Raw genomic sequence first — 144,179 nt, 5'->3', positions numbered from 1 at the left:
AGGATCTGTCCAACCTGTGTGTCCAGTGTGTCGTATGCACAGCTGATCAGAAGAAGACCTACCAGTTCTGCTGGCAGTGTCTGAAACCATGGAAGGGTTCAGGTCCTCGATCTGACCGCTGTGATAACGACGGCTGTGAGAACAAGGACCTGCAACTCATACAGACATGTAAAACCATCAGTCTGCCTGAGGTGGAGGGCGTCACCAGCTGCCCCGCCATCAGACTCTGTCCTACATGTGGCATGAGGGTGGAGCATACCACAGAATACTGCAAAAATATCAAATGTCCTCGCTGCATGATGGAGTTCTGTTTTGTCTGCCTGAAACTAAAGCGTGAATGTTCACAGACCAGTTCACCATATGAAATCTGCCCCAGTGGGGTCGCTCCAAGGCAGACCTCCATCCCTGTGTGGAGGAAAACATAAAACCAAGACACATGAACAATTTAAGAGAATGTTTATATTTTCCTTCAAGGTTTAACAATTGTTGATATAAAAAAATTATGTTGTGTAACTCAGCTCCAAAAGACACAGCTTTATTTTGTCAGCCTTTGTTTCTCTGCCTCCTACTGACTGAACTTTAAATTGCACAACAAGAGACTGTTATTGTTCTGTTAAAATCACTAACTGTGCAGAGAAATCATTATACATACATCTTTTACTGAAACATGTCTGTGAATATGAAATATGAATAAACTTCATCAGCACTCAAGTCTGTTACAAATGAAATCTTAGCATCACGCATCAGGTCTACTTGCGTGACAAAATGTTAGCCTGTAGCGGATTGTGAAAAATAAAGAACTTATAAAAAGTGCTGCATTTTTTCTGTTTTGTTTCAACATGTGCAGAGTGGATCAGTAGCTCCTAAATTATAAGCTTTAAAAAGAAAATGTCAGATTGATTAGGAAGAAATCAAAGGAGACCTTTGTATTATATTAGTGATTTGATGAGTAAAAATCAGGATATTATTTATACAAGTTAGCACTTGTATTTCATAGAGGCAACAAAATCATCCATTATAGAGATTCTGAATTTTTAAATTCTGTTGTTAAATCTTGTGCACAGAAACATTCATAACATCACTTTTTCTCAGAAGAGACTAGCCAATCTTAAACAGGCCAGCCAAGAACAAAGAACACCAGACTGCTTGACTTTGCTGCTGTGTTTTTTTCACCATCATATAATCTTCTTATGTTTTTACACTTTACAACTTCATCCCATAATGGTTTTTCTCCTTTGGACAAATTTATCACCTTCCTTTCCTCACCTCTCTTTTTTCACTTCCTTGGTCCGTCTCTTGCAGCCATGATTTTGCCAGAAAAACTGGCAAAATTTTTGGGATCTTGTTTCTTTCCTTTTTTTTTTTTTTTGTTTTTACTTTGTTTTGCATCCATAGCATAGTGAGGAAAATAAACAAAAATGTCACTGAGGGGGTCAGGTCGTTCTTCATTTCCTTGTTTTTTTAGGCAGTGCCCAAAAAAATTCTCCGTCAGTGCGGAATACACAAAAAAAGATTTATTTAATGAAATTCAACTCGTAATAACGCGCACGCAATGTATTCTAAATAATCACAGTGATCAAAAGAAAACAGGGGTAAACCCCCCCCCCCAATAAAAAGAAACACGGCAACTCCCTCAGTCTGTCTCTACACAGGTGAGCAGCTGCTTATATGAACCACCTGGCATCACCTATAACCATGTGACCCAACTTTCTCTAATTAATGCAATCATCCCCCCCAAAAACAAAATACTGATAACTAATAGGAAAATAACTGATGAGCAAAAAATATAAATCACATTTCAAATCACAAATCCTTCTCTGTAAAACACATTCATGGCTTCCACAGACCGAGTCTAAGTGATATTTGTGGACGCAGTTAAAAACTGCAAAGTCCCAAACTGGGTGCAGTTTTATGTTAAGAAATGCTACTCTAACATTCTGAATACAGCAGTTTTTCTCAAAGTAGTGGACCATTACAAACTTGTTTTTTAAAAAGTCAGTCTCTCTTGGATTCTCTTTCTCAAACTATACAGTGGCCCCAAGGTACAAAATGCAAGTAAAACAAAAACAACAAAAAGCACAAACAAATAAGACACAAACATTTTACTTCCTAAAACAGAAAGTGCATGAGTTCTGTTGGCAGTGTTTGAAGTTGTGGAAAGATGTGCTCTTGCCACTGCGTCAATCACAACCTTGAACTTTCCAAGTCCTAAACTACAAGTATACTGCCGTCACTTACAGTGGCTTGCAAAAGTATTCGGCCCCCTTGAACTTTCCCACATTTTGTCACATTACAGCCACAAACATGAATCAATTTTATTGGAATTCCACGTGAAAGACCAAAACAAAGTGGTGTACACGTGAGAAGTGGAACGAAAATCATACATGATTCCAAACATTTTTTACAAATAAATAACTGAAAAGTGGGGTGTGCGTAATTATTCAGCCCCCTTTGGTCTGAGTGCAGTCAGTTGCCCATAGACATTGCCTGATGAGTGCTAATGACTAAATAGAGTGCACCTGTGTGTAATCTAATGTAAGTACAAATACAGATGCTCTGTGACGGCCTCAGAGGTTGGCTAAGAGAATATTGGGAGCAACAACACCATGAAGTCCAAAGAACACACCAGACAGGTCAGGGATAAAGTTATTGAGAAATTTAAAGCAGGCTTAGGCTACAAAAAGATTTCCCAAGCCTTGAACATCCCACGGAGCACTGTTCAAGCGATCATTCAGAAATGGAAGGAGTATGGCACAACTGTAAACCTACCAAGACAAGGCCATCCACCTAAACTCACAGGCCGAACAAGGAGAGCGCTGATCAGAAATGCAGCCAACAGGCCCATAGTGACTCTGGATGAGCTGCAGAGATCTACAGCTCAGGTGGGGGAATCTGTCCATAGGACAACTATTAGTCGTGCACTGCACAAAGTTGGCCTTTATGGAAGAGTGGCAAGAAGAAAGCCATTGTTAACAGAAAACCATAAGAAGTCCCATTTGCAGTTTGCCACAAGCCATGTGGGGGACACAGCAAACATGTGGAAGAAGGTGCTCTGGTCAGATGAGACCAAAATGGAACTTTTTGGCCAAAATGCAAAACGCTACGTGTGGCAGAAAACTAACACTGCACATCACTCTGAACACACCATCCCCACTGTCAAATATGGTGGTGGCAGCATCATGCTCTGGGGGTGCTTCTCTTCAGCAGGGACAGGGAAGCTGGTCAGAGTTGATGGGAAGATGGATGGAGCCAAATACAGGGCAATCTTGGAAGAAAACCTCTTGGAGTCTGCAAAAGACTTGAGACTGGGGCAGAGGTTCACCTTCCAGCAGGACAACGACCCTAAACATAAAGCCAGGGCAACAATGGAATGGTTTAAAACAAAACATATCCATGTGTTAGAATGGCCCAGTCAAAGTCCAGATCTAAATCCAATTGAGAATCTGTGGCAAGATCTGAAAACTGCTGTTCACAAACGCTGTCCATCTAATCTGACTGAGCTGGAGCTGTTTTGCAAAGAAGAATGGGCAAGGATTTCAGTCTCTAGATGTGCAAAGCTGGTAGAGACATACCCTAAAATACTGGCAGCTGTAATTGCAGCAAAAAGTGGTTCTACAAGTATTGACTCAGGGGGCTGAATAATTATGCACACCCCACTTTTCAGTTATTTGTAAAAAATGTTTGGAATCATGTATGATTTTCGTTCCACTTCTCACGTGTACACCACTTTGTATTGGTCTTTCATGTGGAATTCCAATAAAATTGATGATGACATGAGGGAGGGCAGTATACTGTCGCACAAGCGATAATGCGCTCCAAGAAAACCAGCCAACCCTGTGTGGCACAGAAATAAAAGGCAACATTCATTACATATTATGGTTCTCATGCTCGACTTTTTCTTTTAGATTTCTTTGAGAGATTCACAGCAGAGTAGAAGCAAAACAGAAAAACGTCTGCTACATATAAATAAAACTAATCAAATGTGTTTCGATTAGCATTGCTGAAAACAATCCACTTTCAACATATAGGTATATAGAAATGTACAAAACCCTTGTTTAAAAAAAGAAAAAAATCCATGAGATTTCAAGAGATGTTGTAGCATCAATAAACAGTGATGACAGAATACAACATTGATTTTGTAAGGATGCATATTTAACTATTGATTTTCAAAAAAAGGAACAAAATATGATAATAGTATCAACAAATACAAATTATTCCAGCAAATGTCAAACAAATAGTGTTTTCATCTATACATACATATATGTTACGTTCCCCTAAAAAGGTCGAGGGGATGAGGGAAGGTAACAAAAAGTATCCAGGTCGAAAAAAAGGAGACAGGGAGGTGAAATGGTTAAATTAAAGAGTTTTAAAGCTTCTATTAATAACTCAACTTAAAGAGACTGATAAGCCGCTATCACCATTTGAAGAAACAAACCAAAACTCAGACGTTGGTCAGTAAACTGGAAAGCAAGTCAAAAAAGGGTTAGTCACCAAATACACTCCTCTCCTCCAAACAATCACAAAACACATCTCACTAGCTGCAACCACTAACATGGCTCTCTAGCACTAGAGCTCACTTTTCTCTGGCCTTAAATACTAAAATACAAAATCTACTGATTATTATCTCCTTGAGAACAGGCTGTTTATACAAAAATAAAGCTTATAGTAGTAATTTTTATCTCTGAAAAGTTCACATAACACAAAGTAATAACAAATTCAAAATTCAAGTCAGTAACCCAGGGACATTTCCATTTTGCTGAATCATTTACTGATGATATCATTAATTGAAGTAGTGTCCATCTGGCTCTTCATATGTGTGTCATCTGCCTGGCTGAACCAGTTGTGGCAGAGCAACAGCTGATTTATAAAAACTACTGATCATAATAAATCACAAAGACCAAATCTGTTGAAATGGGGCATTAATGCATCATCATCTTCGTTCCGTGGGGTGAGTAGAAAACATTCTCTCAGCTCTCTGGCTTTGAAATCTTTCCTCTCATCACCGCTGAGCAAGCTTCAGTGGATGTTGCAGAGAATCTCTCTGATATGACTGGGGGGGACTTCCCAGTTTGCTCAGAAGTCACTGGGCGCTTGGGCCACTGACATGTTGATCTTTGGTGTTTTTGAAAGGATTTACATGAAAACTAGATTTTCCATACTTTGCTTTTTGGGATTCTTGCTTCCTGTGCCATCGTCTTCCTCGCTGAAGTCTTCCTCACTGAAGTCTTCCTCGCTGAAGTCTTCCTCAGAATAGTAAGGAACTTCAATTTCAATACTTTCCTCAATATTTTGTTCAAGTTGCCCTCCCCCTCTAAGCCTTATAACCATGTATATGAGGGCCCCATTTTGAATTCCATAATCTGTGAGATTGCATCTGTCCTCCAGCTGCTTTCCAAAAAGAAGCCGCTGTTGCTCTGAAACACACACACAGACAATAAAAGTAAAGAATATGCACTGACTGTCAAGCAAAACTGTGAATTTCTGCAGAACTACTGAAAAGACTCAAGCATCATTTATCAATTAGAATTATTTAAATTAAAAAAAAACTCCAAGGAGGTCATTTGATGCACTTGAACTGATGTGAAAATACAAGCTCTTGCTGTACACTTGTGTCTTTCAGCCAATTGTCTGCCAGCAAAAAACTGCCTTGGGTAAAATTAGATTGCTTAAATCAGGACTGCAGTCTAAGCAGAGATGCCCTGACCTCCCTCTCCCAGCCAACACATCCTGGTCTTTCAGCCAAGAGAGACTCTCTCCAGCATCTCTTTGGTATCGCCTCTCAGCTAGGCATGACCGAATTACCTCGAATATGAAGCGCTCAGGAGGCATCGTGGTCAGAAGTATGAACCACCCCAACTGGCTCCTTTCAGTGAGGAGGAGTAGCATGTTACGGCTACGTTTCTATTATTCTTTGAAATAAATAAATGTCCCTACTGAGAAATGCAGCTTGTAGAGAAGAAGAAGTAAACAACATGTATTTATTTTAACAAGGGGAAATCAGAAAATGTCCTTTAACAACCTTCCTGACTACTCGGATAAATATTTCTTAGTTCACAAAGTGCAAGCAAACGCACCATGAAACCTTTTGGAGCGTACAAAGGGACTCTTATGAGCAGACAGTGGGATATTTTCGAAACAGACAAATTATATAACACGTTTGGGCATTTGACAATCTGTCTAGCGTTAACTGTGATGTAGTAATATGTGCTCGTTTTAGTCATGACGGTAGTGATTCTAGACCTACCTGCAGGAATGCCCTCTTTGTCTTCGATTTTATATTTTAAATTCTCAATTGTATCAGATGGCTCAACTTGGATATTCAAGTCCTTTCCAGTTAACATTTTCACTATGACAAACATTTTTGGATCGATACTTTCCGACCCTGAGATGATACGGAAACGGATCTTCTTCTTCCTCTTCTGTTTTTATGGCGGTTGGCAAACAACTGAATGGTGCATTACCGCCAACTACTAGATTAGTGTATGGATCAGAAACTACAGTACCACCATTATATCTATATATATATATATATATATATATATATATATATATATATATATATATATATATATATATATCTTCTGAATACTGGAAGAGCATATGGGAGAAGGACGCAACCCATAACGGCAATGCTCAGTGGCTAGTGGATCTGAGGGCAGACCATAGCGACCTCCCTGAACAGGGTCCAGTAACCATCACAGTGGCAGACATCCAAGAAAGGGTCTCCAGTATGAAGAATTGGACAGCACCAGGGCCCGGCATGGTTCACGCCTACTGGCTGAAGAAGCTGACTGCACTCCACGAGCGTCTGGCAGCACAAATGAACCAACTGCTAGTTAACGAGAGACACCCGGAATGGCTAACCGAAGGTCGGACGGTCCTGATCCCCAAGGACCCCAAGAAGGGACCGGTCCCATCCAACTACCGACCAATAACCTGCCTCAGTACTACATGGAAGCTCCTGTCAGGCATCATATCGGCTAAGATGAACAGGCACATGGGTCAATACATGAGCGGGGCACAGAAAGGGATTGGCAAGAATACCAGAGGCGCAAAACACCAGCTACTGGTAGACAGAACAGTCAGCCGAGACTGCAAGACCAGACTGACCAACCTGTGCACTCCCTGGATTGATTACAAGAAGGCCTATGACTCAATGCCCCACAGCTGGATACTGGAATGCCTAGAATTGTACAAGATCAACAGGACCCTAAGAGCCTTCATCAGGAACTCAATGGGGATGTGGCATACAACACTAGAGGCCAACTCCAAGCCCATAGCACAAGTCACCATCAAGTGCGGGATCTACCAAGGAGATGCTCTGTCCCCACTGCTGTTCTGCATAGGCCTGAACCCCCTCAGTGAGATCATTAACAAGACTGGCTACGGATACCGACTACGGAATGGAGCGGTTGTCAGCCACCTCCTGTACATGGATGACATCAAGCTGTATGCCAAGAGTGAACGAGACATCGATTCACTGATACACACTACCAGGCTATACAGCAATGACATTGGGATGTCATTCGGGCTGGAGAAGTGTAGTCGGATGGTAACAAAGAGAGGGAAGGTAGTCAGAACTGAGGGGATTGAACTACCAGAAGGCAACATTGTAGATATAGAGGACAGTTACAAGTACCTGGGGATCCCACAGGCAAATGGGAACCATGAAGAGGCCACTAGGAAAGTTGCAACCACCAAGTACCTGCAGAGGGTCAGGCAAGTCCTGAGGAGTCAGCTGAACGGTAAGAACAAGATCCGGGCTATCAACACCTACGCCCTGCGGGTGATCAGGTACCCTGCTGGGGTAATAGGCTGGCCAAAGGAGGAGATAGAAGCCACTGACATAAAGACAAGAAAGCTCCTTACCATGCATGGAGGGTTTCACCCCAAGTCCAGCACCCTGAGGCTGTACGCTAAGCGGAAGGAAGGGGGCCGGGGACTGGTGAGTGTCAGCACCAGAGTCCAGGATGAGACAAGAAACATCCACGAATACATCACGAAGATGGCCCCAACTGACAGTGTGCTCAGTGAATACCTCAGGCAGCAGAAACCCAAGAAAGAGGAGGAAGGCGAGGAACCATCATGGAAGGACAGGGCCCTGCACGGTATGTACCACCGGCAGATAGAGGAGGTGGCTGATATCCAGAAATCCTACCAGTGGCTGGACAAAGCTGGACTGAAAGACAGCACAGAGGCACTAATCATGGCAGCACAAGAACAAGCTCTGAGTACAAGATCCATAGAGGCTGGGGTCTATCACACCAGGCAAGACCCCAGGTGCAGGCTGTGTAAAGATGCCCCAGAAACAATCCAGCACATAACAGCAGGGTGCAAGATGCTAGCAGGCAAGGCATACATGGAACGCCATAACCAAGTGGCCGGCTTAGTGTACAGGAACATCTGTGCCGAGTATAACCTGGAAATCCCGAGGTCAAAATGGGAGATACCCCCAAGGGTGATGGAGAATGACCGAGCTAAGATCCTGTGGGACTTCCAGATACAGACGGACAAAATGGTGGTGGCTAACCAACCGGACATAGTGGTGGTAGACAAACAGGAGAAGACGGCCGTAGTGATCGATGTAGCGGTTCCGAATGACAGCAATATCAGGAAGAAGGAACACGAGAAGCTCGAGAAATACCAAGGGCTCAGAGAAGAGCTCGAGAGGATGTGGAGGGTGAAGGTAACAGTGGTCCCCGTGGTAATCGGAGCACTAGGTGCGTTGACTCCCAAGCTAGGCGAGTGGCTCCAGCAGATCCCGGGAACAACATCGGAGATCTCTGTCCAGAAGAGCGCAGTCCTGGGAACACCTAAGATACTGCGCAGGACCCTCAAGCTCCCAGGTCTCTGGTAGAGGACCCGAGCTTGAAGGATAAACCGCCCGCAGGGGCGAGATGGGTGTGTGTGTATATCTTCTGAATATATAGAACGAAACTTGAATATATAGAATGATCTTCTGATTGTGCATGCCAGATGCTTTGGTTATTAGTAAATTTGGTTGTGTTCATTAGAAAATGTTGTTTTGTTTTTTTTTGTTTTTTTGGTGCCAGACACTAAAAACTGTGAAATATCACAATATTGAAAAAGTTCCAAGGCTATTATTTAGGTAAAGGTTGATAAGACTGGTTTTATCTTCATATTCCTTTGTGCCATTTAAATCATAAAAGTAGTCAAATAAAGTGTTTAAAATATACTTTTCTTTCATGACAAACCATACTTGTCACAGTAAAAAAATGTCACACTATATGTTACATATCATGGTATGATGTACTAATTTATCTGTTAACAAACACGAATTGTGATTCTTTTATTAAATAAAATATTGTAAGGACAAGAAAGACATTGTGGACAAAACAGGACACCCCCCATAATCTTTAGTTACAATATTATAGTTAGTTAAATAGTCTGATTGTTCAAATATGTATTTTCTTTGATGGTTGTAAAATAATGTGTGCCCCAGTCTCCAAAAATGACATAGTGCAGGAAGGGTAGTTATTCCTCCGTTACACCACAAGAGGGAGTATCCCCTAAAATAAGCAGCTCTAGCGGGAGTAAATAAGCGCAGCCACTAACCATAAGGCAGTGCGCCTATAAGAGTTGTGTGAGACTGCAAAAGTGTGTAACGTTGTGCTATGTCAACATATATATTTGCAGGTAAGCAGATACAAGATGGTAAATAACTTAAAATGTATCTACAGATGAGTCCACGGGGTTGCAGAGAATGTGGGAAAGTTGGCCGTTGATCCCCACTATGTGTCATTAGTATATAAGTTATTGGTAGCGATGTGAATTAGCCGTGACGCTAACGATTAGCAGCTAGAGCTAATTCATTAGTTTGTGCGGAAACCTTGTGGCGCTTTTGTGGATTTACACCTGTAGCGGGCTGTAATCACAGCAGATATAGACTGGTGAATCACACAGTTGTCGACGTTTATTCCATTGTTGTTATTGTAATAAGTATTAGTGTTTTGAGTTTAAAAACTAACCATAAGGCAGTGCGCCTCTAAGAGTTGTGTGAGACTGCAAAAGTGTGTAACTTTGTGCTATGTCAACATATATATTTGCAGATACAGTAAAAGCGAACTCACAAAGCCACGCTGGTTTCAATTCATTGTAATCCAAGTGTGCAACAAAATTTGGTGGCAGTGGTGGGATCAGCAATCTACTGAGAAGCAGTGTGAGATTACAGAGTCATCACACACAGTATGGAGTTGGAGCAACTGCAAGACCAGCTAAGTGAGAGCTTGCTGCAGTTAAGGTCAGACCAACTACAAGAAGTGTGTTTACAAGCTAAAATCTCAATCGGGAAACAGACGAAGAAGCACACGCTGATTAGAACAATAAGTGAAGCAGTTGAAACAATTATTGAAGTGGAGGAAGAGGAAGTAGCACACACATTCCTGGACAGATTAATTAAAACTGTTAAAGAACTAAAGGAAAGAGATGACCCTGCACAGGAACGTGAAGATAGTATCAGTAGGGATGCGGTTGCATTGGCCAGTCTACAATAACAATATGCAGCATTGCAACTAAGTTTTCAAACCTCGACAAAAAGGTTAGAGGAAGAAATGGCAAGACTGACAGACAGAATGGCCTCCCAAGAAACTAGTCAGGGTCTGGCTACACAGTTACCTGCTCTTCCATCACTGTTACCTGCTTCACCAGCAACACAGCCCCCTGAAGTGACTATACGCAGGGAATTTAGAATCAGTGGCCAAATTGGGGAAAGGGGTCAGAAAGACAAATTGTCATACTCCAACCTGATTCATCAAATCGAAATGGGACTTAAAAAGAATCACAGCGAAGCTGAAATTATTGAAGCTGTTGTTAGAGCCATAAGCCCAGGCCTAAGTCTCCGTGATATGTTGGAGATTAAAACAGACCTCACCCTCATGCAGCTTCGTACCATACGGAGGGGACACTACAAGGAGGATAGCTCTACTGACCTCTATCATCGGCTGATAAATATCACCCAAGGAAGTAATGAGTCCCCACAGAACTTTCTATTTAGGGCAATAGAGCTGAAAGAAAGACTCCTAGCACCATCAAGGGAGCCAGGGACAAATGAACAATACAGTGTCGAACTGATTCAGAAAAAGTTTCTGCGAGCCGTTGGCACAGGTCTGATCAGTGACAATGTGAAATACCAGATCAAACCCTACCTGGATCATCCAGCAGTCACTGACGATGTGCTGATTGCAAAGACAAATGAAGCAGCCAGCCTTGAGTGGGAGAGGCAACAAAAATTCAGAAAGCCCACCCGAGAAATGAAAGTAAGAGAGATAAAAGCAGAGGCACAGTCAGTGCAGGAGGCAGCAGTTGGTGGGCAAGACCAGCCATTCTCCACCTCGACAAAAGGTAAAACTGCTAAAGCACCAGCAACAGTGACTCGCAAGGAAACTGAGCTGTTTGAAATCATCAATCAACTAAAAGGGGAAATAGCTGAAATAAAAGGAGTTATTCGTGAGTTGCACCGACCCTCTCCCTCACACCGCCCAAGTCTCAAACGTGGCTGCAGGGATTGTCAGGACAGCAATAGAGGAGAAAACTGCGACCACTGCTTCAAATGTGGACAAAGTGGGCATTTGTCAAGGGGATGCCGCCCCGGAGAAAACTTCCAGACAGGGCAGAACAGATTGGTATGTCAGCTAGCACGGTGAACCCATGCCCGTCACCCTCTTTTCAGCCACTAAACCAAGGTGAGCAACAACAAGATGTTCACAAACTCTTGGCAGACAGTATAAAACATTTGGAGACAAAAGTAGCAGCCACCACGCAAAATAAGAGGAATGAAGCGGTCTCCGTCAGCCTCCTCTCCCCAAGGCGAAGAGCCCAGCTCCTCAATCTTATTGGGAGGAAGCACATGATCACCTGCCTGCTTGAGGGAGTAAAAACCACAGCGTTGTGGGACACAGGATCACAGGTTTATCTCATAAATGAAAAATGGAGACAACAGAACATCCCACACATCAAAGTTAGGAGTTTAACTGAAATCATTGGACCTGGTATATTAGATGGGAGGGCAGTAAATCAGACACCAATCCCATTTTTCGGGTGGGTTGAAATCAAATTCAGGTTGCCCACAGAAGAGGCTGCGCAGTTAGAGCTTCTCGTGCCAGTATTAGTAGCTCAGGAAGATGGGGTGGCTGAGGAGCCAATAATTGGCTTCAGCGTGATTGAACACATGCTAGAGAGGGGAATAGAGTCACCTCATGCTGTAACAGAAGCTGTTAGCACAGCATTCTCCATTGACTGTAAGAAAGCTGAGGTCTTTATAAAGGTGATGAAGAGTGGAGATGATGGGCTAGGTGAGGGCAGAGTGAAGACTGGGAGAGAATTAATGAGCATCCCATCTGGTCAGACAAGACTTGTCAAGTGTAGTGTGAGAGCAGGCCCACTCCCAGCAGGTCAGGATGTCCTGTTTGAGCCCAGTCCCTACCCACAGATGCCAGAGGGATTGGAGGTGCAAGAGAGCGTTGTCCATTTACAGCAAGGCAGCTGGTCCCGTATTAGCCTCCCAGTCACTAATACCAAAGCTTATGAGATCATACTGCCTCCGAGAATTGTTTTAGGACAAACTCAGAGGGTCCGAACTATTTACCCAGCTAACACAGTGGCAGTGGAAATAGAACAGTTGGAAACAACAAGACCTACTGTAGAAGCAACAGCTGCACCTCCAGCTAGCCAAATGGGGGAACAGGAAAACAGAACAAGAAGCAACAGTGAAGGTGTATGGGACCCCCCAGTTCCCCTTGACCACCTCTCTCTGGCACAGCAGCTGAAGATCAGACAGCTATTAAGGGAGGAGAGTAATGCCTTTGCTCGTGATGAACAGGATGTTGGCAATATCCCCTCACTGCAGCTTAAGATCCGCCTCAGTGACCCCACACCTGTTCGCCGAACATATACATCAGTGCCTAAGCCACTTCATAAAGAAGTAAAAGAATATCTGGAAGATTTGCTGAATAGAGGGTGGATAAAGAAATCAAAATCCTCCTACTCCAGCCCCATCGTATGTGTGCGGAAAAAAGATGGCAGCCTCCGCTTGTGCTGTGACTATAGGGAGCTAAATATGAAGTCAATCCCTGACCGCCATCCCATACCACGCATACAAGATATGCTCAACACATTGAAAGGAAGCTCCTGGTTCTCGGTCTTAGACCAAGGGAAGGCTTATCACCAGGGCTTCCTGGAGGAGTCAAGTCGCCCTCTCACTGCATTCATCACACCCTGGGGATTGTATGAATGGGTAAGAATCCCTTTTGGGCTGTCGTCTGCTCCAGCAGAGTTTCAGAGGTCGATGGAAGAATGCCTTGCAGGGCTGCGGGACGACATATGTCTGCCTTACTTGGATGACAACCTTGTTCATTCAAAAACATTTGAGGACCACTTAAATGATCTAAAGCAGATCCTGCAGCGTTATCAGAGCCATGGAGTGAAATTAACACCCAGGAAATGTGAACTGTTCAAAAATCAGGTGAGGTTCCTGGGGAGGTTGGTAACTCAAGATGGTCACACCATGGACCCCGCTGACATTGCGCCTGTCCAAGCCTTGAAACAAAGGAACCCCACCACCATTGGGGAAGTGAAGAAGCTGTTGGGATTCATCTCATACTATCGCAACTATATTCCTAACTTTTCACGCATTGCAAAGCCACTCTATGACCTGCTCTCCTCAGAAAAGCCAGGGGAAGGGAGAGACAGGAAGTCAAAACACAACAAAAAGACAAAGAATCAAGGGGGTCAGCTACCATCCTCTCACCCAGTGGCATGGTCAGCTGAGCATCATCAGGTGGTCTGTCAGCTAGTCAATTTCCTCATTCAGCCCCCAGTTTTAGGTTATCCCAACTTCGAGCAACCATTCATCTTACATTGTGATGCATCGCAGGAGTGACTTGGAGCTGTGCTTTACCAAAGACAAAATGGGAAGCTAGTGGTTATTGCATATGGGTCTAGGACCCTTACTGCCCCAGAGAAGAACTACCACCTCCATTCAGGGAAGTTGGAATTTCTTGCCCTGAAGTGGGCCATATGTGAGAGGTTTAGAGATTATCTCTACTATTCACCACCCATCATTGTCTATACTGACAAAAACACCCTCACATATGTGCTGACAACGGCAAAACTGAATGCAACCACACACAGATGGGTAGCTGAACTCGCTGACTTCCAGTTCTCCATCAAGTATCGACCTGGCAGAGCTAACAAAGATGCAGATGGTCTCTCACGAATGCCCTTGGATATGGAACACTACATACAAACTTGTACAGAAGCAGTGACACCTGAGGTCCTAAACAGCGTGACTGAGGCTCTGGCTGTTCAGCTGCAGGGAAGTGAACCCTGGCTCTGCCCATTAAACATCTCAACTGTGGTAGCAGAGCAAAGTGAGGAGGTAGGGATGTCAGGTCTGGAAATCCCTAAGGCAAACTTAAGAGATGCACAAAGAGAGGATCCTGTAATCGGGGAAGTCCTGAAGTCCTGAAGTATGTCATGCCTGTTTTCTGCCAAGGCAGAATGCAACAAGGAGATCGCTGCCCTGGCAAGGGAAAAACAGAAACTGCACCTTGATGAGGATGGTTTACTGTACAGGAAAACACCCAGCCGAACACAGCTACTCCTGCCTAAGAAGTTCCATTCGCTCGTTTATAAAGAACTACATGAAGACATGGGCCACTTGGGGGTGGAGAGAGTTTTGGCCCTCATTCGGGATCGCTTTTACTGGCCTCACATGCAGACGGACGTGGAGCATTACATAACACAGGTGTGTAGCTGTCTAAAAAACAAGCGTCCCAACCACTTTACACGATTTGCTCAGGCTTATCCCTGCAGAGATAAAAGTGCCAAAACAGCGGCAGAGAAAATATTTGGAGACTTCGTCTTGAAGTTTGGTTTTCCCACACGGCTCCATCATGACCAGGGAAGAGAATTCGAAAACAAACTCTTTGCCAAGCTGGAAGAATACAGTGGAGTCAAGGGATCCAGAACCACACCATACCACCCCCAGGGAAATGGCCAAGTAGAAAGGTTCAATAGGACACTGCTGGCCATGCTTCGGAACCTTCCAGAGGGAGCAAAAGCAGATTGGAAGGCATCCCTGGCAAAGGTGGTCCATGCCTATAACTGTACGCGCAGCGAGGCTACTGGATATGTACCTTATTTCCTCTTATTTGGGAGAAACCCCAGACTCCCCATTGATATGATTTTTGGTCTCACAGCTAATGACCAAAGCCCTTCTCATCAAGACTATGCTGAGAAGTGGAAGATTCGCATGAAGGACGCTTACAAACTGGCCTCAGCGACAGCCTGCAAGGAGAGTCGACTGGGGAAAGTGCTCTATGACAGAAAAACACACGGTGCAGAGCTGTACCCAGGGTGCAGAGTACTGGTCTGGAATCTTGGTGAAAAGGGAGGACCAGGGAAACTGAGATCCTTCTGGGAGGACCAGGTGTTTCAGGTGACACAAAGGAAACATAAGGATAGCCCAGTATATGAGATTAAGCCAGAAAATGGCAAGGGACGTGTCAGAGTTGTCCACGGGAACCTCCTGCTGCCGTGTGACTTCTTGCCAGTTGAAAAAGTCAACTCACATGCAGAACAGAGAAAGCAAAAACAGAAAAACAACAAGGACAGACATGAGCGGCATGAGCAAGAGCACAGTTCGGAGGATGAAGATGAATGGAGAGCAATCAGAGGACTGTCGACAGAACAAGGGGAACGTGGTAGACAGCCCTGGTGGACAGAAGCATCAGAGTACAATGCACAGAGTGGAGCAGTCAGAAGGGAGGATCTCTGTGATGACAATGACATGGAACACCAGGAGGACTGCGAAGAAGAGAATCTGGGCGTGGACTGTTATCGTGCACAATAACACCTGCTGCGACATATGACATGAAGGGGAGACACATGTCATGTGTTTCACTGTGGCTAGCAGTGATGCTGAACTCTGACTCCTAAAGAGATGTAGCCTCCTACAAGCAATGTATAGTTGCCACATAAGGACTGATATTTGGAGCCTTTGGAGCAGAGGATCGCAAGTTCGATTCCCGCCTGGGGCGTCTGTATCCAGTAAGGGTCCTAAGGCTAGACCCCCTATGCTAAGCGAGCCTACCGCAGACATGAGCGAGACAGATAAATATGAAGGCATGCCGGCTCGGACGTCGCCCGGATCAACAAGGTCCGCGTCAGGTGTTGAGGAACCAGGGCACCCTGACGACAAGTGGGCTACTGGAACAAGAAGGCATCGGTGGGCAAGAGACGAAAACAGGGTGTTGTTGGAATGCTACTATGCAAGTAACCCTGGCGGAAGGGGTTACATGAATAGGATGAGGGACCTATGGATTCTTCGATACCCAACATCCACAATGACGGCGAAACAACTAGTAGCTCAGTGTTCCAACATTCGAAAGAATGGACTGCTCTCACAGCTAGAGATTGACGAGGTACAACATAAATGCTACGGCAAGGAGGAGTCAGGACGCCAGGTCAGGGGGGAGATATCATCACCCCCACCCGAGATTGGGTACATAGCCCCAAGTGCGATAGAAGAAGGATCGTTGAGTGCGAGAGGAACTGACCTGAAAAATAGGATCATGGCCAAGCTTGAAACCTGGATCCCCCGTAGCCGGTTACCAAGATTACATGAAGTACCCTCAGAAGGTCTGCTAGATGATGTTAATGCAGCACTACGGATGATACCTACAACCACGATTACCGACACTAACAAGCTGATCTACACTATGGCAGCAGTGATCAGTGAGATGCTTGGCTACAAGTTGAACAGCCACAAGGGGCAGTACCCTCCATGGAGAAGGAGGCTAGAGGGCAAGATCAAAGTAGCACGAAGGGAGGTTAGCCAACTAACAGAGTTGCAGAAAGGCGCGACAAAGAAGGTGCATAAGAAATACAGCAAGCTGTCCATACCTGAGGCCTTGGAAACTGCCAAGCAAAGACTCACAGCCTTGGCCAGCCGCTTGAGGAGGTACACCAGAGAGATAGAAGGCAGGAGAATAAACCAGCTGTTCTCCACAGAACCAGCAAAGGTGTACTCTCAGTGGCAAGGGAACAATAAGAGAACAGCACCACCAAGGCTGGAGACGGAGCAATACTGGAAGAGCATATGGGAGAAGGACGCAACCCATAACGGCAATGCTCAGTGGCTAGTGGATCTGAGGGCAGACCATAGCGACCTCCCTGAACAGGGTCCAGTAACCATCACAGTGGCAGACATCCAAGAAAGGGTCTCCAGTATGAAGAGTTGGACAGCACCAGGGCCCGACATGGTTCATGCCTACTGGCTGAAGAAGCTGACTGCACTCCACGAGCGTCTGGCAGCACAAATGAACCAGCTGCTAGTTAACGAGAGACACCCGGAATGGCTAACCGAAGGTCGGACGGTCCTGATTCCCAAGGACCCCAAGAAGGGACCGGTCCCATCCAACTACCGACCAATAACCTGCCTCAGTACTACATGGAAGCTCCTGTCAGGCATCATATCGGCTAAGATGAACAGGCACATGGGTCAATACATGAGCGGGGCACAGAAAGGGATTGGCAAGAATACCAGAGGCGCAAAACACCAGCTACTGGTAGACAGAACAGTCAGCCGAGACTGCAAGACCAGACTGACCAACCTGTGCACAGCCTGGATTGATTACAAGAAGGCCTATGACTCAATGCCCCCACAGCTGGATACTGGAATGCCTAGAATTGTACAATTCTTGGCAACAGGACCCTAAGAGCCTTCATCAGGAACTCAATGGGAATGTGGCGTACAACACTAGAGGCCAACTCCAAGCCCATAGCACAAGTCACCATCAAGTGCGGGATCTACCAAGGAGATGCTCCGTCCCCACTTCTGTTCTGCATAGGCCTGAACCCCCTCAGTGAGATCATTAACAAGACTGGCTACGGATACCGACTACGAAACGGAGCGGTTGTCAGCCACCTCCTGTACATGGATGACATCAAGCTGTATGCCAAGAGTGAACGAGACATCGATTCACTGATACACACTACCAGGCTATACAGCAGTGACATCGGAATGTCGTTCGGACTGGAGAAGTGTAGTCGGATGGTAACAAAGAGAGGGAAGGTAGTCAGAACTGAGGGGATTGAACTACCAGAAGGCAACATTGCAGACATAGAGGACAGTTACAAGTACCTGGGGATCCCACAGGCAAATGGGAACCATGAAGAGGCCTCTAGGAAAGCTGCAACCACCAAGTACCTGCAGAGGGTCAGGCAAGTCCTGAGGAGTCAGCTGAACGGTAAGAACAAGATCCGGGCCATCAACACCTACGCCCTGCCCGTGATCAGGTACCCTGCTGGGGTAATAGGCTGGCCAAAGGAGGAAATAGAAGCCACTGACATAAAGACAAGAAAGCTCCTGACCATGCATGGAGGGTTTCACACCAAGTCCAGCATCCTGAGGCTGTACGCTAAGCGGAAGGAAGGGGGCCGGGGACTGGTGAGTGTCAGCACCACAGTCCAGGATGAGACAAGAAACATCCACGAATACATCACGAAGATGGCCCCAAATGACAGCGTGCTCAGTGAATACCTCAGGCAGCAGAAACCCAAGAAAGAGGAGGAAGGCGAGGAACCATCATGGAAGGACAGGCCCCTGCACGGTATGTACCACCGGCAGATAGAGGAGGTGGCTGATATCCAGAAATCCTACTAGTGGCTGGACAAAGCTGGACTGAAAGACAGCACAGAGGCACTAATCATGGCAGCACAAGAACAAGCTCTGAGTACAAGATCCATAGAGGCTGGGGTCTATCACACCAGGCAAGACCCCAGGTGCAGGCTGTGTAAAGATGCCCCAGAGACAATCCAGCACATAACAGCAGGGTGCAAGATGCTAGCAGGCAAGGCATACATGGAACGCCATAACCAAGTGGCCGGCATAGTGTACAGGAACATCTGTGCCGAGTATAACCTGGAAGTCCCGAGGTCAAAATGGGAGATGCCCCCAAGGGTGATGGAGAATGACCGAGCTAAGATCCTGTGGGACTTCCAGATACAGACGGACAAAATGGTGGTGGCTAACCAACCAGACATAGTGGTGGTAGACAAACAGAAGAAGACGGCTGTAGTGATCGATGTAGCGGTTCCGAATGAGAGCAATATCAGGAAGAAGGAACACAAGAAGCTGGAGAAATACCAAGGGCTCAGAGAAGAGCTGGAGAGGATGTGGAGGGTGAAGGTAACAGTGGTCCCCGTGGTAATCGGAGCGCTAGGTGCGGTGACTCCCAAGCTAGGTGAGTGGCTCCAGCAGATCCCGGGAACAACATCGGAGATCTCTGTCCAGAAGAGCGCAGTCCTGGGAACAGCTAAGATACTGCGCAGGACCCTCAAGCTCCCAGGTCTCTGGTAGAGGACCCGAGCTTGAAGAATAAACCGCCCGCAGGGGCGAGATGGGTGTTTATATATATATATATATTTAATTCCAGTTTCTTTCTCAAATTTAAAAATGTCAACATCCCACGAGTTTCTTTGAAATAATTCCCTTATCTTTAAATTATTCTTGTTGTTATGAAGATTCCCGACCAATCTTTCTTTCTCATGTGAGTATTTACACTCATGTGAGTATTTACACAATTACACTCTAAGAATGTGAGCTCTACTGTTCCCATTTGCCTCCAATAATCACAATAACCTGTATCATGTTTGTTAATTATTTTAAGCATGCTATTTAGTCCTGTATGACCAAATCTCATCCTTGGTATAACATCCTCTAACATCCTCATAACACTCTTTTTATAAACATGAGCCTGTCTGCTTTCATGTTCTAAACATAAAGCTGGGTCTAAAGCACTACTACGTTTTTTAAATCCAAACTGATAATTTAAATCTCTCCCTAGACTATAAAAAGCAAATTAGTCTGTCATTGACAACTTTTTTTCCCATTATTTTACCCAAGCAAGATTTGAGAGCAATTACTCCATAGCTTCTTGTTAAACTTGGATCTTTCCCAGGTTTACATATTGGAGCAATAATTTCTTCTTTCTATTTATTCAGTAGTTTTCCTTCCTCCCATACCTTGTTATATAACTCTATCACTATTTCCTTACTTGCATCACTCAGATTGTTCAGCATACAATAATTGATTTGATCCTTACCAGGAGTTGTTTTTCTAGATTTCTTTAATGCCTTATTTAATTCTGATGAAGAAAACTTGACGTCCTCACTGTCTTCTTCATCCTGAATAATATTGATATTTCTCTGTAATGTTGTTGCCCATCCTCTTTTTTCTTATTGCTAAGGTTCTCTACTTTTATGAATGTTTTTGCTAATAATTCAGATTTACTTATCCATTATAATGTTTTTATTATCTATCATTGCTGGGAAATAATCTTTGAATTCCCAGACATTTTTTAATTGTACACCAAACCCTGTCCAATGGTGTATGTTACGCAGAGAGGTGTGGTGAGGAAAACATCAGACATCACTCTGTCTTAACTAAAGTATTTACTTTATTGTCTCTTGGCAATCTCTTGCACATACAGACAGCAGCTTCCCAAAAATGGCCCTCTATCCATTTCCTGCCAGCTTTAAATACTCTAAGACCACGCCTTCTCAATTCAGACTGGCCTATAAAAGAGCTGCAACTGAGGCGGGCCTCCTCTTTACAGGGAAAACAAGATGGCCAACCTGCGAACACTTTGCTGCATTAGTGCTTCCCAACATTACTCCCCCCCTCCTTCTGGTTGACACATATCCGGCAAACAGGAAAGATAGTCAGTAATAAGATTCTTCTTACACGGACAACGCTGGATGGTGAACTGGTATGGCTGGAGGGCTAGGCACCAGAGCAGTATCCTCGCATTTTGATGTTGCTTGGAGTGCATCCATACCAGGGGTCTGTGATCTGTCTGAAGAATAAATTCTGTTCCAAGGAGATAATATTTGAAAGAGTCAATAGCCCACTTAATTGCCAGTCCTTTTTCAACTATAGAGTATTTTTTCTCCCTGTCAAACAGCGTTTTACTTAAGACAAAGCACAGGATTTTCTTGACCAGCTCCTTCCTGAGCCAGTACTGCTCCAAGTCCAACAATTGAGGCATCTACTTGTACAACAAATAGCTTGGAAAAAATTCAGGGCTTTGCAAAACAGGTGCTTCAGAAATCTGTCTCTTTAAAGATTGGAAGGCATGTTCACAGTCATCATTCCACATCACTTTAGAAGTGTTTTTTCTTGTTAGATCCATAAGAGGAGCTGCCACGGTTTAAATGGGGAATAAACCTCTGAAACCAACCAGCCAAGCCCAGAAACGACCTCACTTGCTTCTTGGTTTTGGGTCTGGGGATTGTTTGTATAGCTTTTATTTTTTTCAACTTGTGGCTTTATTTGTTCATGGCTAACAATGTATCCTAGATACTTGACTTCTTCTTGTGCCCAGGCACACTTGCTCACGTTCAGAGTCAAACCAGCCTTCTGGATCTTTGCCATCACAACCTAGATGCTGCAGGTGTTCCTCCCAAGATTCACTGCAAATCACCATATCATCCAGGTAGGCAGCTGCAAACTTGGAAAAACCATTAAGGATAATGTCATCAACCTTTGAAAAGTTGCAGGTGCCCCATGAAGACCAAAGGGCAACACGGTGTACTGAAATAAGCCCATTCCTGGAATTTGGAAGGCTGTGTATTCTTTACAGGATGGCTCTAAAGGCACTTGCCAGTAACCCTTACACAATCTACGGTTGTGATGAATCTAGCCTTTTCTAGTCTTTCCAGTAGCTCATCAATGCGTGGCATTGAATGAGAATCAAAACAGGAAATACTGTTTAGCTTTCTCATGTCTGAACAAAATCGAAGTTGAGGGGAGTTTTTCTTAGGAACAAGTATATTGGGTTTTGACCACTCACTCCTTGATGGCTCAATCACTCCCAGTTCCAGCATCATCTGAACCTCCTTCCTCAACGGTCCCACAATCCGTTCTGGTATCCTGCGAGGCTTAAGACGAACAGGTTTTGTATCTTTCAAGATGATGTTGTGTGTTATGACATCCGTTCGCCCCGGTGTGTCTGAGAAAAGATTGTGATGGAAAAGATTGCCTCACCTCATTCATCTGAGGTGTCTGAGGGTCTTCAGATTTGGGCATGTCTCTGAATGGACTCATCTCAGCTTCTCCAACCTCCAAAATGCCACTGTCTTCAGGCTGAACATCTTGTACCATCAGGATTTGCTTTGCACCTGTTTCTGGGGCATTTCTTTCATGATACTCTTTTAACAAGTTTACATGTAGCAATTGCTTCGATTTATGTTTCTCTGGACAGATGACCTCATATGTCACTGGGCCGGTTTTTCTGGCCACAGTATAAGGTCCTTGCCACTTAGCCAGCAAATTACTTGGTCCAGTAGGCAAAAGTACTAAAACTTTTTGACCAGTCTTTAGTTCTCTCTCACAGGCATGCTTGTCATACCATACCTTTTGCTTTTGCTGTGCCTTCTGCGTATGGTCTTTAACCTTTTTTCTGTATGTTTCCAATTTGTCTCTCATCTGCAGTATGTAGGAGACAATGTTTGTTGACAAAGCCACTTCAGTGGACCCAGGTGCCACTTCAGCCACCCAGTTCTCCTTCAGCATGTCCAGAGGGCCTCTAACCTGTCTTCCACAGAGCCGCTCAAAAGGAGAGAAACCAGTTGAAGCCTGATAGTACTTCTCTGTATGCAAACAACAGAAAAGGCAACCATTTATCCCAGTCTTTGCCAGTATCATCAATAAACTTTCTCAACATTTGCTTAATGTACCATTAAATCGTTCCACCAAATCGTCCGTTTCTGGATGGTAAGGAGTAGTTCGAATACCTTTTACACCAAGTTGGTCATAAAGAGACTTTATCAAAGGTGACATAAAACTGGTACCTTGATCTGTCAGGATCTCCTTTGGAAAAAAGGTCTACTAAGCATTGAACAATGTGTTATACCTGCAGTGAACGCAGTCGATAGACATCTGGATATCTTGTGGCATAATCACAAATGACTAATATATATTTATGACCACTACTGCTCTTAGGTAAAGGACCTATGATATCCATGCTATTCTCTTATAAGGTACATCCATTATTGGTAATGTTTGCAACTGGGCTCGGTCTGAAATTTTGGTGGGAGCCACTATCTGACATTCATGACGTTTTGCAGTAGTCAACCACATCTTTGTACAGTCCTGCCCAGTAAAAAGGTTGAGCAACACGATTATAAGTCTTTGCCTGTCCTAAATGTCCCGACCATGGTACAGTGTGGCCCGAATGCAGCATTACTGAACAGTACTCTTTTGGTACAACAAGCCTGGGTTCCTCCATGTCTGCTAGATACAGAAGTTTACCCTTTATTATGAAAGGTTCTCCAGTTACACTTTTAAGCCCTACATCATCTTCTTTTCCGTCATCCATGTTGCATGCTTTCTTAAAGAGAGGTTTTAAGGATTGATCATTTTCCTGGCTTTCTCTAAAATTATTGGGAATTTCCCACTGGAGATCAATCGGTGGAAACATTAGTAAGGTTGGTTCAGGAAGTTTCGCCCTACCGCTGTTTTATTTTTCTCCTGCCTTCGTTGTTGTTTGTTTTCCTGATTTTACTCCCTCCTTCAAATAAGTCATCTTCTACATCTGGCAGTGGTCCCCCTTTTCATTGAACGAGTGACAGCAACACAGGAATAGGTTTCAGAGTTATTGTGAACCAAACTGTCTAAGATTGGCAATACTTCTCCCAGAATGACATCATATGCTAACTGATCCAGCACTCCTACAGTTAACATAAATGCCTGGCCCTCAACTTCAATAATAACATCTGCTGTTGGATAATCTTTTTGACACCCATGAACACAAGTAATATTTACAGGTTTGTTAGGTAGTTAGGTAATACATTGCTCAACATAGAAGATTCAACCAAGGTTTGTGAGCTGCCAGTGTCAGCAAGAGCTTTACTGTTTGGCCATTTATTGAAACATCGACCATATGCTTATGTGGAACTAAACCATCACCATTCAGTTCACCCTCGAGACCTGTGGAGGGCACCACACATAACTCTACTGATTTAGGTTTTCTTAGGGGAGATAAAGAAGCTTTATAACCAGGCTGCTGACAGTAACGGCAAATGAGGTTGTACCTTCGACTGCAATGTATAGGCTTCTTACCATCCCTAGTGTCCAAGCTTTCAATCACTAGTCACCCCTGGAGGTTTTACCTACACAAACCTTGGTCTCCCCACAGTTATCTTTGACTTAGAAGGTTCACGATGAGCAGCTAGGTAACGTTCAGCCAGATTTGCAGCTTCCTCTCCTGTCTTTGTAGTGTTCTCCTTCACCCATGTGCGGACATCTGGCTGCAGCACGCGAAGAAACTACTCCAAGATAATGGTTTCGCCAATCTCTTCTTTGCTCCGACTGTTAGGACGCATCCATCGCTTATAGTCCCTTTATCCGATTGTAATAATAATGGATTGCATTTATATAGCGCTTTATCTGATTGTAGGTTTCTCAAACACTCTCTCCCACTGGTACACTGGTGCTCGGGAACCGGTATCTGTAGGTCTCCTCTGTTACATTAAACTTGGATAACACCGCAGCTTTAATGGCATCATAAGAGTCAGACCGTTCTTCATCCATGCCAGCATAAGCTTCAAGGGCTTTTCCAGTCAATATCATGACCACTCTAGCTGCCCATTCAACTTGTGGCCATCCCCACATTTTTGCTATGCGTTCAAATCGTACAAAGAAACTTTCAGGATCCTCACCTTCCTTGAAGTCAGGTCTTCTTGGCTCACCTCCATGGTGTATTTCTGCTCTCTGTACTGAAGCACGTTGAACAACAGGCAGTTGAGGCTGTGCATGCAGTGGTTGAGATGGAGGAGGCAGCTCAGTTTGGTGCTCAGTGGCTCCAGGAGATGGCTGCACAGCTGATAGCGGAGGCAGTTGCCCAGCCTCTTGCTTTGGGAAAACAGCTGCTGTAGAAATGTCACTCTGGACAGAAGGCTGATGAAGTTCAGAATATACATCATGTTGCAGCCTTGGTATATTGTCGCTCAGCTGTTTAATCTGTTCAAACAGTATGGCTTCTGTTCTTTTGGATTGCCACATAAATTCTTTAATTTCATCAAAGATATCAGGTTCAGAAAGTTCTTTACTCACAACGCTGCAGTTTGCTTAAGTCGTACCACTGGCTCAAAATCATCCTCATCAGTCATTGCTCCTTCAGGTGGGGGATCTGGCTCAATTGTTTGTCCACCTTCTCTTTCTTCCATGTCAGCAAGGGGGCTTTTCCTTGTCCCGCGATTTCTTCCATGTCCTACACCTCTCATTTGGTGTGTTTTCCTCCTTCATTCACAGGCGTAATTAAATCCCACTCCTGACACCACTGTTATGGAGAGAGGTGTGGTGAGGAAAACATCAGACATCACTCTGTCTTAACTGAAGTATTTACTTTATTGTCTCTTACCAATCTCTTGGACATACAGACAGCAGCTACCCAAAAATGCCCCCTATCCATTTCCTGCCAGCTTTAAATACTTTAGAGATCACACCTTCTCAATTCAGACTGGCCTATAAAAGAGCTGCAACTGAGGCAGGCCTCCTCTTTACAGGGAAAACAAGATGGCCACCACAGAGGCAATCTGCGAACACATTGCTGCATTAGTGCTTCCCAACAGTGTATTTTAAATCTGTATTTTAAGAATGGTGTGTTTAAGACTGCTGTCCTGAGAGAGGACAGTTCTGTTGATTTAGAGGAATATGCATTAGTGGTCACCAGCTACATCAGCACACGCAAAGACAATATTCTCCCCACCAAGTGCTATAAAACATAGCCAAACCAAGAACCATGGTTGAACTGTGAGGTGACGCAGAGGGCTACAGAAAGGCCAGATATGACATAGGTAGATCCATTAGGGAAGCCAAGAGGCAGTACAGACTGAAGCTGGGAGGATGCTTCAAACACTCAGATTCCCGACACATGTGGCAGGGCCTGCATCACATCACTGATTTACAGAAGAGGAGCAGAAACATCACCAAACAACACAGAGGGATTCTACCAGCAGAGCCAGCACAGAGCTCTTCACTCACTGTGACTTCGACTGAGGTATGCAAGGTTCTGAGGAGGACTAACCACGAAAAACAGCCGGCCCTAACAACATCCCCGGCCGTGCTTTGAGGGTCTGCTCTTCAGAGCTGCCTGAGGTGTTTACAGACATTTTCAATTTGTCCCTCACCCAGTCAGCTGTGCCCACATGCTTCAAGTCCACCGCCATAATGCCCCTCCCCAAGAAAAACAACATAACCTGTTTGAATGACTATTGCCCCATTGCACTCACTTCAATTGTAATGAAGTGATTTGACAGGATCGTCATGTCCCATATCAAAGAAGCCATCCCGGACGCATTAGACCCTCTGCAATTTGCATATCGAAAGAATCGTTCTACTGAAGATGCCATTAATGCAGCCATCCACACAGCCTTCTCACACCTCGAAAATAAGGGCACCTATGTTCGAATGCTGTTCATAGACTACAGCTCAGCATTCAACACCATCATCCCAAACAGACTGGTAGGAAAGCTCTCTACTCTTGGAATGACACCCACCCTCTGTCGCTGGGTCCTGCACTTCCTCACAGGCAGACACCAGGCAGTCAGAGTTGGTACCAGGAAATCAGGTACAAAGATAGTGAGCACATACATTGTACATATCTTTACACATACACCTTAATGTTGCATACTCTGTATATATTATCACTGTGATAGTGTTGCAACAACTTACACTTTAAATTCTAATTACACCCACACATAAGCTACAAGATCTACAAAGCACTGTTTTACTTACTTTAATTGTACTTACTTTTTAGTCTTTTTAGTTGTGTGAAGGGAACCTGCAAAGTAAGAATTTCATTACTCTGCGTAACCATTTATGTTTTGTGGTGTACATGACAATAAACGTCTTGAATCTTGAATCTTTTACCCAGTGATTCATAGTATTTTCTCCAATAATCACTCTTACCTTTCTTTATGATCCTTCTAACCTCTTCTTGTTTCATTTTAAAACCCTTTTTCCATTGTTCAATTGCTAATGTACATTTTTGTGTGCTCCATGATGCTCCAACTTTTTCTTTTTGTTCCCGCTACTCTAAAGGATAGATTCTTTGGCTGCATCCACTACGCTTTTACTCATGTTGTGTTCAGTTCATTTATTGGTTTGTTGAAATCCAGATTTTTCAAGCTACCCTCACTGAGCACCCTAAACTTATCCTAGTTTGCCTTTTCAAATTTCCACTTACCCTTTGTTTTTATCTGTGTTCTCTCTGTGTCTACTCCTATGCTGATAAAAATTGGATTGTGGTCACTACCTACTGTGCTATGTTGGAATACTCTCAAACTGCAAACATCAACCAGAGATTGTGAAACCAATGTAAGATCAATTGCTGATATATTACCCGTGTACCTGATCCAATATTTAAAACTACCAACTCCTTATCCTCAGTTATTTCTCTAATATCCCCGATTACTGTCATTCTGACTCCCCCAGAAAGTGCTATGTGAATTAAAGTTCCCAAAGCAAACTATCTTTCTTCCCCAATGATCCAGCATTGATTCAAGTTTTTCTTTTTCTAATTGCCTACATGGGTTACCTACCTAACAAAAACAGGAGAAAACTAATCAAACAAAACGGCGGTCCACCCCTACATGCTCTTACATCAAACCAACATAGTGACACAGTGAACAGTCTGCCGGCTGGGTTGGGCGGAGGATGAATGACCTGGCAGTCCCTGGCGGTGTCTTCTTATGCGCTGCCTCCCGGTCGTTAGCCAATCGGTACGATCCATCCACCCTGGACGCACCAATCACGGAGGAGCACCTGCACACTCAAATTTACATATTATAAAATGGTAAATGGCCTGTATTTATATAGCGCTTTAATAGTCCTAAGGACACCAAAGCGCTTTACATATCCAGTCATCCACCCATTCACACACACATTCACACACTGGTGATGGCAAGCTACATTGTAGCCACAGCCACCCTGGGGCGCACTGACAGAGGCTGCCGGACACTGGCGCCACCGGGCCCTCTGACCACCACCAGTAGGCAACGGGTGAAGTGTCTTGCCCAAGGACACAACGACCGAAACTGTCCAAGCCAGGGCTCGAACCGGCAACCTTCCGATTACAAGGCGAACTCCCAACTCTTGAGCCACGATCGCTATCCCCACTGTTACAACAGTCGTAACAGTGGTGATAGGTTAATTGATTAATCCAAAGTGCCCATAGGTGTAAATGTGAGTGCGAATGGTTGTCTGTCCCTGTGTGTTAGCCCTGTGACAGACTGGCGACTTGTCTGTGGTGTACCCTGCCTCTCGCCCTATGAAAGCTGGGATAGGCTCCAGCGCCGCAACCCTGAAAAAGGATAAGTGGAAGCGAATGGATGGATGGATGTTAACTGTTTAATTTAATCATTGTCTCTACTGGTTTTTATTAATGTTTCTAGTAAGTTATGACAAAAAGTCAAAGAATGTAAGTTTTATGCCAGTTAGCCCTATTATATTTATTACCTCATTTGTTGGACCTTAATTTTTTTAGACGACATTCTGGCTGCAACAGCTGCCAATAATTTCGTGTAAATATGAACCTTTGAATAAAAAGGCATGTTTTGTATTATACAGCTCTTCTGTGCTTTGTCAATAGGAGACGGTAAACAATCTTATTAAAATGTATTTTAACTGGTTTACTTTATATTAGTTTTTTATTTCAATGTAATAATTGTACAAAAACCAAAGTTCACTGTGAATTTTACATTTATCAACAAGTATACCGTTATGTATTCTGTATTATCACTATATTTTCCACGGTGAAATTCTGGCAACCACAGCTGCCAGTATTTTACTGTAATATTCAACTTTTTAATATTTATTTTATACAGTTTCACTGTATTTAACAATGCAAAACTGTAATCAGGTTAATGGAGTGTTTGTTGCTCTTACATGAGTTACCATGAACAGGTTTATGATTCTTTATTGTGAATTTTACATTTATCAACAAAGTATACCGTTATATATTCTACATTATCACTATATTTTCCATGGTGAAATTCTGGCAACCACAGCTGCCAGTAATTTACCGTAATATTCAACTTTTTAGGTATGATACCGTATTATTTTATACAGTTTCACTATATTTAACAAAGTAAGACTGTAATCAGGTTAACGGAATGTCTGTTGTTTCCACATGAATTTATGTTTAAATTCAGTCATTTACTGTAAACAAAATAATAATTATTATTTACTGTGAAATTTAAGGTTACCAAAATAGGATACCGTTTTTTGTTCTACATTTACAATTTATTTTTCACGGTGAAATTCTGGCAACCACAGCTGCCAGTAATTCACCGTAAATTCTACAATTTTTTTTTTACAGTGTATGTCTTTAAAAACAAGACAGGTGCACATTTAAATATATGCATGTCATGAATTTCAAGGTACAAAAACCTAAGCGTTATAAAACATCTGTAATAGCACATTTTATAGTCGTACCTCAGTGTTTTCTGGTGCAGCCACAGGATTTTGCAGAAGTCCTATAGTCCAAAGTTGATTAGGCGTAAAACTTTGTTCTGTTCGCAGGGCATGATTATCCCACCCGTTCTTGAAAGTGTCAAGGTCCTTCTGCAGACGTTCCACAAGGATGTACTGAGCACAGAACAGGTGGAGGCTGTTGGAGGGGTCAAGCAGGCAGTCTTCCTCAAGGTTGTGAAGTAGCTCATAATAAACACTGGTTACAGCCATCCAGACATCACGCCACAAGCGCTCAACTCTACAACATAAAAAATATCAAAAGAACACATTAGTTTCCAAATCCAGGCTTGTACCTGTTTTTGATTTACTAATGATAAAAGACCCATGTATTTAAAAATAAGTAAATAAATAATCAACAAGGTCTGCGTCAGGTGTTGAGGAACCAGGGCACCCTGACGACAAGTGGGCTACTGGAACAAGAAGGCATCGGTGGGCAAGAGACGAAAACAGGGCGTTGTTGGAATGCTACTACGCAAGTAACCCTGGCGGAAGGGGCTACATGAATAGGATGAGGGACCTATGGATTCTTCGATACCCAACATCCACAATGACGGCGAAACAACTAGTAGCTCAGTGTTCCAACATTCGAAAGAAGGGACTGCTCTCACAGCTAGAGATTGACGAGGTACAACATAAATGCTACGGCAAGGAGGAGTCAGGACGCCAGGTCAGGGGGGAGATATCATCACCCCCACCCGAGATTGGGTACATAGCCCCAAGTGCGATACGAGAAGGATCGTTGAGTGTGAGAGGAACTGACCTGAAAGATGGGATCATGGCCAAGCTTGAAACCTGGATCCCCCGTAGCCGGTTACCAAGATTACGTGAAGTACCCTCAGAAGGTCTGCTAGATGATTTTAATGCAGCACTACGGACGATACCTACAACTACGATTACCGACACTAACAAGCTGATCTACAATACGGCACCAGTGATCAGTGAGATGCTTGGCTACAAGTTGAACAGCCACAAGGGGCAGTACCCTCCATGGAGAAGGAGGCTAGAGGGCAAGATCAAAGTAGCACGGAGGGAGGTTAGCCAACTAACGGAGTTGCAGAAAGGTGTGACAAAGAAGGTGCATAAGAAATACAGCAAGCTGTCCATACCTGAGGCCTTGGAAACTGCCAAGCAAAGACTCACAGCCTTGGCCAGCCGCTTGAGGAGGTACACCAGAGAGATAGAAGGCAGGAGAATAAACCAGCTGTTCTCCACAGAACCAGCAAAGGTGTACTCTCAGTGGCAAGGGAACAATAAGAGAACAGCACCACCAAGGCTGGAGACGGAGCAATACTGGAAGAGCATATGGGAGAAGGACGCAACCCATAACGGCAATGCTCAGTGGCTAGTGGATCTGAGGGCAGACCATAGCGACCTCCCTGAACAGGGTCCAGTAACCATCACAGTGGCAGACATCCAAGAAAGGGTCTCCAGTATGAAGAGTTGGACAGCACCAGGGCCCGACATGGTTCACGCCTACTGGCTGAAGAAGCTGACTGCACTCCACGAGCGTCTGGCAGCACAAATGAACCAGCTGCTAGTTAACGAGAGACACCCGGAATGGCTAACCGAAGGTCGGACGGTCCTGATCCCCAAGGACCCCAAGAAGGGACCGGTCCCATCCAACTACCGACCAATAACCTGCCTCAGTACTACATGGAAGCTCCTGTCAGGTATCATATCGGCTAAGAAGAACAGGCACATGGGTCAATACATGAGCGGGGCACAGAAAGGGATTGGCAAGAATACCAGAGGAGCAAAACACCAGCTACTGGTAGACAGAACAGTCAGCCGAGACTGCAAGACCAGACTGACCAACCTATGCACTCCCTGGATTGATTACAAGAAGGCCTATGACTCAATGCCCCACAGCTGGATACTGGAATGCCTAGAATTGTACAAGATCAACAGGACCCTAAGAGCCTTCATCAGGAACTCAATGGGGATGTGGCATACAACACTAGAGGCCAACTCCAAGCCCATAGCACAAGTCACCATCAAGTGCGGGATCTACCAAGGAGATGCTCTGTCCCCACTGCTGTTCTGCATAGGCCTGAACCCCCTCAGTGAGATCATTAACAAGACTGGCTACGGATACCGACTACGGAACGGAGCGGTTGTCAGCCACCTCCTGTACATGGATGACATCAAGCTGTATGCCAAGAGTGAACGAGACATCGATTCACTGATCCACACTACCAGGCTATACAGCAATGACATCGGAATGTCGTTCGGACTGGAGAAGTGTAGTCGGATGGTAACAAAGAGAGGGAAGGTAGTCAGAACTGAGGGGATTGAACTACCAGAAGGCAACATTGCAGACATAGAGGACAGTTACAAGTACCTGGGGATCCCGCAGGCGAATGGGAACCATGAAGAGGCAGCTAGAAAAGCTGCAACCACCAAGTACCTGCAGAGGGTCAAGCAAGTCCTGAGGAGTCAGCTGAACGGTAAGAACAAGATCCGGACCATCAACACCTACGCCCTGCCCGTGATCAGGTACCCTGCTGGGGTAATAGGCTGGCCAAAGGAGGAGATAGAAGCCACTGACATAAAGACAAGAAAGCTCCTTACCATGCATGGAGGGTTTCACCCCAAGTCCAGCACCCTGAGGCTGTACGCTAAGCGGAAGGAAGGGGGCCGGGGACTGGTGAGTGTCAGCACCACAGTCCAGGATGAGACAACGAACATCCAAGAATACATCACGAAGATGGCCCCAACTGACCGAGTGCTCAGTGAATACCTCAGGCAGCAGAAACCCAAGAAAGAGGAGGGAGACGAGGAACCATCATGGAAGGACAGGCCCCTGCACGGTATGTACCACCGGCAGATAGAGGAGGTGGCTGATATCCAGAAATCCTACCAGTGGCTGGACAAAGCTGGACTGAAAGACAGCACAGAGGCACTAATCATGGCAGCACAAGAACAAGCTCTGAGTACAAGATCCATAGAGGCTGGGGTCTATCACACCAGGCAAGACCCCAGGCCCAGGTGCAGGCTGTGTAAAGATGCCCCAGAGCCAATCCAGCACATAACAGCAGGGTGCAAGATGCTAGCAGGCAAGGCATACGTGGAACGCCATAACCAAGTGGCCGGCATAGTGTACAGGAACATCTGTGCCGAGTATAACCTGGAAGTCCCGAGGTCAAAATGGGAGATCCCCCCCAAGGGTGATGGAGAATGACCGAGCTAAGATCCTGTGGGACTTCCAGATACAGACGGACAAAATGGTGGTGGCTAACCAACCGGACATAGTGGTGGTAGACAAACAGGAGAAGACGGCCGTAGTGATCGATGTAGCGGTTCCGAATGAGAGCAATATCAGGAAGAAGGAACACGAGAAGCTGGAGAAATACCAAGGGCTCAGGGAAGAGCTCGAGAGGATGTGGAGGGTGAAGGTAACGGTGGTCCCCGTGGTAATCGGAGCACTAGGTGCGGTGACTCCCAAGCTAGGTGAGTGGCTCCAGCAGATCCCGGGAACAACATCGGAGATCTCTGTCCAGAAGAGCGCAGTCCTGGGAACAGCTAAGATACCGCGCAGGACCCTCAAGCTCCCAGGCCTCTGGTAGAGGACCCGAGTTTGGGTGTTTTTTGTTCTATATCTATAGATATATAGATACACATATAGATACAGATCTATAGATACACAGTTGGCACGCGAAGGGTTAACTGATGGCACGACCATAGCTGGACTGGCCATCGGGCATACCGGGCATGATTTTTTTTTTTTTTTTTTTTTTGTAACGGTGTAAACAATAAAAGGTGGTGGATTGGCCAGATGCTGGCCGGTGTGTAAAAATAACTCAGTTGTTTGGTGGTGGCTGTGGCGGAACTTCCACAGATTCAGTAACATTAGCAAGTGGTGGAGGCCAGCAGGTGGATGAGAGAAAGGGGAGGCAGGAGGAGGAGAGACCCGAGGCGGCCGCCTGTCCGAGTGTCAGGTGAACTGAACTTCAGGTAAGAAGTTATGACCTGCAGTCTATCTGGGTCAGATATAAACCAAGTTTAGGTGGAGTTTATTTTGTTGTGCTGACTTTTTACAGTCAGTTACGTCAGTTACAATAACTAGTACTGCGTACTAGTTAGCATGATGGAGTTTCTATACAGCTGGGTGGGTCCTATGATGTAAGATAACCTTTATTATTAGTCCCACACGTGGGAAATTTGTTTTGTCACAGCAGGAAGTGGACAGTGCAAAAGTTATGAAGCAAAAATTAGAATAAAATAAAATAAGAATAAATACAGTATACAACTGTACAGAATAGAATAAAATAAAATACTATATACAGTAGAATAAAATTGAATAAAATATGCAATAAGAGAAAAATAGAATACAAGTGCTATATACAACTCAGTAAAAATACAACGATGCCAGAAAAGATTATTGCACATTAGTGTTATTGCACATGTGTGAATGTGTGTGTTGATCAGTTGGAGTCTTTGTTGTGCAGTCTGACAGCAGAGGGGAGGAAAGACCTGCGAAATCTCTCCGTCCCACACCGTGGGTGCCGCAGTCTCCCACTGAAGGAGTTGCTCAGTGCTGTCAGAGTCTCATGCATGGGGTGGGAGATGTTGTCCAACAGGGATGACAGCTTAGCCACCATTCTCCTGTCACTCACCACCTCCACTGGGTCCAGAGGGCATCCTAGAACAGAGCTGGCCCTGCGGATCAGCCTGTTCAGTCTCTTCCTGTCCCCAGAAGAGATGCTGCCGCCCCAGCAGACCACACCATAAAAGATGGCTGAGGCCACCACAGAGTCATAGAAGGTCTTCAGGAGTGGGCCCTCCACTCCAAACGACCTGAGTCTCCGCAGCAGGTACAGTCTGCTCTGCCCTTTCCTGTAGAGGGCGTCTGAGTTATGAGTCCAGTCCAGTTTGCTGTTCAGATGAACACCAAGGTACCTGTAGCTGTCCACAGCCTCAATGTCCATACCTTGGATGTTCAGTGGTTGCAGTGGAGGATGTTTGTGCCTGCGGAAGTCTACCACCAGCTCCTTTGTTTTACTGGCATTGATCTGGAGGTAGTTCAGCTGGCACCAGTCCACAAAGTCCTGAGTCAGTCCTCTGTACTCCTTGTCGTCCCGCAGTGATGAGGCCGACTATAGCAGAGTCATCAGAGAACTTCTGCAGGAAGCACTGGGTGGAGTTGTGGGAGAAGTCTGCAGTGTAGATGGTGAAGAGGAACGGAGCCAGAACCGTTCCCTGTGGGGCCCCCGTACTGCAGACGACCCTGTCCGACACACAGCCCTGAGTCCTCACATACTGTGGTCGGTCGGTGAGGTAGTCCAAAATCCAGGTAGTGAGGTGATGGTCCACTCCAGAGTTCTCCAGCTTGTCCTTCAGAACCGAGGGAAGAATAGTGTTGAAGGCACTGGAGAAATCAAAGAACATGATTCTCACAGTGCTTCCAGCAGTCTCCAGGTGAGCGAGGGAGCAATGTAGGAGGTGAATGACGGCATCATCCGCTCCAATGCCAGGCTGGTAGGCAAACTGAAGTGGATCCAGTGATGAGCTCACAAGGTCCTGAGCCAGGACCAGCCGCTCCAGGGTCTTCATCAGGTGGGATGTCAGAGCCACCGGCCTGTAGCTGTTGAGGTCCTTGGGGCGTGAAGTCTTTGGCACTGGTACAACACAGGAGGTTTTCCAGAGCTGTGGGACTCTTCCCAGCCTCAGGCTCAGGTTGAAGAGGTGCTCCATCACACCACACAGTTGGTCCGCGCAGGACCTGACGACCCTCGAGCTGATGCCATCTGGACCCGCTGCCTTCTTGGCTTTAATCCTCCTCAGTTCCCTCCTAACCTGGGTGGTTGAGAGAGACAGGCTGGAGCCTTGTGTTGATTGTGTATTGGATGCTGTTGTTGGGGGTGGGGAGGAGTGAGCAGGGTGAATAGAGGAGGTGTGAAGTGTCTGAGGTGTCAGAGGTGGAACAGCAGCAGTGGGGGTGGGTGAGTCTGCAGCCGATGTTGAAGACTGCCTCATGGCTGAATCAAATCTGTTGAAGAAATGATTCAGTTCATGTTACTGATAGTGAACTTTATTTTATTCATAAGGTTAGTTAGTAGAGTTGCCAAACGTCCCGTAAAAAGACGGAATCGTCCCGCATTCAGAGAAATTATTACGCGTTTCGTGTTGAGCTGAGAAGGGACGCAGTTTGTCCCGGACTTCAGCTAGAATGAAAAAAGACACAAAGGTGGATTTATTCTGTCGTTACGCTGCAGCTGCTTCTGCTTCTCTCATTCTCTCCCCTCTCTCTCCTGTTGCTACTTTAATTATGAAACTGATCAATGATCAGCTGATCGGCTTTTCTCTCTCATTTGTTTATCGCCCACTTTGCGCCAGAAAGAGGAAACCGCTGGATGTCGCACTAAACAACAGCAGCATGTTTAAGCTTGATCAGCTGTTGTTAGAATTTATTTAATATTACTTTCTAGTATCAGCTGATGTTTGCTGGAGCCACAGCTGTAAAGCTGCTGGTCATGATATCGGTTTGTATATCTGGTGAGAGGGAAACATGCAGATGAAACCAGGAGATGTCCTTACTGAATCATCAGAGCTGAACAGGTGATGGAGAAACAGGTTTACCTTTTAGGTGACATGAATGAGTTGAAGGGAAGTTATGAACTGTTTCTGAGAGACAAATAACACCAGGATCCTTTTCTACGTAGCTGACAGCTGGTAACTGTGCAGGGGCGGGTCTAGCAAAGTTTTGCCAGGGGGCCAGGTAGGGCATTAATAGGGAAAGGGGGGCACAAAGAAATACTTTTCTTTCTTATTCTCATTTAAAATGTATAGCTTTATTAAATAATTATCTGAAGCTTACAACCAAAGTTTTTATCTGATGTAAAATGTATAGAAATCATACATATACCAACAAGACAGTGTACATCACTGTCACAGCAGCGTTTGTTTTCATTCAAAGGCTTTATGGCTTTAATACCTGGTGGGCCGGTCTTTAGTCAAAATGCCCGGGCTGTTTTGTCCCAGTCCAGCCCTGGGCACGACACGCAGTGAATTAATCTGAGAAGGTGCATCAAAAAATAAATGGCCGCGCCAGCGGTGCACATCGCAAATCAGCTTGCATAGACACATTAGTTGTGCCTCTTCTTAATGACGGTATCTTAGCTATCAACTCCAACTACCAGATTCAACTTGTAATTGGCTAAAAATAACTTAGCCTATCGGTGAGAGGGACGTTGTTAGCTTTCCACATTCCGACACTTCAAAAGCTTCAGGAGCTGTCCGCTCAGCACAGCATGAGCACCACGGAAATACATGGATACATCCATAGACTCGAGACAGAATGCATTTTTGGGACTTTCAGGTGTATGGACCAATGTTTTATTTTCTGATCAAACCAGAAATCTTTAATGAGCAGCTAGATTTGTCTCGCATTAACTGGCTGAGTTAATGCCAGTTAATGCAACATCGAAGCAGCTGGACTCCACAGCTGTGTGTGTTCATGGAGCTTGCATTTTCACCTGCTGGACATCACTACCTGACAAGTTTAACTGTCTTCAGAACATTGCAGATGCCTTATTGACAGTATTTGGCTCTACATATCTGTGTGAGCAGATTTTCTCTCACATGAGTGTCCTCAGGTAGCCGTCTGAATGCTGGACACTCGGAGACCTGTGTCTCTGAGTGGGAGACCAGAGATCACATTAACATGTGTGTCTCTGTATTAACAGACATGCCATATTGGCTTAGTTTATTTTTCTTATCATTGTTGTGAGGAGACCATAAATAGCATTTGTATTTTCTGTTTTACAGTTCATTTGCTGTTATGGAGTTCTTGTTATGGATAAAAAGTGTCTTTTTTGTTTAAAATAGCTGATAACTATTCGCTGATAGCTGCCAACATCTGCAAACAAATATAATTCTATAAAGTGGTTCTATATATTGTGTAACTGTTCATATAGAGCGTTATTAAATTTATTGCTAATGCAATCATATGGCACACTGACTTCTGAGGAAATTTTAAATGGCACTCGCCATCAGAAAGGTTGCCTACCCCTGATCTAAATGAAAGTGAAAGTTTCCTGAGCCCTCTGATGAACCCAAAGAAGAAACTAAATTGTCATTATTAGTTTCAGCAACAGGCACTGCGAGAGCAAAACCAGGGGCACAGAAACCAGCACATAATGGGAAAGATCTACCAGGTTTTGGTTCATGGACTACGAGGAGCAGTTTCAGAGCATGACAGTGAAACAGCTGAAGGAAAAAATAAGTCAGAAGCTTCCGGAGACTGCAGGTAAATGCACTGAGACATTGAGACTTCAATAACTTACATCATGTGACACCACATAGCCCGTGGCTGACGAAGGAGCTCACAGTAGGATTTAATATGTTGTTTTCTTCCAGTAAACAGAAGAATCAAAAGTGAAAGTAGACTGCATTATGCACAACAACAAGCTTTTTTTCTTTAATATTACTGTATTAGTATATTGCTTTGTCTGAAATAGGTCTATACAAGCAGCATTTTTAGATACTTTTTAGATACTTTTCCTTAAAATATTGCTAAAGGGAGTAAATGTGAAAAAGTAGAAGGATAAAGTGCATAATGTGGAAACTCAGTCTAGGAACGAGGAAGTCCAACTTTAAGTACATTACTTAAGTAATGCAACTCTGTGGATGTGCCTATTAAAAATGGTATAGATTTACTTAAAAAATATTTGTGTGTGTGTGTGTGTGTGTGTGTGTGTGTGTGTGTTCAGGAGAGGAAGCTCTGCAGCTCATATTCACAGATTCAAAGATGCTGGATGGATCTGAGACAAAGTTGTCTGAATATGGAATCCAGCACATGTCTGTCATCCACATGGTGATGAAGGTTCCTGGAGGACTGAAAGCTTGACTGAGATCAGCTGCCACTGCTGCTTGCTCTGCCAACATTGTTTACAAGTTGCTTTGTATATAAACTGTTTATAAACAGTAGCAATAATCCATTAATATGCTCATTTTTGAAAAAAAAAGTTTTTATTGTACTGTAAAATAAAACTGCTCTCTTCAATGCATGCTCTTTTGTAAGTATATATCAAGGTCTTCAGGAAAATAATAAGACAAATTAACATTAAGTGTACATCGGCCAGCAAAATCCAATCACCACCTCCTCGCGGTGTCGGCTGGAAACAAGATCCTCTGGAACTTGGCTAACGGTGATGGTCTTTGACGACAGGCGGTGCGACACGTCGGTTAAAGTATAAAGTTTTGTCGCATCTTACAGACATGCCAGCCAGAAACTTCTACCAAAAGAAGCCAGCTCATCTACGATTCGGAACAATCAACATTGGAACTCTGACTGGACGCAGCCGAGAGCTGGCCCAGGTACTCAAGAAGTGGAACATCGACGTAGCCTGTGTTCAAGAATGCAAATGGACCGGAAGCAAAGCAGCGGAGATTGGAGAGGGATATAAGCTCTTCTACTGTAGAGAGAGAACCACTAGGAATGGAGTGGCCATCGCACTCAGCAAACACCTGCTCCAATCCCCGTATAAGATTGAGCGAACATCTGATCGATTAATGTCTATCAGAATCGAACTAGGAACAGCTGACGTTAATGTTGTGACCTGCTATGCACCACAGACTGGATGCAGCGATGAAACGAAAAATGAATTTTGGGACAAGTTGGACAGGATCATACGGACCATTGCCCCGGATGAACACATTCTAATCGGAGGCGATCTGAACGGTCACGTGGGATCGAACAGGGGCGGCTATCCACAGTGCCATGGGGGACAAGGCTTCGGCGTGAGGAACGACGACGGAATACGTATCCTAGATTTTGCGGCGGTGCACAATTTGGCCGTTACCAACACATTCTTTAAAAGGCGGCCATCGCACCTAGCCACCTACACCAGCGGCGGACATGCAACTCAGATCGACTATTGGATGGTTCGGCGGCGAGACCTCAAACAGGTCACGGACACCAAAGTAATTCCATATGAATCCGTGGCCCCCCAGCACCCTCTACTCGTCATGGATACGAAGATTGTCAAGCCAAAGCTGCCCAGATGCCGGACAGGACCAAAACGATTCAAATGGTGGAAGGCGAAAGAGCACAAGGAGAAACTGACAACTATGCTCCTCTCACTTGCAGTAAACACTGACCAACCTGCTGAGAAGATGTGGACTGAAGCGGCGGAGCGCATTCACAACATTGCAGAGGACACCGTTGGTTCAACAAAACCTGGCAGAAAATACATTGAGAAACAGGTCTGGTGGTGGAATGAGGAGGTACAAAAAGCAATAAAAGCAAAGAAGCTGGCCTATAAGACTTGGTGGCGATCGCGAGCGCATGAAGATCTCACCCGATACCGCTTGCTGAAATCGGCAGCAAAGAGGGCAGTGGCCTCCGCGAAAAGACGACACTACCAAGATCTTTATGACCAGCTCCAAACCCCAGAGGGGGGCCAATAACTTGCCAAAGCCCGCCACCACGCGAAGCAGGACTTTGATACGAACCATGTTGTCCAAATCAAGGGAGCCGACGGGCAGGTTCTGCGAGACCCCCGAGACATCCTTCAGCGCTGGTCAGATTATTTCGCTGGAATCAGCAATGAAGAATTTACACATTCGCCTATCCTGCCCGCGGACCCAGTCGCAGGGCCTGTCACACCAATCACCACTGCCGAAGTCCAAAACGCGTTGAAGAAAATGAAAAACGGAAAAGCCACAGGACTGGGCGACATCCCAGCTGAAATCTGGAAGATGATGGGTGACCGCGGTACAACATACCTTGCGGCACTCTTCAACCATATCACGGTCGAAGACAAAGCCCCCCCGAGCTTGGACATCAAGCATCACAGTGCTCATCTGGAAAGGCAAGGGAGACGTCACAGAGTGCACCAACTATCGACCAATTCGTCTACTCTGCCATGCAATGAAGATCTTTGAACGTGTCCTGGAAAATCGGATCCGTCAACTGGTCACAATCACCCCAAATCAATGCGGCTTTGTTAAGGGCTGTGGAACTATCGATGCCATACACGTGGCCCGTTTGCTGATGGAAAAGCACCAGGAAAAGAACAAGACGGTGCACATGGTCTTCCTGGCTCTGGAAAAGGCATTCGACAGGGTCCCCCACAAGCTGATTTGGCGATCATTACGAACTCATGGTGCCCCGGAAGCTTATGTGAAATGGACTCAGCTGCTCTACCGTAATGTCACAAGCGAGCCTCCTGTATGCAGATGATGTGTGCCTATCAGAAACAGAAAACTGCCTAGCCCTGCAAACCCAAACACAAGCATGGAAAGACCGGCTCTCCGAAAACGGCATGCGCCTGAACATCAAGAAGACTGAGTACCTTGAATGTGGCCCCCAAACCAACAGTACCATCACTATCGACGGCGAGCCGCTGACTAAAGTTGCCCAATTCAAGTACCTCGGGTCCCTTGTCACCTCAGACTGCGAAACCCTACTAGACGCCAGACTCCGTGTCAACATAGCGTGGATGAAGTGGCATCAGGTGAGTGGAGTCTTATGCGACAAGAGAATGCCAATCTATCTTAAGGCGAAAGTCTATAAGTTGATTGTGCACCCAGTGGCACTCTACGGGTCAGAGTGCTGGCCAGCGACGACCAAACATGAACAAGCTCTTCACACCATGGAGATGAAGATGCTGAGGTGGCCTCTGGGTCTCACACGACTTGACCGAGTGAGGAACGAAGATGTCAGGAAACAATGGGGAGTGACACCGATCACAGACAAGATACAAGAGGCAAGGCTCCGATGGTACGGCCATGTTGTCCGTAGCGATAAAAATTCCATCGCAAAGACAGCCCACCAATTAGATCTGGAGGGAAACAGGCCGCAAGGAAGACCAAAAAAGCGCTGGATGGACCGAATCAAGGATGATATGAAGGCTGTGAATGTTACACCAGAAGACGCCCTTGATAGGAAGAAGTGGAGGAAGGCATGCAAGATAGTGGACCCTGCGTCGCGGGATATAAACCGCTAGGAAGAAGAAGAACATTAAGTGTACATCTTCTGCTTTCTGACAGATATTGTGGTGGAACGATAATGCAGTTGATGAAACTTTCTTAAAAAAAGATTTTTATTAAACAGAGGCATGTGCTGCCTGCAAAGCAGAAATGATGAATGATTTCATCGGGAATCTTATCAAGTAAACACCCTCACAGCAGGAATCAATGTGGCTGTGAATCTTGAAACTAGAAAATTTTCACTTGTTTCATTGGCAGATTTTTTTGCTTGAAATAAGTGCAAAAAAAATCTGCCAAGTGAAAATTTTCTATTTTCAAGATTCATTGTCTTAAAACAAGTTCAGATATCTTACTAAACTGTTACTCTGTAGCTGATTGTGTCTTATGTGTAATGAGGTATTTTGACTAGAAATAAGACAAATATACTTGGCAAGATTCTGAGTTTTTGCAGTAAAAGCAAAACTCACAGTGGGTTCCTGCCTCTGGCCGACACACCTGCTAATCATTACTCACCTGCAGCTCATTACCTTGGCGTTCTAGGGTGTGTTTGTATCACGTTTGAATAAACTGTTAAATGTTTTTCTGAGTCCCGCGCTTGAGTCCTCATCTGTAGCCATTTCTTTGCCATTTATATATTAATTTGCTCAACTTTGGCTCTGAATTATTATTATTTTTTAAAAATACTTGTTTAACAGCACTGTTTTAATTCCAATCATGGCTACAATTTTGTCCATATGTTGTATTATGGCTTTACCTCTGGACACAATAAGAAATTAACCTGGTTGAGATCAGATTTTAATTTCAATTTGACAAATTTACAAAAATAATGTGAAAAAAAAAATGGGCTGAGCTGGAGAAAAATTATTCAGGATAAACTTAACATGGTTACATAAAAGTAAGGTCAATACAAATTACATTAAACAAACTTTGCTTGCTTATTAAAACATAAATGGGACAAAAGAGAAAATAGTGCATATCATTACTTTAATCTGACTCCCATAATTTTTCTAAGCATAAACAAGAGTGTCAGTCAGCTAGTGAAGATAGAACAACAGAAAGAATGGGTACATCTGTGATGAAATCATACTGGCAGAAATATTTTGAAAATTTTACTCTAAATATTCTGGTATTTAATGACAAAACCCAGACTCCACAATGCCAGGCAGTGAGCACAGGACCCACTAAAGGGCGTCAGGTCCTCGGGCAACCCGCAAGAAATCCGTTTCTGATTGTTTGGTCTGACAGTCGCACCACTGCTGCAAGTCATTTTGTAGCTCTGGTAGTACACATCCTGTTCCTCTTTGCAGATACCAGTCGTGCTGATGGGTTAAAGGCCTTCTACAACTCTCTTCAGCTCTCCTAGAGTAACTACCTGGCTCCTGAAGTTTCCTCCATTCTCTTGAGAATGTGCTGTCTCCCAGCACACCTTCTGGCAGTGGCATGTAGTTATTTGTCATGTTGGAGGAGTTGGGCTGTCTAAGCAATCTCTGTCGGGTCCAGGTATCACCTCATGCTACCAGCACTAACACTGACCCTAGCCAAATGAAAACTAATGGGATTTTTTTTTTTTTTTTTTTTAAAGCAGTCAGAAAAGATGAGGAGGGACAAATATTAGCAGCCTTCACCTGTAGAACCATTCTTACTTTAGTGGGTGCCTCTTTCTTGGTCCTCTAGTGCACCTGATATTAATTTCATTTACACTAAAGCAGCTGAAACTAAATTACACATAATATATACATGTAATTATTTGTGTCAGACACTAAATGTGTATTCTGTTTATTTACAAGTAATCTTTGAGTGATTTTATTATTAATGACTATTATTAAAAAGAGATTAATTCAAAGAAAACCACTTTAACCCTCTTGGGTCCAGGCTATAATTGGCCGTTTTTGACTACTCATGATTTTATCTCTATTTTTCACCTTTAAAAACTGTTCATCTTGCCTTGTTTGGTATCATTATTTTCAGCACAACCTCAAATATCTGAATTTAGAGTTATTTTTTCACGTTGACATACTGTATTAACACAATTGATCTAAATTCAGACATAAAACATAAAATCCGAATTTTAAAAAAAACAACGTGTTTTTTACTGTAAAAACCACAAACATGTTTAACGAATCATTTTCATAACTTGAAATGCAAATAGAAATTGTACATTTTTTATAATTATGCACAAGTTTTGCAAACAACAAGGTTATACGGTACTATTTACCTAAAAATGCAGCCAAGGCGTTTTCTATATATAACCATTTAAAACCATTTACAGAATAACCAGGTGTTCTGTATCAAATAAGAAGGCACACAAATTATTAATGCGACTCCAAAAAATTATTTCTGTCCACTATAAGACAGAGGAGAACGCCTCCTACTCCTCCCATTTTCTAGCTTCTAGGGTTTACATTGCAGTCCGTCTTTGGTGGCTTTTTTTACACCAACTGTGACATTCAGCAGTATAACTGACACACAAAACAAAACAATGACTACACTACACACTAGCTATAGCCTCCAAACACACTAAACGTCACTAAATCTTCCCCCCTCTTCCTAAACATCCAAATGCCACATGTTGCCATATAATGTTTTGATTGGTTGACATGGTACACTTGAACACCAATAGGGAAGGGGTGTTTTTTCTTTTTTACTCTCAATGAAAATCTCTGGATGAAATCTAAAAGAAAAAGTCTAACATGAGAGAAGGATAATGTGTAATGACTCAGAGAGCATGCTGTGTCTTAGTTTCTGCGCCACACAGGTATTGATGTTTGTCTGGGAGCCACACCATCACTGCAGGGGATGAAGTAAGAACTTGTCTTCAAGCACTCGGGAGTCAGTTTCAGACACACAAAGCAGAACTCTTTCTGACAGCGAGGACAGATGACGTTCTTGTCGCCTGTTCTGTCGTGCTCCACCCTCTGACCACAGGTGGGACAGGCTCGGATGGAGGGACAGGCATCGACCCCCTCAACCTGAGGGAGGGCGGTAGTCTTGCAGTTCTTGAGAAGTTCAAGGTCATGATTGATGCATCCATCGTTGTCGCAGCGGTCAGAGCGTGGAGCGCTACCTTTCCATGGCTTCAAACACTGCCAGCAGAAATGGTACTCTTTCTTCTTTACTGTTGTGCAGATTGTGCACTGAACATTAAGGTTGGTCAGGTCCTCTCTCTCCACACAGGTTTTGCAACCAGGACACTGTTATGACAAACATTCAAGAAGTTCAATGTTTTTGGATATAAACTTTGTTCTTGCTTTTTTAAATTTAGAGTCACATAAATGAAACTGATCAGATTATTACTATTCTCACATCAGTGCAGTAAATTTACCAAGTTAGTCATAATGATAATATAAACTAAGAGCAGTGAGGAATTGCTGGCATGGTTTTGACCATGAGTTGAGTCAACCAAAACACTTTTATAGTTAGGTTTTATGGATAATCAATGGACAATTCACTTTTCTTTTTGAGAGCACAGGTGGTTTTGATAGAGATAATTTATTGAATTTACAGCTCAGTGTGCCAGTCTTGCTATTGATATGAATCTGGAACATAAAAATATATCTCCAAATTAGCATTTTGTTTTGTAGGAGCAATCATTCTCCACTAAACTCTTTAACTAAATGAGATTAACTTGGACACTTACGGTTTTCAATTCGCAGTACTCTGTGGCAGCAAGGCGAGCGATATTCTCTTCAAAGTACGCCCTCTCTTCTTTTGTCAGTACTGCCAGCCTGCGCACCTCTTGGTAGGACCACGCTTCATCACACTTTTGTAGCGTACCATCCTTTAGAGCTGGGCACCTAAATTTGTACTGGCCCTGAAATATTAAAGACACATTGTTGCTGTTTTTGGTAGAAAAAAAGTTCTAAAAATTGCATAAGCATCAAGATTTACTGAGTTTCCATTCATGTGTTGACTATTTACAATTACTTAACAATTATGATTTTGGTCAGAGTACAATGTACTACACACACACACACACACACACACACACACATGCAGTACCTGATCCAACAGGCTGCGACACCACCCAGTGAGCGTCTCCGGGGTGACGGCATGGCCGCAGGACATCAGTGCTCTGAGACTCTGGTCTCCTTCCTCTGGAGCTAAGAGGAACAACAATTATCACAGGCTGTGAACTCAGCATTGTGCTACAGCCGTATTGAAGAGAACCTACTTTGTGCAAAGGCTCCGACCCCGGAAGTTTAGCACAAAGTTAAGATTTGTGTATGAAATGCCACTTAATTTGTTAACTAGAAAAACCAGTGCATTTATTATAATAATTCCAAAAAAACACGCACAATTATTAAAAAGCACAGGCATTAATTAAGTTATCAGTGACGATAACTAAACAGTTGTATTTCTTACGTAGTGGATCCAGATCATCGGGTCTGTTGACGAATTTCAGCGTCGTGTCTCTGGGGTCGTATCTTTTCTCTTCGGTCATTTTAGCTCAGAAGCTCTCCGTCCTCTCCGTGGATAAACAAGCTGTATGTCTCCACTCGAGTGAAGACCGAAGTTACCGTGTTTGCACCACTGACAGCAACAACATTCGTTTTTAACTTTCAGTTTCCCTCAGCAGTTACCAGAAGTCATGTGACGTAACGCTGCTGCTGCTGCTTCTTCTTCTACATTTATATTGGCGGTTGGCAAACAACTGAAAGGTGCATTACCGCCACCAACTGGTAGGAGTGTGGACTGGAAAAAAATTAATTTCTAGTATCAGCTGATGTTTGCTGGAGCCACAGCTGTAAAGCTGCTGATTTTTGGTGAGAGGGAAACATGAAGATGAAACCAGGAGATGTCCTTACTGAATCATCAGAGCTGAACAGGTGATGGAGAAACAGGTTTACCTTTTAGGTGACATGAATGAGTTGAAGGGAAGTTATGAACTGTTTCTGAGAGACAAATAACACCAGGATCCTTTTCTACGTAGCTGACAGCTGGTAACTGTGCAGGGGTGGGTCTAGCAAAGTTTTGCCAGGGGGCCAGGTAGGGCATTAATAGGGAAAGGGGGGCACAAAGAAATACTTTTCTTTCTTATTCTCATTTAAAATGTATAGCTTTATTAAATAATTATCTGAAGCTTACAACCAAAGTTGTTATCTGATGTAAAATGTATAGAAATCATACATATACCAACAAGACAGTGTACATCACTGTCACAACAGCGTTTGTTTTCATTCAAAGGCTTTAATACCTGGTGGGCCGGTCTTTAGTCAAAATGCCCGGGCTGTTTTGTCCCAGTCCAGCCCTGGGCACGACACGCAGTGAATTAATGTGAGAAGGTGCATCAAAAAATAAATGGCCGCGCCAGCGGTGCACATCGCAAATCAGCTTGCATAGACACTAGTTGTGCCTCTTCTTAATGACGGTATCTTAGCTATCAACTCCAACTACCAGATTCAACTTGTAATTGGCTAAAAATAACTTAGCCTATCGGTGAGAGGGACGTTGTTAGCTTTCCACATTCCGACACTTCAAAAGCTTCAGGAGCTGTCCGCTCAGCACAGCATGAGCACCACGGAAATACATGGATACATCCATAGACTCGAGACAGAATGCATTTTTGGGACTTTCAGGTGTATGGACCAATGTTTTATTTTCTGATCAAACCAGAAATCTTTAATGAGCAGCTAGATTTGTCTCGCATTAACTGGCTGAGTTAATGCCAGTTAATGCAACATCGAAGCAGCTGGACTCCACAGCTGTGTGTGTTCATGGAGCTTGCATTTTCACCTGCTGGACATCACTACCTGACAAGTTTAACTGTCTTCAGAACATTGCAGATGCCTTATTGACAGTATTTGGCTCTACATATCTGTGTGAGCAGATTTTCTCTCACATGAGTGTCCTCAGGTAGCCGTCTGAATGCTGGACACTCGGAGACCTGTGTCTCTGAGTGGGAGACCAGAGATCACATTAACATGTGTGTCTCTGTATTAACAGACATGCCATATTGGCTTAGTTTATTTTTCTTATCATTGTTGTGAGGAGACCATAAATAGCATTTGTATTTTCTGTTGTACAGTTCATTTGCTGTTATGGCAACACGTTCTCACTCCCAACTCGTCAAATGTGTGACGCATGGTCAGGCTCCCTCTGCTTCACTTATCGACGCGCAGGGTACCCCCCTCGCGTCGAGAATTGACGTGCAGGGTCCTCCTATTGAACACTATGCTGCTCCCTAATCGTTGTTTATTGACGACAAGAGATTGCCGCGGAAGAGCCTGTTGTCCGTATATTTATACATTTCCGAAATCACATTGTAGTGACGTGTACTAAACACAATATATTATATAATGTAAACAACTACCTGAGAAACAGCAGATACAGCAGCTAAATTAATTATAGGCCATTACTTTTGTATCGTTTATTGCATTTATGGAGGGAGTGGTGCATGCTGGGTAATGGCACAGCTAGCGACCGGGTGACTTTATTCACCCGCTTCGGCTGCTATCGGTCCATACAATGGGCGTTATTAGCAGAAATCAGTCCCATAGATATGGGCCATCCACCTGCTAGATTGTTCAGAAGGTTGTTATCATCCATCCAGATGGAGGATCACTGACAGGAGCGTGGAAGACTCCAGAATCCACTCTGGCTGGAATCCGGTGCAGTGTTACAGGTAAGACCATTTAAACGGACAGCATTTATAGAATGACTATTAAAAGTCAGCGAGTGTCAATAATGTTAATGTGGTTATGTTAGTAATACACCGAGTGCTAATATAACAGCTTTAAGATGCATTTGTAGATATTATTACGTGTTTTACCGTCTTTATGGTGCTAGCTTAAAGTTACGGTGTAAACGTTAGCTTATATTGTAGTAAAGCTGTTACTGTTTAAACGATGTTAGCACAGAAATATTAGCTTCTGTCATGACTGATGAAGTTACTAGTTAATAAAGTTTGCAGTAAAGTGATTAATCGCAGCCACAGATTGACAGTAAATATCCCGATTTGCTTCAATGCATCTCTAATGAATATGTGCAAGTTTCAGTGCTTCGTTTAAAGTGTATGATACTTATACTGACCCAGGGTCAGTGTAAAATACAACCCTAGCTGTGTGAACAAAGCCTGGCTCGTTTAATCCTGCATGACAAACCTCAGGATGCAGGTTCTTATTACTCTTTCCTGCTGGCACACCTGTCACACCTGAGAGTCAGCTAGAAACTTACAGTGACGTGGACATCATGCAAAGACTGCCAGACTCTGTAATACTGTAAATGATCAGTGACTCAGGTTAACACTAAACTTTAAACAGTACCTCTGTGTCTCTGTGTGTGCTGAACATCTGGAATCAGATTGAGTCAGGCTGCATCAGCTGAATCTGTTATTTGTAAATATCAATATTTTTTTATTCAGGTGTGGGGATAATATGTAAGACTGCAGTGAAGCGATGTACCAGATTAATCCCTGGCCAAAGGTATCGTACTTAAATCAGACTACTGAACCAGCCACATCAGCCTTTTGTGAGGTCTGTTTAAAGTAGACTTAAAATGAACTGCAGGTTCCTGAGAGGTGAACTGTGAGCACAGAAACACATGTTCATACATACAGCTGTAGCAAGCTTACATTAATTTTAAATAGACTTGTTACTCTGATGTCTGTCTCTCTGTTAGTCCTCTGACAGACTGGTACCTGTCCAGGTGTGCTCTACCTATGACTACTGGGACAGGCTCTGGCTCCTGTAATAGAAAATTTCTATTATTCTCACTTAAAGTATTTAAGTGCTTATGCATATGCTTAGTTGTGACACTGTTATAGACTGTTCAGTGAAAGTTTCTAAAACTAGATGAACCTACTTCAGCGTCAGCAGTTTGAGAAAACAACTCCCTTTACAGGTGCTGATAAGACCAAGGGCACAAAACAGCATGACCATTGATCCGTTAGGTTTCATAGCGAGGCGCGTGAAGTGTGGTAGGATCAGTTTGTAACTTCCTCCCTCTTCCTTGGAATGCATAAAGATGTAGGAGCACGACTTCTGTGGCAGAGCTGACATGATTGTGAACTGTGATGTTTGATGTGTGTTGGCTCTCCTGCGCGCAGTAATAAATAGCTTGATCACAGCTCTTTCTGTGTTGCAGACTTTATTTACAAAATTCCACGATACCCCCCACCCTCCCACTGTGAACATGAATTGAATATTCAGAAGAAAATGAATGGATAGACTGACATTTGTTTAAATACTTCTAGAAATCTGAGCTGTTGGTGTGGTAATAATATTAGAGCTAGCAATCTTTCTTACTGAATCTCTACTGTGAGTCATGTTACCTGAGATTAATTCTATGTTTACCTGACAGCCTGGACACATGTGCTGTGTGAGGGATGTAAATCAAATCAGATCTTAACTGCTTACATTTAAGGAGCCTGTTCATATTTAATTGTAATATGAACCAATGATTTTCTGATTGCTGATTCTAAGAGAGTCTTTGTGGAAATCCTGTTTGGCTTTTTGTCATTTTAATTCTCTTTTCCATTTTCCAGAACAGTTCTCCACAGTCGCTGTCCACATGGGTCAGTGGGACCAAGCAGCACTCTGCTAATGTGTGGACTCTGACCAGCAACATCCAGCAAGACCCAGGCAGTGTTTTCTATCTCCCAGCTGGAGTTTTTTGTTTGTCTGTGACTGGAGAGTCAGATTTTTGTTGAAGCTGGAGGAACAGCCTCACACTTGCAGAGGTAAGTCAGTTTGTAGAGATCCCTCCCATCTTGACTTTTATGTAGGGCTGCCACAAACGATTATTTTGATAGTCGACTAGTCACCGATTATTTTTGCGATTAGTCGACTAATCAGATCATGCATCCATTGAACGTAAAACGTACAGCTTATTGCACCAGCAGCATCTGCTCTTATATAACTATCATTAGCTTACAGCTTTAAGTGTTTAAGGTATGTGCTAACTAAAAATAAAAACAAGATGATAGTTTATTAAATTTAAATGAAATTTGCAGATTGTTTTGGTTAAGTTTAATAAACTCCTTGTTCTCTAAAATATAACGGGACATCGGAGTATATTCTCGAGCATCTCACACTTCTGATAATCAGTTGTCTGCTTGATGTTTATTCAGCTGTGTAAAAACTATAACTTTAATCTCAGCCAAACCGATTTACTCAGGAACAAATAAAATACTGAAAAAAGCCAAACAATAACATTTTTAAGTTATCTAAGTGACTCATATATCATGTTTAACCTGAGTAGTGAAAGACTGCGGTGGGTTTGAAAACAATTTGCCGGGAGTCCGCTGTTCTCACGGGCTCTAGTGAGGCTTGCCCCCGGCTCGCTATCGAGCTAGTGGGTAACAGACGTCTCCGAAAACGTCGGAGCGCTTTTGAAAATATGTGGTGTCTTGATAAACTGAGCAGATATTTGAAGTTTACACAGCTACATTCTCGCCTGAAAATATGTTAAACGTTTATTTTGTGACCCAGAAAGAATAATAAGATATTAAAACTAACTAGCTGCCGCCATTGTTGGAAACTGAGCAGGGCCGCGCTATGAATTCTGGGACACAGTTTCTTCTTCTTCTGGGTTTAACGCCAGCTGGCATCCTTGTACATGCAGTGCTGCCATCTTCGGTTTCATTCCGTTATTACACTCTTAAATCCTACTACTTATTCCTGCGTCTTTTGGGATCTTACATAGCTTCAAACGATGCATCGACTATTAAATTAGTCGTCGACGATTTTGATAGTCGACGTAATCGTGACTAGTCGACCAATCGTGGCAGCCCTACTTTTATGTGCTAGATTTCTTATCTGAAACACTAATATTTCAGTGACTGCTGCTTAGACCACAGGTTAATACACGCTACTGATCCCTGATGGGAGAATCATCACCTCTGCCAACAAAGAAGCCTGGTGGATATTTGTTTACAGACTGATGATGGGACATCATGCTCTGCATATTCAAAGTTTGTCTCTTGATTATTATTCGTACACAGTAATGTGAATTATGCTTATATCTAGTATAACTGGACCAACCTGGTGCTCTTCATTTCTGGAGGCTGTTGAGTCTGAATGTTGGATGTTGTGTATCTCGTGTTCTCTGGGCTTTGTTGTCCTCAGTCTTTTTGCAGGATCAGAAAACAAAACCAGGATGACCGTAAATGTTTCTTCTCCAATTGGATGATGATAAGACCGTGACACGGTATGCCACCTTTAGTCTTGTGATGAAGCAAAGCTCAGGAAGAAGTGTGATTAAATGGTACCCACATGTGTGCTGCTGAGAAGGATGTACAGGGGTATCTGCAGCCAAATCCAAGCCTCCTCAGGTTAGTTGTAGTTGCAGAATGCTATAGGACTGAGACAGCTGAGGCATCAAATGTTTGATTAAATGGATGAAAAAGAGAAGTTTCTTCCCTGTAATTATCACTTTTTAAAATCTTTAGCAACTTCAAGTCTGTCAGCGTGCTGAGGTCAAAGAAACAAGAAAAGAAGCTTGACTTCAGAGTGTTGTTTACAGTTTTCTGTCATCATGATCTCCCCTGAAGTTTATCGCTATTAGCCAAGCATTAAGTCCACAGTACTGTAATGATGATTCTGACTTTGGTCACGGTTGCATAATATTTTAATAATATGCAATTATTTTTTGTAATTCATATTTTTTCTGTTAATCAAAAATTTACTTTGTGAAATTTGTATTTGAGAATGAAGAATGTGACAATATATTTTTGTTCAATATTTAATTTCTTTCAGTTGCAATTGTTAAATGAAAAAAAAATAATTTAGCAAACTAATTTATCAAAAATATATATACATATATCTGTATTAGTTTTAATACATTAATTTACACCTGTATTGAAAATACCATATTGTATTCATACAGAATCAGTATGGTATCATTGTTTGTCTGATTGCTGAGACTAAGAGCTACTTTGATCTGTTTAGATCTAAAGTATCCAAACTCGAGCTCTAATGTTTCTTCACCCTTGTGTGTGTGTGATATGTGATTTCCTACATGCTGGCAGAGCAGAGCAGCAGTTTGTGCTCACAGATGGAGACGGTGTGGAGAGACGGTGGTGTTTCCTCAGAAGAACTAGCAGAGTCACCAAGGGCACGAGTCCATCTCACCACCTTGACTTGCTGACTGATGCTCGTCTGCACTGCACAGAGGAAATCAACTGACCGAGGTTTGTCCAGTGACGTGTTATGAAATGTATATTTGTTTTATGCTTACAGATATGTTTTTCTTGACAGAGGCTCTGCAGAGGTTAGACAAAGCAGAGAAAACGTGTGCTTTACATTTTACTATGATTTACTGGGATATTTGTTGCCTGATGTTTAGCAGGAATGGAGGAATGGAATCAAAGGGAGATGTTTTTGATGTTTTTGTAATGATGTAAGTAAATCTTCAGTATTATTTATTTGCTTGGTTATTTTAGGAGTGTTTCTGAGTGAGGGAGAGAGGAGTCATCATCCAGGTGAAGTGACGTGGATCAGTGGATACACTTGTCTCCCCTTTAAAGGAGACACTCTTAGAGAGAGACGATCCGAGACATCCCTAAATGTTAGTGCTTTCAAATACACAAACATTTTTAAAGGACAAAAACGAACATCCAACTTTGACTGTAATACAATTAAATCTTTGCATGTGTGTTTTCAAACTCTCAGATGAGCAGGATATCAGTCTTGGACTGTGTAACCTGCAGGAGCAGCACTGAATGATCACCACACATGAGCATGTTCCTGCAACATTCAGCAGCTTTGCTTTTGGTAAGTAGAGTTACCTAACTACAGTAACTCTAAACACATGCCATCCATTTCTAACGGCCTGGTTACTTCCTGTCAGTTTTTTTAGAAACCATGTGGTCACCTGACCTAACACTGTTTCTTCTTCTTCCCCTTAATGTTGAAGTGTCAAATGTCAAACAGCTGGAGAGGAAACTAAACCAGTACTGGGATGTTTCACCAACACGTGCCAGATGCTGTTCCTTCATGGTTTCATCACCAGAGACAGCCCCGCCCACCTCAGGACCTCGCCATTGATCATGATGATTATAATAATGACAGCGAGCAGAACTAAGACTGTAAAAATCCACGACCAGAATGTTTAGATGCTTTCTAATTATTAATGAATACTGAGAGCCTCTTTCTGTGTTTTGGGGTTTTTTTTTTACCTCATTTGTTACTAACAAAGTTCATCAAACTCACACAGTTTACATTTTGTATGTTTCCATCTTTACCAGCCACACTCTACCTGCAATTAGAAAACAAACCTTAGAAATCGTCGTTTTTCTCTTTTGTAATTGATGATAATTCAGTGAATATACTGCGCTGCTTCCTTTTATTGCGTCACACATTGCTTTAAGTTTTTCAGTGTCCAGTTATTTTTTACTGCTGTTTGAATTCACTGTATGTTTGACCTTGTAGACTGTTTGATGGACTGCTTGTCTTCCTGTTTGTAACCGCCGCCTGTTTTTGACTAAAGATTTGGATTCTGACTTTAACACAGCCTCTGCGTGTCCTCCCTTTGTGTCCTCTTCCTCTGTGAATGTGTTGCATGTGTCACAGATTCATTTTATTAACAGCTTTCCCACAGTCAGTTGCATCAGCATTCATTCACAGCACATTGCAGAAGGATTCAGATTAATACAGTGATCTTATAGTCAGAATTATCCTGACAGACTGCCACTGTAAATTATCTTTCATGAGGTCAATTTTAAAGCTCAGTATTTCAAAGCAGGAGTTATGAAGAATCATATTGGCATTAGGACTGTAACAATATGTACTAACAAAGTCAAAGTTTTTTAATTATGCTAGAATATTGGAAGACAATCAACTTTTAGTGTTTTCTGCATATTCATTATACTGAAATAGAGATGGTGACCCTAACTGTACAGAAGTATACTAAACAACTGACAATCTAACAAACATTATTTGCCTGAGCCGTCATGCACAGTGAGTCTGGTCCTGTGCTGTGAGAGTATGATAAGCATGTTTCTGGTCAGTTTGGAAGAAATAATATCACAATGTAGATCTTTTTTTCAATATTCCTTCTCTTTTACAACATAAACTGTGATCAAAGTTACTTATTTTCACAGCATGTAATAATAGTGACAGTCCAGGGCATTGTGGTCTGTTGAGCTAGGGTTAGGGTTAGCAATTCAGACATATGTACTCAATTTCTTGCTGGATATAACAAACACCTAGGAATTCATATTATAATTTGATTTTCATGAAATATTCATATTCAGTATCAGTCATTGTATATTATAACTACGTATCCACCCAGGCTCATGGTGGGGCAGGGCTCTGTCCTGGGATGCTTGAGTGAAAGGTAATGTACACCCTGACCAGGTATCCAGTCTGTCGGAGTTGTTTTCAATATTTGGTTCTAAAATATGAGTGAAAACAAAAATCCAACTAGGATTCTTGCATATGATGGGTGAAGTCTGTCTTTGACTGTATTGTCCAGCTGATCCATCAAACCCCCAGCAGGTTAACCTTATCATGACAAACTCGGTAACAATGTAAAAAATTAAACAGCAACAGTCTAAATTTAAAGTGCATTCTAAACTCCTCTTCAATAAATTATTTGGATGTGCAGTGAGTCATTCAGGACTGTAAAACGTGAACTACAGAACCCAGAGTCTTCATCATTAAATCTCTGGTTGCTTCATTTTTCTATCCTATCTCAGATACTTTAAAGGTTTTAGTAAAGTTGCATTCTCATAGTGAGGCAAAGTGCTTTATGTGTGTGTGTGCGTGTCATGAACGGCTGTAAAAGCCCTTTAATTACAGAACAAAGCGGGGTTTGAGTTCGAGTTACGGCAGACTGGAGCTACTTCTAAACGGAACGCAGCCTTCCTACGGCGGACAGCTAATAACAGGAATCGGACGCGCGGTCCACCCGAGGCCACAGCAACCACCATAGCAACAGCCTAGCATGTCTTTAAAAACATATTCTGTCTTCATAACTTTCAAAAACGTGAAATGATTTGCAAAGCGTGAAAGTGTTACAGCTGCAGAGAGCTATGGCGGTATCTTTGGAAGCTGTTTACATAGCTAATAATATACGATGTAACCATGGAGACAGTCAGTCACGTGAGCTAGCGGTGCACGTTTACTACAGTGAATAAGGTGATTGTGTGCACAGCGTCCACACGCTGCACAGGGTAAAGACATTACTTCAGTATTGTTTTATATTTATATATATTTGCCTTCTGCTGACCATCACCTCAGGTTCACCATTACAGTTTCAGCATACAGATGTCTAAATATGAACACATTCAAAAAAATCATGTCTCAGAAATAAGCACAGCTGTTCATGTTTGTCATTATAGTTTTATTTGTAAGAAAATTGTGAACTTCATATTGTGTATCAAGTCAAAGAACATTTGACAAGTCTGAGTCATTCCTTTGCCCTATGAGAGCTGGAATAAATATATATCCTGACAGTTACAGTTGAGCAAACTTCAGTGAAATGTTGAAACAGCAGAGACAGGTAGAAATGGGATCAGATTAATCTTTGCTTAGTCAGATACCTCCTGTGTTCAGTCCATCATATTAAAAAACAAACAATAGCACGATCCGTGTGATTTTGCATCCATTTCCAAATTGTAGTCAAGCAGCCCAGTCTCATAAATAGGTAACAGAAATGTCTCTAATGTAGACGTGTACAGTCTAGTGTAAGCATTAAAAGATCATAAAGGAAACACTACTATTTATGTGAAACTAATTGTAATAAAAAAATGAGCAGGTGCTTTACAGATTTATAAGAAAGAATCCGAAAACAACACTTTTTTTGGTCTAAGTGGTCAAAGTAGAAAACAGAACTGATGTTCAAGAACAAACCGTAGCTGCACTAATATTACACATCTCCATTGTTGTGGTGAACAGACATGTTGCTTTTAAAACCACACGCAGTGTGTGACCATGACTGTCCACTGAGACCATGAACGCCACTTCGCTGAAGTCTTCTTCTTCTTGCCATCAAAATGGAAGCAGAAAGAGCACGAGCTGCTTTGATCTACTGAAAGGAAAAAGCAGAACATATGAGCTGAAACCATTAAGATAGAAACAATCGTTCAATGCAGTGTCTCAGGTAGCTTAGCCTGCTGCAACTGTTGATACAAGCTCAGTACAGTTAACACAGTGTCGGGGAACTCCAGTGCGGGAACTAGTGGCTTTAGGTTTGTAGTCATTTAACTTTCATCCATTCATTCATTTAATTCAGGAGGAAGAAATGTTAGGTTGGTGCAGGCTGGTTACATGCATTTGGTCCCATGCTGTCTTTAACCAAATGACTTGGTTCACTTTATGGCTGGGCTGTATGTGGGGTTATATCATGTTATTTGGGCAGGAGTACCTGTTCTCTGTTAGGCTTAGAAAGTTTCTCCATAAGCAGAGCTTCTAACTCTTATAGCTTCTAGCACATCTGTAGCTGTGCAGGCTGACAGGTTTTTGGTGGCTCTTTTTACCCCACACTGGTTGTGAGTGTGTAAATAGCCCCACTAGTTCTTTGGGGTTGCAGTTAACTTGGGAGGAAGGGGTGGGTCTGCCAGGACTAGATGAATAACAATTATCTGGGATACATACATTTCATAATGCATGCATATATCTCTATCAATTAAACCTGGTCTGAGTGCTGCCATTTTTTACATTCAGTTATTTCTCTTAGAAATGTTGGATGTAAATAATGAATGTGTTACAGTTAAAGTGAAACACTGGTCAGTGTAAATGGCTCATTGGGACATAGAAACCTTTAAATTAAATCCCATCACCTGATATCGAGTGTCAAACAATATCAAAGCTGTAAAAGCTGTTTACAGTCAGAATTTATAAAAACTATGATTGTAAATTAATTCAAACAAGTGAGCTTTTCTCTTTGTGTTGAATATCAACACTGTGACTTCTTAGACTGTAAGCTTCACATCAGCACAGTTGTAGAAGCCGTCACTCCAAATGTCTTTTGATAACAAGAAAAAAATACCTTGTCAGTACAGGGCCTGAAGTTCTTCTCCAAACATCTTCTGCCATCAGCTTTGTCTGCTGGTTTGAAGACAATAAACCACAAAAAAGATGATTTAGTCACTTTGTCTGCATCATGCAGCTCGAATGTGTTGTGCAACGATGTTAAATAGCCGTCGTTATCCCTCTCATGTGTCAGTAGGATTGTACTGTACAGCATCTCATTCATATGTGAGGAATGCTTATGTAACACGATAACAGACGTCTGGTCTTACATCATTAAAATATAACGGGCAGGAGATATAAATATAAAAATATCAAAATATTACATTTTATAGCTGACAGATATTACTAAATAGATAGAATTTACTAAATGGTTGAAAACATGAAAAATATGTCCATAATCACAAATGACCATGAGAGCCAGTAGAATTAATTCAACTGGACACTCAAAAGATGTCCTTAAATGCTCTTTAAGTGGCAGAACAAATGAACAAACAGTTAATCGCTTACTTGAGATGAAATCTGCTCAGCTACTTTGAAAACAGCTTCTAACTGGTTCCTCCTTTAACAGGATGACTGCTCAGGGGTAAGGCCATCATGCAGTCCAGCAACCTTTATGGTTCTGCTTTGATTCACCAGGAACTATTAGGGAAACCTTTCAGTGCCTCCTGTGAGAGACACAGGCATAAACACACAAACATTTATTAACATGTTCCACAGTCTTCCAGTTTGATTTTCTCATCCTGTGGACAACAACGTACAGAGATGCAGGTTTATTGTTAACTTTTGTAAGGTTTCTTTACTGAACATATCCAGCTGCAGCTCCACTGTGATCCTGAACTGGATAAGCACTTAAGAAAATGTGTCAATAAATGGACATACATCAGTTTACTATATTTATCCAAACAGACTGGACCAATAATGCTTCACTGAGTTAGAGACTTTAACAGTCTCTTCTATGTATGAATGTCTCGTGCTGATGGACCTGCAAACGTGACAACAAAGGTTTTTCAGACTACATGTAGCTGTCCTCTATGTCAGCTAACACATTTACATTCATGTCACACTTATTTCTGCTTTCCCATTTTTATCATTATTACTTACATTTTGATTAGATACCTTGAGTTTGTAAATGATCAGATTACATAATTGGAATACAATTCAATACAATTCATGTATCCAATTCAAGGTCGCGGGATGATGAAGCCTATCCCAGCTGATACAGGACAAAGACAGGACAGGCTGCCAGTTTATCGCAGGGCTAACACAATACGTGTGACAGAAAATCCACTTAAATGTTTGATATTTCTAATAATAATCATAATTATTATTTAAAATATTATTTAAAGGTTTCTTTATAAATACATTTAGAATTTTTTATAACCCCTAGAATATAAACCTGAGCTGTTTCAGATTCTGACCTCTGACCTCAGTGACCAGGCTGTGTCCTCACTGCAGCTCCCTCTTGGAAGTATGTCTGCTTCTTTTCTTCCCCCAGTGATGACCGCCTGCCCTGAATATCACATACTGTACCTGAGGAACAAAAAAGGACAAACACTTGCCTTCATTTAAGAAGTACATTCATACAGAGGTAATCTATGGAAACACACTAGTTCACCCTTTGGGAGGAATCAGTTCCTGTGAAACATTTCTGTAAATCAACATCGTGGAGAATGAAATGAGTTCTTCAGGTGACTCAGCAGATCCACACTGACAAATAAAACTTCTGTGGAAGAAGAATCTGGATTTTTTTTATTTCCAATCCAGTTAAACTACTAAGGATTGAGCAACAGTGCTCATATTTGCTCTTCTGAAATCTGTGTTAAGCAACAACAAACATAAATTAGTAACAAAAATACAGCTGAGTAGAGGCTTTACAAACCACCAGCAGCCATAACGCTAAATTTTAATCTTCAAATGTTTCTGAGCCGTCTTCAACCTGTTTTTAACAGAGAAAAGTCCCACAGTCAATGCAGCCTGAATGAAATCCTGATTCCAGATGTTCAGCACACACAGAGACACAGAGGTACTGTTTAAAGTTTAGTGTTAACCTGAGTCACTGATCATTTACAGTATTACAGTCTGGCAGTCTTTGCATGATGTCCACGTCACTGTAAGTTTCTAGCTCTCTCAGGTGTGACAGGTGTGCCAGCAGGAAAGAGTAATAATAACCTGCATCCTGAGGTTTGTCATGCAGGATTAAAAGAGCCAGGCTTTGTTCACACAGCTAGGGTTGTAGTTTACACTGACCCTGGGTCAGTATAAATATCATACAGTTTAAACGAAGCACTGAAACTTGCACATATTCATTAGAGATGCATTGAAGCAAATCGGGATATTTGCTGTCAATCTGTGGCTGCGATTAATCACTTTACTGGAAACTTTATTAACTAGTAACTTCATCAGTCATGACAGAAGCTAATATTTCTGTGCTAACATCGTTTAAACAGTAACAGCTTTACTACAATATAAGCTAACGTTTACACCGTAACTTTAAGCTAGCACCATAAAGACGGTAAAACACGTAATAATATCTACAAATGCATCTTAAAGCTGTTATATTAGCACTCGGTGTATTACTAACATAACCACATTAACATTATTGACACTCGCTGACTTTTAATAGTCATTCTATAAATGCTGTCCGTTTAAATGGTCTTACCTGGAACACTGCTGTATCCACCGGATTCCAGCCAGAGTGGATTCTGGAGTCTTCCACGCTCCTGTCAGTGATCCTCCATCTGGATGGATGATAACAACCTTCTGAACAATCTAGCAGGTGGATGGCCCACATCTATGGGACTGATTTCTGCTAATAACGCCCATTGTATGGACCGATAGCAGCCGAAGCGGGTGAATAAAGTCACCCAGTCGCTAGCTGTGCCATTACCCAGCATGCACCACTCCCTCCATAAATGCAATAAACGATACAAAAGTAATGGCCTATAATTAATTTAGCTGCTGTATCTGCTGTTTCTCAGGTAGTTGTTTACAATATATAATATATTGTGTTTAGTACACGTCACTACAATGTGATTTCGGAAATGTATAAATATACGGACAACAGGCTCTTCCGCGGCAATCTCTTGTCGTCAATAAACAACGATTAGGGAGCTCTATAGTATTCAATAGGAGGACCCTGCACGTCAATTCTCGACGCGAGGGGGGTACCCTGCGCGTCGATAAGTGAAGCAGAGGGAGCCTGACCATGCGTCACACATTTGACGAGTTGGGAGTGAGAACGTGTTGGTAAAATAGTATTGGGAACAAATTACGACTCAAACGTGCGCGTGCATGTTGGCGCGCGCATAGCCGATACAATCGGTTACGTAAACAAAAGCGCTAAAACTCTGCTCTGGTTGTTACCATTGTTACGGCAGAAAGGGAAACGAAGGGGCATTAAAGCCTCACAGAAAACGGGGGAGATTAAGGTCAAAGTTTTTCGAGTGACTAGTGAGATGAAGTCAATTCCCTGTGCAACACCGAGGAGTAATTTAAGGGCATGACCGTGAAGAACAAAATAATTCAGTTTTCCGGATATCCGAGCAGCCTCAGGTAAAAGCACCTACAAAAGAAAAGTGCCACAACTTTTAGTCATTTGATATTCTCAAACTAAGAAACAGCATCTGATTTCTTCACATTTCTTCATGGGCAAAAGTATTTAATAAATACTAATATATATATATTATCATTAGAAGCAGCAAATTACACAGCAAAATTACGAATCAAAGTGAAAGTAAATTGCGCGCCCTGTTCAGATCATTTTTTAACATGCGTGCTAACAAATAAACATATCAAAATAAAAATGTCAGTGTTAAAACGGGAACAGATTTTTTTTTTTTTTTTTTTTTTACAAAAAATATGTTTAAGAGGCAAAGTTTCCTGAAAACCTCGCTCTAACAGCGTCGTTATTTTCTCAGTCAAAACACTCGGAGACGTTATTTACAGATTCACCTCCGGGATGTGCCATGTTGTGAGAAGACCAGCCTGTAATAACGAGCAGCGATCTTATTGACATTAAAACGTGTTGTCTTCCGGGGTGGACAAATAACACTGTTTTTTGGGTGCTGTGAGAAGAGTACACAGGAAGCGCTTACAAAGAGGAAAATAAGCGTTCAGTAACTTCACTCTTAGAGAGTGTATCGCCACTAAAATGATTTCATGCATCTGTAGTCCCCTGTAGATCATAATGCAACACTTGTGTAGGAAGAAGTGTGTTTGCATTTACAGAGAATTGCACGCTTCTATAGTTTGATAACATTCATTCCATTACCAGCTGAGGTCTATTCTACAAATGATAATGTATATATCTATGTACAAAACAAATCCTGTCACTAAACGTGGTAGTGGCCTTGAGGTGAGATAGCTAAACAACATTCTGATGATGCATTTCATTATATTATATTGGAATTTGTAAGGGGAAAAAATTGCTATTCCACATATCTAATGTCACAGTTAACAAATAAAGCACTGTCCAAATTTTTAGAAACCAAAAGAGTAAAATGGTATCCTCTTATAAGTTTAGGGGAAAATGTATGAAACGTTTTTATTTTATGCGCATTGTGACAACACTATTTGTCATAACTGTGACTATTTTTTTTTAAGTGTCAAGTGCCAAGCAAAAAGAAAGGAATTGCTCCAGTTACAACTGCACAATTATTATGCTTAGCTTTAAAGCCCCTGATGTACAGAGCTGATTAAACTGGAATGAGTTCATATCTGGAAAAGACACAACATAAACCTCTCAGATCCAATTGTTTCACAAAGCTCAAGTGATCACTTCAATCATCCACCTACGGATCACAACAAAGCTACCATTTCAACAGAGCACATACTATAGAAATCAGTTTGGAATAAGTTGGGAAAAAGCCCATGCTATGAGATCACGGCTTTATTAGTGCAACGTTCATTGTCTCTCACTCCAGTGAATAAACAGTAAGGTCCTTCAGTTCTTGGATAATGGCAAAATTCTTTTGTAATTTTGCCTGACTACACGAAAAGTTTAAAATAAAAATCAACCTGTGGATGTGCAGAGTTTTAGCTTTAATTCAAGGAGTTTAACAAAAACAACCAAATAAATAAATACATTTGCCTTCGCTACTTAGAATTTTATGCATACTGTCCAGTTTCAGATGATTAAAAGTTATTTGTCCTGCGAACATACTTTTAAATATAAGGATTGTTGTATATGTTTCCTTTGCAGTCAATAAATGCCTGAGGTCTAGAAGCCATTGACATCAGCAAATCCTGTGTTTCCTCCCACGAGATGCTCATCCAGGCCTTTACTGCATCCACCTTCATTTGCTGCTTGCTTATTGGTGTATTGTCTTGTCTTCAGTAACTAAAACGCTGCTCTGTTGGGCTGACATCAGGTGACTAACTTTGACATTTAAGAATATCCCATTTATTAGCCTTGAAAAACTTGGGTTGCTTTTGCAGTTTGCTTTGGGTCAGTATACATTTGCACCATGAAGTTCTTCCTGATCACTTTCCTGTGTTAAATGCAAGTGGTAGAGAATTACTTGCCCAATGAGCTTCTTATGTTCGCTTGTCTCCTGTGTGAAGAGGGGCAGAGTTTTGGAGTAATGCCCCAAAATCAAGAAGATGCATTCAGAGAAATTTTGTTTTGACTGTATAATGTAAGATGTGTAACCTCAAACATTCAACAGAGAAGGGAATTCAATCTGATTAAATCATATGTGTGATTTTAAGCCAAAGTACACTTCTCACTCTTCAATGCTATCACAGCCCAGGTTTCATATTTGAGTGAAGGGTAAACATTTGTCCCACGGTTATTAGTAGACATCTAGAACAATTAATGGAACTGAGTTATCATTAATTATTACAGTGCATTTACTGTGACTGTGCTTTTTAAAAAAAAAAAAAAAAAAAAAAAAATTCAGGGCCCTGTAACTGCAGGTCCAAAAGGGAAATGGTTAAAGATAATAACCAGTAAAACTGTGTTTTTCCTTTGTGTGTATGTTTCAAGATGATTTGTTTTTCTTACAAATGCAGTAGTGAATTAAGACTCCAAACTGCTTTGTGACTTTGGAATCCAACACATTTGTCATCCAAGTAGTGCTAAGGCATCTTGAGTAGGCATCTACCTACGAACAAATCCAAAGTAGGACAGGTCTCTCTATGTTATAAATCAGTAATATTTGGTGTCTCATTTCACCAAATTTTATTCATCCAACTGCTCTTGATGTAGCAGAGAAATTGAGAAAAAAAAAGGTTAAAGTCATAGAATCAAAAGAATGTAACAGACTCCCAAAGCACTGTAAAGAAAGATGTGCTAAAAAAAATTTAGCAATTTCTATAAAAAAAAAGATTTTTATGTACTTTGTCAGCTCTTTTAAGTAACCTTTCTCTGTTGCTTTTAAGCCGACTCAGCCAGTTAAATGGTGTAAGCATTTTTTGGCATCAGGGATGCTGAAACTCAAGATGTCCTTGGGTAACTGTAATTGGTATCATCGTCTTTTTCTTCTTCATGTTCAGGTACCAGAGATTACTTTTACTAGCAGCTGAAGAAGCAAGCTTGAAGAAAAACAGAATAAAATGGGGAAGCTCTACTGTGTCAACATTTTTGGAATAATGGGTACTGTGAATTCGATCGACTTGGCGAACACTGAGGAGCAATTTAGGAGCATGACCGTGAAGCATCTGAAGGACAAAATAAGCCAGACTTTTCCAGTTACTCCAGGTAAAAGCAATGGGAAAAGAAAACTGACACAACTTGCAGTCATTTGATATTGTCATGCTAGAAAACAGCATCACATTTCGTGGAAATTCTTGATAAGTAAACTTCTTCGGTACAATTCATCATCCCGCATTTAAACTAAATTCGGAATGTGCGGCATGTTTAGATGAATTTTAACATCTGAATTTGCCTCCTGAATATAAACAAATCAGAATAAAAATATCTTTATTTAAACTGGTAAAGATGTTTTTAACTTCTGAAAATTTGTGGGGAGTTTTTAGGCTAACAAAAAACTATTCTGTTTTTGGGACAAAACTTGGGGGCTGACGTGTGGACAAGCAACTCTGTTGACCATGACCAAGGCTGAACACACAGGCAACGGTTACCAAAGTAAAACCGGAAATGACAAAAAAGGAGAGCATAGCAAACAGAAACTTGACAAAACACGCTGTAACTAATATCACAATCTAAGACAAAACTAAGAATACAAAAAACAGCACCAGAAACAGGAATAAATACAAAGGAAAAACACAAAGGGCACAATAAAACAGTAAGCAAACTAGGAGTCAAGCTAAATATAAATAATGATACACTGAACTAAGAAGTTCACAAACATAAAGGGTTGGGTTAAATACCCAGGATCATGACAAGGTCCTCCTAAGCATCCAGCAAACCAGACCAGCTTTATGATGATGATGAGGTAGCATATTCTGACAGAGAAGCCCTTGGTACACCACTAACCAATTCGCATTTACAATCAATTGTCCCTACTCAGTGACACACTTGCAGAGGAAAAGACTGGTTATTAGCAACTGTATACTTTGACGATAAAGCTAGAGACTCTAGCAGACATAGTTAAAAGCAAACAGAGCAGGTGACACTGAAGCAATTTTGACATTGCTGGCTGAAGATAAATGTAAATTTGGTAAGATTAGAACTCACAATAGTGAATTGTCACCTGGCTGTATTCCCCCAAAACCCCAACCCCACAGAGGATGTATTTGCTCCCAGAGAACCTATGAATAAACCAATTATCTGTATCAGCATAAAATCATTTAAAAATTCATAAAGAAAGAATTATGTAATAGTTTCAACAACAGCAAAACAGTTATTTGTGGACTATTAAGCATTAGGTATGTCTCTTCTAAATCCATGTTAGTAAATGATTTAATACTTAACCAACATATTCATTTATTCTGCCCTTCAAAAACCTGGTAACAGAAGGATGAATTTGTTAGTGTAAATCAACCAAGATGTTGAGTCATGCTAACTGTCAGAATCCCCGTAGCACAGGCTGAGGAGGAGTGGCAGCAATCTTTCATTCTAGCTTTTCAATCAATCAAAGACGTAGACAGAGTTATAATCCATTTGAAAGCCTTGCTCCTATCTTTGTGCACCCTAACTGGAACAATCCGTTTTATTTGTTGTCATCTATCACCCATCTGGTCCTTGTTCTGAGTTTCTATGCAATTTTTTAGTCTTTAGAATTAAATTCACTAAAATCATCCACTATAATTTATAATTATCTGATTTAGTGCTCAGTTCAGATAATTATAAATTATAGTGGATGATTTTAGTGAATTTAATTCTTTGTTAGATTAATTTGTCTTCTCACAAATTGTAAATGAGCCCAGTGACTGTTTTAATAACACTCTTAATCTTGTCTTGAAACATAGCATAGAAACTGAACATTGAACAGTTTAAAAAAAACCCCTCCTTTTTTCTGACCATTTTCTCATAACATTAAATTTTAAAGTAATTAATTACTAAGGATTATGGAATGGTCAGTATATTAGATATATGTCAGAAAGTACTAAATTTTAGGTAGTCATTCCTTCACTGTTATTTTCTTCAAAGCCAAGTGCCAACACAATGCCTCTCACACAAAGCTTGATTATAGTTTTGCTAGCATTATATCCTCATTGCCTATTATGCTGGATACTGTGACACCACTGAAAAACAAAGAATCAATTCAGAGAGGTTTGAATTCATGGTATAACTTGCAACTGTATGCTTTAAAGCAGATAACTCATAAGAGGAAATGATTGGAATACTTTTCTTTGTCCTGGGAAACATTTGCTACACTAAAAAAAGTCATCAGTCCAATGTTTGATACTGATAATCGTAACAATAATATTACTACAAACATTGTATTGTTATTAAAAGATAAATTACACTTTGTGTATGTAAATGGGAGTCTTCTTAAAACTCCAAAGTTGGTCTAGGAGTTCCACAATGTTCTCTCGTGGGACCAGTTCTTCTTACACTTTATATGGTTCGCTTTAGTAATATTATTATAAAATACTGCATGGATTTTCATTGCCATGTAGATAATACCCAGTTACACTTATCTATAAAACCAGATGACACAGATCAAACTATTGGCATGCTTAAAGACATAAAGGCATCAGTAATTTTGTAGTCTTTGAATGAGACAAAACTAAAGTTTTTGTACTTGGCCCTAAAACCTGGGAGTCATGTTTGGTCATGATATGTCTTTTAAGACTAATTAAAAAAACAAGTTGGGCTTCTTTCTTTCATCTGTGCAGTATCTCTAAAATTAGATACTGTCTTATTATTTTCATTTTCGCGTTTCAAATCCGAGTCAAGGGTGACACCTGTTTCCCACAGTTATTAGTAGACATCTGGGGCAATTAATGGAACTCACTTATCATTAACTTTTACTGTGACTTTGAATATTTTTATACAGGGCCCTGTATGTCCAAAAGGTTTTTGTATTTTGTATTGTGTTTGATAAATGATTAACTCTAGGGAGAAGCTCAAAGATAGTGGGAACCTGTAATTTACTCTTTGTGTGTGTGTGTGTGTGTGTGTGTGTGTGTGTGTGTGTGTGTACATCAGAGAATCTGCGACTTATCTTTACAGATAAGCTTCTGGACAGTGACTCTAACATGCTTTGTGACTATGGAATTGAGGACCTGTCAGTCATCCATGTAGTGCTAAGACTTCCTGGAGGACCATGTCTGCCTACTGGGGAGTGCAGTGGGCTTGGTGAAAAGACAGGGAAAAGCCAGAGTATGGAACATCTTCCTCAGTTTTAAATCATTTTAATGAGCACGGATACTTGGTCTCTCATTTTACCTGTTCAAGTAAGTGAAACTTAGGATGTCCTTGACTTACTGTGACTAGTATCGACTTCTTTGTTTGTGACTTATTTATGTATTAACACCAGACAGAAAAGAAAGATACAGACCCAAGACAGTGCAGACACAACAGTGTAATAGAAAAAGTGCAACAATGACAGTGGGTTTTGCAAAAAGACTGAGAATTGTCCGAAAAGTCACTGCGTGTGTGTGTGTGTGTGTGTGTGTCACTGAGTGTTTAGGAGTCTGACGGCTTGGAGGATGAAGACTAATGTTTCGCAGTCTGGCAGTGAGAGCCCAAATGCTCCGGTATCTCTTGCCAGAAACCAGCAGAGTGAAGAGTGCGTGTGAGGGTCCTCCACAATGCTGGTAGCTCTGCGGATGCAGCAGGTGCCTGTGGTGGAGGGAGGACAGGCTCCGGTGATCTTCTCAGCTGCTCTCACTATCAGTTGTAGGGTATTGCGATCCAATACAGTGCAGTTACCATACCAAACAGTGATGCAGCTGCTCAGGACACTCTCAATAGTCCCTCTTATCTCTTGTCTTTTGTCCACGTTCAGAGACAGGTTGTTGCCTCTACACAAGTTCGTTAGCTGTTGTACCTCCTCTCTCTATGCTGACTCATCACTCTTGCTGATGAAACCACAGTTGTGTCATCAGCGAACTTGATCGTGTGTTTCGAACAGTGCATTGCTGCATGTCTGAGGGGCTCCAGTGCTTAGTGTGGTTGTGTTGGCGACTGTGGCAGCGGTGTGGTCTCTGGCTCTGCAGCAGTGGAGGCATGGTGCAGTGGGCTCAAGGGACAGTGCTAGAGTGGCTGGCAGGGCAGCTTCTGCCACTCAGTAATCAAACTCTCCCCTTTCAGTGATGCAGGTGCTCAAGAGAGCAGCTGAGTGTGGAGTGGAGAAGCATCTGAAAAGCTGACCTTCCGAACCAGAAAAAAAGGAAAAACCTATTGTGCAAATAAACACCACAAAACTGTCGCCTGAAGCTTTGTAGGATCCATTCATTTCACAGAGATGCTGTTACCAATCCAGACTGACTGAGGTCTGCCCGTCAGAAAGTCCAGGATCCAGTTGCAGGGGGAGATGTTCAGGCCCAGCAGGCTCAGTTTTCCAATGTTAAAATGAAGTTATCTGAAGTGCCTTAATGTTATGCTTTATATTAATTAAAGTGTCATATAAACCATAGAGTGCAGAACAGTATTGAATGGACATGGCCCTGATAATATTAAAGGCCTTAGGCTACGTATCCTTTAGTGGTGGAAATGTAGGAGACTCTCGCCCACGCTTGTCTGCAGAAGTTGATAACAGGGAGCCATCTGCCAGTGGAAATTTACTAGAAGGGAGTAAGGCAAGGTTGCAGCTGGAGCTGAGAAAAGATGTTTTGCAGCTAATAGACAATAACGCTATGCAACGTAACTACTAAATGCTTGTGTAACACTGTTGTTTAGACTAAAATGGGACAGTCAGTAATAAAACTGTTAAGCGCACATCGCCATTTCGAGATTCGCGGTAGCGTGTCATGCAGGACGCATCTCCCTTCCAGAAGTAATAAAAGTGTTGAAATGGTCTACTAAGCAGTGTGTTGTCTCCCACCTATGAGCAATCAAAAGAACTTGGTGAAGTGTTGATACGTAACACTAATCAGGTGCTGAGGAATGATTATGTTAAATGCTGAACTGAAATCTATGAACAGCATTGGTATATACGTGTCTGTAATGTCCAGGTGGGTGAGAGCCATAGCCTAAGTCACTGAGCCATGTTTCTGTAAAAACAAAGACACAGCAGTCCCTAAATTCCCGCTGTGTAGTCCGCTGGATGGTAAATGGACTGATTCTTATATACCGGTTTTCTACTGTATCTTAGCACTCAAAGCGCTTTACACCCATTCACACAAGCACTTTTTACTACACTGTTCCTAAGTGCTTCCTATCTAACGTTCCCATGCATTCATACTCCAATGAATGCTCCAGAGAGCAACATGGGGTTAGGATATTTGACATATTTGACATACAGAGCGGGATCGAACTAAAAACCTTCCGGTTAGTAGGTGACCAGCTCTACCACCTGAGGTACAGCCACCCCTGGAGTCGGATGTAGTCCAGTTTATTGTCCAGTGAGCAAGTGTTTGAGAGCCGAATGGATGGGAATCTGCTTCCTCTTCCTTGCACATGGTTTTTGGCAACCCATCCCTTTATAAGAATGCAGATCAAGTTATGCTACTGACAAGAAATATAGTTCATAATTTTAACCTGGAAATCATTGACAATCATTGACTTTATGTGGTTATTTTTGCAAACAAGAAGTGATTAATGTCCCTGACAGCACACCACAAAAGCCAGACAGATTGTCAAGGTAGTAAAGGGTCAGAAGATTCTAGAAAGGGAAATATATAAGAGAAATATAAGAGAATATGGGGGAGGTAGACAAAATGTTGGAAGATAAAATACCCAAAGATAATCAGATGAATGAACAGAGGAGCATTAGCAGGTTTCTTAAAATGGCTAGAAAGTCAATGAAATATTAGTATAAGTTTGGAAAAAATGTCAGCTTTTTAAAAGTCAACAAAATAAAAATGTTCATTCATTAATATGATTGATACCAAAATTACATTGGAGATCGCAGAGAGAGTGTTATAATACTGCTCATTTTTCCACTGTTCTTTTTTCAAAATGTAGCTTCAGTGTTGTTCCTCTCCCTTTTTTACTTTTTTTTTAAACTTTTTTTTTTTTTAGCAGTTACTTCTATTAATGTAAAATTCTTATTTTACAATTTACTACAGACTTTATTTTGTGTGGCATTTTTTAGAGGTTACAAAAAAGCTAGGATATATCTTAAACGTGAATTATATTTATGTTATCACTGAGTATTTTTGTCTTTTGTTGCTCTTCATGCATTCATTTTTATACAGTCTTGTAGTATATCACCCTCTTCATTTTATTTTAGCATTTCTTTGTGTAAAAATAAAAAATATATACCATTGAATGTGTAGTGTCAGTGATTTCAGACAAGAAATTTCACAAGGAAATATTAAAATGTAAACCTTTTTGTGTTTATTTATTGCCTGATTTTAATTGCAGTATTAATTAGTTACTTTCAGTCCTCTGTGCATTTCCTTTTTCAGCATTGCAATGTATTATGTTTTACAGCATAGCCCACTGAGCTCATCTGTTACCAATTCTTTGCCATTTTTATATTGATTCGCGTAACTTTTTCTGTAAATTAATTTTAAAAATATTTGTTTTACAGGGCTGTTTACGTACAGAATAATAATGTTCTGTTTAATGCTGGGTTGTGCTACAGTAGTTATCCTCAGAAGGAGAGGGTGACATCCAGGGAGTAGATTGTAACAGGTGGAGTTTATTTGCACTCACGTTGATGTTAAAACAGGGCTCCAGATGGTCACACTCTAGACCCCTGTTTTAAAGTCAATGTGAGTGCAAATAAAACAGTGCTCTAGAGTGCGACCAATTTGGTCGCAAATGTGACCAAATTTCTCAATGGTGCGACTAAAAAAAAATCTTAGGTCGCACCGGTGCAACCAGCTGTTCAGTAGCAAAAAATAAAAAGTCTCCACAACTCTGAAAGTCTCCGTGTGGTCAACAACAGACACACACTTGGCATGCCCAAAACCATGGGCTACATCCTCCTGAGGAACCGGCCTTCGCGGCCTACGTGGGCCAAGTCCTCAGAAGGTCAGGTAGGTCGGAAGTGAGCGGCTGGTGAATTTGGACGGTCTAGCTTTCAGATTTGCATCACCAGCAATGTTCCCTCTAAGCTGCACACGTGCGCAATTGCGCACTGCTGGCATGGTCTCTGCGCACAGAAAATCTGCGTTGCGCACAAAAAAAAAAATCTAACCTGAACTGAAATTAAAATTAAAACTTTAACAATTCTGTTTTGCAGTGTTAGTCAGTAAGTGACTGGCTGCTCCCGTATGGGATTAGAACGATGCCACCTTATCCCATAGTCCAGCCAATAATGCAATTCACGTTCGTATATACGCAGCTAATCAACGTCGTTGACAGGCTATGACAGCGTCCTTATGTGCCGACACCGGTGTTTTAGCTAGCAAAGTGGCGTGGCTGATGTGGAGTGAAGCCACGTTAATGACAACGTGTACAACCATTGGAGATGTGAGCAGGACAGGCGGAACAATTGACGGAAAAAGTGTGGACTTTATGCCAGTTTTTAAATTGTGTTGATAGGCCACGTAAAACCAGAGTTATGATAAAAATATATGCAATGTTCTTCCTGAATACTATCGTTGTTTATATTTACTGCGGGAAGAAACGGTAAAAACAGCGTTTTATAAGGAAAATGCTCGAAAGCACTCTCTGCCTGTGAGCAAAAACAACACCAAAAAAACCCCACCCTTTCCTATTGGTCAAAAAAAGTACCATGTTGACCAATCAAAAAATGATATGGCAACGTGGCATCTAGTTGTTAAGAAACTGAGGGAAGTTTTAGGAGTGACGGCAGTGTTTTGAGATGCGAGAGATTTGAGACGTTTAACACAAGTCTTGTGTAGTTAGTGTGTAGTGTAGTCAATAGTTTTGTTGTGTGTGTCAGAACAATGAGGCGACTGCTGAATGTTACAGGTGTTACAGGAGTGATACATCTCCTGTTGTCAGGCCTGCAGGTATCAGGCTGTTGTTCTCCTTTATCTCATAGTGGAAAGAAATAATTTTTTGGAGTGGCACAAATAATTTGTGAAGCATCAAATTTGATGCAGAACAGCTGATTGTTCTGTAAATAGTTTGAAATGTTTGTTTAAAAGCGCTTTGGCTGCATTAAAAAAAAAAAAAAAGCTGCAAAAAACTTTGCAGCTACCAGACCACATACTCATACTCATGATACAAGTCAGAGCTTTATATATATATATATATATATATATATACATATATATATATATATATACATATATATATATATATATATACATATATATATATATATATATATATATATATATATATATATATATATACATATATATATATACATATATATTAGGGGTGCAATAATACACAAAATTCATGGTTCGGTTCGATACTTTGGTGTCACGGTTCGATATTTTTTCGATACAAAAAATGTTCATGCCCTTTTAATTTGTCATTTATTAAAATTATAAATATATATTTTAACTCAAAAGTACAGTTTTTAAATTTAATGTTGCTGAAACAACAAAATAATAAAAAATAAATAAATCTATCTGATCGAGAAATCACTCTTCTTTGGAAAAGAGAGTTTATTACAGAGAAATGGCTCTTTCCAAAATAAAAGCTATACTATACGCTTCTTCTGGGGTATATTCTCAGCAGCATATGAAACATATCAGGTCCCCATAAGGAGAATCATGTGCTAACGGCTGTCTAAATGACTCGGGTAAAGTTTGTAGCATGTGTGCTTGTTGTTTTTGTCTGCTTCCACTTGTTTTTGCACTAGGATGATGTCAGCGTAAATGTGCAATCATATTCGTTGTGTTCCCTACGGTGGCCCCTAGAGACAAAACACGTACAAAATCCAAAACACATGCAAACTCCAAAACACATGCAAACTCCAAAACACTTGCAAAATCCAAAACACATGCAAACTCCAAAACACTTACAAAATCCAAAACACTTGCAAACTCCAAAACACATGCAAAATCCAAAACACGTACAAAATCCAAAACACATGCAAACTCCAAAACATGCAAAATCCAAAACACATGCAAACTCCAAAACACTTGCAAACTCCAAAACACTTGCAAACTCCAAAACACTTGCAAAATCCAAAACACTTGCAAAATCCAAAACACATGCAAACTCCAAAACACTTGCAAAATACAAAACACATGCAAAATACAAAACACATGCAAAATACAAAACACATGCAAACTCCAAAACACATGCAAACTCCAAAACACATGCAAACTCCAAATCACAACGGAAGTGCTCCAGGACGCTAGGGGCAGTGTTGAGCTCGATTTGCAAAATAAACGGCAAGTTTGTCTGTATGGGACGGTCTAGTCTCTGTCGCGCTTCCCAGGTTGCCTAGCAACCATGATACTAACCGCTGGAAACGTGTCATACAGCTTTGTTTGACAGAAATGAAGGCGAACATATTTTGTTCATTTGTTTGTTTGTTTCTACAAGAGCTTTGTGTGATTTGATAAGTATCTGAGGCTGAGACCACAGGACAGTAAAACATGATTGTTGGGCTTCATTTCTGCACTGAACAGTCATTTAAGATTAGTTAGTAAATAACATTTAGCTAATGTTATTCATGAGACTAAAGTCATATCACTTTGGTAATGTAAATATAATATGGCCAATATTATAGTTATTATATTAATCATTATTAGCTATTACAGCAGTGAACATGAACTCTGTGTCAAATACTGAGCTTCAGTACAGATTCAAGTTGCAGTTATTTATATGTCTTATCACCTTAAATCTTCACTCAAAGACAAGTATCTTTGACAGTGTATATGTAGATGTATTATATATAAGAGACAAATGTTGTTCCTTCAGTATGTTGGCATTACTAAATTTGGCTCATTGCTTACATATATTTGTAAAAGGAAAATGTACGAGCTGTGATAACTGTTTCTGATAGAATGAAGAGTAGACTGATATATTGAATATTCCTTTATTGGGTGAGAAAATCAGACCATGTCATAACTGCTTTAAGTCATACAGAATAGATATCAGAGCCTTAAACAGGCTGACTTCTGCTAAATGGGTCAAACTGGGCAGAAAGTAAACAAACACATAACATCCTTATAGAATATGATGTAACACTATAGATCAACTTACCTCAGAATATATAAAGCATATAAACAATTACAGCAATATGATGCAACACACACAGCAGTACTACTAATCCAAAATACTCAAAGCTTCATAGAACTGAAACAAACATTTATTTTTAGCTCCATTCTGCTGCTGATACATACTTTAGGTTTCTGAATATTAAACTTGTTGCTGCCTTTCATAGTGTTTAACTTGAAGGCCCTGAGTACTTTCTCCCACACTGAATACACTGGAATGATAACATTATTTGAACATTACCTAATAAGACTGATTCAGGACAGACAATTAGTTATGTTAAACTTTCCTAGCAGTCCTTCACAAACAGGGAACAGTCTGTCTATTCTCTCCATCTGTCAGCTGCTGCTGGCTCTTCCTCCTCCTCTTCCTCACACACTGCTGAGTTTGTCCTGGTGGATCATCAGGGGTGCAAAGCCTCACAGATGATGTGCAGCAGTGGGTCCCTCAGTCTGTCCTCACTCTGGACACTTGCAGTTGTCACACATGGAAATCAAATGTGTGATAAGCTGCAGGATTCAAACACAAGTGTAACTTATAAATACATGTTCATGCTTTTATTACACAATCAGAGAGAAAGAAAAAGAGAGAGAGTGCAGGACAGACAGACAGGTGACAGTCTCAGGTGTATACACTGCTACAAAACAGCACAAGAGAAGGAGGATTTAGTTTTTGTGTTATTACGAGTGCTAAACAAGAAGAGTTCCCAGATGGTACAGTGGACACATGTGTGACTCCTGTGATTAAAGCATCTTTCTTTCAGCTTAACGAGTGAACCGTCAGCTCGTTCAAACACACGTTAAAGTCCGTTTGGCTCGACACCACCGAACAGAGGCAGCAATATAACATAGCTAACATTAACAGTGCAGTGAATCCTGCTTGTGCCGTGATATTCAGGACTGCAAACCGAGCAGCATCACTGACTTTCAGATTGTTGTGTTTGTGGATATATGACTGACTTTAATTATCCATAAAATCATCACATTCTCTGTAAGATTAAGGTCGACTATTGAACGGTGTATATTTTGAAGTAAAGGCTTTAAAACCAAGTTAGTACAAACATCGCTAATGTCACATAACTTTCCCGACATGTGGCCAACAGTAATGTTTTAATGTTCTTCATTATAAAAACATTTGCGCATAAATAAGTGACATAATATTCAGTACTTACTTTTGAAAGTTTACTCTTCGGCGGCTCCGCTTCCGTCGTTTTTTTCGGGAAAATTATCCACACCACCACTGCGCTATGAAATCTGGGATATGTTGGGCCATGAAGGCTACACCGACCCATCCTTAAAATTCAGGGAAATTAAGGACGCATTTGAGGGCAGCATTTCGAGCAGCCTTTGAATTGGGACAGCCTTCGTCGTGTCGCTGTGACGTAATCGGCCTTAAAATGCGGCCTTTAAGGCTACCGACAGCCCAAATCCGGTCATTGGTACTTCCTGGCTTGTGTAGTTACTAGGTAACAAAAGCTCAACACTGCCCCTAGCGTCCTGGAGCACTTCCGTTGTGTTTTGGAGTTTGCATGTGTTTTGGAGTTTGCATGTGTTTTGTATTTTGCATGTGTTTTGGAGTTTGCATGTGTTTTGTATTTTGCATGTGTTTTGTATTTTGCATGTGTTTTGGAGTTTGCATGTGTTTTGGAGTTTGCAAGTGTTTTGAAGTTTGCAAGTGTTTTGGAGTTTGCAAGTGATTTGGAGTTTGCATGTGTTTTGTAGTTTGCACGTGCTTTGTCTCTAGGGGCCACTATATGTTCCCACTAGTGCTGTCAGTGTTAATCTCGTTAAAATGACATTAACGGCATAACGCGTCAAATCTCCATTAACGAGTTACCGCGGATAGCCCCGTGCGTGGGTCTGGACGGCGTCAACACGTTAACAAGCTAACTGCGCTAACGCACTAGTTCCTAGTTCCCACCAATGTAATTGAGCATTGCGTGGCACATCCGACATACTGTTTTACTTTTGTCCATGACGCACTTACCATCAGGGTCATGCTTCACATGAAAACCAAAATAGTTCCAAATGCCAGATCTGAATGAGGGTGGGAGAGGTTCAATTTCAGCTAGAGTTGAGGCAGTTGCCATGTTGCAATGAGCTTAGCTTCTGTCTTGCTAGCTTGCGCTGCGCTCTGCACTCGACAGTGCAGCCTAGGCGGAGTAGTGGAACGCAGATCCACTGAGCGCTCAACACAGACAGCATCGTCAGAAGAAAAGTTGATAAAATAAATTTAAAAATTTGTATTGTTCGATACATATGTGTACCGAACCGAAAGCACTGTATCGAACGGTTCAGTATCAATACGAGTATTGTTGCACTCCTAATATATATATATATATATATATATATATATATATATATATATATATGAAGTTAAAAAGTTCAAGTTATTTTTACTTCCAATAGTGTTAACATACTGCACAGGTCAATGACTAGATTTCTTTTACATTTTCATGGTAAGTGGGCTAAAGCAGTTAATTAAAAGTAGTTTAACATAAATGTAAATGCTGTAATTTGATTATTTTAATAAACCATGTAACTTGGATGGATTAGATGGTGGCGTGACCACAGTGCACACGTATGATGTCGCTCACAGTGGTCCAAGGGATCGCTCAGGGAGTTTGTGTGTTCGCTCAGACACATTAAAAATTAGAGGGAACATTGATACAGGCACTCACGTGCTTGCGCATACACACACAAACACAGAGTTTGCAGCACACCATGGGGGTTTTGTGATGGGGTTGCTTCTATAAAGCTGACTGTAACAAACAAAGGAGTGGAAGATTTGCAGAGGGACACCGGCCTTGCACGTCTCCCCTTCTAGAAGATGCCGGGGCAGATCTAGAACCCCTAACCCTAAAATGATCCCTTGCCACCCCAAGTGCCACCCCAGTTTTGCATATGACAGTGTTGTTTATTAAAATAAGATAGCATTAACAGTTTGAGCGTAGTTACAGTCAACAGTGAATATAAATGCTAAAACTGAATATATTGGATAGAGTCCCCCCCCCCCCCCCCCCCCCCCCACCATTAACAAATGGTTCAGCCCATAGCAGGACCGGCTTTTTTCTTGTTTTCAGTAGCAAGCCATGCTTATGATTGTGCCAGAGCACATTTTGAACAACACCATGGGAATTTCGGATTTCACACAGGTGGTTGGATGTTACACTCTAGAAATGGAAGGAAGGTGAGTGTTATTAACCCTCCGTGGTCCACGGACATGCTGCACCTCCAAATCACATGACTGATGTAAGCTGACATAGCAACAAGCTGCAGCCACGCTGAGTCTCTATTTCAAGCCACATTGAAAGTTCGGACTTCAAAGTTTTTAAATTTTAATTACAGGCCAGTAAATCCAGAGTTATGATAATATATATAAGCCACGCTTTTTTCTAAATACTGTCGTCACGTTTTTGTGTGTGTGTGTTTTAAGCGTTTTCTAAGGACAGCGCGAAAACAGTAAAGAAAGGGGGGAAAAAAGCCACCTCTTTCCTATCGGTGGAAAAATGTACCATGTCGACCAATTAAAAAAAAAGTCAACATGTGGGATTTGGTTGTTTAGGAAGAGGGGAGAGTTTTGGGAGTGACGGTAACGGCAGCGAGACCGAGCGAGCGAGTGTGTGTGTGTGAGAGAGAGAGTTTTTAGATGTGAGAGATTTGTGACGTTTAGTGTGGAGTGTATACTTAGTGTGTTGTGTTGTATTGTGTAGCTGTTCTGTTGTGTAGTCGTTTTGTTTTGTGTGTCAGTGAGGGCACTAATGAATGTCACTAAGGCACATTTGCAACGTAAACACTGTCACTAAGTAGAAAACCAGCGGAGTGATACACCTGCTGTTGTCAGGCCTGCAGGTTTATCCCTGTGCTGTTCTCCTCTGTCTTTTGGTGGACAAACTTTTTTGTTTTACTGGCACACATCATTTGTGGGGCATCTTATTGCGACACCTGATTGTTCTCTCATTTTAGTTTTAGTAATATTTTTAAATGGTTGTCAGGGCTCTAGACTAACTTTTTGCCATGGGCGCACCGGTGCGCCTAACTTTAAAAAGTTAGGCGCACCGGCACAAAAGTTAGGCGCACTCAAACTTTTCAACCGCATCGCTTAACACCGCAGTTTTACATGTGCACTTTCTTTGGGGGGAAGTCCATACAGACAATATTCATTTCTAAATTATTAACTAACAACCTTGTGCTTAAAGTGCTTTGTCAATATTGTAGAAAATGTTAAACTTAATCATCATCTTGGCGTGACGACCTGTTTGCTGCTGCCTGCTGCTGAAAGGCAGTGGTGAGAGGGGACACTTGGGCAGTGCATTTATTGCAGCATATGTGTTTTCTGGATACACTGTTCTTTTTCAGCATTCAAAGATTGATGGCACTGTGTCAGAGCTGGCTATGAATTTCAGACGGATCAGGCCTTAACTTAACACAAAAGTTATCAATAGTTCTTTTCATCTTTTCTTATTACCCACAGCTACATCCACATCTGTCGGGCCTAGGCTGCTCACTAGGGCTGGGCATCATCACTGATTTCTATAATTCATTCGATTCCGGTTCTCAAAGTCCTGATTCGATTCAATTTAGCCTCAGACAGTCATAAATATTATAATTCTGATCATTTATCAGTACTGATACATGTGAGACTTCATCCGAATTGTGAACATCACAGCAGATGCCTTTGTGTCAAAGTAACTGAGAATAAAACACAGAAAAACATGAAGGAGATTTTCCTGGTCTGGTTTTTTATAGCAGATAACCTTAAAAATATTCTGCAATTTTGCATAATTTTAAGAAGTTTAAATTTCTTCAGTATTGAACAGCAGAAATTAGGCTTTCTTGTCCGAGGTCATTTAAGTGAAAAAAGAAAAAGAAAAGAAAAAGACAGCGGCCGACAGCGCTGTAAACAACGGTAGACTGGTGGGTAATAAGCAAATGAATAATGCAGAAAACAGAGATATGAGACGGGAAACTGTTCTTGAAGTACAGAGAGAGAGAGAGGGAGCTGTGCATGAAGTGTGATTTTTATCGTGGTGGAAGCAAAACAGCAAAAGTCAGAGGGAATTCATGACGACATTGATCAAATGTGAAGCGTAGTTTGCTGCTTCTTTGGCTGCTGGCTCGGCGAATTTTGGTTGGAGAGACAAAACCTGCAGCTCAGAATCAGCGCAAAAAAGACGGTAATACAGCGCGGACCCGACGCATCAGAATCGCTAAGCTCCGACAGCGTGTCCGTGTTCGGGCCGTGGGGTGAGAAAGCCGAGAAAGACAAAGCTGATTCTGATGCGTTGGGTCCGCTCTGTGTTTATGTCTTTGTGTGGAATCCGTTAATGAATTGATATCGCTTTATTCAAGCTACTCACCTCTCTCTTCCACCTGTACTTTCAACTGGACCACAGCCAATCAGAGAGGTCCAGCCCCTGACCATCTCTGATTGGTTTAGTCCACGATAGGGTCATATGTGTGTCTGTTGTTGACCACACGGAGAGTTGCAGAGATTTTTTTTTTTTTTACCCGAAAATATTTGGTCGCACCAAATATGCGACCAATTATTTTTTTTAGTCGCACCACTGAAAAATTTGGTCGCATTTGCGACCAAATTGGTCGCACTCTAGAGCCCTGGTTGTACAAAATGAAAAAAAAAACAAAAAACGGCAGGTGTATTGGCTGCATTTTTAGATAAATAGTTGTATATGTTTACAAAATGTACAATTTATATTTGCATTTCAAGTTATAAAAATTTACTCAACATATCTGTGGGGGTTTTTTTACAGTAAAAAAATACTACTAGGATTTTAAGTTCTTTGTGTGATTTCAGATCAGTAATAGTACTATTAATAGTAGTACTAATGCAGTATGTCAGTGAAAAAAACAACTAAATTCAGTTGAGCTGAAAAGAATGATACCAAACAAGGCAAGGGGAAAAAATAAAATGAAACAATCTGAGGGTGAAATACAAACGTAAACTCAAAAGGAGTCACAAATGGCCGGTTGTATTTCAGACCTCAGTGGGTTAATCCAACAAATCATGAAAAATTTGGTTTAAATTTTTGTTCATGACAGTGCAGATTTCTGACATTTTGTGTAATTTAAGCATGTAACAATGTGATTGTTTTCTAACAAAAAAAAAGTGAAACTTACGTTAGACTTGTGTTTGTAAAGCAACCGCCCCATGTTGTGTAGCTTTCTGGATTTTATACTTATTGGGCTACATATTTATTTATTATACAGGCTATACAGTACATAACATCAAAACTCACATGTTTTATGTAACTAAAGTGTGTAATTATGTGGGCTACAGACAATAATTAAGTTATAGACTATAGTTATATGAAAAACGTGTATACTTACTGCATTTGAATATTTTAACCATATGTAACCACCTGCATATGTGTTTGGGGGAAAAAAAGCTTTTGATTTTGCCACCCCATTTGATTTCTTTGCCACCCTCATGCCACCCTAAGAAATGCTTAACTGAAGATGAATGAAGATGAATAAAGGTTTTGTGAAATGACTACTGAGTCCGGTGCCGTCTCTGGATGCCTGAGGAATAAAAAAGAATCGGGGTGAAACTGTTTCGTAACAGTTTTGGTGCCGAAAACCCGGGATTCGCTCGAGGCCCAGAGAGGATGAATTGGCAGAGCTGAGATCGTGAAACGAGGCAAACAGAGAGCTAACTCACATGATTAAAAGGTAAGCACGACCTGTTTATTTTTGAACCGTGCATATTGGATAAAGCCTAAATTATCTGTTTGCTAAGTTGAACGTATCACAGTGTAAATTCACTCAGTAGAATAAAGAGGCGGCTAGGGCCCGTCCCAGTACGACTAAAGCAAGAGACTTTTGTTAAGAACTTCAGGTTGATGTTTAGCGTGCTGTAAGAAAATCAGTCTCAGTGCGTTAAAGCAGGAGACGTTTGTTACGGATTTGTAAGTGGTGTTTCATCCGCGACGGTGTGTGATTCGTCTTAGATATTAGGAAAAAGTGGCGGTGTTGTGATCCGCCCCCGTGCGTTGAAGCAGGAAACGTCTGTTACTATTTAGTTAGAAAGCGGGGTTTAAGGCCTCGTCACCGGCTGAGGGCTGTGTATGTTCCGGGCTTGGCAGCCCCACTCCCTCTTGGACACGGGGGGGAGACCTGTGGGACAGGAGGACCAGGTTGGTGACCTAGGCACCGGGGACACCTTAAATAACTAAAGCTAGGTGTTGGATCCTAGTCATGGTTGATAGCCTGCATGAGAGTGGGGGCAAGTTGTTTCGTTAGTGAGAGTACAACTGCTTTGCTTAGCCCACTGACTGCAGCGTGTGTAGACTGTGTAGTGTGTGTGAAAGCGCAGTTAGAGTCTGTGTCTCGTCTGAAGTACGGGAGTCAATTAAAGTAACAAAAAGAATTTGTGTCTAAAAGTGTGTGTTTGTGGTGTGTAGAAATTGCGGCAGGAGGCCGTGTCATGAATTGTTGCAAAATGTGAAGTCAATTGGGGGGTTGAATTTGGTTTTATTTTTTGAGGAAGAAAAGCCGCGGTATCGAGTCCGTGGCGCAGTTTGAATAATTCGTGAGGCAAATGTGGCGCGATCTGAAGATCGTGAGCCTAGTTGTCCTAGTTTGGTTGAGGTGTACAAGAGCGAACGGCACCCGCTCTTTGTGCTGATCAGGGCGTTGTCCTGAATCAGCAGAGGAGGAAGTGTCTCGCAGAAAGTTTGAATGGGACTGCGAGAAGTATGAGGTGTGTGAGAGCCAGCCTCGAGGAGCTGGTTCACAGGTGGAACGAAGGAGATGTGTGTGTATGTGAGAGAGAAAGAAAGGTGGGGGTGAGTGACCAGCCTGTGAGTGTGTGTGTGTGAATTCCTTGATGACAAAAGGGGAGACAAAGCAGATTAGTTGATTGTTGGTGAAATAATAAAAGTAAAGAAATCAAAGTGATCAAGTAGGAGAAAGTGAACTAAAATAAAGAAGGAAAACTAAACAGTGGATTAGTGTTAAGGTAATGATAAATAAATTGATAAAATTAACAGTGACATTTAAAGGTGCTCAAGTATTCAAGGATGAATGGAGAATTTGATTGGACTGCATGAGAGTTGTTGGGGAGAAAGGAAAATGAGGTTGGAGGAATGAGTTAACAGGTTAATGTGTGGGTGTAAAACAATGGGGTAAAAAAAAAAGAAAATAATGAAAAAAAAGAAAATAAAAAGTGTGGAAGTGTGAGTGGGAAATTGTCTCCAACTGGGGGAAGCAGTGACACTACAGGTCACCTTCTTCCCCTGCTGGACACAAAAGAAAACATAATTTGGAGTGATGTGGATGAAAATAATTAATAACAACATCAAGAAGATTTTTTGTGTTTGTGGTTAAGAACAAGTAAAAATTTCATTTTTGGGGTTTAAAGTCAGTAGAGTTCAAAACAAAATAAGCAGAGATGTGTTGCTTTAGGAGTGATTAAAATATCTGCAGTTACAGTGAATAATGAAAGTCTCTCAGTCTGTCGATTACAGGTGGGGAACAGACCTGGATCAATTCTCCACGCCAGCAGTCGGAAGAAAATTATAGGTTAAGATCATTAGAAACATCCAGACCGAATTTTGGCTGAATTGTTTTGCAGCTTCCCATCCTCATCCTGAAAAAGTGAGCTCCAAGGAAGCTAATCTCTCCCTGAAGACACAGAGTGCAGTTCCAGAAGCACGAGCATGAACATCAACAGTGGACAGCAGTCCAAGAGACAATACCAGAGTCCTGAGCAGAGAGGTCCAGCAGCGCTATGGGCAAACGACATCAGAAAGAGAAGATCCATCATCTTGATTGGATGAATGGAGATGCGTTTCCAGCAAGCTGCAACTTCACTGTGTGTGAATGACTTCTGAGGAGACTCACTTCTGTCTGAGTTTGACATTTGCCATGTTTGGAGCAAGATGGCAATGAAAGAGACAGTGGGAGAATACACGGGACAAAGCTGAAATGAAGAACTGCCATTGGACTGCAAAGTGGGAGAGGAGAATGGAGAGAAAGGAGCAGGTGAGGACAGATGAATGCTGTTTCAGTGTGGGGAAACAAATTGGGTTAAGGAATCCGGGGAGACAAACGACTGCCTTGAAGTGGAGGATTGACAGTGTCCAGACCACCACAAAAGGGGGAGGAAGACAAGCACTGAGGTATGCAAGAGTACTGTTAGAGAAAACAGAAAGGCAACACCACGCATGCACATGATATGTACTAGAGGTAGCACACAATCATACAGAAAGTGGCACACATCCAAAGAGGGTACTTGTAGAAGGGGTTAATAATACACAGCGTGGTTGCCTATGGTAACCTGCAAGCATTTGGGGTTTAGCTGTGCCTGACTATGACAAAGATTTTCATTTAGATGTTTCTGAAACAAAATTTTGAGTGAACGGAGTTTTGTTTCAGAAAAAAGGGGGAAGGTACATAAAAGGACACACAGAAATGGAAAATGCATTAACCCTACTAACGCACACACATATGTAATGGAGCTCATGAGGATTAAACACAATTTTAAGTAGGCAATACTGTTACCATCATCCTGTCTGGTTCATTGAGTGGGTTGAGAAGTGATACATAGACGACTGAATTAGTATTATTTTGGCGAATATGATTGAATGATTGCAGGGGTGAACAGAATCTTGCAGCGAGGGTTTAAATGAGTGAAACTAGCAGATTTTTAGTTTTGTTTTTTGTTTCTAATGTATGGGGAAGGTTTTACCATGGCACACACCTGGGGACAAAAGAAGAAACTGATCATTTCAAAGAATATTGCGTTTGTGTGAAGCGTGTTGGTTGGTTGATGAAAGTTTTGGGGATTTAATTGGCTGAGGCATTTTTCTTATTCACCAAGTTTTAGATTTGGTGTGTTTTCACCTATTAGAGGAAGAATATTCTGGGACAAGTCCTAAGACTGGGCTTCTGTATTTTTATTTTTCATGTTCATTTTGATTTATTTTATTTTATTTTTTGTTTTTGAACGGTGCACTGGGAGTTTTGTTTGGGAGTTTTGTTTGGGAATCTCTTTTCTTTAAGCAGATCTGCATGATGGGAATTAAAAGCGCTATACGCCACGTTGAGAAAACTGTTGCAAGTGAGTTTTTCCAAAATTACAATGGGCTCTGGAGAAAGCCACTTATTTGGGACAATTAGAAAATGAGAGTCCCTGCCCAAAAAGGATTCAGTGAGGTAATCCGATCTAAAATTCTTCTTTTTCCTTTTGAAATGACGTCATTTAGCTGAGGGTGGAAACGAAATGCGACGATCGATTCCACTATCAGCAAAGAAAGAATGAATGAATGAAAGAATTAATGAATGAATGAGTGAACAATGAGTGAAATAAAAATGGGGAACTGACTGGACTGGTGAAAGCTGACAAGACTTGACTGACTTGACCACTACTTAAGGTTAACCTCCACCTGGACATGACAAAGGGTGGATGAATCTATGTGTGTTTCTTTTTACAGGAGCAGAAAGATGACAGCAGCAACCTAGGTTGCATGAGCTTTGGCTGTACCGATTTACCTTTTAAATGCCACTTTCTGTGTCTGTGAATTTACCAGCAGTGTGTTATTCATGGGCTTGTGTTGCTCACAGAGTTCACTGTGGGAAAGTGTGTATACACCTGCGCAGCGCTAACATTTACATTCTTTTCTACAGCAGAGGGCTAATCATGTGTTTGATCATGTGATTTCTAGCAGGACACAACTGGTTAATGTTTCTTCGCAGGATTACTGGGTTTGTGAGTCAAGGAAACTGTGTTTACAGACTATATGTTGATTATGCGATTACACTGTGTTCTTGGGAAAATGTGAATATAGTGTGAGACACATCCTGTGTTGAAACCAGTGTCATTCCTTTTACAGCAGGGTTAACTTTATGACCTTTTACAGCACCTCTGGAATCTGTCGACCTGCGCCTGACCACCAGGATTGTCCACGTGTGTTGCTAATGTTTGTTTTTTTCTAAGAGTGCATGTAGAGGATTCAGCAGAAAACAGACAAGTGACATGAGAAAACAAATAAGAGATGCAGTGTTTATGGAATAGTTTAATATTGGGTTCATTAGCTGACCACTACTGAGCTCATAGTGATAAATGAGTGGAGTGACATTGCTTAAGGAAAGTCACTGATTACAATGTGGAATAAATTGGGAAGATTCATGATTTGGGGCAAATTATGGCAACAATTGTGGTTTAATGATTGGAGAAAACCTGCACATGATACTTGTCTACAGTTGGATGTAAATGTGAGGTTTGATTTAACTTACAGATTTGTCTTCTAGGCTACAGGCTCCAGGTTGAGCTGGGAGTTGAACAAGCTTAACATTTAACCACTGGCTAATGTTTTCTTATGACATGGTTACAGGCTGGGAGTAGAGTTAGTCCAAGGGAGAAGCCCTGGGAATTTTTGAGAGATGGTGCAACTTCCTTGTGCATCTCTAATTGTGTGGAGTTGACACATGGTGAGGTCCATGTGCCAAAAGAGGGTTTTCTGGGGAGATTCATTTTTCAGTTACAGGTGGAGCGATGGAGTTATGGTTCTGTAAGCAGTATGGACACCAGGAGCATGCAGTGCCAGAGGCGAATTGGGTCTGTCGGAAAGGGCTCAAGAAGAAGAGGTCAGGCCCAAGCTGGGCCAGAGAATTCAAGGAGGTGGAGAGGATCTCACACCCAGTACAGCTGAAAGGAAAGGCGAGACCTGGCAACATGGGAGCCAGTGTGCGGTGGCGGAAGAGCCTAGGAGGTCGGAAAGGCTCTTGGCAAAAAAAGGGGAACTTGGTTGAGACCCCCTACATGGATCCCAGCCCAGGGACAGAATAGATCCCTGATCCATGCAATGACTGAAGGGTAGTCCACCCCGGAAGTTGAAGAAAGAAGAGGAGCAGAAAATCACCCGACTCGGAAGATAGAAGGACAGACATCAAATCACTCCAGCGATTCTGACATCACAGGTCACGGTGGAGCAAATCAAACGCAGACGCCATGATGCTACTTTTGGGAAATGGGGAAAGCTTATATGAACACATTTTAGTAACAGATTTAGAGTATTGTTGATCTGCCATGGGGCAGATCAAAAGAGGGGTTTGTGAGTACAAAAAAACAATTATTATAATGTGATGTGTTAAATTTGTTTAGATCAGAGGAATAAGGAAGGATTTGTCTGTGTGTTTTAGTTTGGCTTAGCTGTAGGCCTGAGAGTGTGTGTAATTGTGGACAGGGAAAGGAATTTATTGACACTGGGGGTCTGGTGTCATAAAAGGAGACAGGAAGCTACAGTTGGGGGTTGCTGATGCTGATGCTTGTACCTTTAATAAAAGTTCCTAATTTTTATAACTTAGAAGTAGGTTTGCAGGAGACTCTCCACCTTAAATGTAAATGTAAATGTAAGACAACAAGAGGCCAATGGCCCAGTGGATGCAGAGTCGGGGTCTCAGTGTTTGTAATATGTTAACTCTGTTTTCTATGTTGTGTAGAGGAATTTGGTGTAGATTGAGTGAGGAGATTTTATGACCCGCAGGAAGTCACATACACAGAGACACACACACAGTGCTTTGACTGTTACGACGCACCCACACCTACATGCACACTCACTCACGTGCACTCACACATACACACAGTTACGCGCACATACAGGCACTCACGTGCTTGCGCATACACACACAAACACAGAGTTTGCAGCACATCATGGGGGTTTTATGATGGGGTCGCTTCTATAAAGCTGACTGTAACAAACAAAGGAGTAGAAGATTTGCAGAGGGACACCGGCCTTGCACGTCTGCCCTTCTAGCAGATGCATGCTTAACTGAAGATGAATGAAGATGAATAAAGGTTTTGTGAAATGACTACTGAGTCCGGTGCCGTCTCTGGATGCCCGAGGAATAAAAAAAGAACCGGGGTGAAACTGTTTAGTAACAAAGCACAGAGAGACCAATCAGAAGAGGAAACCTGTTAAAAAAAACTCTTGTTGTATCTATGTTAAACACAACTTCTCTTTTCATGTAATGTAAAACTGTTTGATTATCTGTGGATCAGAGTGCAGCAGGCTGGATGTGACGATGTGGTACCCTTTGGTCTGCATGATGGGCTTTTTCTGTAAGAATTAGTTAGGATGCCTGGGTCGTTGACCCAGGGTTTTGAGTTTATTATATTATTTATCATTTCTAGTCTTTGGTTTCTTTGTTAGAGTTCTGTCTTATGGTTTATGTCTCTGTGTAATCCTTAGTTGCTATATCCCCGTGTCCAGTCTCCAGTCAGTGTCTGTGCCTGCCCTGGTCCCACATCTCTGTTCCCTCTGTAGTGCCTGCCTGTGAGTCTGTGTCTGTAAACTCAGTCTGTGTTATGTTTCCTGTTTTACTTGGAAAGTCCGTGTCTCATGTAAATGCGTCTGGTTTTGCTTCCTTTGTCTCGTTAGGCCTGATTTGCCCCAGCTGTGTTTCCCTCCTGTTGCCCATTCCCTGGTTGCTCCCTCTATGTATTTAAGCCCTGTGTTTCAGTTTGTCGGTGTCGCGATCTACCCTTATCTAGCTGTGTGTTCTGTCTGTATAAGTTTACCCTGGGAGTCTCAGTTTTGTTACTTTTTGGAGTTCAGCATTAAAGCTGTATTTAAGTTCACCTTTTGTCTCCGACTGTCTGCACTTTGGGTCCTATTCCTGCCTGCACACAGCCTGCACATAACAGAATTGTTTGAATGGCACCGATTAATGAAAATGTTTCTGATTTGTGAGAATTACAGTGTCACTGCTTTAACCTGAGAGAGAGCTGGAACAAAGCAGACTTGTGATATTTTGTGATTGTTTAAGAAAAATGTGTTACAGTTGTTTTAGTTATTGTGTTTAGAGCCTGTTTGGCAAATAGGAGCACACCAATGTTGTGATCATTGTTTCATCTAAAAAATTGTCTTAAAAAAAGTTAAATTTTTTTAAAATTGATTTTATTAGCTGTATAATGTCTGATGAGATTTTATTCAACTTTTAGCGCCCTGTACAGTCATCTATGAAAATGCCGAATGTAAGTATCTGAATTGATTTTTATATTTATCTGTTTACCAGTTTTTAATATCTGTTTAATTTAATGACCGAACCTCAATCTGTTAATAAATCTCAACATGAAAAGTAATCAGATTACAATCAGACTGTCACTTTAAAATAAATTAGTTCAGTTTTTGAGTCTGAACGTTAGTTTAGCCTCATCTCCGCTCAAATATTTACATAATCTTAGAGATTTAATTGTGACACACACAGTGTTGGGGAGTAACGGAATACATGTACCGCCGTTACGTATTTAGAATACAAAATATGAGTAACTGTATTCCGTTACAGTTACCGTTTAAAAAGGTGGTATTTAGAATACAGTTACTTTGGTGAAATAAATGGATTACACGGCGGTACTTTCCTGTTTCATATTGTCGCGGGTCAGGACTGTTTGGGTTTGTTTGTTAAATCCTTTGGGTTTCTTGGCTGCTGCTTGGGAACTTGAAGCTTCAGTTCCCTCCTCAGGATTTCTGTAGGACTGAAGTCTGGAGCCTGGCTAGGCCACCCCATGACCTTAATGTGCTTCTACTTTAGCCACTCCTTTGTTGAATTGGTGGTATGTTTTGGGTCAGTGTGATTCAGCAAGACCTGTCCACGACTTCAGTGTTCTGGCTAGATGAAGGGTTTGTGTACAGTATATGACCTGGACCGTTGGTGCAGCAAAGTTGTCCTGTACCCAAAGCATAATGTTTCCACCTGTCTGCTTGACGTGTTGTTCTTTGGGTCACACTCAGGATTTCTTTATATCCAAACACAGCGTGTCTAGTTGATATGAAAGATATGATTTCAGTTTGACTGGAAAACTGCACATTCCCCCAATCCTTCTCTGAATCATTAAGATGTTCACTGGCAAACTTAAGACAGGACTGCAAAAAATTGGAACAAAAAAATGATTCTGTGGACCTTTACACTCATAATGAGCTATATGCCACATCTGTCTGGAGGCGCTGGAATTCTTACTGGTCCATAGGTAATCAAATACTTATTCTAGTCAATAACAAGCAAATCAGTTTATAACTTTGATGTGATGTGTTTTAACTGGATTTTTGGTTGATATACAGAGGAGAGACGATCACTGTCAGATGTGAGATCCATGGAGGAGACACTGAGTGGGATTATGAGTGGGAAACAAACAGCACCATAAAACCTCCAAATCAAAATGAATACAGGATTAGATCTGCTTCATCATCCAACAGTGGAAACTATCGCTGTAAGGGCAGAATGAAAAGTTCACAGCATAACACAACAGAGTGGAGTGATTCAGTCACACTGACAGTTTCTGACAGTAAGTCATATTTCCTTTAAGATGTTTGAACACTTTGTAAAATGTGTTTCTGTTCATATAGACTGAGATTATTATTCTTTGTATAAACTGAGCTCACTGTTCAGAGACTGTACTACATGTTCACTGAGAGAAAATCTTTGTTGAACAGATAAACCCCGTCCTGTCCTCACTGTGTCTCCATCATGGCTGAGTCCTGGAGCCTCAGTAACTCTGAACTGTGAGGTTGAACATCCGTCTGCAGGATGGAGCTTCTACTGGTATAAAGCTGTTCCTGATCTATCAGAGAAATCCTCCAGTTATGAGCTGCTACCTGATGGCAGTGGGACTGCACAGGACTCCTACATCATTCATGGACAGACACACACAGCAGGATATGTGTGCAGAGCTGGAAGAGGAGACCCAGAGTATCACACTGATCACAGTCAACCAAAGTTTGTCTGGTCTGCAGGTCAGTTTGTTTCTCTCTGTCCTTTCAATAAGCTCATGTTAGGTCATCATTTTTATTCACCAAGATTTAGACCATTAAAATCTCATCTCCATGACAATGCCATTGATGTCTGTGTACATTAAAACTCCCCAAAAGAAGAACTGAAGTGAATATTTTCCTTTCTCTCTGTGATCAAACCAAACTGAATTTCCTTGTTTCCTTTTTTCCTTTTTAGTTTTTATTTAATGTGATAACATGAAAAACAAAAGACATTTATGAGATTTTAAATGTTTTGTCTTTCGATACTTTTACTTTGATTTCTAAACTCATGTTACTGTTTGTACTGATTATTTTTACTTAGTGGACAGACAGGATTTACACAGTTAAGACTCTTTTTTTTAGTGCTCAGGTAGGAGTTCAGATAAAAAAAGTCAAATATATTTAATAAAGAAACAAAGATGTCAGCAGGCAGGTTAACAGCTCTGACAAATACAAGAAAAACACTGACTACAGATGGACGCTAGAAGAAGACGTCATAAATAACAGCTGCTATTGTTCATTTACTCTGGTCCCTCGTTTATTGCGGTAGTTACGTTCTAAAAATAACCCGCCATAGGTGAAATCTGTGAAGTGGCCAACTTTATCTTTTAAAATTATTATAGATGTTTTAAGTCTGTAAAACTCTTCACTAGACACTTTATACACTTTTCTCAGACAGGCATGAACATATTCACACTTTTCTCTCTTGTTTAACCCTTTAAGACCTACCATAGAACCAAGTCCACCAGAGCTTATCTTTATATTTTTACATGCTGTAGTGCCATTTTTGGGTGCATTTCAAGTTGCTATCAATACAACCGTTATAGCCCAAAGGTTAATAATATGTATGCATTAAGTCCATAGTAACTACATAAATTGCAAAAAAGTGGAATAAACTGCAAAAAAATTGAAAATCGTTTTTGTTTTGTTTTTTACATATATTTCTAGTTAGAGAAATTTGAGGTTTATCCCTCAAAACTGTAAATACAAAAAAGTTGCACAAAAAAGTTTCCAACAACAGGAAATGTATTTGGAGTGTCTTTAGAGTTTTATTTCTGAGATACCCCAATTTTTATGTACTGCAGGAAAAACAAAAATAAATATTATAGTGCAAATTTGCAAAAAAAAGAAAGCATATGCATAAAAATAAACTATTTTCAGCAGTGCAATTTGAGTTGTAAGCATCCCAGAATTTATTCAGAAAAGCATGAAGTCAAACATGACTTTAAAAACACCAGTATAGGCTTATAAGGCCCCGAAGGTGAAAAAACCCTACATTTTCCACGAAATGACGTCACTTCCGGTTTCGGGCAGGTAATGGTGGACATGCAATAGTTCGCGCTGACGTCTATTCCAACGTAGGAAGTGTTATGAACAGCTGATCGGATCGGCAAAGCGTGTTTCTGGAATATTATGTTTTTATTGCTGCAAGTGCTTTTTATGCAGTTTTTGCAAAGCTATATGTGGAAGAAAACCGTGACCTAGGACAAGCTGATGGCATAAGATGTAAGTACAACTCCTCCGGTTTCATATGCAAAAAAAATTATTGCGCTAGCTTACGTGGTTCCGGTTCTACAGGGATTTAAAAATAGTTACGCAAAATGGAGCGTGCCCGCTCCGACCGGCTTTAAAGGGTTAAACACTCTCAAAGTTCAAACCTTCGTAAAAAAATAAGTCCAGTATTATAAAATGAAACCATAGGCACCTGCCTGTGATGGTGCAAAATGTTTTGTTGACATTGTTGTGTTTGTTGGGGAGAAAACATACAAGATTTATGTAAATTTGACAAGCTGAACGCATTCTGTACTGTACAGGAGACACGGCACGAGACTGCTTGACAATGGTCTACAGCCAATCAGGATGCAGAACACAATGCACTGTAAAAAACCATGGAAAATTGCACACACACAAAAAAAAAAAATCCGCGAAACAGCGAGGCCACAAAAGGTGAACCGCGTTATAGCGAGGAACCACTGTACTTCAGTGGTTTTTAGTTTTGGTCCTGCTGCTGCAAAATATCTCATGCACTGTAGAAGGAATCTGTGAAACAGACAATATCACAAAATTATGACAAACATTACAGCAAATTTTTTGAACTGTATGCCATGGTAATTATATGCCTATAACCTTAGCCAGTATAATATGAAAAGTTTGAGAAAACCGTATACTGATATATTATGTATGTCTATTAACTCCACTATAAAGCAGTGTAGACTTACTGAATCAGCACCCCAATACAGGAAGTCTAGCTCAGCTCTCTTTGTAACTGAAGCCCTTTGGGTGTCTACCCTTCTCTAAAAAACAGAAGTATGAATAGCTTTGTAGGTCCAGTCCTACCAGCCACAGCCGTTAACAGCCATGCTCCTCTAAATCAGTGGACTTGCTAACTAAGTGAGTTTTACTTAGGGCTTAGTTTTTAAAGTCACTAAGGGTCTGATATGTTTAAATGGTTGGAGTAACGTCTAAGTGATATTTATACAAAAGAGGATTTACACGCTGATTTATAGCTTTACTTTGTCACAACACGGAGGAATGCCCGCATTTTAGACTTTCTTTGTTGGATATTTTATTAAAATAATTTACCAAGAGGAAAGCAAAAGCAGAATGATGGTTGCAAAATAATAATCAAATCACCTGAATTATACTTATCTAATTAACCTATTCTGAGCAAATGCTGACCTTGTTCTGATCTTTGTGAGGTGAAAGGTTGGAGAGCGAATGAACACACCCAGGCCTGCAGATGCACTTTCCTCTTGTCCTGAGTGGAAACACAAATCTTCTTGATTCTGTAATCGAACATGGTCAAAACAAGGTCAAAGCTAGATCATATCTACACAGACAAAATCTATAAATTAGCTTTAATCATTTATGAGAAATGGAAAGCTTTTGACAGTGTAAATAGCAGAACGATATTTATTAATCTTTGTCAGAGATGGTAGTCAAACCAGTAAGTCCTGGTTTACTGGTGTGCCAGCCAGAGTTGAGTGCTGTCAAGATTTGTATAAACAAATCTCATTTATAGAATTATGAAGTTATTGTTGGTTTAACAAGAAAACAATTTTGTCATGATAGGCTGTGTGGCAGGCAGGAAGGAAAAAGGACCCAAAATGCAGGACTCTCAGAGACTCTCAAAACACAGCTTTATTGCTGGGTAAAAAACTCCTCATAAATGAACTCACAAAAACAAAACTCTGAACAGAGAAACTAAACACGCGTATAACACAAATACACAGCTTAAAGAGGGTAGGAAACATTAACGACACAACAGAGAGCAAAAGCAAACACAGGGCTTATATACACAGGGGAGTAATCAGGGAATGTGAAACAGGAGGGAGACACAGCTGGGAGAGATTAGCTGTGTCTCCCTCTTGGGGGGGAGTAAAACTGAACAAACTGACATCAGACATGAACCTTCAAAGTAAAACAGGAAACAAGAAACAATTTACAAAGACGCAGACTTGACACTGAACTAAATGTAGAATAATAATAATCAAAACAGCACAACTAAAGAATCAGAACATAAATCATAATACAGAAAAACACCAAAATATAAGAAACAGAAAATGCTGGGTCAAAATGACCCAGAACTGTGACAATATTTAGTACCAATACTGTTGAGACGTTGGTACAGCTGTGTTTTTTTAGGAAAATGAACTGTTTACATGTTTTTTTGTGTGTGTGTGTGTGTCTGTGTTTAATATTTATCTTATGTGTTTTTTGGTTTGGTTTCTCTCTTAATTCTGGAGCTACAGTCTGCAGTGAAGATAATAAAGTTTTCAAAATAAAGAATTAGAGTCTGACCCAGCAAACACTGCATCTTCAGAAAAAAAAAAGATTTGAACAAATGAAAATTTTCACTGTGATATTTTGAATCCTAACATCTGTGAGCTTTGTCTCTTCACTGCATGTTGTTTCCAGATGTTCATTCAGCAGCGTCTCTCACAGTGAGTCCTGACAGAGTGCAACACTTCACCTCTGACTCTGTCTCACTGACCTGTGAGGGAAACTTCACTGAGTGGAGAGTGAGGAAGTTCTCTGAGGACGGCCGACTCTCTGACTGTAGGAGAATGACTGGATCCACATGTAACATCAACACATCAAAGTCAGATACTGCAGTGTACTGGTGTGAGTCTGGATCAGGAGAGTTCAGCAGTGCAGTCAACATCACTGTACAGAGTATGTTATTATACATTTACTTCTTGGATCTGAATGATTTAGACGTCACATGAACATTTGTCTCAGCTTTGCTGTATGTGAAGTAATTTTATGTGGCAAAAGAAACAAAAATTTTAGCACCAAAGTATCAAAACATTCTTTGTTGTTGGTCTCATTTCACTCGATCTTTTCATAATCCAGTTTGTCAAAATTTGCAGAGAGCAAAAAAGGTTCTTATACTTTATCTTTTGTATTCAAACCACTAAAAATCTCAACAACTCTGTCATCAAAGTGTTATTCCTAAAGATAATCATGTAAAAAGGTGCAGGTGTCAAAGGTTATGCTGTGTGTGAGTTCTCCTCAGTGCAGAGCCACTTGCACTGTGCATAGCTCCATGAACTACTCTGCCCCACCTCTCCTCTTGCAGCTGTGCTGAAACCACACGTCACTACTACAGCACTCACATGTAAACATGAATATAATCATCTAATTTAGTCAGATGCTTGTTAAACTTGTGCATTTCAGATTGTGGAGTAGAAACCTTTTCAGCTTTGCAGTAACTGGAATTTGAAATACTTTAAATGTTTGTTTGTTTTTTTCTTTATAGATTTGTTCAGTTTTTAAAAACTAAAAATCTGTCGCACATCAACATCCTGTAATATCCTGTTCTCATCCTCTCTAAAGCGAACAACTCATCATCATCATCATCATCACAGTTTCTAAAGAGAACTTAGTCTCATATTTTTCCTTATTGTAATGAGGTTTGGTTGAGTGAAGTTTTTGTGTTCACATGTGACCTTTCTGGGTTTAGCAGCTTTACTGAGGAGCTGTGTGGCACTACTGTGACTTACATTAATGTAGCATTTGTTGTGCTTCATTCCTGTTACATAAAAACAATAACCGAGACCTTAAGAGATGAACTTTTCATGTTGTAGATCACAATTCAAAACAAGTACTATAGAAATTATTTGGTAAAAATAGGACACATACACTAGTTTTTAAATACAAGATCAGATCTTCATCATAATCACCATTTCTGTAATCCATCCTTGTTATTATGTCTCAGCTTTGTCTAAGAGTCCTCACCAGCTGATGTCACTGAAACAATTATGTGTGATTGTGTCACAGATGATGGTAATGATCCTATCCTGGTGAGTCCTGTTCATCCTGTGACTGAGGGAGCTTCTGTTAGTCTGAGCTGCAGTTTGAAAACACAAAAAATACTTTCCAATGTGTTTTTCTATCACAATGACAAACTTATTCAAAATGATACCCGAGGGGAGCTGAAGATCTCTGCAGTGTCAAAGTCTGATGAAGGTTTCTACAAGTGTCAGTACTCAGGAAGAGAGTCAGCACAGAGCTGGATGTCAGTTAAAGGTGAGCAGGATCAAAACATTTGATGGATTTTTCTAAATGATTTTGATTTTATAAAAATATATTTTAAAAATTGTGCGGCACAGTGGTTATCACTGTTGTCTCACAGCAAGAAGATCCTGAGTTTAAATAAACCCTGCCAGGGTCTTTCTGTGTGGAGTTTGTATGTTCTCCCCCGTGTTTTTTTTCTCCAGGTACTCTGCCTTCCTTCCACAGTCCAAACACATGCAGTTAGTGGGGTTAGGTTAGTTGGTAACTCTAAATTGCCCATAGGTGTGAATGTGAGTGTGAATGGTTGTCTATCTCTATGCGTTAACCGAGTGGTAAACTGTCAACCTGTCCAGGGTGTATCCTGCCTCTCACCCTATGACAGCCGGCATAGGCTCCACCCCCACCCCTGCTGACCCTGATAAGCAGAAGTTTTGAAATTTTCTGTATAATTATAGTTTATTAACAGTCAGTTATTATTTGTTGTTACAGTAACTGTGTCAGGAGCTGACAGCTCTTCATCTCCTGTGTGGTTGATGGTTGGACTGGTTTGTGGAGTCTCTCTCATTATTATTCTCCTGCTCTTGTTGTATCGCTGCAGACAGTCCAAGTGTAAGAGCCTCTTCTTTTCATGCTGTATTAGAGAGTTTATTTACTACATACACTTTAATTATTCACACATATACATGTATTCTGATCTCATGACACAAAATATCAGTGGAACAATTTATACATGACAAACATGTGTAATAACATTTGTCTCTTTCACAGATTCATGCTTCACCAGGTTGGTAAAATACTTTTTATTATTATTTTAAACAAACATCAGTTACTTTTGAGTTTATTGTGTTTATTTCATGTTTTAGGTCGATCCAGTCTGAGAGTCACAGTCCGGGCTCCTCCACAAATCATGGAGTCAACCAGAATGAAACTCATGTGTACGGCTCTCTTCAACATGGTCAGCACTTAAACTGATCTTTATTATCATTATTAATATTGACTTTTCATTCAGTCCTCATTAGCACAAACAGTTCTTAAGTTCAGTTTGTGGTCAGCAGTTTTTCAAAGAACACTGACACATGCACATAAAATCAGACATAAACAGGATTTTACAAACCTGAATGTTTCTTTAACTCGACTGAAAGAATCCACAAATGTTTCGTCCTGCAACTAAAAATATGTTCATTTCAGGAACAGATGAACACCGAGATGTCACCTACTCTGTTATTGAGATTAAAACCTTTGGAAAGAAGAGTGAGTACACAAATGACACACAATGTAAACAATAAATAAATAAATAACTAAAACACTCAACAAAAACATGGTTTAGAAACATTTTAGAAATCTTTCAAAAAGTATGATTGTCAAATGTGGATTCATCTGATCATCTTCACAGGGGAGCATCATAAACCAGATGAAACTGCTGTTTACTCTGAAGTGAAGATAAGAGCTGCAGGTACAGTCACAGAGATTTTTGTGTTATTTTGTCTGCTTTATATACACTATGATCCATCTGTATGTCCCCAAATTAAATTGCTTTTTGTTTTTCATGTGTTTGTGCCAATTCTGAAATACATGTTATATTATTGTTTCTTGCTCCTTCTCTGTTTTATCGTACACAAGAAGTGTTGCAGTCAGTTAGGCTTTTTTGGGTTAGTCATTAAGTCTGGTATTTATTTAGCCTGATACTCTTGATGTGTGTTATTGTTGTCGTTCAAATGACTCAAACATGGACACACTGTGTGAACAGATTTAATGATTAATTAATTAATTTTAATGATTTAATGATTCAGAAAACACAGCAGGTCAGAATGTTTGTAAAGAACAATAAAAACAACTTCTTCCAAGGTTTGAGTTCAGTCTCTTCATCAGATCAGTTGTGAAAGTTTAACAGTTTCATCTCACAATCACTTTAGTGATGGTGATATTTTTTTTCAAAAGATCTCTATCATGGACAGATTTAGTTCTGCTAACAGGTTAGTGTGTCAAAAGCTCCATAAATCCAAAACCTAGTATGACTCAGCTCTCAGGTAAGTCTCTGCAGATGTGCTGATGTGCCAGAATGGATCTCAGACAAAGAAGACAGACTTGGTAGGTAAGGCTGCTTAGTTTAGCAGGTGAGTACGTAAACAACACAAGTCATGTGGTCTTAGTGATGCTACCAACTGAGTAGTTCAACAGTCTGGCAATGAGTACCTGGGAGAGCTGGATTTCAACACAGCAGGTGAGTGCAATGAGTATCAGATGCATCTGAGGTTCAGATGGCCAGAGTTTATTAGCCTCCATCCACTCACACACACACAAATAAGACACAAGCTGAAGTGTCGCTGCTAACAGTTGATTTTTATTTCAATTTCTTTAAATGTATTGTACTTGTCAGGAGTTTAAATCCACTTCTAAATCCACATGTCCAACAGCTTTGTATCATATACCTGCTGATCAAATGTATCCTGAGCTCTGACTTCTCTTTTAGAGGACAGTCTGATGTATGCTGAGGTCAAACGCCCCCCAAAAGAAAAAGCCAAGAAAAAAGCAGGTAAACAAAGTCTGCCATCACCTCCAGTGAATGTTGTTCAACATGTTTATCTGGTTTTAAAATCTTCTTTCGACTCACAGGAAAATCAAGTCGTGCAGCTGATGCAGCAGTTTATTCTGAAGTCACATTAAGAAGCTTTCCTGGTAATTATGCTACCATGCAGGATAAGTTATTCTTCAAGTTATTAAATGACTAACATCCTGAAACTTGGACATTTGTGTTCTTTGTGTGTTTGTCTTACAGGTCAGTGAGGAGAGCTGCAGCAGCAAAGCCAAAAAGAAGCATTTTATGAATCCACTGTTGCTCCTCTGCTGCCCAAATATCAGACACACTCAGTTTTTTGTCACTTTTGTTAAGATGACATTAAATAATAATATGACATAGATATAGTATCGGTGGCGTCCTGTGACTTGTACGGCAAGCAGAGACGATGTTTGTAGTCTCTGTAAGGACCACCTTTCTATGAAAACTAAATTAAACTAAAAAAAGTTGTTTATAAGGTCAAAAATAACGTCTACTGGTGATTTAAAAAGTAAATAAAATATATTTATCCATGCTCTGTGATCAAATGTTTGTGCATGTTGGAGGTATTTTCCCTCTTTGTTGTGATCAGTGTTGGTGTTGTTACTCAAAAAAGTAATGAATTACACTTGTTACATAAAAACACATTGGATTAACAGTAATGCAATATGTTACTCCATAAAATAACCTGAAATACACAAGCTAATCTCCATTTAACAATACAAACTTGATGTTACAGTCACACACCAACACAAATGCTTATCCTGATAAGGACACAAATATGAGTTTTCTCTTAGTATTCAGGAATGAACCTTAAAGTCGACAGCACCAAGCAAAGATGAAGCACAGAGAGAAGCGATCTTCATGGTGATTCCCTGTAGAAACATGAACAGGTAGAAACAGAGGCTGCAGCCTGACTGCTCCTCTGTTTGTTACCTTCTGTAGTTCAGGTCCTGGGGTCAGCATTCACTCAGCTTTAACATCACTCTGGCTCTCGGCTAGGTTAGCATTAGCATGGTGTCTGTGTGCAGATGCTTTGACAGAGCCAAAGTTGTGTTACCAGCAGAGTGCAGTTATTTTCTGTTCTGGAAGCATGACAGGTTGTGCTTTATTATCACACTCTTGTCCATTTATGCAATAAAAATAAGAGTAATGTCCATATTCACACTCTGGAGTGCACTACTATTTTCATCCTTTGCCACAAGGCATGATAAGAGGAATTGTTAGGCAAATAGACAAGTAATTTCAATTTTATTGTAATTACTTCAATCCACACACAAATAAGAAGCAATCTGACCACATGTAATATTTATTAAATTTAGCTTCACAAATCCCATAATTTTCTCTTTCAAAAACCTTTCTGTACGTACAAGTGCCCGCTTTATTTCAGGATAAAAACAAACAAACAAAACCAAAAGTCAAACATTTGGATATGTCTAAAATCATTTTCCACACTAGAAGCAGAACATTTGTGAAGGTGCTGCTGGAGACCAGCGCTACGAGGACTAAAGACCACAAGATCATCTGTTTAAACAGTGTGGTTCATAAGAGTCCTGCCAGTCATGCAGCCACTATCTGTGTGTGTGTGTGTGTGCGTGTGTGCGTGTGTTCTGGTGTTCTCATCTTTGTGCAGTTTTGGGACAGTGACGAGGGTTTCCACCTCTGGGCTGCAGAGTGCAGAGCTTCAGTTGATGCTGGATCATTGTAGGACAAACAGTCAGTGTCACTCTGGCTTGTAAGTCAAGACTTCCTTTTTGTGTTTTTAAAATTACTTACCCGTTTTCTCCTTTATGTCCAGGAATCTTGAGGAGGTGAAAGCTCAGAGACTTTTTGTAAATACTTCTGGAAAAGCTGTGGAAGGATGTTTTTTGTATTTGGAGAATCAGACCAGGAGTTGATGTCACTTTTTTAACTGTTTTTTTTTCTCACACCATTTTCACTTGTAAAAAATTCCCTGTTTCTGCTAAGAAAGTGCAGCTATTCAGTCCTGCTTCCCTGCTCAGTGGCAAAACCTGAAACTATTGGCTTAAAGTAGTTTGGTCATTCTCCTGACATCAACAAGGCATTTTCACCCAGATAACTGCCACTCATTGGGGATTTTCTCCTTTCTGGTCTTTTACTGGTAAACCCAGATAACTCAGACCAGCCTGTCAGCCATGTCACATCCAATCACCTTTCTTCCTGATGCTCAGTTTGAAGATGAAAAATATAGCAGACCAGTCACTAATCACTTTGCACGATTTGAAGCACAGAACAACACACGCCCACAGAAAACACCACCACCTCCACACGACCAGCCTCTGTGCCTGTCTGCTGCCAGCGTGAAGAGGACACTCATCACCATCAACGCCCGGAAAGCAGCGGGTCCAGATAACATCCCTGGTAGTGTGCTGAAAGACTGCGCAGAGGAGCTGAAGGATGTCTTCACAGACATCTTTAACATCTCCCTGAGGCAAGCCACTGTCCCATCATGCTTCAAGACTGCCACCATCATACCTGTGCCAAAGAAACCATCCCCAGCCTGTTTCAACGACTACCGCCCCGTGGCACTGACACCCATTATTATGAAGTGCTTTGAACGACTAGTCATGTCACACATCAAATCCACCCTGCCTCCCACCCTGGACCCATACCAGTTCGCATACAGAGCGAAACGATCCACAGAGGATGCAATCTGCTCTGCCCTCCACCCAGCCCTAACTCATCTGGACAAGAAAGACTCATATGTGAGAATGCTGTTCATGGACTCAGCTCAGCATTCAACACCATAATACCACAACAACTCATCTGTAAACTGGACAGACTGGGCCTCAGCACCTCCCTCTGCAACTGGCTGCTGGATTTCCTCAGCCAGAGGCCTCAAGCGGTGCGTGTGGGCAACAAGGTCTCAAACAGCATCACCCTGAGCACGGGGGCTCCACAAGGCTGTGTGCTCAGTCCTCTGCTCTTCACACTGCTGACACATGACTGCACAACAACCTACAGCTCCAACCACCTTGTGAAGTTTGCGGACGACACAACGCTGGTGGGGCTCATCACCAAGGGCGATGAGACCCACTACAGGAAAGAGGTTGAGCTCCTGACCACGTGGTGCAGAGACAACAACCTCCTGCTAAATGTCAGCAAGACCAAGGGGGTTATTGTCAACTTCCAGAGAGGCCACACCTGTCACCCCCCATTGACCACATCAGTGAGGACCTCTCCTGGACCACCAACACAGCATCACTGGCCAAGAAAGCACAACAGCGCCTCTACTTCCTGCGCAAACTCAAGCGGGCAAGTGCTCCACCACCCATCCTGACCACATTCTACAGAGGAACCATTGAAAGCATTCTTTCCAGCTGCATCACTGTGTGGGGCGGTAGCTGCACTGACTATAACAGGAAAGCTCTACAACGCATTGTGAGAACAGCTGAGAGGATAGTTGGTGTACCACTCCCCTCCCTGCAAGACATCTACACCACCCGCCTCACCCGCAAAGCCATCACAATTGTCAACGATGCAACCCACCCCGCGCACTGTCTGTTCAGCCTCCTGCCCTCTGGAAAAAGATACAGAAGTCTCCGCTCCCGCACTACCAGGCTCACCAACAGCTTCATCCACCAGGCTGTGAGACTGCTGAACTCTCTCCCCTCCCGGCTCCCAGCCAGCAGAACCACCAGATTGGCAGAAGTATAGGAAGACAGACTGGACTCTACCCCCCCCTCCCACCCCCACTCCCCAACAAGGAAACACTCTCTGAACCAAGAACTGGAAAACACTCCTGACTGGAAACAACTACCTCTGCATTGCAATTGCACACACCTGCTGCTATATATTTTTAGTATTTTTTTTAGCACTATTTATATTATTTATATTACTATTACTGCTGCTACAGTCTTATGCTGCATTAAAACAAAAACCCTTACCAACCACAACCTGGGACTACCTCAAGTAGACTAGTACACTACTTTCCAGGGCGCACTGTGGAACACTTTATTATTTATTATATGTTAGGTCTTGTCTTGTCTTGTTATATCCTGTATGTTACCTAAATGTCGTGCATCTGCACTTTAATGTTGTCAATGTCTACGCATGGGACAGTGTGAAACGTAATTTCAATTCCTTTGTATGGCAAGTACATTTGAAGAAATTGACAAATAAAACTGACCTGACCTGACCTGACTAATAAAATAAGTCAATGAAATGTGGCCAAACCTGAAAATTAGACTTAAAATCTTCCTTTTTGAGAAAGTTTATAATTAGTTTATTTTGGGCATTTCATTTTCGAGCAGGAAGCTCAGAAAACCCCTGGCTACCGAACAGAACAGTGATCTATTCAAACTGATGTCAGAAGTCTAAATTTTCAGCTGGAACATCCCACCTCAAGCCAAATGTCTAAATTTGAAGTCTTGTTAAATTTAAAGATTGGAGTCAAGGGGCTTTAAATTTGGGCACAGTTACAGCTATATGTCCAACAGACAGGGATTTTTCTGCTTCTGTAACAGACTGTCCTTAATGACAGATTCTGAAGGTGAAATCTTTATCCTTTATCATCACAGGTCTAGGAAACAGACCAGACAGAACAAATATGTTTTTCTGTGTGCTCATTTTTCCAGTTTTGTTTGATATTATACAGCACGCTGATAAAAACCAAAGTTGTGCATCAATGCGCACGTGCAGCCTCTCTCATCAGGTCAGGCAGTGTGAAGCAGGTAATGTTAGACACGTTCATCTGATGGAAAGGAACGAGAGAGACAGAAAAATTATGAAATCAGATTGGGTCAGTTTGACGTAGCTGCAGCTCCTGATCAATTTCACTGAATATGTGTGAGTAGGTCTTTTCTTGTATTGTTTCTTGATGCATCAGTTTAAAAACATGTAAACACTACAACACTGATGAATTAAATTGACTAAAGTTCAAATATATATGTATTATTATTCCTTATCATAGATTAATTTGTGTTTGAGTTTTCACAAACAAGTAAAAAATAAAGTTTGGTTCCAGAGGAGATCTGTAGGGTTAGACCAGGATCTCTGAGTTTAGGGTTTCACTGCAGTTAAATTCAATATCTTCATAAATTCATAAAAGTTACACAGTACATGTTGGGAAATAATACCAAAACTTACATAGTGTATTATAAGATACTACAAAACAACAACAATACTGCATTTTGTTGCCTTTTATTTGTGACATGTGCAATGACAATAATTCTGTTCTGTTCTATTCTAACAAACAAAGTAAAACTCCTGTGCCGTTGTTTTTGAATGTTTGTGTGTCTCTGTGAGTTAGTCATGTGACACAGTGGTGACCTGTCCAGGTCTGCTTCTGAATGGAAGAGTAATAATATTTTAAAAACAGACAAATAATGCAGAGCTGCACCTCACAGTTTATACTGACGATGTTTTCGCACCCAGCTGTGGTTTGTTCCTCTAGAAAGCCACATGTGGGACAAGCACAGGACAGCGAGTGATGGCTCAACATCATCAAAGGCCATGACTGGATCATCAACTCGCAGAGCTCTGGGCACAAATATCCACTGCGACCTTTCTTTCTTCAATAATTAGTAATTAATAATAGTAGGAATGTGTACATACATGAACTCAAAGTACTTCTAAATGGAGAGCACTGCACCCTACTGAAAAAATAAAAGGTAGTATCACAATACAGCTTCAATAAAAGCTTTAAAGCAAATCATAAAGCCAAGAAAATCTAATCAAGCCCAAACAATCTTAAATCTTTACTCAGATTAAAATACAAGGAAAGGTGAAGTCAAAGTCAAATGTATTTATATACCATGTTTAAAACAACAGAGCTGATCACAGTGCTCTACATTCAAAATAAATAACTTTTAAAAAACTATGTAAAATCCAGAAAAAGTGAGAACAGCAAACATTAAAATAAAAAATAACATTCACAGCTTCAGATTAAAATACAAGAGAGATACACTAAAGCTCAACAATGAATAAAAATATCAGCTAAATATAAAGAGCATGAATCTGAAACAGGACACATCTCTGTGTGCTTTATGCTAAAATACAGTACCAACTATATATCATGTTATTATTCAATATCATTAAAACTAAAGACTGAGCATGTCTGATATTTGGGCAGCAGAGGAGCAACAGTGGATTCATAAAATGCTTCTTCTTGGCTTTGCTGCTGCAGCTCTCCTCACTGACCTGTAAGACAAACACACAAAGAACAGAAATGTCCAAGTTTCAGGATGTTAGCCATTTAATAACTTGAAGAGTAACTCATCCTGCACAGAAGCATAATTACCAGGAAAGCTTCCTAATGTGACTTCAGAATAAACTGCTGCATCAGCTGCAGGACTTGATTTTCCTGTGAGTGGAAAGAAGAATTTAAGGCCAGATAAACATGTTGAACAACTTTCACTGGAGGTGATGGCAGACTTTGTTTACCTGCTTTTTTCTTGGCTTTTTCTTTTTTGGGGCGTTTGACCTCAGCATACATCAGACTGTCCTCTAAGAGAGAAGTCAGAGCTCAGGATACATTTGATCAGCAGGTATATGATACAAAGCTGTTGGACACATGTGGATTTAATCACTGCAGATCAAGTCTGATTTGAAAGTCCAAATGAGGAAGGAGTAACACGGTACAAAGTTATCCAAGTCTTTTGTGAGACAAAAAAATAATCATTTCAGTTCATAAGTCCACAGTGCTTTCTTCCGATGTTACTCATCTTTAGCAAACTACATAAAGAACCTCAAACCTTCCCAAACAGCTCCATTTATACTCATGTGCCCGTCTGCATCACTCCCTTCTTTCATTCTTTACTCATATTTTATATGCCCTACATCTATTCCACACACACACGTTTCCATCCTATTGGCACATCCAATACTTTCATGTATCAAAAAAACGGCTTAAACACTCTGCTGTGCCTCCAGTGATCGAGCACACTCAGAATATGTGTTTTATTTGATGGTGTTTGGTTTTGTGATTGGTGGTCTGGTTCAGAAGCTGTGGATGCTGTGATTGAGTAAATCCAGCTGAAAGGGGACTTTTTGCCTGCCACATTAGAGACTTTAATGAAAGCAACCCTTAGATTAGAGATTAACCTGTGATCTGACGAAGAGATTGAACTCAAACCGTGGAAGAAGTTGTTTTTTGTTCTTTGCAAAACTTCTGACCTGCTGTGTTTTCTGAATCACTCAATAAATTTGTTCTCCAGTGTGTTTGAGTGCTTTGAACAATGACAACAACACAACAACACAATCATGCTAAACAAATAAACCTGATTTAATGACTAACCCACCAAAACCCTAAATGACTGCAGATTAACTCTGCTGATGTGTAGTGGTAGTGTGTAGTAGGTAAGCTTGGTAAGTAAAGAACTAAACTCCATGTTGACCTATAATTAGCTGCAACATAATGAAATGACACATTTCAGTACAAACACTGAATGAGACTGTTGTGACTGTACCTGCAGCTCCCATCTTCACCTCAGAGTAAACAGCACTCTGCTCTGGTTTATGATGCTTCCCTGTGAAGATGATCAGATTATTGGACATAAGGAAATAACTGTTACATTTTTTATAATGTTTATTTATTGTATTTTTACATTACATTTACATTTATTAATTATAAACCGCACAAGTCTTATGTACTTACGCTTCTTTTCAAAGTTTTTAAGTTCAATAAGAGCGTATGTGACATCTTGATGTTCATCTGATCCTGAAATGTTCATATTTTAGTTACAGGATTGTAAACATTTCACATGGAATTAGTTTCATTAAATCAAAAGCATCTGTAACTGCTCTGTGCTTTTCAACACATATACTGCACCATTTCTGTTGTCTTCAACCAGCGTAACTGAGTCATAGATGTGATTGGTACCTAAAGAAAAAGACACGAACCAGGGTCAAATTAATAATTGAATAAAAAACTAAAGTTTAAATTATTTTGTTTAAGTCAAAACCAGGACTATGAGATATTTTCAAACCATGATCCCATAATGTTGTTACTGTTTGTGTTGTTATGATATGAAACAACAACACTGGATTCTTTCAGTCGAGTTAAAGATACAATCAGGCTGTAAAATCCTGTTTATTCTCATTTCATGAGCATGTGTCAGTTTGCTGGATTTTGACGAACGTTCTTTGAAAAACTGCTGAGCACAAAATGAACCTAAAAACTGTTACTGCTAATGAAGACAGATTTAAAAGTCAATATTAACAATGATAATAAAGATGGATTAAATACTGACCAGGATGAACAGAGTTGTACACATGAGTTTCATTCTGGTTGACTCCATGATTTGTGGAGGAGCCCGGACTGTGACTCTCAGACTGGATCGACCTAAAACATGAAATAAACACAATAAAATCAAAAGTAACTGATGTTTGTTTAAAATAATAATAAAAAGTATTTTACCAACCTGGTGAAGCAGGAATCTGTGAAAGAGACAAATGTTATTACACATGTTTGTCATGTATAAATTGTTCCACTGATATTTTGTGTCATGAGATCAGAATACATGTATATGTGTGAATAATTAAAGTGTATGTAGTAAATAAACTCTCTAATACAGCATGAAAAGAAGAGGCTCTTACACTTGGACTGTCTGCAGCGATACAACAAGAGCAGGAGAATAATAATGAGAGAGACTCCACAAACCAGTCCAACCATCAACCACACAGGAGATGAAGAGCTGTCAGCTCCTGACACAGTTACTGTAACAACAAATAATAATTAATTATTAATAAAGTATAAAAGAAACAGAGCACAAACCTTTGCTAAGGCAGCTCACTCTGTTGACAGTATTTACTTTTAAGAGAACAGTATTGTATTTGTGGTTTTTTTATTTGTTAGTTTTATTTGTACTGTGAGAAGTTTGTAGTGCAGTAAAAATAAGTCCAAAGGCAGATTTGTTTCAACATCATAACAAAGGCAGATGTGAAATGTAAAAGTGAGGTCAGAGGTCAAACGTAACATGATATTTTAAATCTTTATACAGTATTTTCTATATGTTGACAAGACAACACCTTTGTAAGAATCAGTTTTTTTTATGTTATAGGGATTTTTTATTTTCCCCTTGTTTCAGGGCCTTCCTGCTTCAAGATTCGTTTTCATGCCATCATTCACCTCCAGTCAGACGCCTGCCACCTTGGATCATTACCCCCTTATTCACCACCACCGCTGCCCCCCTCAGAGCCTCTTCCTCACTTGCCTGCCTGCCCACCCTTCAGCAGTTTCCACGGACCTCTGCCTTCATCCTTTACCCCCAGCTAGTCTGGACTCCAAGTAAGTCATTGTTGCTGCACTTTATGAACACTCTCTGTCTTGTCACATTCCCTCTCAGATTTCCTGCCCTAACTGCTCTCTCCTCTCCCACAGATCTGCCGCCCTCAAGCTGTTATGTCCGCTCCTCTTTCCTGTCTCTCTCACCTCAGTTAAGATGTTTTTGTAGGACTCGCTTCTTAAGTTTAGGTTTGTTTATGTTTTGTTTTTGTTGACTGAGTCGAAGCTCACAATCTGTTGCGTTAAATGAATTATCCTTTGTGTGAATAAAGAAACTGACTGACTACATCCTCTGCTGTTTTCAGTCCCACACGAGTCCTGAATCACAACAATATTAAACCTGACAATATAGAGATATTACATAATAGTTTTACAAAGTTCTCACAAAATAGATCCAGGTGACTTCATGTCTTTAAACAGACAACCTAATGTTCCTTCTCAAGCATGAAAATCATTTAGAAAAATCCATCAAATGTTTTGATCCTGCTCACCTTTAACTGACATCCAGCTCTGTGCTGACTCTTCTCCTGAGTACTGACACTTGTAGAAACCTTCATCAGACTTTGACACTGCAGAGATCTTCAGCTCCCCTCGGGTATCATTTTGAATAAGTTTGTCATTGTGATAGAAAAACACATTGGAAAGTATTTTTTGTGTTCTCAAACTGCAGCTCAGACTAACAGAAGCTCCCTCAGTCACAGGATGAACAGGACTCTCCAGGATAGTAAAATATTCTGCAAAACAAAAAAAACCAAACATATTGTTTCAGTCAGACCAGCTGGTGCAAACTTTATAGAAAAAGCTGTGAGTCGTGTCTCATGATCTACATGGATTCCCGGCTTCAAGGCAATTTTATTTGTATAGCACACTTTCAGCACAAGGCAATTCAAGGTGCTTTACATGATTAAAAGAAAACACAAAACATAAAAACACTATAAAAGTAAAATACAAGAAAACATTTACAATAAAACAATAATCAAGACAATTTTTCTTCAGAGAGATTTTCTGAGATTTTCCTTTCGGAGATCTCAGCATGGTTTTAATAATTGGAGACAATATTGAACTAGTGACAATATTTCAGTGTTTAGATGTTCAGTTACAGTGGGTTCATCATGTGGATCATTCATGTAGTCAACATTTGCATTTTTTTTTTAGAAGGCTGAGAATCCATGGAGTAAATAAATGCATCATGTTACATTTTATAGGGAGATTGTTGAACCTGTTATTTGTTATGGTATCACTACATGGTTTGGCAAACTTTCTGTCAAACTCAGATCCCAAATTCAAAATCTGATCAAGACGACTGGAAGGATAGTTGGGATCTTCATCTTCCCTGCAGGAGTGAAACTATTAACAGTGACATTATTGAATGGTTTTAGGTGAAATTGTAAACATTTGTATATTTGTGTTATTTTGCATGACGTGTTTGCCTAAATTTTTCTGAATGGAGACAATAAAAGTTCATCTAATGTGATGACAGAGATGTTGAGCTCTTCAGAGTTTTATTCTGACAGAGAAAATATAAAATTGCTGTATGCAAGTTTTTACAAACGTGATTATGAAAAGATCGAGTCAAATGAGACCAACAACAAAGAACATTCTGATGTTTTTTTTGTCTAAAATTTTCTCAGTTGTTTGTGTTGCCACATAGAATTACTTCACATACAGCAAAGCTGGGACAAATGTTCGTGTGACGTCTAAATCATTCAGATCCAAGAAGTAAATGTATAATAACATACTCTGTACAGTGATGTTGACTGCACTGCTGAACTCTCCTGATCCAGACTCACACCAGTACACTCCAGTATCTGACTTTGATGTGTTGATGTTACATGTGGATCCAGTCATTCTCCTACAGTCAGAGTACAGTCGGCCGTCCTCAGAGAACTTCCTCACTCTCCACTCAGTGAAGTTTCCCTCACAGGTCAGTGAGACAGAGTCAGAGGTGAAGTGTTGCACTCTGTCAGGACTCACTGTGAGAGACGCTGCTGAATGAACATCTGGAAACAACATGCAGTGAAGAGACAAAGCTCACAGATGTTAGGATTCAAAATATCACAGTGAAAAAATTTGTTTATTTGAACTCAGCTCACCCCAAACAGGACTGAAATGCTGTCATCCCATTTTACTTTAAACTGGCACACCAGTAAACCAGGACTCTCATGATTTTTGATCCCCTCTTTGACTCAGACTAATAAATAACTTTTACACCATTAAAAGCTTTGGAGGCATCAGTGAAACAAACTGATGAAACCTTTCCTCAATATTTGTTTACAGTTTCCTTCAATATAAACACAAATCAGTGCCATGTTTAGATTTAAAGCCAAGCTGGTTATCAGTGGAGTTAATAAACATATTTAATCTGTCAGCAGAATTCTTTCTAAAACTTTTCATATCATACTGACTGAGGTTAAAGACATATAATTATCAGGACTTTACCAGCTTTAACCCTGATCAGCACTAATAGAACAGACAACACTGAGTCTGACAACAAGCCCTGAATCACACAGACAGTCAAATCAATGGAAAACAAAGGAGCCGAATACTGACATGTTTAAGATGATCTAACCCACATGCTTTATCTGCTGGCAGCTCATGTAGAGCTTGGTACACGTCATGTGACATCATGAGCTTTGAGTCATCACTCTCAGCATTATCCACCTGATACAGATCACTCTGAACACACTTCAGTCATTTGCTGTAATGTTTCTGTCATAATTCTGTGATATTGTCTGTTTCACAGATTCCTTCTACAGTGAGATATTTTGCAGCAGCAGGACCAAAACTAAAAACCTTTGAAGTATATTTGAAATGAACAATAACAGCAGCTGTTATTTGTGACGTCTTCTTCTAGCGTCCATCTGTAGTCAGTGTTTTTCTTGTATTTGTCAGAGCTGTTAACCTGCCTGCTGACATCTTTGTTTCTTTATTAACTATATTTGACTTTTTTATCTGAACACCTACCTGAGCACTAAACAAAGAGTCTTAGGCAAGCTTTCCCAGATGAATGTGCCTGATCCCATCTGCCGGTGGATCACTGACTTCCTGACGGACAGGAAGCAGCATGTGAGGCTGGGAAAGAATGTCTCGGACTCCCGGACCATCAGCACCGGCTCCCCTCAGGGCTGTGTTCTTTCTCCTCTGCTCTTCTCCCTGTACACCAACTGCTGCACCTCCACCCACCAGTCTGTCAATCTAATCAAATTTGCAGATGACACCACCGTTATTGGACTCATCTCGGATGGGGATGAGTCTGCCTACAGGAGGGAGGTTGAACGTCTGGTGTCCTGGTGCAGCCACAACAACCTGGTGCTGAATGCCCAGAAGACAGTGGAGATTATTGTGGACTTCAGGAAGCACACAGCCCCACTCCCCCCCCCCCATCATCCTGACTGACACCCTCATCACCTCTGTGGACTCATTCCGCTTCCTGGGTACCACCATCACCCAGGACCTGAAGTGGGAGCCCACCATCACCTCCATCATTAAGAAAGCCCAGCAGAGGATGTACTTCCTGAGGCAGCTGAAGAAATTCAACCTGCCAACACGGACGATGATGGAATTCTACACTGCAATCATCGAGTCCATCCTCACCTCCTCCATCACCGTGTGGTACGCTGGAGCCACTATCAGGGACAAACAGAGACTGCAGCGTGTTGTGCGCTCTGCTGAGAAGGTGATTGGCTGCAAACTCCCATCTCTGCAGGACCTGTATACCTCCAGGACACTGGGGCATGCAGCTCGGATCACAGCTGACCCTTCTCACCCTGGACACAGTCTGTTTGACCTGCTCCCCTCAGGCAGGAGGCTCCGGTCCATTCGCACCAGAACCTCTCGCCATAAGAACAGTTTCTTCCCCTCTGCTGTTGGACTCATGAACAATGAGCATATGACTGTTCCCACCACTAACACATGACCCTACACTGTGTTCACTGCATCATTCCATGTTTGGCACTGATCATCACCTGCACTCATGTATATATCTATCTACTTAGCACTTTTAATTCATATTTTTATGTCTATTTAAGCGTTATATGACAGTATGTTTGCACTAAGTACCGCAGCAATTTCCTAATGTTGTAAACCTGCTCAACATTTGGCAATAAAACCCTTTCTGATTCTGATTAACTGTGTAAATCCTGTCTGTGCACTAAGTAAAAATAATCAGTACAAACAGTAACATGAGTTTGAATACTTTTACTCTGATATTTAAAGAGAAAACTTTTAAAATCTCATAGATGTCTTTTGTTTTTCATGTTATCACATTAAACAAAAACTGAAAAATAAGAAAAGGAAACAAAGAAATTCAGCTTAGTTTGATCACAGAGAGAAAGAAAATATTCAGTTCTTTTGGGGAGTTTTAATGTACACAGACATCAATGGTTGTCATGGAGATGAGATTTTAATGGTCTAAATCCTGATGAATAAAAATGATGACCTAACATGAGCTTATTGAAAGGACAGAGAGAAACAAACTGACCTGCAGACCAGACAAACTCCGGTTGACTGTGATCAGTGTGATACTCTGGGTCTCCTCTTCCAGCTCTGCACACATATCCTGCTGTGTGTGTCTGTCCATGAATGATGTAGGAGTCCTGTGCAGTCCCACTGCCATCAGGTAGCAGCTCATAACTGGAGGATTTCTCTGATAGATCAGGAACAGCTTTATACCAGTAGAAGCTCCATCCTGCAGACGGATGTTCAACCTCACAGTTCAGAGTTACTGAGGCTCCAGGACTCAGCCATGATGGAGACACAGTGAGGACAGGACAGGGTTCATCTGTTCAACAAAGATTTTCTCTCAGTGAACATGTAGTACAGTCTCTGAACAGTGAGCTCAGTTTATACAAAGAATAATAATCTCAGTCTATATGAACAGAAACACATTTTACAAAGTGTTCAAACATCTTAAAGGAAATATGACTTACTGTCAGAAACTGTCAGTGTGACTGAATCACTCCACTCTGTTGTTTCATGCTGTGAACTTTTCATTCTGCCCTTACAGCGATAGTTTCCACTGTTGGATGATGAAGCAGATCTAATCCTGTATTCATTTTGATTTGGAGGTTTTATGATGCTGTTTGTTTCCCACTCATAATCCCACTCAGTGTCTCCTCCATGGATCTCACATCTGACAGTGATCGTCTCTCCTCTGTATATCTCAGACCAGCTTGGATGCAGAGTCACAACAGGCCTGTTTGACACTGTTAATGTTCAAGAAAGTACAAAAAAAACACATGAATGACAAACAGTTCAATTACCATCAGATGTAGTGATTTGTAGGAAGTTACATTTAAACTCACCAGTTGTGTCAATCCTGACTGACTCACTGTCCTCTGTGTAGTAAACTGGTTCTCCTCTTCCTCCTCTGCAGCTGTAGCGTCCTCCCTCTGAGACACTGATTTGTCCATTTGTCAAAGCTTTATAAGATTTCCCATCTCTGTACCAGTAGTATTTCCATCCAGATGATGATGATGATGATGATGATGGGCTCACAGAGCAGGTCAGGGTCACACTGCCCCCTACTGGAACAGCTGTGCTATCAGCACCAAGTCTGACCTTTGGTTTATCTGCAGTTCAGTTTACAACAAAAACATAAACATAAATGACTGAATCAGAACAATTTAAAGAACTTGATGGAAATAATTCAATCAATTATTATGAAACTTTAATGGTGAAGCTAAAAAAAAACTCTGTCAAACATACTCTGTAATGCTGTTTTGATCAGCACCATGTTTTTCTATGTGTATTTACAATTACATACATGAATAGTTCATTTACTAGAATTATTTTGAAGCACGACTGAGTTTATTGATCAGTAATGAGGAAGTAACCCAGGTTAATGCGATCTGATTGTAATTTGAACATTTGAACATGTTCCTAAATGAGTGTGAGAAGTTATATTTAATGCTATTTGTACTTTTGTTTTTGCTCCTTTATTAAATCTACCAGTAACAGCCAATGAGTGTAACCACAGTGAGCAGGAGAAACCTGATTGAAGGGAAGAGATTCACCAAAAGAGCAAGTTGTGAACAGAAGTCCAAAACAAAATGTCCACCAGAGGCACAGGGAACAGTCCAAAACTCAGTTCAGGAGGCCGACCGTGCGGACGGCAACGGCGAGGAAAAAACTGTTCTGGGGGCCGACCGTGCGGACGGCAACGGCGGGGAAACTGTTCTGGGGGCCGACCTCGATGGCGATGACGTCCAGCTGGTGGCCCGGGAAGTGGCCGGCGATTCCGACGTGCAGAACGTGGCTTGGGCGGCGGCGTGGCAGCCGCAGGACCAGGCGAGGCTGACGCAGAAGCAGAAGCCGGACCAGGGTGCGGAGATGGGCTGTATCCTGGGTGACCTCACCCTGGGGACCGGCATGGGTGCAGGGGTGGACTGGTTCACAGCCTCCCTCATCCTGGAAGCCGGAACAGGTACTGGCAATGGCTGGGCAGCTGCCGTTCTCACCCGAGGAGCTGGTACAGGTGCAGAAACTGACAGAGCCTCAGCCGGCCTGGAAACCAGAGCAGGGACAAACTGGGCCCCAGCCTCCCTCACCCGAGGAACTGATACGGGTGTATGGGTACGCTGGGCCCGAGCTGCCCTGGGAGCAGGAACACAAGTAGGTAAAGGAGCGGACTCAGAAAAAAACAGTCTTAGAATGGGCAGGCTCAGGGTTAAAATGTACCAGGTCAACAAAAACAGACTTATCAAAAATGAAGTTTGCACTTTTTCCACCACGTTTTACAGTCTTTGCTTTAGTAGTGTTTAAAGGGTTTGAAGTGTGTGACTTGTCCTTAATTAATGCCCCCTCCCTGGGAGCTGAACGAAAATAATTTTCCCAGTCAATGTCATCATCCATAAGGGAAGTTCCCCACGGATCAGAGGTGAGTTTATTACTTTTAATGTCAGATGGGACGTGAGAATAAAAGTCATTGTCACTCACCACCGTGAGTTGCTCAGAAATGTCCAGTTTATGGCAGCGGGTGCGCCGCTTCCTTTGAACATAGGAAGCTGGCGGAGCGAGCAACTGAGCCTCTGGTGCACAGAACGGTGACACTGAGGCTGGAGCGTGAGCGCCTGAAGCCACACGGAGGACTCCCACCTGAAGCGGGCGAGGCTTGGATGCAGGCGGAGCAACAGGTGGGAACTTTCGGCAGCTCTTGGGACCTCCGAGAGCCAGCCGAGTCCCACGGAAGATGCGCTCGTAGTAGGGAGCACACCACGGCTTCCAGTGGAGTTCTTCCTCCAGTTCGGCGAAGGCTGCCTCCCGACGCTCGTTGAGCTCGCGGTCTGCTGAGTCCATTATATGGTCAGGTTGTTCTGTCACAGTCTGGCGGAGGCAGACTGTATGTATTGTGAAGAGTGGACCCAAAATGCAGACACATAGGAACTTGGAAGCTTTGAGTATTAACAAAAAGCGAGCCGTTTAATATGGCTGGTAAAAAAGGTACAAACAAAGGGCAAGGCAAACTGAAGTAAAACTAACATCAACCTAAACTGGGAGAACTAAACAAACAACAAGAAAAACCTAGACATGAAACTTGGAAACATGGCGTGGACAACAGACAACCTGACAAAGAATGAACAGAAACACAAGGACTAAATACACACAGGAGGATAATGAGGGAAACGGAAACACATGGGGAAACAGCTGACACACATGAACATAATGACGTCACAAGAGGAGAGTAAAACTAAAAACATTGAACATAGGAACACAGGACCCCTTCAAAATAAAACAGGAAACATAATGAGACAGACATGACAACATGAACTTGACAACATGAGACTCAGACATGAAACACATGAAGGGCAAGGGAGACTTCACAGGGGTTGAAAACACAAGGGGGAACTAATAGGCAAATCAACATAGGAAACCTAATGAGCTTAAACATACTATAAACATCAAAATGAACTAAAACTCAAAACACTGGGTCATAAGACCCAGGATCGTGACAGTAGGTTCCACGTATTTATTTTTATCTGACTTTAGACGACAGATTACTGTGGATTTGATTCATTCTGACCACTCAGTTAAAAAGGGCGACATCTACAGTGCTACAAGAAGATGACCCGAGAAGGAAACAAACACTTCTGAGTCTTTAAGTTCTGCAAATCCTAACAAGTTAAAAGATTTGTGGAAATTAATTTTTCTAGATATGCCAAAAAAATCTGACATGAATGAGCTCCACATTTATCAGATCATTTCTGTGATAAAATTAAAATCCTTCAGTAGAGTGTGAGTCTTATAACTAATATCATTAATCTGAATTATTAACATACCAGCACAGACCAGCGTCCAATAAAATGAGGCCATATTGTTGTCTGCAGTTCAGAGTTCATTAAGTGAAAAAGATGCAGTGTGTGTTTCTGATGAGAGCAGACTCTTTAACTAAAACCTCTAAGATTCATTTAAAAACAGATAACATGCTTAAAACAACTGAAGTAATTATTCAATATTTTACTGAACAGCACAAAAAGAAACAGCTACAAAAACAGCTACTTTTGATGAAACAGTTGATGTGGATGAAACATCTGCAACTTACATGATACAATCAGTGTGATGGTTTCACTCAGGTATGTTAAAACATGGTCCCTTCTGCCCCGGCAGCTGTATCCTCCACTGTCAGACTCAGTAACTGTGATTCTGTATTCACTGGTTGTTTCACTTATTTTTACCCAGTCTCGTGTCCATTCATACGTCCACTGAGCTCCTTCACCTCCCTGAATCTCACATCTCACAGTGACTGTCTCACCGCTGTATATCTGAGTCCTGGATGGCTGCAGGGTCACAGTGGGCTTAATGTGAACTGTTCACATAAGAATGATCCAGTTAGAAGAAGAGAAACATAAAAACTCTGCTGTTTATAACATAAGAGTAGAGTCACTGCAAAACAGCTGATTCACAGACAAACAGTTTAAACTTTTAAACAAAGTCACAACATAACAATTTCAAACTGTAACACAACATTTTTAGTAAAATGTAAGAGTATTTACTTTGCACAGTTATCATCTTTTGTTCAGATTCCTAAAATTACAGATTATTTTTCATGAGTTGACAGCAGATTAAGAAGACTGGAAGAAATTATCATGTGAGAAACGTTTTCTAAAAGTTCTGATGAGGTCATCATGTGAAACTGGTGCAGTTGCTGATTTGGGACATTGGAGTGTGTCACACTTGTAGTTATTGTATAACAAACAGCTTCTTGTGGCTCTCAATGATTTTCCATGAACTGAACCTTAAACCACTGATCCACTAATGGATCTGTTCTACACTGGAGGTTCTTCTAGCTGTAGTATCATTAAACATATTAGGACACTCATGAACACCTTTACTTTTCATTGATTAAAAAAAGTACACACACACACACACACACACACACACACACACACACACACACACACACACACACACACACACACACACACACACACACACACACACACACACACAGTGCCTTGTCTTTGTAACCAAGGGGGGTTATGAGGGGAGGTACTATTGTTTTGTGTGAACTATGTTCTCAATAAAAGGCAGCGAGAGGAGGCCGGATTTGGGGTCATTTTCATGTTAGACACAGACGAGGCCTCCCTTGCAAGTAAAAATGATCGATCGCTGACTGTCTTGTTTTCTTTCATGATGAATAAGTCTCTAGAACTAGTGGGGCTTGTGGAAACACAGACCCAACAAAATTAATGCCACATTAATGCAATGAACAACAATTACAGGAAAGAATCTAAGTGGAACCTGTAATGTAGCAGAACAGTCTCTAATAAAATGAGGTTATATTGTAGTCAAACCTGAAACGTTGAGGAATTAATGTAAAAATGCTAAAAACAAAGGAAGTAACTGATCTGCAGTGATAAACTCCACATGTGCAGCCATGAGGTCAAGATGGGACAGACTGGGATTATTACATTTGGACTGAATTCTTTCATCAAACTAACAAAATATTTTTCAGATGTTTCACTGAGTGATTATTAAATATCTTTATAATGATATTAAAAGATAATTTAAACTACTTTTGATACTAAACAACTAAAGAAATCTACAGTGCTGTTGAAAGACAAAGTGTTTGGTCAAACATTGTGCAGTATAAATTAAAATATGTGAAATATGTCCAACTCACCTGTTACTCTCAATGTGGTGATGTCACTCCACTCTGTCCAGGAAGAGCTTCTTCTACCCCGGCAGCTGTATCCTCCACCATCAGACTCAGCAGCGCTGCTGATTCTGTATTCATTGGATGTTTCACGTATGTTTACTTGGCCTCGTCTCCATTCATACGTCCACTGAGCTCCTTCACCTCCCTGAATCTCACATCTCACAGTGACTGTCTCACCGCTGTATATCTGAGTCCAGGATGGCTGCAGGGTCACAGTGGGCTTAGGAGGAGCTGTTCAAGTAAAAAATAAATAACATCATCAGACTTATAGAAATATAAAATGATATTGAAGCTGTCCTGGTTTTATTGCTCTTGTTCGTGGTAATCACATTTTTTCATCCTAGTGTCAATTTGACTGAAAATCAACAATAAAGAGTTTAATAAAAACAAACAGATTAAACCTGGTAATTTACTGATATTTAGAATCTACCAGCAGAGTGACTGGAAACAACCAGGTGTGCACAAATCTGTGAGACTGAACATCAGAACATAAAAACACAATATCATGTAAACAACTTCAGTCTCTCAGATTTGACATTGTATAAATAGTTTTTATAGTCAAATATTCCACTATTTACTTATTTCTACACCTTTACATTTACATATTTCTACATTTATGAACATATAATCCAGAGTTGTCAGTTGGCTGTTATCCTTTGAATAACCTGAGATCTTAGTTTCTAATGAAGCTCAGATCCTTTAATGTGTGGAGACAGATGTAGGAGATTTTCTACCAGTCTGTGGTAACAAGTGCGTCTGTTTTGCTGTTGTCTGCTGGGGGCCACACTTCAGAGGCACCAGAGCTCCTCAGACTGAGTCAATCATGCTGCCATGAAGAACACTTTAATAAATCATTCCTACTGTTCTCTATAAAGCTGTATAATAACTCTTCATTCTGTGACAGGTGAACGCACCAGTCAGGCATAAAATCCCAAACATATTATTTATTAATGTAATTTGCATTTCTGTCTTACACAATATGATCCTTACTTTTACTGTTTTTAACAAACTTTATTTTTACTTTTTGTTTTCACTGTAAATGTAAAAATTCCTGCGCTGTCTCATAGTGAGCTTTGCGACGAGGGAAAACAACACACTGGACCAGGTCTACACCAACATCCCAGATGCTTATAAGGCCACCCCCCTGCCTCATCTCGGACTCTCTGATCATCTCTCTCTGTCCCTGATCCCTGCTTATAAACCTCTAATTCAAAGACAAAAACCATCTGTAACAACAGTACGAGTGTGGACTGCGGAAGCCACCACGGCCCTACAAGACTGTTTTGATAACACGAATTGGAGTGTATTTGCAGAAGGATCAGACTTGGAGGGCCACACATCTGCTGTACTCTCATACGTCAACCATCCATCCACCCATCAATGCTACAGTCTGTAGCCACCATCGTCCCCCCCCCCACACACACACACTCTCAGTGTGCAGTATCATTCATGTATGTATGTATGGGTGTATCCGTATGTTTGCGGGTGTATGTAAAACTTGTACATATCTTTCTTGTTTAAATGTAAATTTGTCTGTGTGTGTAAGTACTTACACTATTGTGTACTTCACACATGGAGAGATGCCAAACTGCCCTCAATGTTCTTGTAACAGTGACAATAAAGAGCTGTTCTATTCTAGTGTAAGGCCCCATACCAGGCACCGTTGGGACTTTTATGTTATTAATATTTTATTGTGACACTTTGTTGTTTATTGTAGACTTTACTATTTTCACTTTTTGTCATGCTGCTCTAACACATCAATTTCCTTTGTGGGATCAATAAAGTGTCGACCTATCAAGATTGACCTGTTTAATATGTGTCCTATGTTGTAAACTCACTGTGCTAACAGCTGGATTATTCACTCACATTAGGAACAACATATAGAAAGAATTTACCAATAAGAACTTCAAGCGCTACGTGTTAAGCTTGAAATTCTTTTCTTTTGATAGTTTGCAGTGGACAGACTGATCCTCACCAGGTGTGAAATAGTTTTAACATAATGGGAATCAGAGACTGAAGGAGGGTTTCACATGTTTGAGGAAAAATGTTCATGTTTTGTGTTTTATAAGAGTTTGTGTTTCTTATGCTCTGCTATATGTTTATTACAGTACAAGATAATCTAGGCTTCTGTTTTTTGATGTCTCACAAAATCAATCTAAATGTAATTTGTTGGAGCTGCAGAGCTACAACACAAGAAAAGTTAAACAGGTTATGAATTTGAATCAAATATAAATTGTCTGAAGTTATTTTCTTACAACAAATTTGACCTTTTGAATGTCTGAGTGCCGGCATGTGACGGCCGTACTGAATATCATTTTGAGTTTCTCCACTGACATTTCAGCAAAATGGATTAGCCACATCATTTTACACTTTGATTTTCGAGGTATCTTTGAATTCAGCCTGCTGTAAGTTGATAATTTTCATTTCCATCCAACAAAGTGATGTCCTTTTGTTCCTAACATATGCTTAACTGTGATCTTAAGATTTTGTATAAACTTTTAGCAACATGTTTGTAAATAACTTTGTCTCAAAAGACTTATAATAATCAGAAAGGTTTTCATCATGCAAGATGTCAGATTCAGCAATTTTGTTTTTAGATGCCAAAAAGCATTTCTGGGGCAACACTGTAACATGACAGTTAGCACTGTGGCATTACAGCAAGAAGGTCCTGGGTTTAAATCCACCAGGCCTTTCTATGTGCATGTTCCCCACGTGTGTGTCTGTGTGCGTCTAAAGGCTTCCTCCTGCAGTCCAACAACATGCACATATTTTAACTGGGGATCCTAAACTGACCATAGGTGTGAATAGTTGTATAAAATGTCTACAGCTCTGAAGTTTTATTAATTTAAAACAGAAATACAAAATCTTGTAAAACTGCAAACTGCTGCTATGAGTAAACATACCACCAGTTAGAGAGAGGCTAACGTAGCAGAGCAGTCTCTCCTAAAATGAGCCCAAATTGTAGTCAAATGGAAACTTTGAGGAATTAAAAAAGAAGAATGCTGAAACAAAAGAACTGCATCATGACACTGAGCTGCACTGATGAAAACTCCACAACAACTGAGGTGAAGAAACTGGGATCATTACATTTGTTTTTCATTTTTCATCGAACTTATTAAATATGTTTTTCATGTGTATCACTGAGTGATTACTGTGTATTTTATGTAAAACTACTTTTGATACTAAAATCAAAACAGAACCTGCAGTTTTATTGAAAGACAAAGTATTTTGTTGTGTTTTTGGATGAAACATTGTGCAATATAAATTTAAAAAAAAGGGTGAAATATGTCCAACTTACATAATACAGTTAATGTGGTGATATCACTCCACTCTGTCCAGGACGAGTCTCTTCTACCCCGGCAGCTGTATCCTCCACCGTGAGACTTGGTAGCACTGCTGATTCTTAATTCACTGGATTTTGGACGTATGTTTGACTGGCCTCGTCTCCATTCATACGTCCACTGAGCTCCTTCACCTCCATGAATCTCACATCTCACAGTGACTGTCTCACCTCTGTATATCACACTGCTGTATATCTGAGTCCAGGATGGCTGCAGGAACACAGTGGGCTCAGGAGGAGCTGTTCAAACCAAAATATATCATTAGCACACTGATAATTTGACTGGAAAATCAATAATCAAAAAGTTCTTCTTCCAAATAAATACGTTAAATCAGGTAATTTACTGATCTTTATATTCAACAATTTACTTATTTCTGCATTTATATTTACATATTTATGAACATTGCAAAGATAAACTTTTGTAAAAACATTTATCTGAGTTCAGTTTTTACAGAATCTTTTTTTTTTTTTTTTACTAAATCTTCATTTAGAGTAAAATTAAATTCTTATTTTGTCCAAAACTCATGATGTTTAATTTGGAAAATGTCAAGATAAATAAATTAAAAAACTGCTGCTAGAAATAAACATTTCAGCAGTTAGAGAAAAGCTAACGTAGCAGAGCAGTCTCTCCTAAAATGAGGCCAAATTGTAGTCAAATGGAAACTTTGAGGAATTAGAAAAAATAAAAATGCTAAAACAAAAGAACTGCATCATGACACTGAGCTGCAGTGATGAAAACTCCACATGTGCAACAACTGAGGTGAAGAAACTGGGATCATTACATTTGTTTTTCATTTTTCATCAGATTTACTGAATATATTTTTCTTGTGAGTGATTACTGTTTATAACTACATTAAAAAATAGTTTACACTACGTTTGTTGTTATTTTGTTGTATTTTTGTATGAAATTGTAATATTAATTTATTTTACACATGTCCTGTCATGTGATCGACTTACATGATACAGTCAATGTGATGCTTTTACTCCACTCTGTGTAGAAACTTCCCCTTCTGCCCCGGCAGCTGTATCCTCCACTGTCAGACTCAGTAACTGTGATTATTCTGTATTCTCTGGATGTTGGAGGTGTGTTTAACATGGCAGGACTCCATTCATACGTCCACTGAGTTCCTTCACCTCCCTGAATCTCACACCTGACAGTGACTGTCTCTCCGCTGTATATCTGAGTCCAGGATGGCTGCAGGGTCACAGTGGGCTTAGGAGGAGCTGTTAAAAATAGATCATGAGCAGACTTATAGAAATACAAATTTAACGCTGTCCTGCCTTTTTTGCTCTTGTTAATGGTAATAATATTTTTGCATCCTGTTGGAAATATGACTTGCAATAAAAAGTTCTGACATATTGATTATTACTTAAAGAGATAAATACATGAGTGCATTTCTGATGTCATATGAGTCTGAAATGTAGGTTTCTTCAAATTCTTTTTTTTTTTTTTTGCTATTGTCTTGAAATTTTCCAGCAGAGCAGCAGCTGATGGCAGCATGTGTTCAGCCGAGGAGATTCAGTGACAACATTTAAAGTTGTCTGAGTTTAGCTGCAGGACATTAGCTCACATTCAGTTTGAGCCTCAAAGTCATCAGTCATTAAGAGAACTCAACATGCCAGGGTAACATGGCCTAAGTACAGCATATCTTTGTGTCATCAGCATATGCAAAATAAGAAGATGTGCCATGTGTCTCCATTACATGTCTAATATTAAGCACATATAAGGAGAACAAGATCAGACTGACTCTATTGTGCTGAACACAACAGTAGTTTTGTCAAAATCTGTTTGTAATTTTATAGTCCAAGTCCAAACTTTTCTGAACCAGTGGATTCATACAAACTTTTAAAAGGTAATCAGGAATGTAAACATGTCACAGGAAACTGTTTACAACATCAAGCACGTGGGCTCAACAAAAATCACAAGTTTACTAAAAACTCCATCAGCAGCAGATTTTGACACTAATCTGCTGCTGATTTTCCATAAACAGCTGATCCAGATATGGAGCTGTTCTACATTAGAGGTTCTTCTTGTATCATTGAAGGTGAGACTCGTGAACACCTGTGGTGGGTGTGGTTTGGAGCTCAGTTGCAGGGCAGGGGTGGAGCAGCAGGTTGAGGGGACAGCATCAGGGGTGGGTGGCAGAAACAGCTGATCCCAGCCGCACTAATGACCTTTTCCCTTATTTTAGTAGCTGTTGGGGTCTGGAGGAGGGGAGTCGGACTGAGACTGAGAGTCAGAGTGGAACAGAACGGAGCAAATGGCTCCAGGGTGTGTCTGTGTGTGTGTTTGTGTGTGTGCGCGCGCAGAAATAGAAATAAAAAGTGAGAACAGAATCCAAAAGCTCTCTACTTGTGTGTGTTTGGGGGTGTGGTTTGGAGCTCAGTTGCAGGGCAGGGGTGGAGCAGCAGGTTGAGGGGACAGCATCAGTGTTTGGGGGTGTGGTGCCAGGGAGAAGTGGCAGAGTGCTACAACTACTATGTTTTCATCAATTTCAAAATGTCATCTTGAACATGAAATAGTGAAATGAATCCAAAAGAAAGCTGTAATGAGAAAGGCTTAAATAGCAGACCAGCCTCTGATACACTTCTACTACATTTTGGTCAAACCTGAAAGCTCGAGGAATTAATGTAAAAATGCTAAGAAAAAAAGAAGACCTGATGGAACTGCAGCAATAGAATCCACAATCGTTTTGCCTTCCAGATACATTTGGATATTAATCTAAAAAAATAGTATTATTGAAAGTATTAATATTAAAAATATCTTGTGTCATTGGATGAAACATCATGCAATGTAAATTAAAAAGAGTGAAATATGTCCACCTTACATGATACAGTCAGTGTGATGATGTCACTCCACTCTGTGAAGAACCTGTCTGCTCTGCCCTGGCAGCTGTATCCTCCACTGTCAGACTCAGTAGCTCTGATGGTTGTGTATTCGCTGGATGTTGAACGTATCCTTGACTGGCCTCGTCTCCATTCATACGTCCACTGAGCTCCTTCACCTCCCTGAATCTCACATCTGACAGTGACTGTCTCACCGCTGTATATCTGAGTCCAGGATGGCTGCAGGGTCACAGTGGGCTTAGAAGGAGCTGGTCAAACAAAAATATATCATTAGCACACTGATAATTTCACTTGAAAATCAACAATAAATGTCACGGTCTGTGTGGAGGGAGGCATGAAAGGACCCACAATGCAGACTCAAACATAGAGGCCAGGCTGAAACTCAAAATGGGAGCTTCATTGCTAAACACTGGAAAAACTAAACTAACCTTGGCAATACAAAATAAACTTGGTAGGTTTGGCAAACACAACACACAGACATATATGAGGGAGGACACAACGCTGAACACAGGAAGACTGAGGACTTAAATACACACATGAGGTGATCATGGCAACACATGGACGAACAGCTGAAACATGAGCATAACGACGTCAAAGGGGAAGTGAAAAACTAAACACACTAAACACAGGAACATAGGACCTTTTTCAAAATGAAACAGGAAACATAATGAAACGCAGACATGACAACGTGAACTTGACAACAAAAGACATGCAGACACAAAACACATAAGGATGAGACTTAACGCAGGGGTTGAAAACACAAGGGGAAACTAATAAACAAATGAACTTAGAAAACCCACTGAACGCTGGGTCAAAAGACCCAGGATCGTGACAATTAAAGCATTGTTTTATTAAATAAATTAAATCAGGTAATTTACTATATGTGTTTTTTATCTCCAGATGTTTCACTGTGAGTGATCGCTGTGTATTATTATAATTACATTAAAAGTTGTTGTACATCAGATTTAATATTTACATATTTAAATAAAAACCAAAAGCTTGAGGTTTGTTGAAACACAAAGTATTTTGTTGTATTCCTCGATGAAACATTGTGCAAGATAAATTTAAATGAGTGAATCCCACTTACATAATACAGTCAATGTGATGCTTTTACTCCACTCTGTCCAGGACGAGTCTCTTTTGCCCCGGCAGCTGTATCCTCCACCATCAGACTTAGTAGCACCGCTGATTGTGTATTCTCTGGATGATGGAGGTGTGTTTAACTTGGCTGGAGTCCATTCATACGTCCACTGAGCTCCTTCACCTCCCTGAATCTCACATCTGACAGTGACTGTCTCACCTCTGTATATCACACTGCTGTATATCTGAGTCCCCGATGGCTGCAGGGTCACAGTTGGCTCAGGAGGAGCTGTTTAAATAAAAAATATATTATTAGGAGAATAGCAGAATTATACAAATATCAAATCATCATTAAAGCTGTCCTTGGTTTTTTTGGGGGGTTTTTTTGCTCTTGTTAATAGTAGTCATAATTTTGCATCCTGGTGACAATTTCACTTGAAAATCAACTTTCAGGAGGTTTGTTTAAAAACACACACACACAGGTAATTTGATGATATTTAGAATCTACCAGAGTGAATGAAAACAAACATACAAATAATCCTAAAATGAGGGAAACTGAGTTTTCTGTTCCACAAAGAGAGTTAACTTGGGTGTTCTCTCTTTGTGTAGACAGTTCTGTGTTTTGGTCTTAAAATTGTGTTCATAAATCTGTGGAATTATCAAAACATTGGTTCCATATAGAAAAGTTGTTTCTGTGGCTGGTTGTGATTTCATGTCAGGTCTCAGCCCATTACAGAGGACAAAACAGTGATATAGTTGAGTTCTGTACAGTCTGCAGTCATTCAGCTGATTTTTTCCAAAGCAAGTAAAGAGACTGTTTCAGTGATCTGTGTATGCAGAAATAAAAACATGTAAACGAGTGTCTGTGTCTTTAAATGATAAAATAGATCTAATTTTTCAATTATTTCGTGATAAGATAAACAAATGGCTTCATTTGTTTTATATTTTTTTGAATTCTATTTTGTTGTTATTGTCTTGAAATTTTCCAGCAGAGCAGCAGCTGATGGCAGCATGTGTTCAGCATGTGTTCAGCATGTGTTCAGTCGACGAGATTCAGTGACAACTTTTAAAGTTTTGTCTGAGTTTAGCTGCAGGACATTAGCTCACATTCAATTTTGAATTAGTGATGAAAACTGTGTGTTTGCAGCCACATACATGAAGAAACTGGGACAATTACATTTGCATTTATTTTTTTCATGTTAGAAACAATTTTTTTTCTTGTTTTACCCTGAGTGATTACTTAATATTAATATAATAACATTAAAAGCTGTTGTGCATGACTTTAGATATCAAACTAAAAAAAAGAAACGCACTGTACTGTGGAAATTATTTTGCAATGTTTTTGGAATTAAAATGAGAGAAATGTGTCCAACTTACCTATTACTCTCAATGTGATGACATTACTCCACTCTGTCCAGGAGGAGTTTCTTCTACCTAAGCAGCTGTATCCTCCACTGTCAGACTCAGTAACTGTGATGATTCTGTATTCATTGGATGTTGGAGGTGTGTTTAAGTTGGCTGGACTCCATTCATACGTCCACTGAGCTCCTTCACCTCCCTGAATCTCACATCTGACAGTGACTGTCTCACCTCTGTATATCTGAGTCCAGAATGGCTGCACAGTCACAGTGGGCTTAATGGGAACTGTTCACATAACAATGATCCAGTTAGAAGAAGAAAAACATAAAAATTCACGACATTAGAGTAGAGTCACAACAAAACAGCCAGCAGTTGTTAAAGTACAAACTTCAGTTTTTAAATTAGTATCCAATCATTAAAACATAATGATTAGTGCATAAAACATTCACTGGATAGATTCATGCACAGATTTATGCTAATACAGAGTCAGTACATGAAGCTCGTTTTGATACAAGGCCTTGGGAAATACAGATGCCAATGGTGTCACAGCAGCCTCTGGTAGAAACAAAATAAAATAAAATAAAATAAAATAATAAAATAATATCACATAAACAGAATTATAGAAATATAAAATCATTATAAATATCTGTCCTGGTTTTATTGCTATTTTTAATGGTAATCATAATTTTGTATTCTAGTGACAATTTGACTTAAAAATCAACAAAAACAAGTTTTGTTTTCATTGAGGACGCACTGAGCCTAAAAATTATTAATTTGACATATTTAGTTTTCTAAGTACTGGTTTGAACAGTGATTCCCTCCATAATTCGGAGAAGGCCATTTTAAACTTGGAAAAAATATTTAAACTCATCAGTTTCCTGAATGACGAATGAATTGCTTTTAGTTTGTGTTTCTTCTCCTTCCTTTGCAGGTGTAGATGTCTCTATCAGATAGAGATTTCACTTAGAGCTCAAAGAGATGATCTCATTGTCAGATGGGGTTTTTCTGAAATCAGATTCTGTCCGCAGAGTCCATCAGAGGTCAGTGTCACACTGCCCTCTGCTGGTGTGGTTGTGCTGTCGGCTGTCAGAGTGGCCTTGATTTTAAGTTTTGTAAGTTAGAAAAATATGAGGCTGTTATTGTGGCCCTTTTAGTGGAAGAAGAAGAAACCCACAACATCTGCCACACAGATGTTCCAGCTGCAGTTTTCTTTCCTACTGCAACTGTGAGCAGTGATGGCAATAACGGCATTATAAGTAACGGCGTTACTAACTAACAAACAGACGGTTGAAGCTGTCTTCAGCTTACGGCATCTTATATCAGTTGCACGCAAGTAGCTGACTACGTAAGCAGCTGCGCGTGCTCCCATGGACAACAATCACTTTTTGTCACAACACCTGAAGCTAAGGGGGCAAAACAATCGCATGAGTGCTGCTGTTTGACTGAGGAAGAATAAAGTAGTCGTGGTAAGCCAATCACACGACCACTTCAAGATGACAAAGCAAGAAGGTGATATATACCAGTTCATAATTTGTGTTGATAGGCCACGTAAAACCAGAGTCATGATAAACAATTTATACACGGTGTTTTTCCCTGAATACTTTTGTCACGTTTACTGTCTAAGGACAGCGCTAGCAAGCACTCTCTGCTTATGACCAAAAAATAAAAAATAAACAAATCAAAAAAACTAGCCCGTTCCTGTTGGTGGGAAAATGTACTATGTCGACCAATCAAAAATTGATATGGCAACATGACATTTGGTTGTTTAGGAAGAGGGGGAAGTTTTAGGAGTGACAGCGAGAGAGAGAGAGAGAGAGCAGAAAAAAGTGAGAGAGAGAGTTTTAAGATTAAGGTGTGTGTGTAGTTAATGTGTTGTCTTGTGTAGTTAGTGTGTAGTGTTGTGGATAGTTTTGTGTTGTGTGTCAGAACAATGAGGCGACTGCTGTCTCCAGTTAGAGAACAGGAGTGATACACCTGCTGCTGTCAGACCTGCAGGTATCAGGCTGTGATGTTCTTCTTTATAGTGGACAGAAATTATTTTTTTTAGTGGCACAAATAATTTTTGTGACATCTTATTGAAGAACAGCTGATTGTTCTGTAAATAGTTTGAAATGACTCGGAGCAGATGGGCCTGGTTTCTATTGACACAACCACCACCAGTAGAATAACGTCACTTAAATGAGTGAGTAATACGCCACCTGGTGGTTTGTTCTGAGTGTGAGAAAAAGCTTGAGCCTGTGAGCCTGAGCTCAGGGTTTATGAACCCTTTACTTATAGAAAACTCTCCAAACTCACTTGTGGATCTGTCACAGCAGAAGTGCAATCATGTGAATCATAACTGTGATCTGTTAGCATTGACTAATAAACATGCATGAAAAGGAAATCAGTCAGTTTCAAGGAAACAAACTCTAGTAACGACTGAGTGAAACATCTGCTCACATGGTTGCACTCTTGATATGATCATTTTAGTATTTTAACCAATAAATTCAGTGGAGTATGAGCTGTCACATTTAGAATATTTTGTCCCTCAGGTTAGTCCTGAAATATAGTTTGTTTTAAATCTGATATATGACAGGTCACATTTATTCATCCTGTAAGTAAATGATTCTACAGTATTGGTCAGCAAATACATTTCTTCCTGGTCTGTTAATGTGAAAGTCCGCCATCTAGTGGTTAAACAGCAGAAGTGCCAAGTAAGGGCTAGAGCGGGAAGCTGGTTGCTCCGTGTCTGTGATAGTTCTGCATCTGTTGCTCTTGAGATGGGATAAAGTGTAAGTTTGGGCAGATGATGGATTGTTTCTACATATTAGTGCTCTGTCCTTCTTGTGGGTCTGTGAAGTTTGTTACATTACTACTGTAAGCTAACTGTTAGTGCTTTGTTTTGCCTGTTAGCATAAAACATGTCAGCATGTGGTTCTTCCTACATTTTACTTGACAGGCTTTGTCCATTTATTGTTAATGTTATGATCTTGCATTGGTCACGTGACATTTGTGCATCTACACTGAGATTAAATGTACCTGCTCTGTTTTGTTGTTACAGTTTTACAGAATGAAAGTGGTACAAATGGTACATCAGTAAAAGCTCTGAAGAACGCCACAGTCTCCACATGGAGCGCTTACTGAAGCCATTTATGTTTAACTGCACAGGCTGAATAGAAGCATTCAGACTGTGCAGAAGATAACATGTAAACACAGGGAGGATATTATTGAGCACATTATAGGAGATAACAGCTACATATATGAACTGGAAGAAAATAATCATTTCTTACCTTCAGCATTTCCACAGATGACTGTACTGAGCACTAAAATAATGAATAAAACCTCATCAGACATTATACAACTGACAAGATCAAAAACAATATAAAGGAAGACTTTTTAAAGATACATTTCCAGATGAACAGTAATCACCAAATTTCTGTGCTTCTGCTTGTCAAACAGGCTCAAACATAAAAACTCAAACTGTTGTAACACAGTGTGTAACTATAAGTGATGCAAAAAGCAGCAGTGTATCAAACATTTAAACACTTAAAGAATCACAAGTCTGCTTTGTTCCAGCTCTCAGGTAAACAGGTTAAAGCAGTGACACACTGTAATTCTCACAGATCAGAAACATTTTCATTAATCGCTGCCATTCAAACAATGTCAGACGTGTACTTACAGAAAAAGCCCATCATGCAGAGCAAAGAGTGCCCCATCGTCACATCCAGCCTGCTGCACTCTGATCCACAGAAAATCAAACAGTTTTACTTTGCAGAAAAAGGAGAAGTTGTGTTTAATATAGATACAACAAGAGTTTTTCTACAGGCTCTTCTTCTGATTGGTCTCTCTGTGTTTCCTGCCCTTTCACACAAAACTCAAACAGATCCTGTAGCTTTGACCGCATGAGTTGTGTGATATGCTTGATTTCCTGTCCACTGCAAACACAGAAGTTTGTTTCTTGTGTTGTTTCCTTTCTCTATAATATGCAAAGCCGTTCTGTTGCTTCATGTCATGAGGCATGTTTTGCCCTTTTGGGGGATTTTTTGGGTGCAATATCCACTAATATTTGTCTCCTGGCAGGTCTCTGCAGACTGGGAGTCACTGAGAGTGAATATACCAAAACACCTTTTCTACTTTGGTGCCTGTATTTTCACTAAAGTCTTTTTAAATTTTAAATCATTTTTCTCCTTTTAATTGTTTAACAGAGGAATTCAAATTAAATTCTTACTTTAGGCTGCATTAAAATGTGTTTATTTTCTTTGACTCTTAGCTGAAACATCATCATGCAGTAATATAGTGAAAAGGCTCCTTTGACATCAGACCTGTGAAAGTTTTCACCTTGTGGTTAAATTCTGGTTTTAAGTTTGGTGGAGACCCAAACACAGGAAATGACTCAGTGTGTGGCTGAAGTGAGACTAAAGACCTTTATGTTTCACCAACTAAAGAACAATTAAATTCATAGATAAATTCAAAGTTATATTTATTATCTGTTGTCATTTCAAAGTAAAGCAGGAACTCATTTATTCTGCAGACTGTTCTTTGTCTTGCTTTGACATGTATGTGCAGATGCACACTGACCTTAGCCTCTGACTACATGCAAACACAATAAAATAAAACAAACTGATGATGTGAAATAATGATTGAAACACTGTAATAATGATGTTTGTGTTGAACACCACATGTTACCAACCAAGATTGTGTGATTGTGTTTAGAGTCAGTTCAAAAAGCAGACCCACATCCAGAGCAGGACTCAGAGTACCAAACAAAGGTGACCTTTATTATGAAGCTGATAGTTTCAGGCCTCGATGGTAACAAATGAAGAAAACTGAGTTACAGATAACTGATCACAGGAACACAGAGACTTACCTGTGGGTAGGGATGGGTACCGGTGTCCGGTGCCATGATGGCACCGGTTCTGACATAAACGGTAGTAACCAGACCGAAAAGCAGCGCACATTTCGGTGCTTTATTTCGGTGCTTTTTTTTTCTTTTCTTCAGATGTCATACACTTTGGATTCTAGCCAATCATTTTACCTTTACAAGGATAGTAGGCGGGCCCAGGTACGTACGTTCTTTTAGAGCAGAGCTACAGATTACAAATGCCCAAGGCGAAGCGCTCAAAAGTCTGGCTGTACTTCACAGCAAAAGATGCAAACTCAGCAGCGTGCAACAAGTGCTGTAAGCCCCACGCCCCCGGTACCGCGAGCAAAAAGGAGGAGATCGCGTTTAATCGGTTATAACACGGGGTGAGAAATATAAGTCCAGACATGTGAGGTATCCACAGAAACCTCTGAATCTCAGCTAAAATGTCATATAAACCATTTCTACAACCACCAAACTCAACGAAAACAAGCCATGATTAAACGAGCAGTTACGTAAATGCGCACAAGTCCGCTAAACAAACAAGGCGAACCAGAAATTCTCCAGACTTCATGTAACCGGCTAAAGAAAAGCTGGTTATCTTCCAGAGCTATCACCAATTCCAAACACCAAGTTTCACCACACTCTGACCAAAATTCACTGAATGAGCCGCAAAAGAAGACCACAAAAACACACAGCAGCGCAAATGCGCTAAGACAGAAATTGGCTTACCCTCCAGATTTCCTCCGTTATTTTCGCCGGTAGCCGGTAGCCATATGATTATCAGCAGTTACCATGCCTACCTAGCCACATCAGAGTCGTTTTCTGTCAACAACCTCCATTTTAGACCCACCTATAGACACGTGACTGGACAGACGTCACATGCAGTAAATTTGGGCCCACGTGGGTTTTGGCCTTGGAACGTCTGATTGGTTGAATTAACGTGAACGTGGCATCGTTACTGTGACTCTATTGGCTCAAACAATTAAAAAGAGGTGTCAATCATGCAAATTGACCAAAAGAAAGCAAAGTTACAGCCCCTCAGAGTTTAAAGGGCCAGAGGCCAATTAAGCGCTCCATGGCAGAAAAGGCCCATTACCATGTAAATGTGTGGTTAATTCTTCAAAAACGTATTTTTTAAAAAAGCATTATTAGGCATGTTAATAAAATTAATTAATGTCTGCTCTTAAATACCTAAAAAATTCAACTGGCATGGTGTCCAATTGTGTGCCAGAATTGGACATTTTTGTACAACGTCTGGATATTCATGTATTGACAGCGCTGTAATTTTTCACTGTTTCACTTTAAAAACATAAATCTTTGCACAGATGATGTTTATATGTTGTTACGGTTCTTATCATTTTGCAGAAAAAAAGAGACTGCTAAAAATAAAAACATGAGAGGTTTTTGGACGAAGTTTGTGTTCTCCATTCTTTAAGCACCGGTTCGAGCACCGTTTAAGCACCGGCACCGTTTCAAAAGTACCGATTTGGCACCGGTATCGGATAAAACCTAAACAATACCCATCCCTACCTGTGGGTCATCACAAAATCTTCCATATGGTCTCTATCAAGATCACAAAAGTTTCAACTTAAACCCTCCAGTCAACATAAATAAATAAAAAACTGAGACTTAAACACTGTGTGATTCCACAGACGTTAACCTCTCTGTCCAAATGATTCAGTTATGTGTAGACTAATAGATTAGAAAATACTGTGGTGTATTACCTACAACATGACTGTACACAGATGTTTTTTCTGTGTATCTAATGTTGTTATAATAATTATTCCTGATAGACTTTTACCTTTATTTTTACTCATGTTGCCATAGTAACTTTAAATCTTAAAAGTCTACTGAGAAAATGCACAAAGCATTGTAACAAACCACATGTTGCTTCATTGTGTTCAACTGTTCACTTATAACTGGACCAAGCTTCCAGTTCCCCTTTACACTTACTGAGGTTTGATAACAAGAATAAGACGACACCACATTCACACCAGAGTTTTTGAAGTGTTTTAGAGCAGTGGGTTGATGTGGATGATTGTTTGTCCTTGTATATTATGTGCATGTGATCATAGTCCTGGACCCTGTCCTCAGCTTGTGATGGGTCCCTGGTCTCTGGGAGGGTCAGCTGCCCGTTGCTTCTGGTTCTCAGAGGCTCTCCTCATGGAGGCTCCGTCTTCCTTCTGCTCTCTTTCAGGTGCTGTTTGTTTTCTGTGTCGTTTCCTCTTTTTTCTCTTTCTCTCTCTTTCCTTCTTCTAATTTCTTCTTCCTAATCTGGACCTCCCCACCTGTCAGCTCTGACACTGTTACAGTAAAGATGTATAATTTTTTTTCTTTTACTTTAATACCTGTAAATAGTTAATGTAGCAGTTAAAGCACAGTTTCTATAATGAGTTGTTCTTCCTCATTTTAACTCTGCAGGCTGATGAAGAAAACAACAAAAGATCATTGAGGTTTGTTTCAGTGCAGAGATGGTGCAGCTAAGACTGCAGCTCTGTGTGAACTTGCAGTTATACAAATAACAATGTTTACACAATATTTTCCATCATTCGCGTCTTTTTGAGAAGTGATCCTTCCTGTCACAGTCTGATCTACAGGACAGAGTTTAAACACTTCCTGCATATGTTCATGGTCTCAGTCATTAAAGTTTCACATGTTACTGACATGTTAATATTCTAAAGTATTGTCCTTATCAGGGTATGAAGAGGACAATAAAGTGCAGTGTGCTTTGTGAACTTATGTTTGCTGGATACTGATGGCTTAAAATAAGGCACTGCTACAGACAAAACTGTTGGCTCAAACCACAGGCTGCATTTCCTCTTTTCTATGTGGCCCAGACGAATATGAGGCCATTCAGTGGATTCAAAATAAACCTGTGGCAGAACAGACAGTAACCACCAACAACCCTTTACACACATGTTGGCACTGTAGCTGCCGCCCTGTGTGTCGGCATTATTCTGTATTGTCATGTTTGCAGTTTGATCTTTAATTTATAGATAGAGTTAGAAGAATATATTTTTTTATTTTAAACATTTAAATATAACTGAAATAACAAGAGAAAAAACAAAAAAAAACCCTTAAAAATCATCATGTTTTCATGTAAATATATATGTCTACAGAATGTGTGTGCTCGAAGAGGAGTAGGATGAAGTTTACACTTTTCCTGTTCCTACACCATTATCTCAAATGTAATTGCTTACAAATCCATATCTAGAATTCAACATTATTTGATCCATACATGTTTAACTATGTACAAGTCTAACATATGAACATACACAAACATACATTTTTACGTTTTTACATAAACTAAGCATCCTGTGTTTAACATCTGCTTAATCTCTGTGTTTATTTTATATGACAAACACCTTAATAAACACTTTGGTTAACCTTTGGTTACTCTGGCCTTGATCTATAAAAATGAGGACACAATGAGAGAACTCAGTCACTGAGAGGAAGATTTCATATATTCATGCAATTTATATTTTTAAGCAATTGTATGATTTTTGTACTGATGTACTTTGCTTGATTTCATCTGTACAGGTGTTCCACACATTAACTCCTCTGACTGTAATGCTGTGATATTTTAGATTTGTCCTTACTATTGGCTTGCTGAATATAAGGATTCCTCTCATGAGTATTTGGTCTTATTTGGAACAAGTTCTGAATTTGTGGGGCAAAGATTTATTTGCTGCTTTGTACATTGTTTATGCCGTTCTGAGGTCAACCAAATCTTTAAATTTGAGAATATTTAATTTAATAAAAAGTGGATTTGATGGTTCTCTTGAAGTAGTTTTATTTGTTATGCTTATTGCTCTTTTTTACGGCAGTATAATAGAACAATAGAGAGTATATAATAATGTTTGATTGACGAGATCCTTAACCTTGTAGAGAATTGCCAGAGATTTTGATATTTTGCCTTTGTTATTAGTAATGTGGTGAATCCAGGATAGTGTGTGATGTATTATCACACCGAGGAATTTTATTTCAGATACTCAATTCAATGTTATTTATTGTCAGTTTACTATCGGTAGAATATATGCGATTCCCAAATATTATGAATTTTTCTTTACTCAGGCTCATGTTAATTTATTATGGTCAAACCAGGTCTTCAGATTATTTAATTAATTTTCTAATTCATTCAGATGTTGTTCCAAGTTACTTCCACAGCACAGTAAGTTTGTATCATCTGCAAATAATATTACTTTCAAAGAGTTTGAAATTGCACATATCTCATTAATGTACAATATGAAAAGCAGCGGCCCCAAAACTGATCCTTGGGGAACCCCACACACAATTTTGGTATTCATAGCATTTATTTCTGTAATGTTTTTTTTTTTTTTTTTACAGTTTTTAAGGTAACTGTTAACCCATAATAATGCCACCCCTCTGATTCCAATGTACATAGTTTGTTAAGTAAAATGTTGTGATCAACTGTATCAAATGCTTTCTTTAAATCTAAAAAAACTCTGACAGCATATTCTTTGTTTTCTTTTTTTTTTTCTTTTTTTTTAAAACCTGTCCCGTTTGGTTCTTTTGCCATCAGAATTATTGTCTAAAGGCGAAGAAAGATGCCCAACGGATTTACTTTACCAAATGGACCATCCCAGCCTTGCCGTAATGGTCCATTTGATTTACCTTTTATTGTTTATTTTATTTTATTTATTTATTTATTTTTTTACTTGCTAGATACGGGACAGGGGAAAAGAAAAGGGAGAAAGAAAGATGGGGAAGAAAAAAAAAACAGCGAAGAAGAGGGACGGGGATAAAGGGCAAAAAACAAAAACCAACAAAATAAGCAGACAAAAAATACATATATCGATCACCTGGATCACCTGTGGGGAAAGAAAAAAGAAAACAAGCAGAAGAAAACGAGAGTAATAGAATAAACAACATCACAATGATATATGGGAATATAACACTAAATACTTAATATTAAACATTATTGTGCAGCACGTAAGATCGACAGCGCACAGTGTGCTTTGAGGTAGGGGCCAAAAAGGGTGTAGTTTGTGTGTGTGATCACCTGTGTGTACACCTGTGAGCATGAGCGCGCTTGTTTTTAAAAGGTTCCTTAATGTAATGATCTGCTAGAGGGTGTGGGAGGCCACAGTCCCATCCTCCAGGGCATGAAGCAGGTATGGAGGAGATCAAAACTCCAGACATCCAGAGGCCCCCAGAACACAAGAGACCAAGGAAGACCAACAGAGGGGCAGCCGCGCCACTGTCCCAGAAAGAGCTGAGGAGAGTCCCAGATGAGGGATCACTCAGCAGCCGCGGAGCAGAAGCCAGGGGGGGGTTGCAGTGACGTGCCCGTGAGCTCCGCCGGCAGCCAGCTGTGCCTGAGTGACCGAGCCCCAGGCCGAGAGGCCGAGGGCACCCCACCCCCGAAGTGGCCCGAGCGAGCCCCAGGTTCCAGGCCCCGATAAGCAGCCACCAAGGAGTGAGCCGGTGTGTACCCGGACGCCCACCCCCGGACACAAAGAACCACCAACGCATCGATGTCTGAGGGCGTCTGCCACCGGCAGGGGAAGTGGTGGGGGGAGATAGGCCTCTAAACCTTGGAGGGCCTGAGATGTCCCCAGAGAGGTGGCGTCTGATACCCAACCTGACATATAGACACAGACATACAGGCACACTCAAATACAAACATCCATTCCCACCCTCATGCTCTCATAAGCAATTATATATATAATAATATATAATAATATATATATAATATAATATATAATAATATTCTTTGTTTTCAAAACAGTTGTTACTGTATCTATAAACTCCATTAAGGCAAGCGTTGTGGTCCTTTTGGGTCTAAATCCATACTGCTGTCCATATAGTACATTGTTTTTTTGTGATAAAGTCATATAATCTATTGTAAAATATTTTTTCCAGTATGTTAGAGAACTGCAGTAACTCCGATAGTTTGTGAGAAGATGTTTATCTCCAGCTTTATATATTGGAACTACCTTTGCAATTTTCATCTTATCAGGAAATAAAACACATTGTAATGACAGATTACAAATGTAGGTAAATTGTTTCACAATACATCCAATAGTATCTTTAATTAAGTCCATATCAATGCCATCACAGTCAGTTGATTTCGTGGAGTTAAAGGATGTAACTGCATCAATAATTTCCTCTTCATCTACTCCCCTCATAAACTTTGAGTTTGCTACATTAATAGTTTTCGTTTTAGGAGGGTTTCCAGTTTTTACAATTTCTTTTGCCAAGCCAGGACCAACAATAACAAAAAAGGTCATTAAAACCATTTGCATTTTTTTTATGTCACTAGTGTCTTTGTCATAAAATGTCTTTAAATTTAATCGTGTCAGACAGGACAGGATTGGAAGGTTGATGGTTCGACTGCCGTCTGCTCCAGTCTGCGTGCCAAATATCCTTGGGCAAGATATTAACCCCAAGCTGCTCTGCGATCCATCTACTGAAGTGTGAATATGTGATAGAAAGCAAGAAAATAGAAAAAAGTGCTTGGGTGAATTGGGCAAGTTGTATAAAGCGCTTTGAGTGCTCAGAATAAAAAAGCGCTGTATAAGAACCAAACCATTTATCAGACATTACATGTCCTTCACACCTCGATGCTCTTCCTGATTGTGTTGTTTTCTCTCTCTTCAGTTCTTTCCCTGCAGGATGGTGGCCCTCTCTTTTTGTCTGATGCCCGCTGTCTGCATCACTTATTCTCTGGTGTAGTAGAGTAACATATATTCAGTCGTCAGGGAGTGGATGTTAGTAACAGATGATCTTTCACACCACCTCAACATAGTATAGTATAGTTTGTATAGGTGTATAGGTTAGCCTGTAGGCCTCTGTATACACACACACAAACAACAACAAAGTAAAGAATCAACAACATAATGTAGTGTTTGGGATTTCTGAGGTTCAGCAGTGCTGGGAATAGTGGGAGTGTTACTGGGAGATGCTTGGGTAACAAAAGGCCATGCATCAGGTGTAGTTGGCCTCTTTGTCTTAGTTTTGTCGTGTTAATGAAGCTAAGTTTTTCCTCACAAATCAGCTCTGAGCCTGAAGGACTGAAAAGAAACCATTTAAACTTTCACAGCAGCAGAAAAATATTCAGTGACTTTGTGATTATTTCCTTATTTTCCAGCAAAGACCAGAAGTTTAAACTTCTGGCCTTTTTGACTTATTTCAGCTCTGTTTATGTAGAGATGCTGACACCATGTGGACAAATGCTATTATTGCAGGTTTGTGGGTTACAAATGCTTTTAGCATAGCAAGCCATATAAGTAATAGTAATACTGTTTCAGTGTGTGGAAATATCTGTGTGTCGGTTATTCCAGTAAGTGTTTTTATTCATCATTTCTATGAGGAAAAGAAGAAGGGAAAATGTTTCGACATTAAAGTGTCAAATTTATGAGAAAAAAGTGGCCCTTTAGTGCTGAACTGCCATCGACTGCAGTACAGTAACTGATACTCAATGTCTCATTTACAACAGAGACCTGTTTCAGACAAACATATTTAAATGTCAACAACAGCATGTTTGTGATATCAGTGTTGTGACCTGTAGATTGTATAATTCAGAAGTGATATGCTCACTCATACAAACAATCACAGACTTTTTTCATGTTTTTAATCCTGTAAGGAGACAAAAGTGATCCAGAGGAAATGTTTTAAGTGCACTGACGTCTGCTGCATCAGCAGTAAGATTATTTCGAAATTGGTGAACCCAAAATCTTCAAGATTTAAGACGAGGATTGTTTCAGAGGCTTAACTGGTGCAAAAGGTCAAAATTCAAGATAAGATTGGGAGATTTGTTAACATGTATTTGATTATTTTATTTTTGTAACCTTTTCCTCTATAACATTACTTTGCTTTTATTTAGGCCAGAAACAAAAGTAGGCTAAATAAATACATTTGAAAGAGAGATTATTTTGAAGAAAGAAAGTTTAAAAAAATCACAAACAAAAAAATCACACTTTTAACACTTTTATTTAAAAAAAAAAAGAAGTAAGATCGATTTAAAAAAAGATTGCTATGGTTATTGCAGGATTTAAATTTGCTTAGAGGCGTGAGAAAAACAAACAAACACCAAAGAACAAAAGTGTCAGCTCTTTCAAACAACAAGGATTTTATTTCTTACAGTTTTATTAACAACAAACTGTATTTATGTAATTTATTAGGCAAGAAAATTTAAACAAAAACAAAGTCAAGCAGTAAATAAATGTTGTAATGAATGAAAAAAACATATTCTTCTTTTTCCAAATACTAGATAAAACAGTAAAGAGTGGAGTTTGTTATAACACATATTTAAAGTGTTGCAGTCACACGTTTCTAGTATCTAATCCAGCTCATTAACAAAACTGTCTTTTAATAATTTTACAGAGAGCACAGGCAGCAGAAAAACAGAACAACACAACCAAAGATTTTACAAAACCATCAGATGATGTCAGGAAACAGACCAGTTTACTGTTGTTTAGTATAACAGTATAATACTGTATAGGGAAAATTATGAATGGATAGTTGTTATAAGGGTTTTTAAAAAAGACTATTTTGATAGTCGACTAGTCACCAATTATTTCTTTGGTTAGTCGACCAGTCAGATCATGCATCCATTGGACGTAAAACGTACAGCTTATTGCACCAGCATGCATCTGCTCTTATATAACTATCACTAGCTTACAGCTTGAAGTGTTTAAGGTATGTGCTCACTATAGAAAAGACAAGATGATAGTTCATTAAACTTTTAATTAAATTTGCAGATTGTGTCGGTGGATTTTAATAAACTCAGCCGTCTGCTCTTTGCTCCCTAACATGTAACAGGACACTGGAGTAAATTCTCAATCATGTCACACTTCTGTTTAATCAGTTTTCTGTTTGACGTTTATTTCGCTGTGTGAAAACTATAACTTTAATCTCCGCTAAACCGATTTACTCAGGAACAAGTAAAACACTGAAAAAAGCCAAATAATAACATTTTTAAGTTATCTAAGGAAATCACCTGGTTTTACTTTTACTTTTTTACGCAAAACATGTGAAGCTGAAACACTTCTATATCTTCTTCTGTATCAGTAAAAATCATTAACACCTCACCTGGGACACTTGAAACAACGGTGTGTTTTGTACGGTGATGCTGTTACTCGACTAAATGAAACTGACTGACAGTGACTTGAAAAAGTATTGATACCCGTTGAACTTTTACGCATTTTGTCACCTTACAACCACAAACTTAAATGTTTTTTATTGGGATGTTCTGTGATAGAACACAAATAGTGCATAACTGTGAAGTGGTATGAAAATGATAAATCGTTTTCAAAATTTATATAGGAAAAAATCTAAAAAGTGTGGCGTGCATTTGTTTTCAGCACCCCCTGTGTCAATACTTTGTATAGCCACCTTTTGCTGCATTTACAGCTGCAAGTCTTTCGGGGGTATGTCTTTACCAGCTTTGCACATCTAGAGACTGAAATGTTTGCCAACTCTTTGTTGCAAAATGGCTCAAGCTCAGCCAGACTGGATGGAGAGCATCTGTGAAGAGCAAGTTTCAAGTCTTGCCACAGATGCTCAATGGGATTTAGTTCTGGACTTGGACTGGGCCATTATAACACAAGAATATTCTTTAACCTACATCAGGAGTAGGCTGGTGTCCTGAAGGTTTTAGATATCACCCTGGGTCAACACACCTGAATCAAATGATTAGTTCATTACCAGGAAAACTTCAGGACATGTTGAGGAGGTCATTTAGCCATTTAAATCAGCTGTGTTGGATCAAGGACACATCAAAAACCTCCAGGACACCGGCTCTTGAGCCCTGGAGTTGCCCACCCCTGATCTAAACCATTCCATTGTAGCTCTTGCTGCATGTTTAGGTCATTGTCTTGCTGGAAGGTGAATCTCCTTCCCAGTCTCAAGTCCTTTGCAACCTCTGACAAGTTTTTGTCCAGGGTTGCCCTGTATTTAGCTCCACCCATCTTTTCTGTCCCTGCCGAAGAAAAGCATCCCCACATCATGATGCTGCCACCACCATATTTCAAAGTGGGGATGGTGTGTTCAGGATGATGAGCAGTGTTACTTTTCTGCCATATGTAAGTTTTTGCATTTAGGCCAAAAAGTTTAACTTTGGTCTCGTTTGACCAGAGCACCTTCTTCCACATGTTTGCTGTGTCCCCTACATGGCTCCTGGCAAACTGCAAACAGGACTTTTTTGTCCTTCTGTCAACAGTTGTTTTCTTTTTGCCACTCTTCCATATTTTTTATTGCCTAGCCCTGCTTTAAACTTAACTACAACTTTATCCCTGACCTGTCTGGTGAGTTCCACAAAGGCCTTCACAGAGCAGGTGTATTTATAATGACACAAACTCTATTATCTAATTAGGTGACTTCTGAAGGTAACTGAATGCACTGGATATTAGTGGGGTGTCAGAGTACAGATGGTTGAAAACAAATGCACATTTTATTTGCTTAATATTTTGAAAATCATGTATCATTTTCATACCAGTTCACAATTATGTGCTTCTTTGTATTGGTCTATCACAGAAAATCTCAATAGAAAACATTAATTTTGTGGTTGTAAAGTGACAAAATGTGTAGTCCAACAGGTATGAATACTTTTTCAAGGTACTGTAAGCTCAGGCTTTGTTCAGTTTAATCAGAAATGTCCAAGTGACAAGTTCACATGTTTAATATTGAAGGAAGTAATTAGAGGAAAATAGAGCTTTATTATCCACTTGGCTTTGGTCCAGACTAATAATTGGCTCTTAGTGCAGTGGCACTTGGATATCACTGTAATGTGTTGTCATGCTAATAGTGCCTGTAATAGATTACTTTGGCTTGTACAGTAAATATGTAGCTTGCAAAGAACGATGAATAAATGTTTTTATTCTTCATTTGTTTGGTGTTTAACTGTTTTTACCATCTCACTAAATACACAGATTTAAAAAGATGAAATGAATAAAATAATACATTTGAATAAATGTCTGTGTTTTCTAACATGAGAAAAGTGCTGCCAGACCTAACTTACTCACTCTCAGTTCTAAGATCTTTAAACTCATTAAGAGAGTAGGGGATGTCCTCGTATTCATCTGATCCTGAAATGTTCATATTTTTATTTACAGGATTGTAAAAACATGTCACATGAAATTAGTTTCATTAAATCAAAAACAAGTTTCATCTCTAACTGCTCTGTGATTTTCAGCACATATACTGACCATTTCTGTTTTTCATTTGTGTGACTGATTCATAGACGTCAGCAGTACCTAAAGAAAAAAATAAGCCAGGCTCACATTAATCATTTTATTACAGTTACACTAAAGATCAGAGCAAAAACAGAAACACTGTGTGAGTCAAAACCAGGACTGTAAGATCTTTAAATGTTATTTGAAAAATTACTGAACACAAACTGAACCTGAGAAATGTTACTGCCAATGGAGGTTTAATAAAAGTCAATATTAATAATGATAATAAAGATCAGTTTAAATGCTGACCATGTTGAAGAGAGTCATACACATGAGTTTCATTCTGGTTGACTCCATGATTTGTGGAGGAGCCCGGACTGTGGCTCTCACACTGGATCGACCTAAAACATGCAATAAACACAGTTGTCATGGTCCTGGGTGTTTGACCCAGCAGTTTGTGTTTTTCATTATTATGATCTTGTGTTCTAGTTTGTTCTGATTGTGTACTGGGGTTTAGACTTTTTAGTTCCTAGAGTTTGGTTTCTGTGTTTCCTCTGTTTATGTTTGTACCGTGTCTCTGTGCATTTCCCGTGTTACTGTCTCTTATGTGTGTTCAGTTTACAATTTCCCCTGTCTTGTCAGGTCAATTTGGTTCAGCTGTGTCTTTCTCTTGTTTGCTATCCAGTCTTTAAGTCTGACATCATTAGCCATGCCTGGGCCCAAACTCCGCTGTAGGTCCCTGAGTCACACGATCACTGCGGCATCACTGAGAGTTAAAAACTGTCTAAATCCTTTCATCTGTAATAAACCTCTACCAGGTGTAACAATTAAGTTTAACATCCAGGCATCTGTGAAAACTGAATTTATTAAAGTTAACGGAGTTAGAAGTTAGCAGGAAGTTAGCTCACTAGTTTCCATCTAAATATATCATGTTCTGGCTTGTTCTGGGTTTTCCAAAGCAAATTAAGACGTACAACTCTACTATCACTTCCAACATAAATGAAGACAGAGAACTAAACAGCAGTGACATTTGTAGGGTTACTGAAGTTTGGCTAAAAGTCTAACACCCAATTAAACATACTACCTCCTATCCCTGCTTCATGTAGCTTAATCAGTAGACCATCTCTCCAAAGCATATCATATGCCTTTTCTACATCAAAGAAGACAGCAACCACCACCTCTGTATTAACTTGCGCCTTCCTGATATCATCTTCCAGACATAAGACAGGATCCATCGTCCCTCTTCCTCTACGAAAACCACTCTGATAGGGTGCTAAGACATTTCTTGACTCTAAAAAGTGAACCAATCTCTCATTCACCATCCGTTCCATTAGTTTACACATATTGGAAGTCAGAGCAATGGGCCTATAATTTCCAGGATCGCTATGGTCTTTCCCTGGTTTCTTTATTGGTACAATCAGCGCTTCTTTCCACCGACGTGGGAGACGCCCTACTGTCCATACCTTATTAAACAACATTAGCAATTTATTTAATGCTTCATCATTTAAATGTTTCAGCATAACATAACATATCTCATCCTTCCCTGGAGCACTGTTCCTAGTTCTGCCCAGAGCTCTTTTCAGTTCTCCAATAGAAAAGGGACAACCCATTACATCTGCAGTACTTTCCTTCCTCCCTAAAGCGTCAAGATGTCTTTCTTTAGTTCTCTCTCTTCCTCGTTTACTTTCCTCTGATAAATTTCTCCCACTATGTACATCAACAAAAGTACTTGCCAACAAATCAACTATTTCCCCATCAGTAACAGCTACTCGATTATTCTTTTCAAGAATTGGATAACTCCAGTCTCTTCTGTCTCCCCCCATTTTCCTGATCATCCCCCACACTTCCCCCAATTGAGTATTACTACCAAGTGTACTACAGAAATCTCTCCAGTACGTTCTCTTAGTTCTTCTTATTGTACTTCTGACTCTTGCTTGTGCTTTTTTGTAGTCAATTAAGTGATGAAAATTATGAGACGGTTTGACCAACTTAAATGCTCTATTTCGTTCTCTAACTACTAACTGACATTCATCATTCCACCATGGGACTGCTCTCCTTCTAACTTTCCCTGTTGTCTTTGGAATAGCCTCCTCAGCAGCGCTTAGAATAGATTGACTGATTTTGTGAGTCATATCTTCGACACTCAAATGATTTTGAACTTGTAAAAGCTTCCTCTCTCAAACCCTACTAAACTTCCCCCAATTCGCCTTCCCAAACACCCACTTCCCCCCTAACGTTTCAGGTACCTGTATGTGACCAAACCTTAGTTTACTCATAACCAGATAATGATCACTACCAAA

General features: G+C 40.7%; 4 protein-coding genes and 3 long non-coding RNA genes across 14 annotated transcripts in view; 4 read left to right on the top strand and 3 right to left on the bottom strand.

Annotated features, from left to right (window-relative positions):
* LOC134618507 (E3 ubiquitin-protein ligase RNF19B-like) overlaps positions 1–777 on the top strand; it is a 3,240-nt gene extending 2,463 nt beyond the window's left edge. Inside the window, exon 5 of the mRNA XM_063463938.1 lies at positions 1–777. This exon is cut by the window's left edge and continues 31 nt beyond it. Coding sequence (XP_063320008.1) covers positions 1–425 — 425 coding nt within the window. The 3' untranslated portion in view covers positions 426–777.
* A 41,547-nt stretch (positions 778–42,324) lies between these two features.
* On the bottom strand, positions 42,325–46,098 carry LOC134618485 (uncharacterized). The gene is made up of 4 exons (XM_063463905.1): positions 45,857–46,098; positions 45,494–45,594; positions 45,132–45,305; positions 42,325–44,685 (listed from the first exon to the last, which is right to left on the bottom strand). The coding sequence occupies exons 1-4, from the start codon at positions 45,933–45,935 to the stop codon at positions 44,230–44,232; spliced, it is 810 nt and encodes a 269-aa protein (XP_063319975.1). The 5' UTR covers positions 45,936–46,098; the 3' UTR covers positions 42,325–44,229.
* Positions 46,099–47,545: 1,447 nt separating this feature from the next.
* On the top strand, positions 47,546–53,939 carry LOC134624829 (uncharacterized). Of its 6 annotated transcripts, XR_010093661.1 has the most exons (8): positions 47,546–48,116; positions 49,977–50,171; positions 51,284–51,404; positions 51,559–51,764; positions 52,461–52,622; positions 52,875–52,999; positions 53,104–53,205; positions 53,348–53,939. It is a non-coding gene; the product is annotated as an uncharacterized LOC134624829 (long non-coding RNA). The 6 variants fall into 6 exon arrangements; XR_010093663.1 differs by having other exon boundaries at positions 49,982–50,171; positions 51,284–51,764; XR_010093659.1 differs by having other exon boundaries at positions 51,284–51,764; positions 52,466–52,622.
* A 1,830-nt stretch (positions 53,940–55,769) lies between these two features.
* LOC134618474 (uncharacterized) lies at positions 55,770–60,393 on the bottom strand. Of its 3 annotated transcripts, none has more exons than XR_010091913.1 (5): positions 60,068–60,393; positions 58,827–58,938; positions 57,916–58,073; positions 57,425–57,483; positions 55,770–56,464 (listed from the first exon to the last, which is right to left on the bottom strand). It is a non-coding gene; the product is annotated as an uncharacterized LOC134618474 (long non-coding RNA). The 3 variants fall into 3 exon arrangements; XR_010091914.1 differs by having other exon boundaries at positions 55,770–56,461; XR_010091915.1 differs by having other exon boundaries at positions 57,425–57,480.
* A 143-nt stretch (positions 60,394–60,536) lies between these two features.
* On the top strand, positions 60,537–69,780 carry LOC134618468 (uncharacterized). The gene is made up of 5 exons (XR_010091912.1): positions 60,537–60,960; positions 62,609–62,777; positions 63,904–64,108; positions 66,968–67,215; positions 67,452–69,780. It is a non-coding gene; the product is annotated as an uncharacterized LOC134618468 (long non-coding RNA).
* A 19,383-nt stretch (positions 69,781–89,163) lies between these two features.
* Positions 89,164–98,099, top strand: LOC134623986 (uncharacterized). The gene is made up of 11 exons (XM_063468984.1): positions 89,164–89,329; positions 89,478–89,888; positions 93,684–94,015; positions 95,129–95,327; positions 95,805–95,924; positions 96,084–96,099; positions 96,179–96,270; positions 96,504–96,566; positions 96,709–96,768; positions 97,786–97,848; positions 98,092–98,099. The coding sequence occupies exons 1-11, from the start codon at positions 89,266–89,268 to the stop codon at positions 98,097–98,099; spliced, it is 1,428 nt and encodes a 475-aa protein (XP_063325054.1). The 5' UTR covers positions 89,164–89,265.
* A 5,625-nt stretch (positions 98,100–103,724) lies between these two features.
* On the bottom strand, positions 103,725–129,681 carry LOC134624828 (Fc receptor-like protein 5). The gene is made up of 18 exons (XM_063469906.1): positions 129,557–129,681; positions 129,168–129,200; positions 125,917–126,183; positions 124,547–124,828; positions 123,441–123,707; positions 121,570–121,836; positions 111,597–111,896; positions 108,856–109,116; positions 107,608–107,850; positions 106,429–106,548; positions 106,254–106,269; positions 106,083–106,174; positions 105,662–105,712; positions 105,488–105,550; positions 105,300–105,359; positions 104,275–104,337; positions 104,132–104,194; positions 103,725–104,031 (listed from the first exon to the last, which is right to left on the bottom strand). The coding sequence occupies exons 1-18, from the start codon at positions 129,591–129,593 to the stop codon at positions 104,024–104,026; spliced, it is 2,493 nt and encodes an 830-aa protein (XP_063325976.1). The 5' UTR covers positions 129,594–129,681; the 3' UTR covers positions 103,725–104,023.
* Positions 129,682–144,179: the final 14,498 nt, after the last annotated feature.

Source organism: Pelmatolapia mariae, linkage group LG3_W (assembly GCF_036321145.2).
Source record: "Pelmatolapia mariae isolate MD_Pm_ZW linkage group LG3_W, Pm_UMD_F_2, whole genome shotgun sequence".
NCBI classification, from domain to species: Eukaryota; Metazoa; Chordata; class Actinopteri; order Cichliformes; family Cichlidae; genus Pelmatolapia; species Pelmatolapia mariae.
Note: the sequence above shows the minus strand (reverse complement) of the source record. Positions and strands in the feature narration are given on the sequence as shown.

Bases quoted from the DNA above. Each gene is read 5' to 3' on its own strand.
- LOC134618485 (XM_063463905.1), bottom strand. From the start codon at position 45,935: ATGACCGAAGAGAAAAGATACGACCCCAGAGACACGACGCTGAAATTC. The intron at 45,306-45,493 runs GTACTGCATGTG...TTAATATTTCAG, and splicing joins GTCGCAGCCTGTTGGATCAG to GGCCAGTACAAATTTAGGTG. The intron at 44,686-45,131 runs GTAAGTGTCCAA...TTGTCATAACAG, and splicing joins AGTACTGCGAATTGAAAACC to TGTCCTGGTTGCAAAACCTG.
- LOC134623986 (XM_063468984.1), top strand. From the start codon at position 89,266: ATGAAAAGTTCACAGCATAACACAACAGAGTGGAGTGATTCAGTCACA. The intron at 94,016-95,128 runs GTCACATGAACA...CCTGTGACTGAG, and splicing joins TGGATCTGAATGATTTAGAC to GGAGCTTCTGTTAGTCTGAG. The intron at 95,328-95,804 runs GTGAGCAGGATC...TTGTTGTTACAG, and splicing joins GAGCTGGATGTCAGTTAAAG to TAACTGTGTCAGGAGCTGAC.
- LOC134624828 (XM_063469906.1), bottom strand. From the start codon at position 129,593: ATGGGGCACTCTTTGCTCTGCATGATGGGCTTTTTCT. The intron at 123,708-124,546 runs GTAAGTGGGATT...TTGTTTGACCAG, and splicing joins CATCACATTGACTGTATTAT to CTCCTTCTAAGCCCACTGTG. The intron at 109,117-111,596 runs GTCAGTTTGTTT...TGTTGTTTCCAG, and splicing joins GGAGTTTGTCTGGTCTGCAG to ATGTTCATTCAGCAGCGTCT.